The 138,741-nt window shown below is 47.0% G+C and overlaps 26 protein-coding genes across 26 annotated transcripts in view; 14 read left to right on the top strand and 12 right to left on the bottom strand.

Annotated features, from left to right (window-relative positions):
• VC83_07089 (uncharacterized protein) overlaps nucleotides 1–7,078 on the top strand; it is an 8,451-nt gene extending 1,373 nt beyond the window's left edge. Inside the window, exons 1-5 of the mRNA XM_024470668.1 lie at nucleotides 1–1,533; nucleotides 1,589–1,992; nucleotides 2,039–2,516; nucleotides 2,572–6,848; nucleotides 6,905–7,078. The exon at nucleotides 1–1,533 is cut by the window's left edge and continues 1,373 nt beyond it. Of these exons, the coding sequence (XP_024322075.1) occupies nucleotides 1–1,533; nucleotides 1,589–1,992; nucleotides 2,039–2,516; nucleotides 2,572–6,848; nucleotides 6,905–6,952 (6,740 nt within the window). The 3' untranslated portion in view covers nucleotides 6,953–7,078. The remainder of the gene's footprint in view (nucleotides 1,534–1,588; nucleotides 1,993–2,038; nucleotides 2,517–2,571; nucleotides 6,849–6,904) is intronic.
• On the top strand, nucleotides 7,079–8,604 carry VC83_07088 (uncharacterized protein). Its single transcript, XM_024470667.1, has 2 exons — nucleotides 7,079–8,119; nucleotides 8,168–8,604. The coding sequence occupies exons 1-2, from the start codon at nucleotides 7,424–7,426 to the stop codon at nucleotides 8,393–8,395; spliced, it is 924 nt and encodes a 307-aa protein (XP_024322074.1). The 5' UTR covers nucleotides 7,079–7,423; the 3' UTR covers nucleotides 8,396–8,604.
• On the bottom strand, nucleotides 8,509–11,064 carry VC83_07087 (uncharacterized protein; the record flags this gene model as incomplete). Its single annotated transcript, XM_024470666.1, has 5 exons — nucleotides 8,509–8,938; nucleotides 9,018–9,209; nucleotides 9,257–9,996; nucleotides 10,051–10,665; nucleotides 10,828–11,064. The coding sequence occupies 5 exons, from the start codon at nucleotides 11,062–11,064 to the stop codon at nucleotides 8,509–8,511; spliced, it is 2,214 nt and encodes a 737-aa protein (XP_024322073.1).
• Nucleotides 11,065–14,875: 3,811 nt separating this feature from the next.
• VC83_07086 (uncharacterized protein) lies at nucleotides 14,876–15,186 on the bottom strand (the record flags this gene model as incomplete). The annotated part of the gene is made up of 2 exons (XM_024470665.1): nucleotides 14,876–14,982; nucleotides 15,036–15,186. 2 exons carry the CDS (start codon nucleotides 15,184–15,186, stop codon nucleotides 14,876–14,878), a joined length of 258 nt encoding a protein of 85 aa, XP_024322072.1.
• A 2,950-nt stretch (nucleotides 15,187–18,136) lies between these two features.
• VC83_07085 (uncharacterized protein) lies at nucleotides 18,137–20,699 on the bottom strand. The gene is made up of 3 exons (XM_024470664.1): nucleotides 18,790–20,699; nucleotides 18,662–18,736; nucleotides 18,137–18,610 (listed from the first exon to the last, which is right to left on the bottom strand). Exons 1-3 carry the CDS (start codon nucleotides 19,659–19,661, stop codon nucleotides 18,484–18,486), a joined length of 1,074 nt encoding a protein of 357 aa, XP_024322071.1. The 5' UTR covers nucleotides 19,662–20,699; the 3' UTR covers nucleotides 18,137–18,483.
• A 3,662-nt stretch (nucleotides 20,700–24,361) lies between these two features.
• Nucleotides 24,362–25,243, bottom strand: VC83_07084 (uncharacterized protein; the record flags this gene model as incomplete). Its single annotated transcript, XM_024470663.1, has 1 exon — nucleotides 24,362–25,243. One exon carries the CDS (start codon nucleotides 25,241–25,243, stop codon nucleotides 24,362–24,364), a length of 882 nt encoding a protein of 293 aa, XP_024322070.1.
• A 4,131-nt stretch (nucleotides 25,244–29,374) lies between these two features.
• VC83_07083 (uncharacterized protein) lies at nucleotides 29,375–29,629 on the top strand (the record flags this gene model as incomplete). The annotated part of the gene is made up of 2 exons (XM_024470662.1): nucleotides 29,375–29,488; nucleotides 29,537–29,629. 2 exons carry the CDS (start codon nucleotides 29,375–29,377, stop codon nucleotides 29,627–29,629), a joined length of 207 nt encoding a protein of 68 aa, XP_024322069.1.
• A 4,990-nt stretch (nucleotides 29,630–34,619) lies between these two features.
• On the bottom strand, nucleotides 34,620–35,156 carry VC83_07082 (uncharacterized protein; the record flags this gene model as incomplete). The annotated part of the gene is made up of 1 exon (XM_024470661.1): nucleotides 34,620–35,156. One exon carries the CDS (start codon nucleotides 35,154–35,156, stop codon nucleotides 34,620–34,622), a length of 537 nt encoding a protein of 178 aa, XP_024322068.1.
• Nucleotides 35,157–37,493: 2,337 nt separating this feature from the next.
• Nucleotides 37,494–37,911, top strand: VC83_07081 (uncharacterized protein; the record flags this gene model as incomplete). Its single annotated transcript, XM_024470660.1, has 2 exons — nucleotides 37,494–37,605; nucleotides 37,706–37,911. 2 exons carry the CDS (start codon nucleotides 37,494–37,496, stop codon nucleotides 37,909–37,911), a joined length of 318 nt encoding a protein of 105 aa, XP_024322067.1.
• A 6,072-nt stretch (nucleotides 37,912–43,983) lies between these two features.
• Nucleotides 43,984–47,106, top strand: KATG2 (Catalase-peroxidase 2). The gene is made up of 7 exons (XM_024470659.1): nucleotides 43,984–44,525; nucleotides 44,600–44,827; nucleotides 44,903–45,487; nucleotides 45,545–45,787; nucleotides 45,850–46,175; nucleotides 46,239–46,434; nucleotides 46,509–47,106. Exons 1-7 carry the CDS (start codon nucleotides 44,189–44,191, stop codon nucleotides 46,976–46,978), a joined length of 2,385 nt encoding a protein of 794 aa, XP_024322066.1. The 5' UTR covers nucleotides 43,984–44,188; the 3' UTR covers nucleotides 46,979–47,106.
• Nucleotides 47,107–48,380: 1,274 nt separating this feature from the next.
• On the top strand, nucleotides 48,381–48,679 carry VC83_07079 (uncharacterized protein; the record flags this gene model as incomplete). The annotated part of the gene is made up of 2 exons (XM_024470658.1): nucleotides 48,381–48,482; nucleotides 48,527–48,679. 2 exons carry the CDS (start codon nucleotides 48,381–48,383, stop codon nucleotides 48,677–48,679), a joined length of 255 nt encoding a protein of 84 aa, XP_024322144.1.
• A 22,930-nt stretch (nucleotides 48,680–71,609) lies between these two features.
• On the bottom strand, nucleotides 71,610–71,928 carry VC83_07078 (uncharacterized protein; the record flags this gene model as incomplete). Its single annotated transcript, XM_024470657.1, has 2 exons — nucleotides 71,610–71,822; nucleotides 71,881–71,928. The coding sequence occupies 2 exons, from the start codon at nucleotides 71,926–71,928 to the stop codon at nucleotides 71,610–71,612; spliced, it is 261 nt and encodes an 86-aa protein (XP_024322145.1).
• A 586-nt stretch (nucleotides 71,929–72,514) lies between these two features.
• VC83_09656 (uncharacterized protein) lies at nucleotides 72,515–73,275 on the bottom strand. Its single transcript, XM_024473069.1, has one exon. It carries the CDS (start codon nucleotides 73,071–73,073, stop codon nucleotides 72,531–72,533), a length of 543 nt encoding a protein of 180 aa, XP_024328837.1. The 5' UTR covers nucleotides 73,074–73,275; the 3' UTR covers nucleotides 72,515–72,530.
• SOD1 (superoxide dismutase) lies at nucleotides 73,276–74,655 on the top strand. The gene is made up of 4 exons (XM_024470656.1): nucleotides 73,276–73,502; nucleotides 73,772–73,951; nucleotides 74,189–74,340; nucleotides 74,473–74,655. The coding sequence occupies exons 1-4, from the start codon at nucleotides 73,490–73,492 to the stop codon at nucleotides 74,590–74,592; spliced, it is 465 nt and encodes a 154-aa protein (XP_024322152.1). The 5' UTR covers nucleotides 73,276–73,489; the 3' UTR covers nucleotides 74,593–74,655.
• A 6,601-nt stretch (nucleotides 74,656–81,256) lies between these two features.
• On the top strand, nucleotides 81,257–85,777 carry VC83_07076 (uncharacterized protein). The gene is made up of 5 exons (XM_024470655.1): nucleotides 81,257–81,341; nucleotides 81,543–82,510; nucleotides 82,574–83,668; nucleotides 84,520–85,239; nucleotides 85,336–85,777. The coding sequence occupies exons 2-5, from the start codon at nucleotides 82,216–82,218 to the stop codon at nucleotides 85,473–85,475; spliced, it is 2,250 nt and encodes a 749-aa protein (XP_024322153.1). The 5' UTR covers nucleotides 81,257–81,341; nucleotides 81,543–82,215; the 3' UTR covers nucleotides 85,476–85,777.
• Nucleotides 85,778–87,277: 1,500 nt separating this feature from the next.
• Nucleotides 87,278–88,604, top strand: VC83_07075 (uncharacterized protein; the record flags this gene model as incomplete). Its single annotated transcript, XM_024470654.1, has 2 exons — nucleotides 87,278–87,537; nucleotides 87,605–88,604. 2 exons carry the CDS (start codon nucleotides 87,278–87,280, stop codon nucleotides 88,602–88,604), a joined length of 1,260 nt encoding a protein of 419 aa, XP_024322150.1.
• Nucleotides 88,605–89,034: 430 nt separating this feature from the next.
• Nucleotides 89,035–90,307, bottom strand: VC83_07074 (uncharacterized protein; the record flags this gene model as incomplete). The annotated part of the gene is made up of 4 exons (XM_024470653.1): nucleotides 89,035–89,176; nucleotides 89,229–89,393; nucleotides 89,468–89,859; nucleotides 90,041–90,307. 4 exons carry the CDS (start codon nucleotides 90,305–90,307, stop codon nucleotides 89,035–89,037), a joined length of 966 nt encoding a protein of 321 aa, XP_024322151.1.
• Nucleotides 90,308–90,322: 15 nt separating this feature from the next.
• Nucleotides 90,323–90,955, bottom strand: VC83_07073 (uncharacterized protein; the record flags this gene model as incomplete). Its single annotated transcript, XM_024470652.1, has 3 exons — nucleotides 90,323–90,395; nucleotides 90,441–90,469; nucleotides 90,530–90,955. 3 exons carry the CDS (start codon nucleotides 90,953–90,955, stop codon nucleotides 90,323–90,325), a joined length of 528 nt encoding a protein of 175 aa, XP_024322148.1.
• Nucleotides 90,956–97,885: 6,930 nt separating this feature from the next.
• Nucleotides 97,886–99,507, top strand: VC83_07072 (uncharacterized protein; the record flags this gene model as incomplete). Its single annotated transcript, XM_024470651.1, has 2 exons — nucleotides 97,886–98,287; nucleotides 98,818–99,507. 2 exons carry the CDS (start codon nucleotides 97,886–97,888, stop codon nucleotides 99,328–99,330), a joined length of 915 nt encoding a protein of 304 aa, XP_024322149.1. The 3' UTR covers nucleotides 99,331–99,507.
• A 55-nt stretch (nucleotides 99,508–99,562) lies between these two features.
• VC83_07071 (uncharacterized protein) lies at nucleotides 99,563–101,659 on the bottom strand. The gene is made up of 3 exons (XM_024470650.1): nucleotides 101,620–101,659; nucleotides 101,277–101,567; nucleotides 99,563–101,204 (listed from the first exon to the last, which is right to left on the bottom strand). The coding sequence occupies exons 2-3, from the start codon at nucleotides 101,289–101,291 to the stop codon at nucleotides 100,704–100,706; spliced, it is 516 nt and encodes a 171-aa protein (XP_024322146.1). The 5' UTR covers nucleotides 101,292–101,567; nucleotides 101,620–101,659; the 3' UTR covers nucleotides 99,563–100,703.
• Nucleotides 101,660–102,834: 1,175 nt separating this feature from the next.
• VC83_07070 (uncharacterized protein) lies at nucleotides 102,835–107,058 on the top strand (the record flags this gene model as incomplete). The annotated part of the gene is made up of 6 exons (XM_024470649.1): nucleotides 102,835–104,036; nucleotides 105,226–105,672; nucleotides 105,727–105,978; nucleotides 106,116–106,339; nucleotides 106,390–106,768; nucleotides 106,824–107,058. Exons 1-6 carry the CDS (start codon nucleotides 103,024–103,026, stop codon nucleotides 107,056–107,058), a joined length of 2,550 nt encoding a protein of 849 aa, XP_024322147.1. The 5' UTR covers nucleotides 102,835–103,023.
• A 744-nt stretch (nucleotides 107,059–107,802) lies between these two features.
• On the bottom strand, nucleotides 107,803–108,761 carry VC83_07069 (uncharacterized protein; the record flags this gene model as incomplete). Its single annotated transcript, XM_024470648.1, has 3 exons — nucleotides 107,803–108,065; nucleotides 108,122–108,601; nucleotides 108,659–108,761. 3 exons carry the CDS (start codon nucleotides 108,759–108,761, stop codon nucleotides 107,803–107,805), a joined length of 846 nt encoding a protein of 281 aa, XP_024322023.1.
• A 10,048-nt stretch (nucleotides 108,762–118,809) lies between these two features.
• VC83_07068 (uncharacterized protein) lies at nucleotides 118,810–119,646 on the top strand. Its single transcript, XM_024470647.1, has one exon. It carries the CDS (start codon nucleotides 118,902–118,904, stop codon nucleotides 119,553–119,555), a length of 654 nt encoding a protein of 217 aa, XP_024322022.1. The 5' UTR covers nucleotides 118,810–118,901; the 3' UTR covers nucleotides 119,556–119,646.
• Nucleotides 119,647–119,658: 12 nt separating this feature from the next.
• Nucleotides 119,659–120,685, bottom strand: VC83_07067 (uncharacterized protein). Its single transcript, XM_024470646.1, has 2 exons — nucleotides 120,286–120,685; nucleotides 119,659–120,226 (listed from the first exon to the last, which is right to left on the bottom strand). The coding sequence occupies exon 2, from the start codon at nucleotides 120,184–120,186 to the stop codon at nucleotides 119,728–119,730; it is 459 nt and encodes a 152-aa protein (XP_024322029.1). The 5' UTR covers nucleotides 120,187–120,226; nucleotides 120,286–120,685; the 3' UTR covers nucleotides 119,659–119,727.
• A 4,628-nt stretch (nucleotides 120,686–125,313) lies between these two features.
• VC83_07066 (uncharacterized protein) lies at nucleotides 125,314–125,946 on the top strand (the record flags this gene model as incomplete). Its single annotated transcript, XM_024470645.1, has 1 exon — nucleotides 125,314–125,946. The coding sequence occupies one exon, from the start codon at nucleotides 125,314–125,316 to the stop codon at nucleotides 125,944–125,946; it is 633 nt and encodes a 210-aa protein (XP_024322028.1).
• Nucleotides 125,947–126,032: 86 nt separating this feature from the next.
• VC83_07065 (uncharacterized protein) lies at nucleotides 126,033–126,920 on the top strand (the record flags this gene model as incomplete). Its single annotated transcript, XM_024470644.1, has 1 exon — nucleotides 126,033–126,920. One exon carries the CDS (start codon nucleotides 126,033–126,035, stop codon nucleotides 126,918–126,920), a length of 888 nt encoding a protein of 295 aa, XP_024322031.1.
• Nucleotides 126,921–138,741: the final 11,821 nt, after the last annotated feature.

Here is a 138,741-nt window from a genome sequence, read left to right as displayed (position 1 = left end):
ATATCCAATTTGACCTGTCCCTCAATGGGTACTCTTCGATAGAGCTCCCCACTCTCGGACGTCCATTTCCTCCCCCTTCTTCCACTGCAGGCTACACCTTCGCAGCCTGGGTACATATAGATCGATTTGATCCGGACGCGCACACTACCATATTTGGAGCGTTTGATATGAGCCAAACATGCTTTGTTCTTGCATACCTCGAAAAGGATACCCATAACTTCATTCTTCAAACTTCAGTCACTTCGTCCAGACCAAGTGTGCGGTTCAAGAGCACAGTCTTCAAGGAAAACAAATGGTACTATATCGTGGTCGTCCACCGGCGTCCGCGAGCAATAACCTCAAGCAAGGCAGCATTATATGTTGACGGCGAATTTGTGGAGCAAGTGAAGTGTCAATATCCATGTCTTCCGCCTCAACCAAACCCCAGCACGGAGAGCTTTGCATCATTTTCTTCTGCCAGCTCCAAGCTAAATCCGGTGCATGCTTTTGTTGGTACTCCTCAAGACCTTTCAAGCAAGCTAGGATATGGTATGGTGTTTTCGAAATGGTCATTGGCGTCGGCGCATCTTTTTGAAGAAGCCCTCAGCGACGAAATCATTGCTGTCCACCACAGGCTTGGACCCCGATATAATGGAAACTTCCAAGACTGTCTTGGGTCCTTTCAGACATATGAAGCATCCGCTGCTCTGAGCATGAGAAATGACATCATGCATCCAGGAAAGGATGAGAAGTCTGAGATTGTGACTGCAATCAGGGATAAAGCGAGCAATCTGATCCCTGAAGCACGGATAGTGCTTAGCATTCTACCGATCGCTATATTGGGAGATGACATCCAAGGTGAACTTGATATGCCACAGCTAGTGGGCGGTCTAAGCGCAAGTGCATCGACAAACCTATATCGCCTTGCACACAATACCGGCGCGCCTGTTGCCATCAATGCTGCGATCCCTTTCTACAACGACGCGTTAGTTTCGCCAAACGGTGTGGCTTTGTTAAAGGGTGGCCCTGTTGTCATTGTACCTCAGGCACTTGACGATGCCATGTGGCGTCTTGGAGGATGCATCGCGATTGGAATGAAGCTTGTGGAAGATGCTACCTCCAGAGAAGAATTAGTACGGGCTGTTGAAATATTTCTTGAGAGTATCAAGGGGAGCTGGCGGAACAGCGAGGCCATGGAGCGTGAAAACGGCTATGCCGTTCTTGCTGCTTTATTGAGAGGCAAACTAAGCTCCACACCTTCCACGACATCTGGGAATAGCCAGATTGGCGAAGCTCTCCCGACATGTCCTGAAGAGCGGGACAAGGTGAGCTTTGAGTTACTTAGTGTCGTCTTGGGGTTTGTTGGCTACAACCATAGAGCCCCAGAGGAATCCATGATAAACAACCCAATGGCATATCGAACCTTGGTGGCCGACTTTGACGTGTGGCGGAAAAGCGCCCCTATTACCCAGAAGCTCTATTATAAACAATTCACCACCTTTGCAGTAATGAGCAAGCATCACCATTATAATTCTAAGAGATTAGCACGCATGAGTAAGTGGCGCTCTACACAGCCGAATTAAAGTCCCCAAACTAACCAGCACGATAGGAATTGTGAAACGCTTTCTTGATGCCTTGAAAGCCGAAACCTTCTCTTCAGACATCTTCCCTGGGTTTTTAGAGGCATTTACGGTCCTAGTATTGGGCAGCCTGAACCCCGAAGTTCATCGTTCACTCGCCTTGTTTGTGACTTATTCCTTCCATAAGCCAAGTACTTCGGCATCGCGGACACCCAAGGTTAAATTTGGAACCGTCAATAACCCAAGATGGGGCCCCTCAGCACCAAAACGCTTACCAATAAGCACATCGTTTGATGACAGCGTCGATGCACCATCCCCCGTCTTGTCCAAACGGGAACTGGGGAGGGGTGTTCTGCAAATGTATACAAACTTGCTGTGTGAGAAAGGAAGCACTATAAACCTGAAAAGGTTTGCCAAAACTGTCACGAATAAGGTAAGTTGTCTCGATGACTTTAACGTACTCTCCCTAACATGAATAGTGGTTGTTGCATCTTTTGGCTGAGGATGATGCTGAAGTTGTGGTTCTCGGAACTAAAATCCTGGCTCGTCTTCTTGTCGTCCATGGTTCTGCATATGTGAAGAAGTTCACAGAGTCAAGTGGTGGCTTTGTTGTCATGCGCTATCGATTAAAGCGGTGGTGGGATATACCTACGCTTTATTCCATCATCTTCAGCATTCTCTTCAACTACGACGTAGCTGAGATTGATTTTGAAAGGTCATTTGATCTATTCAGCCTTTCTGAACTGTTTGGGCGTAAGCCCTTGGTATATCCTGACGTGCTTCCAATTATTGTGTCCATGCTACAGCAAGGGCTTAATACTTTGGTTCATAACCAAGATAATCCCGGTTCGCCCCATCCTGATAAGAACAACGGCCCTGCTGCAGGTCAGTTAAAAGTGCCAACCCTAGGATCGCGACGGAGATCAATGTCCCTGACAAAAGAATTGGAGGCGCGACGTAAGTTCATATTCACACCCTTTCTCCCTGACAGCCTCCTAATTGTTATTTTCAGAACTAGCAACATCTTCCACAGACAAGCTTGGTGGCCAGGCAACTGTGCTCCATGCAGTTATCCGGTTCTTATCGTATCTCCACGAACAGTCTCAGAATTTCCGTGATTTTGCTATCGCCTCTGAGTACGTGCGGCTCCTTTTTGCTGTTCTCTTCCCGGCGGTAGTCAATGCAGACGCTGTCAGCCCTGAAACCGAACTAAATCCACGTGATTCCGCTCTTACATTCGATGGGGAAGATGTTATCATCCGCCCGGCGCAACAAGGGTTATCGGCGCCATCTCCGGTTGTCCGTACCACTACCGTCGAAACACATCTCGGTCAAGATGTACACGGGACCAGCTCTAAAGCAAAACCGCTTCGACGTGGCTCATCCTTTATACTGCTAACAGCAAACCGCCCTGCCTTGTCACCATCCCCGGCAAAGTTAACGGGAATAGGTAATCCACAGAATGCAGTTCTACCTCAAAAAGTCGGCAATGCTGTTGTTGAGGAGCTACTGGAACTCACTATAAATGTGTTTCTTGATCAGATTCTTGAGCGTAAAGAATTCCCAGGCTTTGGCTTGTTTCTCAAAGTGCCACCAGGGTTCCAGGAACACCAAGCATATTTCGAATCATACATATTGCGGAATACAATATCACACGTCTCCAATACGATACAGTTACAAACCAAGTTATTAATACAACCAAAAATCATAACAAACATGGCCCGTTTCACAACTCATATCACGGAGGCAATTTTTGAAGGATGGTTCATTGGCGGCGCGGAGCCATTTTTGGATTTTGCTGGACACCTGCTGGACTATTTCCAACAACGAGAAACGTCAAAGATTAAAAGTGTTCGGCTTTGCAACCAAGCGATCCAAACTATTCGCAGCACGTTCCTGCGGGTTGTGCTTTTACGCTTGTCCGAAATCGATGCTGCGGGCGTTACCGAAGAGGAAGCCGCCCCGTTTATGAACAAGTTGCTTTACTGGCAGACAATTTTCCTCTCAGCTGAGGCTAGTGAAGGCGAGTTCTTGAAGCTCATGTGTTACCAACTGTACATGAAGTTGGTTGACCCGCGCCAGAAAATATGCTCAGCTGCGGCAGACCTATGGCGTATTTTACTTGTTCAAAAACCGGATGAAACATCTGCGATCTTGGTGATGTCTATGGACAAACAAAGGCTGATTTTAGGGTTCAAGAGGTTAATGGAACTCGACAACGAATCGTTTGTCGAGTGGGTCAGTGACCATCGAGATGAACTCGACAAACCGTTTTTTGGCGCACTGTCCAAAACATGGGAAGATTTTGTTAATGCCGAAAACGGGAAAACGGAAGAGGCATTAAAGACACGCCTGACCAAGCGCAAGGATAGGTTGAGGCAATGGCAGGCAGAGGACAGGAATGATGCGGATGTTATGCTACGCCATGACCTTACATCCAATCTTTGGGGGAAGAACATCTACGCCGCTGAGCACCTGAAACACCAGAGGACAATGCAGGATCAGCAAGAAAACCTTACGTTCCTGATTAATTCATTTATAAAGATGGGCCGAGACTTGCATAGGACGTGTGGCGTTTTCGACAACGGTGTGCCGTGTAAGTGGAGGTTGGATCAAACTGAAGGTCGTAACAGGATGAGGCTTCGTTTAATTCCTGATCGACCCAGCTCCGAAGAGTATCAACCTAAGAGGAGAAACAATGGGCCAGAACCAGCCATCAAACCCAATACTCAACTTGGGCCAGCATCAGCTACTGCAGACGTCGCCGCGACACCAATATCTACCGCCACCCCTGCACCAGATGGGTCCCAGGATTCGTCAAGCGGTGTTTCAGCCATCGGTTCTGGCAAGCAAGAACCAGAAGACGCAGCGAGCGTCGTTGGAGAGGAAGACTTTGAACTTATTGATGATCCAAATGATAATGACGACAACTTTGAAGATAAGCAGAGGAAGGTTATGAGAAGTCTAGAACGTGGGGATCAGGTCCAGCACGTTTTCAACATATCTCGGATTATTGGTCTTGAGGCTTGTGAAGGGCTTCTAATACTTGGAAAGGACTCGCTCTATCTCATTGACGACTTCTTCCAGCGATCTGATTTGGAGATTGTCGATGTATGGAATGCGCCCGCTGACGAAAGAGACCCATACGTTCAGATGATTTCGGGGAAGGAAATCAAAGAAAAGCCATCGAAAAGCACAGGCGAGCAAGAAAGTCGCAGCTGGAAATGGAGCGAGGTACTGAGCGTTTCCAAGCGCAGGTTTCTGTTCCGCGATGTCGCCGTGGAGGTTTTTTTCACTGATGGGAGAAGTTATCTTGTAACTGCCTTGAATCCGGTGCTTCGAAATGATCTTTACTCTACGATGACAAGCAAGGCACCGCACCCCAGCGATAAATCGTCGCCTGCCGATGGAGAAGATGCGTGGCGAATGGAGGCGCTGAAGGCCCCCGACGAGACACCCACAACGCTCAGTTCCCGACTCGCTGGCCTAATGAACTCATCTCCCTGGAACCCTACGATGCGTAGGTGGGCCAAAGGTGAGATATCCAACTTTCACTACCTGATGCTAGTGAACACCATGGCCGGACGCACATTCAACGATTTGACTCAGTACCCGGTGTTCCCGTGGGTTATTGCAGATTATACCAGCGAAGAGCTTGACTGGGATAATCCAGCAACATTCCGTGACCTTTCGAAACCCATGGGATGCCAGCATCTCAGCAGGGCAGCTGATTTCGTGGAAAGGTATAAAACCTTTGCGGAAATGGGCGAACAGAATCCGTTCCACTATGGCACGCATTATACTTCTGCTATGATTGTGGCTTCGTATTTAATCAGATTACAGCCGTTTGTCCAATCGTATCTCTTGATCCAAGGGGGTAACTTCGACCACCCTGATCGCATGTTTTATTCGATAGAAAAGGCATGGAAATCAGCATCGCGGGACAATATGACTGATGTGAGGGAGCTGACACCGGAGTTTTTCTGTCTGCCTGAATTCCTTACCAATAGTAACGGCTTCAATTTCGGATTACGGCAGGGTACTGGCGGTTCTATCGACAACGTCGAATTACCGCCTTGGGCTAAAGGCGACCCCAAAATATTCATTGCAAAGAATAGAGAAGCACTCGAGAGCCCGTACGCCAGCGCCCACCTTCATGAGTGGATCGATCTCGTCTTTGGCTGCAAGCAAAATGGCGAGGCTGCAATCGAGAACGTAAATGTATTCCACCACTTATCATACCGTGGTGCAACGGATCTAGACGCAATACAAGACCGCCACGAGAAGTTACAGACCATCAGCATAATTCACAACTTTGGCCAAACTCCTCACCAAGTCTTCTCAAAGCCACATCAATCTCGCGACGACTGGAAAAATAATCCACGTCGGCTTGACACAACCGCAAGTTCTCTTACGCGCCTTCCATTTCCACTATTTGAGCATCCTGACAAAATAACCTCTTTGACCTACGCACCTAAGCTCGATCGATTACTCTGTGGCTCGGCCTTCCGCTTGAATATGCCGTCACTATTTGATAAATACATGGAATGGGGCTTCGCAGACAACAGCGTGCGATTCTACGCGGCAGAGTCAAAAAAGCTACTCGGCTTGTTTGAGAACTTGCACCAGGGCCAGCTCTCATCAGCGATGTTTGTAGACTCTAAAACTCTGGTCACAGCAGGAGTTGACTGTGTGCTCTCCGTATGGAGGACGACCGTCTCGCCAAATGCCAAGTCTGTGGACCTCGCTCCTATGACTAGCCTCTTTGGGCATACGCAGCCCGTTTCTACTATAGCAGTGAGCAAGAGCTTCAGCACGATCCTATCGGCATCGATTGATGGCGTCGTCCTATTATGGGATCTTAACTGCCTCGAATTCGTGCTTAAGCTCGCCTCGGGCCGCGCTGTGCAGTGTGCGCAGATCAACTCCGTCACCGGTGATATCCTCCTCTGCCGTGGGCAGCGAGCCGCGCTATACACGCTTAATGGTGACTTAATGGTCGACCAGAATATCTGCACCGACCCGGATGACTACGTACATTCTTGCGCATTCTACGAGGGTGCAGGCAACGAATGGCTTGTGAACACGTTGGTCTTTACCGGACATCGGCGTGGTGTGGTAAATTGCTGGCGCAAGTGTGTGGGAGCGAATGGGAAGTGGAATCTAGAGCTAGTGAAGCGGCTCGATCATGTCGACCAGAGAAAGGGAGGAGAGAGGACCCCAGGCACGATCACTGCTCTGACGCCAATGCCTACTGGATTATATACTGGAGACGAAGATGGCAAGGCTGTAGGTTTTGACGTCACGACTCAAATAGTTTCAGGACAAATACTAATTTCAGCCAGTACGAATGGACCTGTGTGCAAAGGGCAGTTGGGACCGTACGTTCATGAAGTCATTGATCACGTACGTTAAGGGGTCCAGTACTGTATGGAATCGGCGCGAATCCATGGGAGGGACCGTTGGAGCTAGCTGTACGTAGAGAATGTGGGGCATATATCTCTCTAGCGTCTGTAAAAATATAAAACTAAATCAATTAGACTTTAAAGCAGTGGCGTGACATCACGCTACATGTCGGTAGATGTCATTTTTCTCAGTTTCTGACAGCTACTGTCACGGTAGCCTGCAGTTAGCTCAAAGTAGCTCACGGGTAGCTCACAATAGTTCTCCCCCGGGAGACCCACAGCAGTCAAAGTTATCACAATGGCTCAATTCGGTCATAGAGGCAATAGCTCTCCAATAGCCACAAGCCATAGTAGTTAACAGTAGTTAAATAGGCAAGTGCAAACGTGGGATGATTTGAATATGATTTATATCACCACCCCGAACACACATCGTCGAACGAACCTCCTGCACCACACATCATGTCTTCCATGCCACAGCATAATTACATGATTGAAGACCCCTTGTCTGAGTCTCCAGGAATGCTGGGGGAGGCATCCATTTTCTTTCATGACGGGATGGACGAAGAAGAACTCTTTCTTACCCCGCTCAATGGGGATAATATGCTCCAGTTCAATGAGCAACCATGGCAAAACCCAGACATAATGACCGGCAACAGCACTTCAGCACAATCATGGCCAGTCTCGGCGGACATGACCCGCAACGACTCTTCGGCCACGTCTCAAAGCCATCAGTCGAATCAGTCGTTCAATTTTCCCGCGACAGCTGAAGAGGTGCAAACGACAGCTCTTCGTTCCGTCGAATTGCCACTGAAGACCTCAGCGTCGCCGTCTCCAGCAAGCTTGCTCGCCAGCACATCTACTTCGGGTATGCGGACAAGAAAGCGCAAAACATCGCCTCTCACTGATGACGACGAAGAGGAAGACGGGACCCCTGAATCGCCACCACAGAAGCCACCCATGAAGAAAACCGCCCACAACATGATTGAGAAGCGGTATCGAACAAACCTGAACGATAAAATTGCAGCGTTGAGACAGAGCGTCCCGAGTCTCCGAGCCACGGAAAAGAACCTGGGTGCGGGTGGGAAAGGGGCCAGAAATTTGGTCAATGTCATGGAGGACTTGGATGGATTGATCCCACCGAACAAGCTGAACAAGGTGCGCTTCACTTCGTTTCATAACTGTTTTGACCTAACACAAGAATAGGCTACGATCCTTTCCAAAGCCACGGAATATATTGGCCATCTCGAGCGCCGCAACAAATCTCTCCAGAGTGAGAAGGCGTCTCTCCTTGATCGTATCAGTACGTTTGAGAATCTTCTCCTTGGGAGGAAACATCATGGCCAACAGATATACCATCCGGACCAGCTCCTTATGCAGCAGCACCAAATGATGGACCGCGGCAATGCCAATCAACGCCCCAACAGAAATTAGTTGCTGTTGGAGGCCACGGGGGACTATGCGTATCAGCGTTGTTTACAGGTTCACAGTAACCTCTTGTTTTAATAATATTTCTCAGTCACACGGTTTAAACCTGTGTCAGCTAGTTAAAATACACACGCTGTCCCTTTGACCACGGGAACCTTCTTCTTGGCCAGTGCTTCCTCTCTCCAAGCCCACATAGCTGTCATCGCAGCTCCTGGACCAACTAGAAGTGATAAACCGGCCATTGTCCCAATAATCTTCGCCCAGCCCGCCTCGACCTTCTTCGACTTCTTCAGGTCACGGAAGCTCAGCAGCGTCCAGACAGCCCCGGCACTAAATGCATGGATCTGATCGTACCTGAAAGTCTTGGAAAGTCTCTGGAACAGCGGCACGGCAGCCCCGGGGTTCCTGATGCCCTCGAGGAACACTTCCGTCGCCGACACGGGGGACTTAAAGCGGACGTATAAGAACGCACAGGCTGCGGCCACTCCAGCAAAGCCGTAAACTTGGCGGAGGTATGGCATATCTGCCTCGGGGCTGTCGATGCGATCTCTGTAGGTAGTGTCCTTGGCGAACATTCCGAGGACGCGCTGGAGAATGGCAGCGTAAACGGGGAATGGCTGCCGCGAACATGGCGACGGTGGGGGCGACGTAAGACAGGAGGATAGTGGGGATGATGGTCTTGACGGCGCCGATTTGGGTGAGTCGGTTGTCCGATGCATGGTAGTTCTCCAATGGGGACTGGACGTAGTGTAGGAAGAAGTAAACTGGCGCTATGTGGCCAATACCATGGAGTTGGAAAAAGATGCCAAAAATTGTCGGCCTATTGAGGGTGAGTTATTGGTCATTATGAGACATATTTGTACTTACAATAGGTGAGATGCAGTGAGTAAGTTACCGCGTCTAACACCCTCTATCATCCATATGGCTTGGATGGGAATGAGGTCTCCCAGTAGTGATATCATTTGCATACGGCTGGCAGGGTCCTGTCCGCCGATTGATGGAGTAAAGGCCGCGACAGAGATGGCAATGAAGTCATCAAAGCCCTTGAGACCGAAATATCGGGTGACCAAAGGCACCACTTGCCCGTCGCCCAGAGCCACCTCGCCAGCTCTGGCCGCGTTCTTGAGCAAAGGAAGGGCGGGGCCTAATGCCGGGCCCATGGTATTCGCACAACCATATAAGATGGCGAGAAGGGGAAGAGCATATAGTGCTCGGAGCAATTTGCTTTCGTGCTTTCCAATGCCAGACTCGGGATCCCAGGGCATTGTCGCTTCCAGGGACCTAGCTGGCGGAGGTAGGCTATCCAGAATTTCTGCTCCAACCATCGAATCGCAGGCCACGTTGGCCAAGAAGTCGCCCAAAGCAGGTATATTATGAATCGCCATTATTTTATCAGCCAGTGTTGCCAATGCTTCGATTCGGGTTAAATAATTGGCCGATTTAATGGTGGCGTTGGCGCGTTCGTGGCGCTTCACGTAAAATTCTTTCAGTACCGTTCGAACCTCATCCATCGATGGGCTTGTGCTCTTGAGCTTTGAGATGCTGTTGGCCAGTGCTGCGGCACTCTCGATAGCTGCATTGCCGCCAGCTCCCAAGTTGGGGGTCATCTGTTATATGTCAATTTTATGTGCTAACATCATTTCAGAATCTAGTCAGTATACCTTGTGTATTGAATCTCCCAAGCACACAAATCTGTCCGAAATCCAATGTTGATTCTCAGATTCTTCAAGGGGGCTCATGTTTGCGAATGTACGCTTCTCCCACACTTGTCTGAATTTGACGGAGTCGGTCATGCAGATGTCAAGGAAGGGCTTTACGGCTTCGTCCATATCGGCCTTCGAGTATTTAGGTATATCCTTGCCGTGGTATCTTTTGTCCAGCTTTGAAAAGAAGAAGAAGTACATAGATCCACCTCGTCCTACAAAGGACAGGGTTGAATAACCCTTGGTGTATGTCCTGTGTGAGTCTCCCGGGTGGAGTACTCCTTTAACAGAACTTCCAAGCCCGAAAATGCAACTATACTCCGCAGAGATACTATTGCTGTCTTTCTTTGTGGCGCCGGGACTCGACAGCTCGATGTGCTGCATCATCAGCGTTCTCACGGTGCTGTGTATTCCATCTGCACCAACAACAATGTCCCCAGAGTATTTCGATCCGTCTTGACAGTGCACGATAACCCCGGAATCTTGGTGGTCCACCTTGCATACTCGTTTGGATGTGTGAATCTTTGACTTGTCCGGGGTGTGGGTGTAGAGAACCTTCAATAAATCGCGTCGCTGGAGAAACGAGACCGGGTATCCCGTTCTCAGTTACTATCAGCATATTATTCCAAGTGGAGATAACAGCACCATGTTTCTAAGTAGACGAGGCGAATTGCTGTCCACAATCAGCTTCCCGTCACATCCCGTCCATGTCAAGCTGTTTTCCAGCGGCTCTACCAAGCCAAACATATCGTCAAAGATGCCTAGCTGGTCGAGGATCCTCGAACCGTTGGGAAGGACGGCAATTGAAGCGCCAACTTGCGGCGCAATCTCGTCGCGAGACTCTAGAACCACGTAATCAATGTCGCTGCAATAAAGAGAGTGAGCCAGCACCAATCCCGAAATCGATCCTCCCGCAATAATGACGCGCAGACGGTCCTTCTTTCCCTCAGTTGAGGATCGAGCAGGCGCCATGATGGGATAGTTCGTATATCGAGAGTAACTTAGCTGGGAGCCTGGTTCGCCGCACTTTGTTGGAAAAGGGCGACCAGGACATTTTAAGATCCAGGGACAAATAGGAAATATACTACCTGTCCTCTTGTAACGCGTGGTTGTCAGTGCTACAATCATTGTTGCAATCCCGGCCCCAAATCGTGTCGCCGCAGGCACGTGACGTAAGCCACCACCACGTACCTGGCGGGCTGCGCCAGGCAAAGCCGGGCGCCAAGATTGGCACCAGTTCAGAAGCAGGGCGTAGCCGGGCGTAGCTTGGCCAAAGCCGGGCGTTGAGTTGGGCGTAGCTTCGCCAAAGCCGGGCGTTGAGCTAAGCAGATCGCTCGGCCCAACTGAGCGTCAGGCCTGAGCTAGTACGTAGGCCCAGTAGATAGCTCTTCAATTCAGTCAATTTCCTACTGTCCAATACTGCCTATATATTATACTATAATTACTCCTATTCCGATGAAGCGTTGCCGTACGCACCCAAAGTGAGAACTCCGCTCGGCTGTGGGATATTACCCGATTACCAGCCAAAATCACGAGTTAAGAGATTTACACCCAAAATATATACGTTTCCCACTCTCAACTATGCACCTGCGATAATTTTGCTCTGTACAATGGACCAAGCCCTCGAATTCCTCTGCGAGAACCCTTCCAAAAAGCCAATCACCGCCGCTCGAATTTATAATGTTAATACGAAGACGCTTAATTCCTATACTCGAGAGCGAAGTTGAAAGCCGCCGAAGCCCCAATATCGCCTGCTATTTCTAAACGCAGAGGACAAAATAAGATACTCTCGGAGGTACAAATTAAGGCGATATACAAATATGTCGAAGATTCGTATCATGCGGGTTACGGGGCATCAAGAGCAATGGTTTTTGCAGCAATTGGCCACTTGCAGGTGGCAGAAATACCACCAAAACCAGCGCTTTCGTGGCGCTGGTTTCAGGGCTTTATAAAAAGCCATTCTAACCTTTTTCGAGTCGTTAAAACGAAAGCGATTGCTTGAGTTTGAGTTACAAAACATGATATTTTGGCGGTAGAGGACTGGTTTTTAGTATATTTGTCATGGTGTATCCAACATGATATCCAGCTACAAAACGTCTATAACTTTGATGAAACTGGCTTTCGTGTTAGAGTAGTGCTAGGGGAGGAGGTAATACTTCCTATATATATTACAGAGGTGTGTACAATTAGTTATCGTCATTGAAATATAATTGAACTGACACTACTAAGATGTATGTTCCAATGGCCGAAAATCGCAGGTCTATTTACTATAATCGAGTCAATCTGTGCAATTGGATGATTCCACTAGTGTTAGTATACAAGGATAACAACATATAGAGTCCTGGTATCATGAAAAGCTAAGCGACGACGACTTATATTGCTCTCTGATTCTGGATATACAAATGGCAAACTGGCAATGCTTTATTTAGAGCATTTCATTAAACATTCTAATGCTAGGCATAATAAACCATTAAAAGTCCTTCTTATAGATAGCCATATCAGTCATACAATACCCGAGTTTGTCATATGAGCAACAGCGATGAATATTCATCCATATCCGCTCCTGTCACATCTTACACATATTATGCAGCCGCTTGATGTTGGTATTTTTCAGCCTTACAAACACTGGCATAAGAAGGCAATTCAATATGCAATGCGAAATCTTGATATTGATTACAGTATTGCTTCATTTTTTTCGAGACTTAGGCAAAATCTGCTAGGAAACATGTAAGAAAGGCACAATTATAGGAGCATTTCGTGAGGCTGTAATGTAGCTAATAAACCCTAAAGAAGCCTTGAAAAAAATGAAGGTATATACACTGTCTAAAAAGGCTCTAGACACAAATTCCAAACCACAACTAAGGTTTTAAACTGCAGACAAGTCTGATAGGCAGAAACACCCATAGCCTACAACTTCACGATTACATATCACAAGGGCTCTAAGAATGCAAGAGCAGACACTCTTAGCAGAAGGACTGACTAATGGAACCTGCCTTTAAGGAGGGGGATAAAGTATATCTACTCCAGAAACACATCAAAACGAAACAACCAAGTACAAAGTTGGACTTCAAAAAATTAGGACCATTCAAAATATTAATCAAAGTCAGCTTAGTTAATTACAGACTACAGCTACCTAAGAAGTCTAGACTACACCTGGTATTTCATGTCTCACTATTAGAACCAGCAAGAGTAAACACCCTGATTGTGACCGATATAGAACTCTAACTAGAAAATGAGATCACTGAATATGAAGTTGAAGCAATCCTAGACAGAAGGTTAGTAGGACGCAAGGAAGAGTTTTTGATAAAATGGAAAGGTTATGAACCTACAGACAATTTATAGGAAATGGTAGAAAACCTTAGCTGTCTAGAGTTGCTAGAGGCATTTCACCGTCGACACCCTAATATTTAAAGAAGCTAGGAGACAGGTGTTACGGCTATAGTAACATGATATCATGGTTACAGGGCCAGGGCCTAGTAACGTGACGTGTGAGTCACAGTGGGAAGCGGGGTAGGCTGCCATGTGACGGGGCTAATGGATAGTTGCAGAAACTAGTGGATATTGGATAGTTGAGCTATCCACGAACTATCCTGAATATCTAGCTATCCACCAACTATCCAGATTACCCATGAGGCACGACGCCACTATATAAGTAGATAGTATTTCCTTAGATAGGAGCTTCGTGCTCAACTCAATATAGTATTCTTTACAATACTGTAATGTGTTACTTGGAAAGCCTTTGTGTCTAATCCCCTGCCTCCTCTGTCAAGTCAACCTTACGCAAGAAACCTCTGTGTCTTCTATCGTTTAGAAGTCAGCGTTACAACAGGACTGTAAAGAGATCCTAGTTAGGGGCAACGCCCTTAGAGATGGTAGTAGGAGGACTGTGCGAGGAAGGCCCTTTGGTCTCTACCTCCCTACGCTCCCTCTCCTCTGCCTCATCTAGCTCATTAAGGGTCTTTAGACCATGACAGACCTCTCCTCCTCGACTTTTCAATAAACATTGTTGCTTGGAAACATGGAGCTTCCTTGCCATGGCCTCTTGTGCCTAGGAAATAGCAAGCTCCATTTCTCACGACAAGCGTTCCTAGTGTCTAAGAGAAGGAAAAGATAAGGATATGCCGTCCTCGCCACTAACGCCTATCTAACATGCTTGGAAGACTAGAAGATATTTACTTGATATCTTTCAAGCTACTTGTCAAGACCCCATAAATACTATAGATATTAGTAGGTCTAGCCGGCCTCATCAAGCAAGGTAGAGAGATGTTCTTAAGCATATATAATAGATAATAGCATTCTGATAATCTTCTGATAATCGTAGTACTTAGATAGAGGAATATACATGATTCGTTCTCACAGCTTACTAGAGATGGCAAGAGTGATGCTGATAGATGTAATACTTTAACTTAACCATAAAACAGTATTAATTGTATGAGGGACTGTTCACATGGTGCATAAATCTTACATGTGATAGCTGAGTACTCACTGGGGTTTTACAGAGTAACTGAGTATTGACCTCACTCACCAAGTCGAGTAAAAGGTTCAGCTACTCACCTATCTGAGTAACCCACTAAGCGAGTGAGCCGAGTATTGAGTGAGTGGTGCGCAGCCTATCTGGTACTGACCATCCTCCAATCTGACCTCCTTCAATTGGTTCAAGACTCACTCTTCACATGTTTTCGCTAGTGTATCTGTAAAATAGTGGTTGATTGTTTGAAGGATACCACTTCTTTCATCAGCTATGATCTGGCTAAGTTGCACAATGGCAGCGGCGTGTGCAGCATTAAAAGGTAAGATTATGCGCCTCAATTTTAGCATGAAGGACATCCTCTGGAACAAGGCTTTCTAGGAGCACCTGGTTAAAGTTGCGAACGATCTCCTTAACTTTGACTACATGCTGTTCTGCTAGAGGCCCCCAACATATGGACTCTGCTGGAACAAACTCTCGAGGACGACTGGGTTGACGGTGCCAGGCAACTCCACTCCACATGACTGTCGATATTGGTTGAGAATCCAATCATTGATGTTCTTGTTCTTCAAATGCTTTTCAAAGGGACCACAGCCAAAAGACTTATCGATGGTACCATCAACCATATTAAATGGCCTAGTATGTCCGCATGACTCTATCGATCTACCAAAAGCCTCGTTGGCATTTTAGATATGCATTCTGAGCTTGAGATGATGCTCGGGCTCTAGGTCAGAGTCGTAATGACCAGATAGGCTGTCAATTGCTGTTCTCTGATATGTGGCTACTAGCTGGGTCAGGTACTGCCGCTGTTCCATAAATGTCTGTCAAGAAGGCCCTAGTGCGTTGAGCTCATCGTGGCATCCATGGACGAGCTTTCGAATTTCTTGAATGAGCCTCGAAGAACTTCTTATACTGTAACGTGTTACTTAGAAAGCCTTTGTGTTTAATCCCCTGCCTCCTCTGTTAAGTCAACCTTACGCAAGAAACCTCTGTGTCTTCTATTGTTTAGAAGTTACTGTTACATGTTCTTGTATTTTTATCTTGTTTGTCTCATTGTTAACAATGATTTAGGCTGTATAGAAATGCACTAATGCCACTCCCCTAGCATAAGTAGTACTCCTTCTGTAATTCCTCATTACTAACGATAATTCAGACACCCCTACCAGCCTTGACAATGAGGACTTGCTGCCCTATAGCTGTAAGTGGAGCCATGCTATAGTAGAGTTTGCAGGTGTTGTAGGTGCTAAAGCAGCATTTGACGACTGCTTAATTTGGCTTGTACTTTAACTAAAACTAAAGTCTTCATATGCATTCTAAGCTTGTAACTCGTCGGCTAATAATTGCTGTGTTGCTGTAAGAAGATCCTCATCTTCAAAATCCTCGTCTTCAAAATCCTCATTCTTAGCAATTGTATCTATCTTAAGTAAAAGGTAAGTAAGAGAAAGGTGCTCCCTTGCAACTAAAGAGGAATCCTCGCTACTAACAAGGAATAGCCCTAATCCTTGCTAACAACGAGACTTTTGTACTGTCCTATTAAATATATATAGGCATTATTATTAAATAACTTAATAAAATAATCTAGGTATAATTATATTAAAAATGTCGCTCCTATCAAGAGAGAAGAAGATGTCTTCAAATGCTCGTTTACAACAAGAAATTAACGCTGGCCACACATCAATTAAATCATTTATTCCACCTAAAAATATAATTGATTCTGATACAAGAACAATTACTAAGAAACACTGACTTCTAAGCTGGGCTAATGCCTTTAACCTAGCTATATATGAAGCTGAAAGGTATTATATTATTATATTTACATATATATAGGTGCTAAAGGTATAATAGCAAGAAATATTTCGTTCTTATCAAGGAATCCTACAAACTTGTTGTTCTAAATGAGCCAAAAAGGAAGAGGGACAATGTAGGCAAAGAACCTAAAAGGGTCATTAAGAACGAGGAAAGTCAAAGAGTAGAGTCACCTACCATTTAGCAACCTCAGCTACTCCACCTACCACCAGCCTTATCAAAAAGGCTCGCTACTAATGACAAAGAGAATTATATAGAGCTTGATTCCCTTAATAAAGGAGAGCTTGTTCTTATTTCCTCAATTCCCATTCCACCATCAAAAACATATCAAGCATATAGGGAATTACCACAGCTTATCCTCGACTAGGACGAGGGAAAAACCCTCATTATTAACGACTAAAGTATACACTCAAGTATTGGAAGATACTTACTAGAAGGTAATTAAGAATAACTAGTGTTAATGGAGGGTAAGCTACTCTAACACACCTTATTACCTCCATGCTAACGTATATATTAGTTTGTTTATTACTCATTTGTTGCATGCTAGAGAGATTGGAAGGTATTTTAGGAGAAGTATGGCAAGTTCTCATCTGTAACGAGACTCTACAGTACCCTCTAGGAGGAGCAACAGCAGCTGATAAAGCTGATGTAGATATAGCAAGGAGGTTGATTTTACAGCTACTTATATGCATCGTGGGGCATGAGGGAAATGTAATGGTGGGTGCACCAGATGTGAGAATCTAGCCACCCAAGGAAGGGATGATTTTACTAAGACAACACACTGTCTTAGGAAACAGAGCCAAAGGGTTGTAGCTTAGACTATTCCACAACGCAGCAATCAGGTGTGTGATGTAGTGAAGTGGTTCAGACAAGTTGCAACAAATGTTGAGTCTGGGAACTCAGGGGTAAGTCAGAGGTTAACACCTCACTGACTTTTCAGAAACAAGGAGTAACAAGATGAATGCTTGGAAGCTTGTAAAAGACGTGGAAGTATGTGATAGTCGATTTACTGTATTGTCTGCTTGCCCTTTCTTAAGGAAAGGGCAATCCTATTTATGCCAAAGGAGTGTAGTTCTCTCATTTTCCATGACTTCCCATGACTAGCCAGGCTTGGTAACTGTAGTCAACATAAGAGAATCCCATAGAACCATCTCTTAGGTTCCTAGCCTATAGGAAGTGAAAAGGAGGTCCAAGGTCAGAGTACCCCTATAGACAAATTATGTCATAACTTAACCAATCTTGTGGTTAACTAAGGAGCGATGATGTGTAATGAATCATAGAGGGTCGTAGAAGCTTTTGGAGCTATCGTTCATGTTCCTAGGCCTCTAGTTGGTAGAGATATGTCATGTGGTGGTATTAGCCCAGTAACTAAGGAGTGATGATGTGTAATGAATCATAGAGGGTTGTAGAGATATGCTATGTGGTAATATCGGCCCAGTAACTAAGGAGCGATGACGTGTAATGAATCGTAGACGGTTGTAGCAATCATTGAGTAGTATTGCTCTTGTTGTTGGTGTGATAAGCCAAAATATGTATAGTGACTTGTAGGTTTGGAGGAGATTTCTAAGTTTGCTCTTGAGTTTGATAGCAAACTGAGTGCAACGAATGTCAGTATGACACTCACCCATAATCAAGAAATTTTCGAAGATAATAACTCAACAACAACTTAGTAGTATATTTTAAAAGTGTGTATTCACCTTTATCTATACACATAGATTCATTTACATGCAGTTTTAGAGCAATTAGAACGATAGATATTGAGATATAACGGCCTAGTCTAAATTTCAGCGCCTACATCAGCGCTTACACTTAATATCTCAAGAATTAATGCATAGATTATTCCTAGATAATTAGGTAGGAATTTAACGAAGTATAAAAAGCTGGAAATATACTTTTAATATATATTATTAAGCTGTTGTTGAGTTATTGCCTTGCAAATTTCTTGATTTTAGGTGAGAAATTCAGTGTCCGACCCGCTTGTGTGTCCGACTCGCTTGTGAAATACGTTACTGTTTAAAATGGCTGCTTAATATTGTTTCAGATGGACTTCCATATCCAAACGCCCCTCTATAATCCTTTATAACCCCCACTAAAAATACGTAAAAAAATGGCTGCAATTAGCTGAACTCCTTACTCGCTTGTGGAGGGCTCTCTGTGACTGCGACAGACTTCCTCGAGCTCATAGCTGGCAAGTAAAATGCAGGGTGGAAAACGGTCATAGCTAGGGTTGCAATGGCAATCATTCTTCGTGGTCGTTAGTAAGATGTATCAAATGTTGGAAGCTATTTAACTTACGCTCCGTCCAGGGTCAAAAACTCGAGTTCGTTCTGCATCAGTGGGTTTCCCCAGCCGCCAGCCATTTCAGGGAGACTAGAATTCGTTAGCCGCCAGAAATAATGCTGGTCATATGGATATGCACTCACCGATAGACACAGCGAGTCAAGATAGTGGTGTATGCGATAGAAATAGCGATGCAGAACATCCTCAGCTTGCGCTTCTCGCCTGCATTATACTCGTTCTTCTCTGTGGTCGGAGTCCCGACCCTCTTCGCCTTCTTATATCGGAAAACATACGTCGCAGCGAGAAGCCCACAGACAACCATGGTGGCCACCTGGAAGGAAATACCAGCAACGATCAACCCGTTGCCGGCATCCAGCAGCTTCTTGTTGCCCGTGTCACCCGCACTCGCTGCGACGCCGCCACCAATGGCCTGGAGAACAATCGATCCCAGATCACAGCCGACGAAGATCCATGGATAGAGGCGAGCCTTGAGGAGCGAGTGTTCCGGTCCGAAGTGAAGGACAAGGTGCTTCATCGTCAAGTAGACACATGCCGCGAGGAATGACGGCCCCAAAATAATACAGCAGATCTGCATCTTGAACCCCGCGGAGTCCCACGGATTTTTATGCATCATCACTCTCCCCACATACCCCAACATCTCCAATCCCGACCCGATTCCCAGGGCCAGCGCGAACGTCCATGTCTTCCCGCGGATGCCGATGGCGAGGCCGGCAATGAACAACGCGCCGAAGAATGCGGTGAAGAAGACGTTACCCCCGAAGTTCGGATAGTACCCGTAGGTGGTCGCGGAGACCGGACATAGGTTCGACACCTCCCTGCAGATCTTGTAGTACATCTCGACAACAACAACGACGTTGGGACCTGTCCGCGCGCAGGATACAGATATGTCGAAATCGACTCTGAAAGGAAAGAAAGGAAAACACGTCAGAGAAAGGTAAGGGATGTCAACCAAATAGAAAAGAGATAATGCAGCTGTCAGCACAGTATCGGACATCGGAGCTTAAAGGTCGGCGGTTAGAAATCGTGCATCGTTTTCACAAGAACGTCCCTAGTGTCCCCACCAATTGACCCAGCCCCAAAGCCAAGGCCTATAGGGGCGTTACTAGGACCAGTTGGGGAGCCACTAGGGACGTTCTTGGGTGCTATCCTGGGGGTCTCTTCGGCGCTTGGCCAAAGAGACAGTGATGCCAAGAGTCTAAAAGGCGGATGTTGCTTGTGCCGACCTGGATCCACCAAAAGCGAGGTACGAGTACGAGCCAGCCAATGTACTTTCTTTCCGTCCGGAAGCGAGGAGGATGGATGGGGATGGGATCCAGGCCACAATTTTGCTGACGTTATTCTCTGTCTGTCAAGCTGTCAAGGCCGAACGAATTCTCCGCGTCACCCAGCTGGGTTGGGAGTTTGAGTGACGATGCGCTCATTGTGTGTTCGATGTTCGGAATATGTAATATAAGCCGAAGGGTCGTCCCCAAGCGGACGTGGTAGGTGTATCTCAATAGTGCGTCGCCTTGAACAGAAAGAACTGAGTCTTGTGAAGCATGGGCTGTCCCTCACGCTATGGCAATGCTTGTCAGTGCAGCATTATTCCTAGGGATAGGCATCTAGAATGTCATTTCTTGTTGAAGAAGAACAGCTCGCACCTTGCTCAAACGCCACCCCGATCGCCACACAAAGATCCGGCCTCGCGTGGTCACCCAGTCTGCCGATCGCAATCCTCTCATTGGTATTGCAGTTTCAAGTTTCCATCGTTATCATGAACTCGCAGCCAAGCCGCAAGTATATGTGATAGGTAATGGCTTCAGCAACTATAGTTTAGAAGGCCTGAGCAGTGAATATGAAAACTCCAGGCACGACGAGTGTAACTGTCCAGGCCATTACTATCCAGGCAGGAGTGATGCCATTGCGCAAGATCTTTGTTATTCTGGTGTGAGGATCATGTCTCCAGCGGAAACTATATCCATAGATGTTTAAGAAGCAATTCTGTACCTTATCTGTCCCAATTAATGGTGTCCAAGTTGCTGGCAAGGTGATTGAGCTTTCAGCAATTCTTATCGCTGAAAGCCAGGTGAGACATGGCAGGTGTGATGGGGTACTTGTACCGTTACACTGTAACGTAGGTCGTGGCCATACCGGGGCCATGGCCATACCGGGATGGTGGGGTAAGCCACCCCTTCAAAATATGAGCAGCTTCAAAATAATTGAAAATAGTTCTACCATTACCATGCTAATTCATCTATATCACTGTCAAATAGCTCCTCCTCACTCCCATCATCAATTAGATCAATTATAGATGTTGTAACTTGTGGAGTTGTTGATATTTTCGACTTTTGTGATGTAGCTGTTGTTGCTGCTTCTGCTTCTGCTACTTGCGACTGCAACTCCTCAGTTGTGATGTGGAATTGACCCTTCAAAACTGCTCTCTTGCCCTTATTTTGTACTCTGCGCTTCTGAATAATTGAGCGCAAGTTATCTGTCTCCCTTTGTTGTAGTATGTGGCATGTATTGAGCCGCTCTGTCTCATCTGCTAACTTATGAATATATCGCTTTGTAGTAGTGTTGAGAATGCCACGACTTATTGTAGAAGAGAGAACTGTATTTGCTTTGTGAAGTGTCTGAAAATGAGGAGGACTGCTATTCAAAAATACTTTCTCAAAAATATCATGCTCTGTTGGAGTCCTTGGCCGTTCTAAGGGTGCGTCTGTTGTAGGAAGTGTAGCTGCGCGTATGACTGTCTGTGGCTGGAATGGCTGTAACCCACTCCCTCTCCAAGCAGAATTAATATTTAAAATTGAAAAAGCAGCTGCTCTTGCTTGTATGTATGCATCCATCCATTCCGACTTCTGTATGCGTAGTAGCTGCAGGCGAGAGAGAGCAGTTGTAAGGTGTTTTTTCAGAGGTCCAAAAATTGCAACATCAAGTGGTTAAAGTATATGTGAGGTATGTGGAGGTATTATAAGGAGCGATATTCGATTCTGTATGCAGTGTGATATGAAGTTTCCGCTTATATGGCTATCATGGCCATCACAAATAAGGAGCCTTTGTTGTAGTTGTCCATTTGGAAGTGTTGCTTTTGCTCTTGTAGAGGGCTCAAAAACGCGTTTTAGCCACTCTAATCCATGAAGATTGCTTGTCCACCCTTTTGTATTTGCAGAGAAGTGCCATTTGCTTATAACCTCCTTTGGAATCCAGCTCTGTAGTATATTCTGTCCCTTGAAGATAATGAGGGGGTCGGTGGTTGTTCCATCCATGCAGATGCACTCAACAGCAGACACCCATTCCTGCCGGCCTGGATGGGCTTGAAAACGCGTCCTAAGGCTTGAATCCACGATAATTCTTGTTGATTGCATTGTTCCAATTGAAAACCCAGTCTCATCCATGTTGTAGGTGTTGTGATTTTCGATTTTTAGCTCTGTTGTGAGGCTCTTGTACGCGTCAAACCACGCCTTCAACACCTGCTTTGTGACCCCATTCATCCTTTGTGCCTCAACCCTCCTTCCTAACTTAACACGTAAGTTAGGATGCCTTTGAATGAACCATGGCACCCACTCTTGCCCAAGAGGTAAGTTAGGGATTTGAGGTTGTGTCTGTTGAGTTGGTCGGGTCTGCTGAGTTGGTCGGGTCTGCTGAGTCGGTCGGGACTGCTGAGTCGGTCGGGTCTGCTGGGTTGGTCGGATCTGCTGCTGAGCCGGTTGGTTTGATGGGGTCTGCCAAGCCACTAGTTAGAAATAGCCGAGTCTGCCAGTCTATAGCAGGTTTGATGGGTTGGTAGTTGACCTGACTGAGCTGGTCAACTAACTCTGTAGGTCGGCTCACCTGGGTTTGGAAGACCCGACACTTGTTTGACCGGACTTCCTCTGCAACCTCACGTAATATCCGATGGCTAGGAGCGTAACCACTTCCAGTAAGCTCTTTAATCCACTTTGAGAGGGTCTGCTCTTGAGTTTTTGATAGGAGTTGCTGGTGCTGGCGTGCTTCTACACGTGTGTGCCTTCCATTTATGCGACAGCGGAGGGTCTCCTCTGGTAGCCCTAAAGCTTTTGCAGCAGCATATATTGATTTGTATTGATTTGATTTAATAGCTAATATAGCTTTTTGAATTTGAATTTCGCGTTCTTGAGCCTTTATACTCTTCTGACGGACCATTCTAGCATAGTAGTAGTAGTAGTTAATAGGGTTGTAGGTTTGATGGGGTGGTTCCGACCCCACTACCCCCGTTACGCCATTACCCCCGTTACGCCATGACCTACGTTATGCAAAGGTACTTATTTCAGTTCCAATAACTTCAAATCGTCGCAAGTCCCCGAACATTGACCATATGAGCGAACACGCTACAAAGTGTAAAGATACAAGCCTTCTATTCCCCTTGGACTTTCATCAGTGGCACATAGTAAAAGAAAGGCCTCCGTGCATATTGACAAGACCCAACCATATTGATCTGCATCAGCTGACCTGCGCATAACCCGACTGACACGCATACAATTGGCCTCGAACAGTATGCTTACTTTGTACAGCGAGGCCTGAATGTCTTAAACGCCGTCGCACTGCTTTAGAGCGTGACAGTCGGTTATATGGCGGCTATGGCAGTTTTCAGCTTGCAACTTTCCAACGGCTTACCGTATTTATTCGCAAATTTCGGGCCATCAGACTTACAGCGGCACTATAACAAACGCACAGCCTCGCATTGAAAGGCCGGTAGGATTGAGGGGGCAGTCTATTTATATATGTATAGAATAGGGGATACATGGCCCTTGAGGGTAAGAAAAGGAGGGGGTTTTCAGTGTCGGATTTGCTGGGTGCGGGATGTGCGGCGGTTATCACTCCTCCGTGCATAGCATAGCCTATCCAGACGGGCAATAGCCTGTTGAAACGACGAATGAACTATTCCTTATGGCTAACCCAAACGGCGATTGAACTCTTCCTTATTTATGACTACTGTAGTGTATATCGAATTTGTATGTACAGGTCCATATTTTGAGCCGATTCCATAATCTATACTGGATCCTTCATGCGGGGTAAACGCCTAACCCCACGGCTAACGGCCCGTGGGGTTTAAGCTGCCCCGTGTGTACGGTCGACCCTTCACTAAACCTTCAGGTACCTTACCGGCGGAGGCCCATTTTTTTACATGGTTGTGACAGACTGTAATAGGGTGCCAGAAGAAATTTATATGGGGCATATGTGGGCTGAGTAAGACACCCTAAACAAGTCCAGGACTAGTTACCCGATAAAATCTCTCCACAACGACACAATCCGACACTATGATAGGTCTTTCGAGCGAGCTTAGCGACACCAAATATAACCAGTAAATGAAACTAATAATCGAGTTTTGAAGGACATAGTAATGAAATAGTCTCGACATAGTTTCGGAATTGAACTGTGATAATAACGGACTGAGTATAATATAGACTCGGATTTGTATTAGACTCTTATGATACTATTATATTACTAATTTGACAGTAGACACATTTTCGGAGAGTTCTAGGAGATAATTGATTTCATTTCCCCTATTTACTATATTCTAATATACAATGCCGAAAGTAATTCCAGTCGTAACCGTTTGATCCTCCACTAATGGCCATACGCACAATGCAGTAAAGACTTAAGGTCCACCTGTTGCCTTATTCGGACGGAAAAGGGGATAGAGAAGGACTCAAAGGACTGTCAGCTGCGCCGATCTCAGATGCAAGAGGAGTATCAAGGTCCCATGGCAGCGCCCTCATTCTCGGTTTGAGTAGACAGAAGCCGAGGGTCTAGGGGAGAAATGAGCTCTGGCAGTGTAGGCTCCTGTACATGTACAGGGACTGGCGTGGCAACATCAACCGCACTAGGACTAATGGTAGCTGCAGTGACATCCTTCACCAACTCTGAAAGAAGATTGACCGGAGCAGCCTCATTCTTCACGAAATGACCAAGAGCGGCACTTCTCTCCTTGTCGGTCACAGTAGAGAACTCTGGGGCAGAGAAAGGCTCGTATCCCTCTTCATTATGGTCCAGAAGGGCGTTATACTTTATATGGGGGGAGACCTTCATGCCAGTCTTAAACTGCCCTGAACGACAGGCAATGACAAGTCGGAGTCCGCGCTCGGTGACAGGAGAGTCGAGAGAAGTTTGGATCTTGTCGCTGGTGTAGATGTGATCTGGGTCCATACTGAGAAGAACAAGGAAATCTAATTCGTCCTGATCATATAAGGCCTTATCCTCAGGAGACAACTTTATCCAGGCCTTCCTGAAGTCCGAAATGTATTCATCGGGCGTAACCCCCTTGTCCTCATCGTCACCGTCTTCGTTAGAGACATCATCGCCGTTCTCAGACTCTTCATCAGTTTCGTGCTTAGTTGGAGAGTAAGTTGCATCGGGGGTCTCATATGCAGGAGGCAAGTCGTCAGGACCCTCATCGGTATCATCTGTTTCCTGCTGGGTACGCTTCCGCTTCCATAGATTCCTGTTAACGGGGGTGAATGATGCACCCTGGGCGGGACCCTCATCATCGGAAGAGCCGCTGTCCCTCTCTGGCGACGCCGAATCGTTAGCATCAGGAACAGGCACCCGACCCCAAGCACGAAGCTTCAACGGCATAGTTTTCTGACCTTTTAATGCTCTTTTACCCTCATCGGAATTGTGCGGCCAACACTTCATCCCGGTTGTCATTCAAAGCGTCTGCGATGACCTGGAAGGATTCGGGAGAGCGGAGTTTTGTCAACACATCAATGATGCTCTTGTCGACCTGCTTAGTTTTACGCCAGGCGTCGTGACTGTTGACTACAGAAAGTCGCACGATGGTGACCTTCTCCTTTTGCGACACCTGCATTTATATTAACACCATCCTCTGTACATGTTTAGGGAGGGGGCACTTACTCGGATAGGTCGATAGTGTACCTGTAGCTCTGATGGCAGGTTGATCGCTGTAGTGACTGAGCATACCCGATGGCATGCCCCGTCTAAGTTGGCGCCCTGTGATGACACCTGATACATCATAACTAGGACAACCAAGTCTGACTGGGGGTCATTGAACTCCTGAATGAGCGCGATTCGCTGGAGGTCATTCAGACCGGCATGCAACACCTCTGCCCGGATGTATATCGACTTCAACACTGTCTCAATAAACCATGCTGAGACGGGAATATCCTCAGAGCACAGCAACTTGTTCCGTCCTCCGTCTGGTCTCCTTTTCACGCAATGATCCATCACGTCTTTTAGAATCCAACGCATCTTCAGAGAGCCGAAAGTCAAGTGGTGTATCAAATTGGCAGCGTCCTTGATCACCTGATCGCCCTTTCGCATAGTAGCATGTGCAAGCTGCAGTCCCGTGAAGCCTTGGGCTCGTAGTACGTTGATAGTTGCAACAGTGTCATCAAGGCGCTTCTTCCGAACCTTCGTATTATCCAGGGTGTCGTGGAATCGGCTTAGTATAGTCGAGACTGCATTTACCGTCATCGCCCGTAGTGGGCCAGTAATGCAAGGAAAGCTTTTGACTTCTGCCGTTGGGTTGATACGGCTTTGTTTCTGATTTGCCCATATCTCAAGGCCTTCTTCGTAATCCTTGACAAACGACTGATGGAAGAACTGGTACTCTGCTGCTTCCGCAGAACTCATCTTCAACTGCACTGTGGTAATTTCGTATGGTGGCATTAGGTTAGCCAGTGACAGCCGCTCCCCTTGACTATTTAAGGGTATGGAGGTTGCCGTTGATCGCCGAAGAAGTAATAGTCTTTCCATGCACCTGTAAAGCTTGTTTATCGTCGACTTCTCCTTGCTGTTTAGGAGTGTTCGAATCCGATATGGGTCAGCAGCGATTAGATTCTTCCATGATGAATGAGGGAAATCCTGCGAGACCAGGAGCTCAAAGTTCTTGTAGTTGCCATCAAGTGTTTGGATCCAGTCGCGCCTAGTCTGGTTCAAGTAGAGAGACTTGTTGATCTGTGGCCACAATATGTTCAAGGGGCCAAGATTGTCCTTATTCATTAGCTAGGCTCTGTACATGTATAGGAGTAGCTTGACTTACCGTGCTCTGGTTCTGGACCGGTGTGCCTGTAATGAACCAGTGATGCCGCGCGTTCAACCTCGCCACTGCAACATGGATATTGGTCAACGGGTTGCGAATCTTATGACCCTCATCTAGAATCACTGTATGGAACACCCCCTTCCACTTCCCAATCCAATCGGCTGGCTTGAAGGTTTTCTCGTCTCCTGGCTGGCGACGTGGCTTCTGAAGGGTCCGGCCTGCGAGGGTGCCGTACGAAGTCAATATGACGGTCTTTGCAGCCGACTTGTTAGTCGACACAAATCGAAGGGCGGCAGGGAACTTCTTTGGGGATTTGGGATAGCTCTTCATAGCTTTTGAAGATATCCATTTGAGGAATGACGCTCCGTTCGGTGGTGAGTCTCCATAGGCGAGGACCAGATTAATTCCCTTGAAGTGCTTTGTAATGTCCTGATGCCATTGTTCGATGACAGGTCCAGCTGGCGCTAGTATGAGATGGGGCCTGTAGTTTCCTGTGGGCATCAGGAGTGAAATATCGGAACACCCATTCTAGGTATAAACATGAGGTGAAGGTTTTACCTAACCCCATGTTGTCGACCAACACCCCTCCAAACGTGTGGGCCGTTTGAAGTAGGTCAGCTGCAGCCTGACCTTCTTTTGTTGGAGCAAGTATATAACCATACGCCTTTAGTACCATCCATAGGAAACCAGTGATTTGATGTCCTAGGGGTCGGATGCCGACAGTTGGAAGCGACTTTAGGGCGTACTTGGCAAGCGTGCGCTGCTTGTCATGCCAAGTATCAAAATGCGCATCGGCAATCGTAAGGCAAGCATCGAGTGGAGGACCAGTCTGGGATTTGTCGCCGGTAAATAGCTTCTGCATCTTGTAGAAGCCTGCCATGCTTGTGGCATCCTCTTCGTTTTCGCGAAGCTAAGAGGTAGTCAGTATTTGGGGGGTCTCTATACATGTACAGAGTTGGATGCTTACATCTGCATTTAGAGTTGTAGCTGTTGCCGCTGCCATACCACTCTGGATCTCTTGTCGGACAGCGCCAGGGAGACCTGACAGGTTTAATGCTGCCTTTGGCGCGACATTAGCAACACGTAACGTGCCAACAACCTTTCGAATGAAAGCCTCAATACCGGCTGGAGTCGACACATCGATGCCTAGGTGCCAGGCTTGTGACTCTGCCGATTTGCAGTCGCCAAACAGTTTATCTGGGGTCACAATGCCTCGAATACCATGAGAATTTGATCCCGTAAGCGCACCCTGTAAGTAAGACAACTTTGAACTGGTATGAGAGAGCTCTGGGGTTTCAGGGCCCTTTCCCTTTCCCTTTATATCAACTTGGGCGGGCGCTGGGGCAATATGAGTGCAAGGCGTCGGGTGATTTGCATGAGTGGTTGCATCGTCCTGGGCAGCAGTGTTCTCTGTTGTGGCTAGAGCCCCTACTTAATCACTGTATACCTGAATAGGGCCTCCGTCGAACTCGTATGGGTATGGTCCGTCTTCTTCGGTGTCCACTACCTTCAGAGAATATTCTATGCAGAACTTGCTCCCTGAGTGTAAAACTTCCAGAACGTCTGTCCATGGTGTGACCTGATCCGGGTTCTCATTGTCGTAGATAATCCATGGACCCTCCTGTGGAACATGTACAGGGCCAGGGTCTTCTGCGGCAGGAAGTGCAGTTGGGATCAAAGTCAGGGTGCTAAAGTCACACCTGAGCCTAGGAAGTGACAGCTCGTGGCGCAAGTGGTCACGCCACTGGGGGCCAATCTCGAAGTCTCGAATGTCGTGCTTATAGTCGACAATGTCCTGCGATAAGTGGATCTTCTTCCACTTGAGGTATAAGTTGATATGCTCCGAGAGTTGCTCGTCGTCCTCTGTTCCATCTTAGCGAACAAACTGTAGGGTAACTTCAATTGGGGCTGGCTTCTCTTGATTCATAAGACCGAGGATTGCAGATGCTCCAGGTAGCTCTTCAACTGTCTCGTTCCCCATCCACGAGGGGAGCCTGTCTGGATGCACTATACCAGAGACGAAATACTGGTTCTTCCCAAGTTTGGCCTTGATTGGAGCAAATTTTGATGATGTGGTCTGGTAGAGAAGATATCGGACACATGTGCAAGCCCTTGAGTAGCGTTCCATAGCATGCTCGCGGAACGTATCGAGAGGTCCGAGGGTTGGGACTAGTAAAGTCGTCTTGTCAAAAGCTGGGACAAAAAACCCCTTCACTCCAGACTGCTCAATGCGGAGCTTGGCAAACTGTGATTGTAACTCTGTGTCCTCAAGAGTTAACAGCCCAACATCCTCAAGAGCACAGGCGGTATGATGTATGGTTCCCGCAAACATGAGAGTAAGTGCTCGTGTTGTGTCCTCTGTATTGGCCTTATCTTCTTCGGAGCGGTTGTTGAAGTTGAAGACTAGTGTGTCGATATTGGTCTCATATTCATATGCATCAATGTCGTTGAGTGAAGCTTCTAAGATGGAAGTCGCTGTGACTTGGAGCTTATTCTTAAGGATAGTCTCGAAAACCATTGCTCCCCTCATAATTGGCCAGGACCACATCAGATCGCGTAGATATAGAGTGTCGGTGTAGCCAAGGTAACCAGCAACAGAGGCCTCAGCCAGATTTGATTTCACCCAAGTGAATTCAAGGTGAGAGCCCTGGAATATTCTGAACATGTACAGGGGCAGGGCACTGACAACACACAGTACTCTTAGCATGGCTGGGACTCCACCTTCAAAATGTGCGAAGACGCAAGGTGGGAAACAAGAAGCTGAGGCTAAAGATCAGGATGTGCCGATACCGTCTGGAAGCAGCGTGACTCAAGTTGAGGTAAGGTGCCTCCCTCTATACATGTACACAGGACTGATGTAGCGATAGACCCCATCAAGAAAGCGTGCCTCTGCTTCACAGACACAAGTGAAGAAATGGGCCCGTATTATTGGAAGCGTACATCCCAGGTGCAATGAATGAACGTTTTTGGAGAAGTAGGGACCATTATATATCTCCTCTGCCTCAATTTGTGGTAACGTAACTATTCGTCGGAACAAGGTTTGGGCGAATAGTGGGAGGTTAAGAACCATATCCCAAGATCCCTTCTGAACCAACTCTTCTATAAGTATGAAGACCTTGGGCAATTGGTCTAGGTCAGGAGCATAACAAACCAATTATCCGACCAAACGTAGTAGATGTGGTTACTACTATGTCGCCCTGCCTTAAAGTGCGCCGCCAGGAACTCTCTGTAATTGAATATGACAATTGTTGATACCAGCGGAAACGTGTATTCTTAAACATCACTCTGTGGTGGCCATGTTTGGTAAGTATCTCCTCAAATAAGTTCGAGAATGATTTAGTAAACAGTCGAGCTTTAACTGGAAGTCCCTGTAAACCACACTCAGTTCTTGATAGCTCACCTTGGACCCGGACATCAATATGAGAGCCACTAGCCTCTACATTACCGTGTACACGTAAGTCTGAGGTTAAGGCACGCCTATCAGCAACTGTTAGTAGAGATTCAAACACTGCTGGGCAATTATCCTTAATCCTTATAACCTGGGCGGAGGTCTCTGTACATGTATGGAGAAAGGCACCACACAGGGTAGACCGGAGGGTTGTAAATATACACTCTTGGATAAGTAGATCCCGTTCAGGCCGTCTGTGGTTTGTCCGTATAACTGCTTCCTTGAAGAATTTGTGCTTGTCTTCACCCCAGAACACGTTTGTATTCCATACACTTCCATACTCCTCCATCATTTGGTGGAAGTGAAGGGCGATATGGAAATTAGGAAGCCGGCCTGCATGACCAATAACACTAGCATTACCTTGGGTAGGGTTGACTTGATCATCAGTACTAGTTTCAACCTCAGATCCACTTTGGCTAAAGGTAGCATAGGACTGTAGGGCGGCCGATGCAACGCCAGGCCCTATATTGCTAGCGGTTTGCCTGCTTTCTAAGGTGCCTGACGACTTCGCCGCTGCCTTCATAAGACACAAGAAACTAGCTCTCCCCTCTAATATAACATTGTGGAAGTCCAGCCGCTCTGTAGTAGTAAGACTGATAGACGACACAAAGGAATTACTTCTTGCAATGTGCCCAAATGCACTCACAATAAAATCAACATCCGTTTTATTATGTATAGGCCGGGCTGTCACTGGACATTCACAGGCTAGAGCCGACTGGAACGTGTGCCATACATGTATTGTTTTCAGCCAGCGGCGAAGTATTAATGGTACGATAATGGACGCCTTCCCACATTCGCTCATTGACCACGACCGTATGTGTTTTTCTGGGGACTGTATTCGACTCCAGCCAGGGGGGAAGGTAAATTTCTGGAACTGTTGGGTGAACTCAATCTGGGCAGCTGGGGTTAGTAACGGACCATATAATATTGGGTAAAGCCTCCGAATGATACCAAGGAACTCACTATGAGCTGGATCTGGGGGGCGGCTCATAACAATGTCAAGAGATGGGATGACTGTCTGCAACGCAGATGGTTGGTCAGCTAATCCATGTTGGTGACCAAATTGTAGTCGGGTCGACTTCGAGGTAAGCTCATCCATCTGCCTCCGCAACTCTTGCACTTGGTAATGAAACCGCCCATGGCGCTTAATGTCTCTTCCGAGATTAGCCCTTGTATCAAGGCTTGCATCACAAAACCGACAGCAGAGGTTGGCTCTTGGTGAAAGGAATCCAGCCGACTGTTGCTGCCCTTTCATGTCACCCAGGATAGTAATAAATGGCGCCCATACTACTGTCTGCACCCCTTTGATAACCATCGAGCAACCATGCTCAAGTGTCCCTATACATGTACGGAGCACCGATATAGTGGCATCTAGATGGGAGCCATGGGGCCCTAGGGTCAGGGTATGACTATTCATGCTTCTTTGCCGCTGCTCGATGTCTAACCCAGCTGGCATCATATATATCCCAGTGATCGAGCGGTACATATTGCGATATAGCCCAAAGTCGTCAATGAACATAATTAAGGAGTGACTGGACTCCTGACATGATTGTAGCCACTAAGTAGTCCCGGCCGTATTGCTCAATCTCTATCCCTCCGCGCACTGGAATACTCCACTGAATATCAACAATTCCGTGGCTTTTGGTGTATATTTTAGTAACAACCCAAGGCGTCCGTACAACACCCTTGCCCCACTGTATGCTTATATCAGGTCGACGATGTAGCACTTGAGTAGGCTGTATCCAGAGCAAAGACCCGTCATCAAGGAGGCGTTCGCTTATAGACAGCCTTTCCACGTCCTCCTGTAGTCTCTGGGACTGGTATAGTATATCGTTCCGGTGGATTAATGGTCTTATGTGGAGGAGCACCATGTTTAGGGTAGTAGATGAACCCCGCCTATCACGCCCAATAAACACAACCTGCCCAGAATGCTTGGATGTACAGACGCAACAAGCAGTGTTGTTACATTTATATTGGACAAAGTCAGACGGGAAAATTGGCTCTCCACAACTGTACAGCACAAAGTCCATGCCACACGTGCTAATGGAAGAACCCCATGCTCGGGAGTGGTATAACTCAGTTGGATTATCCACAATATTGGCCATCCCTTGGTGTATAGGCTGACCAAGGGTAGATGATAGTATTGTAGCAGCAATAACCCGAGGGTCAAAGAAGTGAATATAGCTTTGAGACTTTGCAGCGATGCCTGAAGGCTGCTTGTCCGGACGTCTATTATTGATCTTTGAAGTGGTAGTAAAGGTAGTCGGCGACGACACCACTTTTGAAGTGTTGCAAGGTTCTCTGGGAGCTGAGTAAATTCCTCGTTTGGAATGGGTCGTAACACTTGGATCAAGGCCTTATAGGACTGCCGAGTAACTCGATGCGTATCGCACCAAATGCCAAATGCCATGGTGAAGTCTGATAATGGTGTCGATTGAGGGTTTAAAGCTGCTAGATCAATGACATCGTCACTAGCAAAATGAACCTTTGGATTGTGTTCACTCTCTACTGAGCCGTTCTCTGAGTAGTCGTCCTCTCGCACTATAGCATCGTTGTAGTCCCCCTGGAAGGCGTCCTCTGTACATGTATAAGACGACCCTGGTTCCATAATTGGCATTGTAGGCCCTTTGGTGTTGGATTGTGAGTCAGGAAAATCGGCAAGCTCGTTTTCATCATCGTCATTATAATGCGTATAATAATCTTCTGGCTGATTTAAGGTTAGTGAAGGAGGTGGCACATAGGATTGAACGTTACTTGACCCATTATCTAGAGCAGGAAGCTGCAGATGTTGTCTCCGGGTAGCCTCAGCTCAGTTCATCTGTGTAGTCTGATATACAACATGCCTCCGAAGATTTGCCCCGGAAGCTGGCCATCTATGCCTACGCCGGCGATTTGGATTACCAAAATACTCTGCAGTATATGTTGCATTGGGGCTTGAGTTCATTGCTATAGGTAGTAGGTTATAGAACTCCCAATTTGTATAGGGGGTTATATTGAGGTAAGAGTCGCATTATGAACAGTTGAATTAGATGACGGGGTTTGGCGATCATTCATCACGTGACACTGTATGACACTTCACACGTAGTTTACAATTTTTGAATTTATACCCCCCAATTACAAAATCACACACTTAAACCACCTTGTGTTGGTGTCTATAACAGGAAGTGTATAGGAGTATACTATTGGTATTCATGCACCCTCCCCCCCCCCGGCCCCCCCCGAACATGTACAGAAGGGAGGCTAATCCTGGGTTGTAGAATCAATACCATGCCAAAGACCTCGCGTCGCCCAAGACGCGCTACTAGAGGCACAACCAGAGGCACAACCAGAAGCACAACCAGAGGCACAACCAGAGGCGCGTCGCAGGCATATAACCAGGAAGATCACAATCATGAGAGCTCGCAAATGCAGGAATCTCAGACCTCAAACTCCCAATATCCATATGGTGCGCGCAGCATTGTTCACCACGACTCAAATAGCCCAGCATTGTCTCAGGCCCAGTCTTCGTCCAACTTAACCAACAATGAGGCCCCACCTACTATAATCAACTCCCCGACTTTGCAGTTATTGCTCCATATTCAACCCAATACCATTAGCCCAGCGCAGTCTCAAGTTGGACAGATCCATGAGCCTCCATTTCGTGTAGCGTCTTCCCAGCTTCATACCCAGCTAGCAACGACACTGTCCTTTGACAATGGTCATTTCAACAGACCTCAACCACATCGGAATGACACCGGCTTCCAAAATGCAACTGCTCTAACTTCGTCCCCACAACTTAGTGGTCGAAGTAGTAACTCTACAAGGTCCACCAACTCCCTGCCAGTCCACCGACCTGCTGCAAAGCGTATGAGGCCTAATGACAACAATTCTTACAATAGTAGCACCAAGCCCTTTCGGCAGGCAGAGAACCAGACCAAAGTGTTCGACAATGCAGCTTGGAAACAAATCCAGAAGAAGTTGGACCCTGAGATCCTTCAATATGGACGGGCTACAGACAAGGAGCTTAAAGCCATAGTAAATGAGGTTACCCTATCCATAGATTTCGACCAAAACTTTGCTCTCCGAGACAAAGCTCTTTATAAGGCAAGGGGTAATACAAATACGTGGAAGCACCGGACTATTACCTGCATGATGGTATGACTACTCGACCCCTTCTGTGGTGGCTTATCTGAACATGTACAGGAGTGGGTTAGCAAAACCCTTGCAAAGCCAGGTATAGTGGCCATGCAGAACAAACAGGATCCATCTCGACTATGGGAGGTGTTCGAGTCTGTTTATAGTGTTGTTGATGCAGAGAGTGTGTTTTGTTGGGCTAGTCGATACATCCTTTTCTATGAGAAAATAGAATCGAGTGAACCGCGTCCTGATGGGACAGCCTCAATTGCTTTTGAGAACTTGAAACCAAGGTATTGAAACTTCCCATCAAGTTGAATTACTCGATGAGGGTATAGATCTCTATATATTGCCTTAGCTTGACGTTCGAACCATCTCCCTCCTATCATTCATCCTGATGCACGAGCAGATGTAAATAACTCAACGAGGTGTTTTTCCATTTCAGGTTCCTGGCCAAGTTGTACTTTAAATTTTGCCCTCCTAGAAGCCTTATTTTGACTAGCAATTGTCTCCTTACTTTCAATCCATTTCTTAAGCATTATTGGAGTAATTCCAAGCTTTCCTGACGCCTCGTATCGACTGATGATTTGAGCCTTTCCATTTCGAATCACCATAGTTGTTGTGGCGTATTGAATTGCACGTAGTTTTTGCTCCCGAGTATATGATTTTCTCATCCGAACTAGGCCAGTTTCTATGTCAGAATTGGCCTCATTCGTAATGCCAGAACTTGCAGCAATTGCTTGGAATTCACGGACAATAGCGCTCTCATTTGGGCCTCCTGATTGGAGTGTAGAACTCGGGATTCGCGGAGGGGTAGGAGGCGGGGATAGTGCTGTAATATGGGGTCCTGGGTGACGGCGAGGTCCACCGAACGACAGTGTTGTCTGACCAGTCTCAGGAGCTTTAAATGGAGGCATTCGAGGCATTTTAACCTGTTAATACTATCAGGAATGCCCTCAGTTGTTACTGATGAAGAGATTTTCACTGCCAAGGCGAGGATCTCCACTTATAAGATATTATATTGACCTATAAGATATGGTCCCAATGTAACGTCCATGCAAGTATTCCCCCCTACAAGATAGTATCTTATAACCCAATTAATGCGGTATATCCGGTTATAGAGCATTCGTGGAAAGCAACCACATGGCAGCCTCGAGCGGCAGCCTCTCCTGACAGATGGCGGATAGTGCTGAGGTTCTTCTCTTTGTCGCCAGAGGCGTTTTCGAACTGGACTGTGGCAATTTTCAGGTCAGCCATACTGTCGGTGTGCTTCTTCTTTCCTGGGGTCGTTTTGTCTTTCAGAAGTTGATATTTATGGGGGTACAATAGTATATTTGACCTCTACATTCCCCAAACAACTCGGCGATTTGTAATTGGGAATATTTTGTGTAGCGGAATTAAGGTGTGGACTGCGAATGCCTTGCCAGAACAGACTCCATTTTCGCGGCGGTTATACGATATACGGGCAGCACAAGGAGGGATTGTGAATCATCGTTGGGCCGAAGTGTAAAGCGGACTGTGTGGCCTTTTGGAAACAGCGGTGGCGTATATTTCCCCGCCCAGCCATGAAATACGGCCCCACGTAATACCTACAATATTATAAGATAACTTAACAAGGTATCAGATATATAAACCCCACTGCATATAATTTAACTTCTAGGTCTTATTTTTGTAAAATATAGTTGAGCTAACGTTACTATAGTACCTTTTGTGGTTTTTAAACTCACTATGGAACGTGCGTAGATTTTATATAATATCGCTAATAACAGAAATCTAAATAAGCAAGTTCAAGAGGTGTCCAAGGTATATACCCCCTCGTATGATTTCAGACGTCTAACGGAAGCAGTGGGGCTATGAATCCTATAAAAGTTGACCTATCTACCTAGATAGGTATGCCGTCTCATCTGCATTACCACGATTCTTATTCTAGTAAATATTCTCGCCAAGCCAACAAAGTGAAGAGATGGTACATAGAGTGATATTCCCAAAGTCAGAGCCCCATTTTGGTAAGTTGTACGCGTTCTCATACTTATCATTGAAATCAGAGAAATTTTAGTCTCTTGTTTGTTAATAAATCAGAGAGCCCATCTAAAACAGAGGGGAAGTGTCATACTGACATTCGTTGCACTCAGTTTGCTATCAAACTCAAGAGCAAACTTAGAAATCTCCTCCTCAAACCTACAAGTCACCATACATATCTTGGCTTATCACACCAACAACAGAAGCAATACTACTCAACGATTGCTGCAAACTCTTCTACTACATCTGTTTATGCTACATACATCACGGCATATCATTTGGACACTCATTGAACAAGTTATTAAGAAAATCTCCTCCTTAAGGGGGTGGGCCAATACTACCACATGGCATATCTCTACCAACTAGAGGCCTAGGAACATGAACGATAGCTCTAGAAGCTTCTACAACCCTCTATGATTCATTACACGTCATCAGTCCTTAGTTACCCACAAGATTGGTTAAGTTATGACATAATTTGTCTATAGGTACTCTGACCTTGGACCTCCTTTTCACTTCCTATAGGCTAGGAACCCAAGAGATGGTTCTATGGGATTCTCTTACGTTCACTACATGATTAGCAAGCTAGTTGTGGGTCGCACTTGATTTCTAATACATTTACCAAGCCTGGTTAGTCATGGAAAGTCATGGAAAATGAGAGAACTACACTCCTTTGGCATAAATAGGATTGCCCTTTCCTTAAGAAAGGGCAAGCAGGCAATACAGTAAATCGACTAGCACATACTTCTATGTCTTTTCCAAGCTTCCAAGCATTGATCTTGTTATTCTCTGTTTTTGAAAAGTCAGTGAGGTGCTAACCTCTGACTTACCCCTGAGTTCCCGGACTCAACATTTGTTGCAACTTGTCTAACCCACTTCACCACATCATACACCTGATTGCTGCGTTGTGGAATAGTCTAAGCTACAACCCTTTGGCTCTGTTTCCTAAGACAGTGTGTTGTCTTAGTAAATTCATCCCTTCCTTGGGTGGCTAGATTCTCATATCTGGTGCACCCACCATTACAGGAAGCTCCGCGCGACTTTTCGAGTATACAAAAGCTCAGTTTCATCTCTAATCACACAAAGTCATCCGTTGATTTCTATTAACTTACATCATGAACTTTCAATCAAAAACAACCCCCGCCCCGGGAAATCCTCCCAATGTCCGGGCAGATGCTCTTCGCATTTTTTAAGTCCTCGAGTCAGGAGGAGTGGTTATTGTGCCTACTGAAGTGGGCTATGGATTGATGGCTACATCTGCGGAGACGATCGAGAGGGCCTTCGCTGCGAAAGCCACGCTCATGGTTTATATGGGACACACAAATTGCATCGGGCACTCCATCTCCTGGACGAGAAACGGTCCGAAATGGCACGCGTACTAGTTGAAGAACTGGACACGAGTCTAATGGTTGTTGCACCATGCGATAATTACCATCATCTCCTCCAAGTTTATCCCCAGAGACTCTGTCTAAGATCACCAAAGACGGTACTACTGCTATGTTCATCAGTAGTAGTCCTCTCTTGAAAGAGATCTGTAGGCTTAATTATGAATTAGGCCAGATTATGGTAGGATCTAGCGCAAACTTGTCGGGTGGGGGACAGAAGTTCCGCGTCGAGGATATCGAAGATGAGGTCAAAGAGGCCGCGGATTTGATTGTCGATTAATCGTCGGTGTTCGCACCGACCACCTTACAGGTGGTCGGCGAAAGCGAAGTGCATCCGGAAAGCGAAATTGCATCCCGCCAGCCAGATATCATTAGTATGTAGAATCTAATATAACCACTATCTAAACAACTAAGTTATACAACCAATTAAGTGATTAAATTATTAAATAAAATTGACGCTATTCTCACTTTAAAACAACCCTGAATCCAAATTCTCTTCTGTCCTGTCTGTAAATATGTCCTCATCCAAACCACTAAATCTTATAAATCCAGTCTCATCGTCGTCGTCTACCTGTGATCCCGACCACCCCATTGTTGAAATCAATTGAATATTGGCTTCTTCTTGAATCTCTGACTCCTGTGCAATTTTTTCGGGATCAGGAATTGGATTAAGTAAATCAGGAGGCACCTCCTGCTTTGCTTTTAACAACTATGTAACCTGCCACTTTCTTAAAAGCTCAGCTTTGCGGGCCTCAACACCACAAATACAAAGCTCCTTTTTGACCTTATTCAAGGCTATTCGTGCTCTGAATTTTGACTTCCGCTCTTGAGTTTTCTTCTCCTTTTTAGCCTTGTCAGGTATTTTTTTCCAAGCATCTTTAGCTGTTAATGGACCACACATTGCTTGAACAACATTGCGGCTTTTGACCTTTGCCTTTTGCTAGTTCGCAACCTTTTGTAGATAGTAAATCATACTATATAACAGCTAACTCTCCTTGAGCAAGGACGTTTTCAGTACCGCGCGCCCAAGAATCCCATTCTCATGCTGATGGACTTGACAAAAGGTATGGTATCTTTGCCTGCTAATGCTGTAATTTGAGCTCTGAATGTACAAATTTTGTCAGAGTCTGTAGAATTTGCGGTATCTAGAGCCTTGTCAGACAGTGTGTATACCTTCATTTTTTTCAAGGCTTCTTTAGGGTTTATTAGCCACATTCCAGCTTCACGAAATGCTCCTATAATTGTGCCTTTCTTGAATGTTTCCTGGCAGATTTTGCCTAAGTCTCAAAAAAATGAAGCAATATTGTAATCAATATCAAGATTTCGCATTGCATATTGAATTGCCTTCTTGTGCTAGTGTTTGTAAGGCTGAAAACACCAACATCAAGCAGCTGCATAATATGTGTAAGATGTGATGGGAGCAGATATGGATGAATATTCATCGCTGTTGCTCGTATGACAAACTCGGGTATTATATGACTGATATGACTATCCATAAGAAGGACTTTTATTGGTTTATTAGGCCTAGCATCAGAATGTTTAATGAAATGCTCTAAATAAAGCATTGCTTGTTCGCCATTTGTATATCCAGAATCAGAGAGCAATATAAGCTCTGCTTAGCTTTTCATTATACCAGGACTCCATATGTTGTCGTCCTTGTATAATAATCACTAGTGGAATCACTTGTCCAATTGCACAGATTGACTCGATTATAGTAATAGACCTGCAATTTTCGGCCATTGGAACATACATCTTAGTAGGGTCAGTTCATTTATATTTCAATGATGATAACTAATTGTACATACCTATACCTCCTCCTTAGTGCTACTCCAACATGAAAGCCAGTTTCATCAAAGTTATAGACGTTTTGTGGCTAGATATCATGTTGGATACACCATGACAAATATACTGAAAACCAGTCCTCTACTGCTGAAATATCATGAGTTGTAACTCGAAGTCGAGCAATTACTTTCGTTTTAACGACTCGAAAAAGGTTAGAATGGCTTTTTATAAAGCCCTGAAACCAGCGCCATGAAGGCGCTGGTTTCGGTGGTATTTCTACCGCCTACAAGTGGCTAATTGCTGCAAAAACCATTGCTCTTGATGCCCCTTAACCTGCATGATACGAATCTTCGACATATTTGTATATTGCCTTAATTTGTACCTCCGAGAGTATCTTATTTTGTCCTCCGCGTTTAGAAATAGGAGGCAATATTGGGGCTTCAGCGGCTTTCAACTTCGCTCGTCGAGTATAGGAATTAAGCGTCTTCGTATTAACATTATAAATTTGAGCGGCGGTGATTGGCTTTTCGGAAGGGTTCTTGCAGAGGAATTCGAGGGCTTGGTCCATTATACAGAGCAAAATTATCGCAGGTGCATAGTTGAGAGTGGGAAATGTATATATCTGGGTGTAAATCTCTGACTCGGCTATGACGGGATGCAATTTCGCTTTCCGAATGCACTTCACTTTCCAAATGCACTTCGCTTTCGCCGACCACCTGTAAGGTGGTCGGTGTGAACACTGACGGTTACGTTCTTCAATGCTATCATGTATATGGAAGGGTCTCTCTCATCATGGATTTTGGCCAGATGAAGGTTTTACGAATGGGGTCCTGTTATGAGTTGTTCCGCGAGCGCATGCAGAAATTTTGGGGCGTGGACTTGCCCGAAGACCCTGTTCATCTCGAGTAAGCTCTTGCTGTCGCCTTGGAGTTAATGGCGGCTCAACTTCCATTGTTGTTACTTGAATTATAATAATATAACGTGTCAGGTAGAGGACGTGCACCGGCACCATGGGATATGGTGGCATTTTGCCCTAGAATAGCAGTACTTGTGCGGCCCAAAAGTTTCCACAGGGTCTGTGTGTAATAAGTGGGGCATGTAAGTACTTGGAGAAAATGCATGTACATACTCTACGTACTTGTACTGATCTACCCACGAAAGTTGTTCCCCCCATTGACTGCAATACACCGCTCCAACTTGTCCTTAAACGAAGCACATAACTGTGTAGATTTCCCATCCATTTTTTTCCCCCATTCTTCCTCAAGAAATACCCGTGCATGAGCTCTCTCAAACTTCCCTCCATTTAATGGTGTATAGCCGTCAACCTGATCCTTGAGATAATCAAAGGCATTTTCAATAGGGTGCAAATCGGGAGAGTTTGGAGGCCAAAATTTCACTCTATAGATTCCCTCCTTCTTCATATAATCTTCCAATGATCAGTGAGCCTTCAATGAAGACTTACATTATCATCCACAAACCATACTTGTTTTACTTTTCGAAAGTAGGGGAAGAGAAGAGGAATAAGAACCATCTCTCGATATAGAAACCAATCAATCCCGCCCTTTGAAACTTCTTGCCCTTCTGATGCCATCCTCTACTCTATGTCTCTATATCTCCAAACTCTTGTGAAGCAACTCGTGCCTTTTTCCATTTGCTTTTGCCATTCCGAATATCTGCATTTAGAGTTTCCATATATCCGTACTCAAGAGTTCCAACTGTTGTTTGTAAGGATGCCTCCGTACCTAGATACTCGAAGAACCTGTCTCAGAACTGTTACGGTCACTACAAGCATGGAATCCGACTCGGTGGGGTTTCGAACCAGTAGAGGAGCATATAGCGAGTTACACTATAGTGGGGGACGGTAAGTGTATAGGGCTCAGGGCCGATGCAGACCTGTTGCGGTGGAAGGTTCAGGGCTAGGGTTGGGATAACCGAGTCGGGCCCGTTTCGGGTACTTAAGGAAACAGACTCAACAGGGTTCCCCCTTCATCTTTTTTGTATCCTTCGTAGTAGACCTATAGGATAGCATCCATTTAGCCTCGACTCGCACTCTCATATGCTATTACTGTGAGCTGGGTGCCCTGCGTCCTTACATTGTTGCTCTAACAAGTTCATTCTCTGCTTTTGATTTCCAATATGCATTTATCTCTCGTAGTTTCTGCACATGTATCTGCTTCTCTTCTATACTTTCAGGAATCCATGAACGAGAAGCGTAAGATAGAGGTTTCTGAACTCATTGCTCCCCAAAACATAACTTGAAATAAAGATTTCTTCTGTTGAATTGCCATGCTCTCTGCTGTTTGACCCCGTTGAACTGTTATCTGTCGTTTCTTATGTGGATTCCCTCCGAAATTGATATATGATTCGTCTGAGAAAATAAAAATTGATCCAGCTTCAAGTTCGGATAGTACCCATTTGCAGAATTTCCATCGTACTGAAGGAATGATATTATCCAAGTAGGGCTTGAGGCAGATGTTTTTCCGTACAATAGGTTGTGGAATTTCAACACTTGAGTGATTCTTTGCAACTCGTTCGACAATTGATCGTGCGTAGGGTAGATTTTCCTTATTAATAACTTGTTGAAAAGTGTCAAATGGATTTGCAAGTAGCAAAGATCGTATGCGTAGTGACTCTTCAGAATCCTTTTGAATTGTCTGTGGTCTTCCGCTTCGTGGCTTTGATTCGAGGTGTTGGAGAAGGTTGTGAATTTCAGTATTCCCTGCCCTTTTAACAGTTTGGTGCCATATATATGCAATAGAGTCAGCTGAGATTCCAAGCTTCTTTTCAATCTCTCCATATGATGCGTTCATGTATACACGCAAGGTAATAATTGCAGCACGTAGTGGTATTGAGATTTCAGCCATTGTTGAGCATTACTTCATTGCTTCATTCACTCTCATTTTCTACGCGTGTACATTTTCTACGCGTGTACATTTTCTACGCGTGTACATTTTCTACGCGTGTACTCGGGTACAAGTACATGGTGCTTGGTAGATTCCTACAATCTAATTGGCTGTTGTGCATCGTCGGGCTCCCCAATTGGTGCTTGGAGTGAGCCGATTGCCTCGGAACTCTGGCGCATTAGGTTTCGGGCGCAAACCCTTCTGCTATTCAGGGGGTTTGGGCAGGCCCTCCGAATAACATAAATAGTACGTAGGCTCCGTAGGTAGTCTAATTATTCAATTGATCTATATAATATATTTGCTGTATTCTACTGTGAAGCTTCTGCTCCGTTGCCCGAAGGATTGATTACGGCAAGTTAGTCGGAGATTACCACACAGATTTGTGTGTAGTTCCCGCAATTACCTCCAACAGTAAAGCAGCAATAACATTACTCGGGTTTTTATTGGACTATACTTCTACAAGGGGGAAGACGATCATTGCACGTTTAACAATTATTGACCCAAAGTACGAGTAACGACTGTGCTGCACTACGGAGGTTATGTTGATAAGTTTTGTGAGTGGGGGGGGACTATAAAAGCCAGGTACAGGGCTGCGCGCAAATCGATGGTGTATCTCGCCTCATAATTCATATGTGATCGATACATGAGTTTATGCTGTTGTGCACAAGTTCTGGGGTCCCATGCTCGATCCACTCACAAAACTTTTGAACATTACCTCCGTAGGGAGGTAATGTCTCACATGAGGCTCTTGGAAGTTCCCAACAATGTGCATGATGATATCCGGCACGGAATGCAGGCAGTAATTGGGCGCAGGTGTTATACACAATGTACCGAGGCTCGTGCGTAAAACAAAAACACAGGGCGATAAGTCAACGTATTTCATTCGGTACTGAGTAATTTTCATTATGCACGGGGCAGTCTTGGAAATGGGTACTACCGATGCTTTATCGTATGATCCGTCGCAATAGATCAATCCCGATGGCAATTCTTGTGCACCCGCCAAGCCCAAACCCATGGCCAGCATCTATCGCTTGTTGTCTATTAATGAACTTCAGTGCATCAGCGAGCTCCAGTGGAAAGGAGGGTGACTGCATCACCACGACTATTCAAATTAGCCAAGGTATTAGCTCTGCATAAACTCATGTATCGATCACATATAAATTATGAGGCGAGATACACCATCGATTTGCGCACAGTCCTGTACCTGGCTTTGCTTTTATAGTCCCCCCCACTTTCACAAAACTTATCAACATAACCTCCGTACACCTCATCTGCCGAAGAGCACACGAAAAACGTTGTGCGTCTACGCCATACTACTTGTGGTTATAATGATTACGGAATTGTGAATATGAAACCTCGAGTATGGAACTAGAGTAGATCCTTTCTACGTAGTACGCAATACTGAGATTCAGCTAACGGAAATGCAAGGCGGGCCTAAGGGGGATTCGCGCGGGATTTGATCCTATTCGAGAAACGGCCCAACCGCATTCGGAAGGCGCGGTGAAGGTAAGGTATGTAGCGCTGATGTAGCTTTCAGATGGCGATGTCTCTGAGGAATACTTACAGTAAAGCCGACTGACAACAACTCGCCCACTCTTCTTTTCAGTTCGCCACAACCAGTCTCCAATAAACTTGCTGGTATAAGATGAGTAATGTAGAGTGGGACCCTGCCAAGTAAAGTCATGCATCTGACAGAGCTGGTACTTCTAGATCAATCTGTACAACCAACGTCAGCTAATAACGGGCTAGCCAAGACGCTGTTGCTACCTTGCTGGTATAAATGGAAAGGGAAGCCACAAAAGCTAAGAAACTCAACCTTCGCCACTTGCATCAGCAATATACAACAAAGTGATTGTTTTACTCGGTTGTCTAATGCTTCAGTTGATGCCTTTGAGCCAAATTGTGCTGCTGGCGATCAGCGCACTGCCCCTCACATCTGCGGTGTCATGTCCGTATATCGGCGGTAATGGTGCCCGCGACAATGCGGGCCGTATCCCCCATCCCGAGTCAATTGTGGAGCCTGGATACAGCCCTGAGGACCCTGGCTTTGGGCGATGCTCAAGGAAAAGCAAAGTTGCTGGCGGTGGTACTAGAAGCGAAGACTGGTGGCCGTGCGACCTTAACCTGGCGGTGCTGCGTCAGAATGGAGAGAGCTCAAACCCCTGGGATGCCAAATTTAACTATGCTACTGAGTTTGCAAAGTTGGACGGTATGTAATTAGCACTGCTAGGCGCATTGAATTCTATATACGTTGGAAGTGCATATACTAACAGCACTTTGTAGTGTCCGAACTCAAAAAGGACCTCACGGAGTTACAGACAAACTCTCAGAGTTGGTGGCCGGCTGACTTTGGCAACTATGGTCCTTTTCTCATCCGTCTATCATGGCACAATGCTGGCACTTACCGAAGTGAAGATGGCCGTGGAGGAGCTGGTATGGGACAGCAAAGATTTGCTCCGCTCAATAGCTGGCCTGATAACGCCAGTCTTGACAAAGCTCGCCGGTTGCTATGTAAGCCCACAGCGATGTTCAACTCCCACCCATGGGGGTAAGTCAGATGAGAAAGGGCTAACCATCCATGTTTAGGGCCTATTAAACAAAAGTATGGCCGCAAGCTCTCATGGGCTGACCTAATGGTATTTGCCGGTAACATGGCAATGGGAAATATGGGCTTCCCAACATATGGCTTTGCCTTCGGTCGGGAAGATACGTGGCAATCGGATGAGGGAATCTACTGGGGCTCTGAGCAGGAGTTTTTCCCTAGCCCCAATAGCAACAAAGACCGCTATAGTGGAAGCACCGATATCCATGGGCGAGCAAAGAATCTCGAGGAACCACTCAGTGCGACGAACATGGGACTCATTTACGTTGACCCGAGAGGCCCCAATGGCACACCCGACCCAAAAGCATCCGCTCTAGATATCCGCGTGACTTTCGGTCGCATGGGTATGGACGACGAAGAAACTGTTGCTCTTATTGCTGGAGGTCACGCCTTTGGGAAGACCCATGGTGCTGTTTCGGAGGGGTTCATCGGCCCTGCGCCCAACGCTGCTGGTATTGAGAACCAGGGTCTGGGGTGGAAGAATAGCTTTAACACTGGTGTGGGTAACAATAGTTATACAAGTGGTCACGAGGTTATCTGGTCCAAAACCCCCACCAAGTGGGCTAATGGTAAGTCCGACGTTTCTTGCTAGCGATCGAGTTCTTTACTGACATGTAGTCAAACAGAGTTCCTGGGTTCTTTAATTCATAACAATTGGACCCTTGTTAAGAGTCCTGGTGGTGCGCCTCAGTGGGAAGCTGTAAATGCTGATGCTTCTTACCCCGACGCATTTATCCCTGGAAAGCTTCACAAGCCTACGATGCTCACGAGCGATCTCGGCCTCATCCATGATCCTATATACAACAATATCTCCAAAGCATTCCTCAACGACTTCGATTATTTTACGGAGAAGTTCGCCTTGGCTTGGTGTATGCTACCCGCCCAGCCCCAACCTTTGACAATTGTCGCACTTTACTGATCCTTACTATAGACAAGCTTCTTCACCGTGATATGGGTCCTGTTTCACGCTATCTTGGGTCGGAGGTCCCTAAGGATGAGCACCTTCTCTGGCAGGACCCTCTCCCTGCCGCAAGCTACAAGATAATCGACGATGCGGACGTGAAACGGCTGAAACAAGATATTCTCGGTGCACCGAACGTAAATATCTCCAACCTGGTAACCACTGCTTGGGGCTCTGCTTCAACCTTCCGTATCTCAGACAAGCGTGGCGGTGCCAATGGAGCCCGCATTGCCCTGCAACCTCAGCGATCCTTCTCAGTCAATAACCCTGAACGCCTGGCGGCTGTCCTGAAATCTGTAAGTAGCGGATGCACTTCTACCTCGAATGGACGGGCCTAGCTAATATGTAAATACTTGTAGCTGCAAGAAGTTAAAGACAAGTTTAACTCTGCCAACAAAAAAAAGCAGGTCTCCCTAGCCGACCTCATCGTTTTGGGGGGTACTGCTGCCGTGGAAAAAGCTGCCGCAGATGCCGGCACAGCTATCAAGGTGCCTTTTACCCCTGGCCGTGTCGACACTACTCAGGATCTGACTGATGTCGAAACCTTTGCTTACCGTAAGTCTCTGGCTGATATTACACTCAACTACCTCTCTAAAATACGCGGACATGGCTAATTTTCTTTATCGCAGTCGAACCTCGCACAGATGCCTTCCGTAATTACGGCCACGGAAATTCTCGTTCACTCACTGAAGAGATGATGGTCTCTAGAGCTGCACTTCTTACGCTCAGCATCCCTGAGATGACAGTCCTTGTTGGTGGTATGCGTGCACTCGGTGCAAACTACGACGGGTCAGCCTTTGGCATTCTCACAGATCGCCCTGGGCAGCTGACCAACGATTTTTTTACCAACCTATTGGACGCGTCCACCGTTTGGTCGCCTGTTGCTGATACCAATGAGGAGAAGTTTGAAGGCAAAGACCTCTCTAGTGGCAGCCCAAAGTACAAAGCCACGCGTGCTGACCTCATCTTTGGTTCACATGCTGAGCTACGTGCGGTGGCTGAAGTGTATGGTTCTGGCGATGCGCAGGATAAGTTAGTCAATGACTTTGCACGAGCTTGGGTCAAGGTCATGAATTTGGATCGCTACGATGTTAAGTGATTGGCGTAAATGAACTAGGGCCGAATCAGAGTGTCAGAGAATGTGAGGCTATGAGTAATATAATTATACAGGATTCAAAGGATCCTGAATATATAATTAGATATTAATTGAACTGAATTCACCGGGTCACACGAGAGAAAAACAATTCGCTCCCCGTCAATTTCCTCAGAAGCGCTGATGCCTCTGGGCTGTCTCTTGGTCCCTCTGGAGCATACCAAGGGACTCCAGTTTTTGGAACTCGGCTCACAGGCCACAGAACTTCACGCCCTCTCACATGTAGAGTCTGCCTTGAGATTTTATTGGCCAAAAGAGATGCGTCACTAACTGACCTCGCCATCTCGACGGACCAGGCATTTCCAAATTTAAACTTGCGTTCATCGCCTCACTTTTGCTGACCATGTTACGCAAATCCATCCTTTACTCAGCACAGGAATAAGTAATATCAGCTTGTGAGGGTATTCTCGCATCAGCAATGCAGACCGACATCTAGCATTAGCAATACAGAACCACTGACTTTTCCAATGAGAATCTCATCTTCAATAGCCAGACATTCCAATGCTCATATACTCCGTGCTTTGGCGCGAGCTATCGATGCGTCAATAATTACATTATGGTATGAGATCCAGACTTCCGCTCTTGCCGTTGAAATAAGCTGTTAGCTGGCTCCCTCCATTATTGATTGACCTACCGACGTCACACAGCAGGTGGAAAGTGGGGGTTACCGCACGAAAGGTGCCTGCCGAAGTAGAATATTATTTCAATACATCTTCAACGGAACTGTAGCTGGGATTGACGCCTAGCGTGCACAATCCTAGCACGTATATACTGTACCTGTTAGAACTGTACCTGTTAGAAAATATAATGGGGTTTGGGAATAGTACGTAGGTCAGAGCCTCGGCAAGCTGGGTCGCAAAAATCTCGCCTGGCTGCATTAAAAACTGGACTGCTATAGTTTTCGCTCATATGCTACAAAAACACCATTCGTTCGGAATTTTCAAAGGGTATCATGCATCGTCTGAGTTGAAAAATCGGCGCGGTTGCGTTCATACCCGTGACATGGCCGTTCTTTCTATTTGTTGTAAAGGGTCGGTTCCTACGCTGCCTTACAGCCCTTCAAGTAGGGTGCGTCATCGGGGACCGGTGGTATGAAATGATATTACTTGCTCCGGGTAATGACTGCCCATTGTCTGCATTAGCCGTCGGGCTATTTGGTGCATGTCGCTTGCCATGTTTTTCATATTTTATCATTTGCATCTTTTCGCATCTGCTGCATTATTTCCTTCTACCTCATCGCTCTAAACTTCTGCGTCTAGAATCTGCCTTCTGAGAGCTTTCCGGTCTCTAGTTTCAATCGAACTTCGGAATATCTCAATTATAGGCTCTGCTGTAACTTGTTGTCAAGATGGTTTCAGGTGGTGGTGCCGCGGTTTACGATGTCGCACTCAAGCGGCGTGAGACCCTCATGGGCAGCAGTGGACCTCTCGCAATTGTCAAGAACTTCAAGGTACACAATCGATCAAAAAGAACAGGGCAAAGGCACAGTGGCAGGACTGCTTCTACCGATATTCAGGCCGCGAGTCTGATATTCGAGCAGCAAACATTATTAATAGTATCGAAGATGAGGATCTAGATCCAGAGCAGCCTGAGAAGCTTATCTTTTTCAAGCCGGCATATTTGCTTAAAACGTGCATGATAAATTGATCCTGGTGGAAAAGCCAATAAGTGATTAGATACAAGGAAGGTTTGCAGTGCAAATACGCTTGTTCGAGGGTGGCAAGAGTTAAAGCAAGACACGGCACATGAAGTTTCAAATTATCATATCCCTCCTGGCTGTCGGGCAGTACCTGCCGTCGATTTGCAAGGAAAGCTGCATCTCTGGGTATTCATGCCAAATCGTTCGTTTTTTCCCGAAACCAGTACCAAGTCTTCAAGCTATAGAGACTGCTAAATCTATATATGCTCCTATCTATAACCCCCCTCCTCTATATAGTTTTGAAGATCTGCGCAAGCTACATAAAGTGTAAGGATCGTAAGCCTAAGGGCCTCACGGGAGTCCAGGGAACCAGGTCAAGAGGCAGGAAGGTATCGTATTCTGTAAGCACAATAGGTCTACGTAGATACATCGACTATTGACTGGAGGCCTTCTTCCGAGGCCTCCAACCCCTTTTATCTATGCACCTTGTGCCCTATTTTACCGAGCCCTATGGGCCGCTTATGAAAGGGACCTCACGTGGTGGCACGTGATGGCCTTCCTTACAATTACCTCCCCTCTTAGAGGGATTGCCCTCAATTCCAAGGTTTCGCAGCTAGGGCTTACTTGCCCTCCTGGCTTGTTTAGACTTTTTGTTTTGACCCGGGTGGTGGACTTGTTTGGGTGTGCGCTTGGTGTGCTGGTCCCGTGACCCCCCTTGGTTGTGGGTTGCCGCGGCCACCCCCTTTGTTATGGGTCTCGCGCCAAACTCCTACTTCCTTCCAAACTTCCTATCGAACTTCCTGCCACCTTCATCCTCAACATCACCTTACTTCGCCTTTCGCCCTCGATCTTAGTCCCAACCTTTGGGGCCTACACAGTTGCTTGTTTCTTTAAGATAATCACTTCCTTTCCACCTGGATTGCAGGAGCTTATCGTTACGGATAGATCTCACATCGTCCAACCCTCATCATGGCTCCCAAGCCAAAGGGGAAGGCTCCAGTTACTACACCTCGCAAGCGACCAGCGGCCCAGATGTCCAGCTCTCCCGAGTCGCAGGCGCCCGCCACGCCTGTTCCATCTGTTGTCGCCTCCTCCACATCACGTTCTCGCACTATCCGTCTGTATCGTTCGCCTGAAGTCGAGGACGAAGCTGAGGATCTCGAAGGCTCCGTCGTTCCTGAGTCTGAGGCTCCAAAGGATGAGCGCACCGTGCTTGGGTGGAAGGTCGCTGCCCGCTGTGAGGTTCCTGATTCTGCAGGACGCCTTCGCGCTGGCTCCCGCCCGTGCTGCATGAAGTGTGCGCACACATATTACAACTTCCCAGGCCAGATGTGCTGGGTCCCTTCCGGCATGGCCAAGTGCGCAGACTGCCTTTGGGGCAACCACGCGTGCGTTCCAGTAAGGGACTCCCTCCTCATTGTTTGTTTGTACTAATGGTTGGGTAGGCTGCTGCCCAGCTTGGCGCCGAGTTGGAGTCCCTCCAGCTTGCGGCCGACGCTCTCCTGAACTGTTGGGCCGACGACGAAGATGCTGGCCTTGCTGCTGATTCTGAGGCTACTGTCTAGGCCATCAGTGCCCTTCACGCTGCCCAGCGCGTATACAGCAATGCCACCGAGGCCAATACCATTACGTTGTCCCATCCTTGCTTCCTTGTGCATGCTTCCTGTGATATGCCTCGATTAACGATAGCCCTACATCATGTTTTGGCACCCATTGGTCGTCTGCGGCTGTATAACCAGCCCATCTAATAAGGTATTCCTCTCTCTGGCCCCTGCCTCATTTGATTATCCTGTGGTCTAGGACCGCTTCTACTTGGTATTCTTCCTCACCGTCCACAATTTCTGGGCTAGGTGGAGGGTTGGGTTCCTCTGTGTTTTTCCAATACCTTTCTAGTAAGGACACGTGGAACACGTTGTGGATCGCCTTATACCTTGGCGGTAGCTTCAACTGGTAAGCCTGCTTACCGATGCGCTGGGTGATCTCATACGGGCCAAGCCAGCAGTGCCCAAGCTTCCTACTTGGCTGGGTGGTTCTGATATTCTTGGCTGAAAGCCATACTTTCTCTCCTACCACGTACTGCATTGGCTTGTGCAGCTTGTTGTAGCCTCATATTTGGGCTTCCTTCGTCTGTTTCCATGCCTCTTCGAGCTCCTGTCGCAATTCTAGGATCAGGTTGATGCGATCTTTCGCGACTGGCACTTCCCTTCTGGTGGGGTCGTCCTCGATCCCTTGTCTTAGGTCTATATTGATGCCGTATCGGGCCTGGTTTGGCGACATCTGGATGGAATCGTGGAAGGCGTTATTGTAGGTCAATTCCGCGAAGTGGAGGAGTTCCACCCAGTTGTCTTGGTGCTGATTACAGTGGATCCGCAAGTAGGCTTCAATATTCTGATTCTGCCTCTCGGTCTGGCCGTCGGATTGAGGGTGGAAAGCGGTCGATAGGTTACGCCTTACTTTGAGGTGAAAACAGAACGCTGACCAGAAGTGACAGGTGAACACACTCCCTCGATCCGTGATTATTTCGGCTGGGATTCCAAAGTCCTTTACCCAGAACGCAAGGAAGAGGCACGACAGCTCTGGGGCCGTGATGGTTTTCCTACAGGGTATATATTTGGACACCTTAGTATAACGATCAACAATCACAAGGATGGAGTCTGAAGCCTTGCCTTGATCCGCCCCTACGCTTGGGGGCAGATCCGTGATAAAGTCCATACTTATGGATTCAAATGGTTTCGAGGGCATTCTTAAGGCCTGCATTTCGCCATATGGCCTATGCCGCACGGGCTTGATGCGCTGGCATCTATCGCAGCCCCGTACGTACTCCCTGATTTCCTCGCTGAGGCCAGGCCAGTAGTATTTGCGTTGGATCAACTCTTGGGTTTTCTTATATCCAAAATGCCTGGCCAGTGGGTCGTCATGGCAAATCTTGAAGATTTCCATCTGCACTGCCTGATTGGGAGGTATGTATACCGCTCCCTTGAAGCGTAGGATGCCTGCATCGTCTACTCTCCAATCTGAAGAGCCCTTTGCTCGCGCCAACCCAATATCCTTGGCCCTTTTAACAGCTAACTCGTCAGTCGCCTGGAGGGTTTTGATCAAGTCTATTAGGGGTTCAGACGCAGCACTATAGGCGCTCTCTCCCTTGGCTACAGCAGCTACTGCAACCCGAGGGACAACGAGACCTGGACTCTTGGTGTCCTTACTATGGTCATCGCCCAGTCTTACGCTGCTAGCATTTGCCTTCCTACGCTGTAGGTTAGGTTCTCCTATCTGAAAGCCTACATGGCTTGTTATCGTCCGACTTATCTGCGGGATACCTCCTGCCTGCATGGCTTCTCGGAGCTTGTTCTTAAGGGTCGGTAGCATCACATTCTGGCTACCCTTTTCACCCTCATAGTCTGGTCTCCTAGATGGACCATCTGCTGGGTTTGTTTTTCCCGCTCGATAGGAGATGTGGAAATCATAGGCTGATAATGCCTGCACCCACGGCGCTTGCCTCCTTGTGAGGGCGGTGGTTTCCATAAAATACTTCAGATTGTTGTGATCTGTTAGGACCTCAATTGGGTACTGGCTTCCTTCGAGGCAGTGTCTCCACTGCTCGAAGGACTTCACGATCGCCAGGAGTTCCTGGTCATGGACTTCATAGTTCAGCTCTGCTGGATCTAGCTTTTTGCTGAAAAAGGCAACTGGGTGCCATTCGCCCTTCTCTTCTGGCTTAGTTCCTTCCACTAATTGGGACAGGTTTGCAGCGAGTGCAAAGCCTGACGAGTCCGTCTCGAGCCTGATTTTCGGCATGGGTTGAAATGGACCAGTGTGGGGGCTGTAGTGAAGGCCTTCTTCAACTGGCCGAAGGCGCTTTGCTGTTCCTCTCCCCACACGAACGGGCCTGTCTGCTTGCCTGCCTTTGCCCCTTTCATAAGGCCTGTCATTGGGGCCACCACGGAGGAGTATTGCTTTACAAAGCGCCGGTAAAAGTTGGCAAAGCCAAGGAACACCTGGACCTCTCGATGGGTCCTAGGTATTGGCCAATCGGCGATTGCAGCAACCCGGTCGCTTTCTATAGCCACCCCTTCCGTCGTGACAATATACCCAAGGAAGCTTACCTTCTTGGCATTGAACTCGCACTTTGAGAGCTTCACGTATAGGTTCGCCTCGCGTAGGCGTCCTAGGACCTCTCGTACGTGGTCAGCGTGTTCCTCCTCCTTCTGGGAGTAGATGAGGATATCATCAAGGTATACGACACATATGGTGTCAACCAACCCTTGTAGGGTCTCATTCATGTACGCTTGGAACGTTGCAGGTGCGTTAGCCAATCCAAAAGGCATCACCCTGTACTCGAAGTGTCCGTATCGAGTACGGAATGCTGTCTTCCACTCGTCGCCTGGGCGAATACGGATGCAGTGGTAGGCATTCCTAATATCAAGCTTCGTGAAGCACCTCGACCCTTGGAGCCGATCCAAGGTCTCCGTGATCAGTGGCAGCGGGTGTCAATTCTTCACGGTAATCTTATTCAAGCCTCTGTAGTCTATGCAGAGACGTAGGCTTCCGTCCTTCTTCTGAACGAATAGGATGGGCGCGCCTGCAGGGCTTACGCTCCTTCGGATCCAACCCTTCTTCTCGCTCTTGTCGAGGTATTTACGGAGCGTGGCCAGCTCCGTTTCCGATAGGTTATATACTGGCCCATACGGTGGTTCCTGGGTCCCAGTATCGATGGCATGGGTTTTCCTTCCCAGCTCTGGCAGTTCTTCTGCCTTTTCCTCTGAGAAGACTTTGATATAGTCCTCGTATTCCTTCGGGCATTTGGTAGGTGCGCTATCATCTGTGTTTAAGGCCAAGACAAAGGCAGCATCACCTTCCTCCCATTCTTCAATATCCGCCACCTCGGCTCTCGCAATATCGAAGGCCTGGCGCCAGGTCTGTTTGTGCCAGTCGATCTGGGGGTTGACCTGCGTCATCCAATCCATCCCAAGGATGACGTCTACTCCTGGGGTGTCCATGGAAAGGAGGGTCTGGGCGACCACGCATTCCCTTTGAAAGTGGTCCCTAGCTCGGACCTGGGTGGTGGCCGCTCCATATATCACAACCTGTTTTCCATCGACTGCCCTTGCCCGTGGCGGTGCCCTATCCTGGCACTCAAACCCTTCTCTTTGGCAAACAGAGGGTGGATGGTGGACGCGTCAGATCCTGAGTCGAGGAGGGCTCTTGCCTTGTGCCATCCGGGCCCTACCTGCACCTCTACCTCGATCTCCATTCGACGCTGCGCCGTAGGCTTCTGGGGTTCTGCTGGGAGTCACTCCCTCTTGGGGGTGTAGGCGTCCAATTTCCTCACCCCTGGGCCTATGTGTTGGCATGGGCCTCGACATTCCTTGGCGAGGTGGCCCGCCTTGCCACAGTTATAACAATTGATTCCGCTAGGGATTGGCCTAGCGTCCCGACTGTGGGTAGGGGCCTGTCCTCTCGCCGGCCGCTGGTCTTGTGGGCGGTGTCTATTCCAGAAGGGTGTTCTTTCTCCTTGGGCTGAGGGCTGGGGAGCCCTGTGGCTGCCAGAGTTACCCTTTTAGAATGGAAAGCTGCCCTGGGAGGTATTCCTTCCTTCCCTTGAGTTGGGCTTGTCATTGGTAGGAGTTCTCTCTGTTACCCACTGGTTTGTCATTTCTAACATCGCCAGGATATTAACGATAGCGTCCCTGTGGGTAGAGGAACGCTCTGCGTACCCTCCTTCAAGGAGCCGCTGCCTCATCTCTGGGTGAATCTTCGTCAGAAGGTGGACAGTCTTCTGCGATTCAGTATACAGTTCCATCTCGCGTTCGAGGTCCTCAAGGTAGGCCACGAACTTGCGGATGCTATGCCCTTTCCGTTGTAGGGCGACGTTATACTTCAAGGCCGCGATGCGTTGTCGGTTGGCTGGGTCGACATGGAGGTCCCGAAGAAACTCTTCGAACCCAGCGATATCTAAGGGATCTATGTATCCTTCTCCTTGGGTTGCGCACCGGTTATCCCATTCCTTCATAGGGTGTCCTTCCAAGTATTGGGCAGCGAAGGCCACCTTAGATTGCTCGGTTGGAAAAACCCTTGGTTGGTATCGGAAGATAGCGCGGATTGAGGCCATGAACTCGTTGAGCTCTCGGATGGATTCGCCCTTATATACCTTAGGTTCCTTGACCCTTCCTATTGGCCTCTGGGCTGGTGTGACCTCCATTGATACGGTAGAGGCAGTCTCTGCCTCCTCCTCTTGTTGGGGTCCTTCCCACTCGTCCTCGATATCTTGGTGTCGCCTTTTTCGACGGTTCTCTTCCTGAATCTGGGCTTGCTTCTTCGCGAAGTCCCGTACCGCCTCAGGGTAGGCATTGTAATCATCACCGTGCGATCCTCGGAATACTTCTAGGGCTTCCTTCATTGTGTTGAAGTAGGCCCTCTCTTCTTCCACTCGCTTCCGAAGGTCGGCCAACTTCGAGGCCATATTCCCACCTTGGTCGGCCACCAAGTCGTCAATTTCTTGGGTCGTAGGGCCTGGAGCTGCCACGGTGGCCTCGGTGGCTGATGTCGCTCCCCCTGAGGTCGCTCGAGTAATCCGTCTTTCCAAACTTGCCATCCTGACCCAGTAGGCTGGATATGGGTAGAGTCAATAGAATTGTAAGAATCGTAAGCCTAAGGGTCTCACGGGAGTCCAGGGAACCAGGTCAGGAGGCAGGAAGGTATCGTATTCTGTAAGCACAATAGGTCTACGTTGTTACGATATCAAGTGCGCCTTGCAGCTCGAGTGGGGGTTCAGGGGTGTGGGGAGCTTTCCGGGGTTGGAGCGAAGTTTTCAGTTGTGGAGTGAATTCTCAGAACTGGTCTCGCTAAAGAGAATTCACTCCACAATAGCTGTATATAGATCGAGCCACTGCTCGAGTGCTCCTCTTCTCTTTCCTTTCTTCTCTAGATTGAGTTTAATTCATAATACCCAACTGGCGCCCTATGCCTTGGTGAACCATGACATAAAACTAAATCTCTCTTATACCTCTTTTCCTGCTCTTTGAGCTGAACCCTCTTCTGAAATCGAAATAGAAATCCACGCTTTGAAAACCCCAGAACCAGAAACCTTATCCTGAAGTCGATTCCAGGACGATCTCGAGGCAACCTCTCAAAGTTGGCTTTCGACAGTCAGCTCGACACACACACACCACCTTCGCAAGTCAGACCTTTTACAACGCTCCCTCGACAAGGATATAACTGTGAGGGCAGTGCACTCCTCTCGAGTGGCTCCTACAGCCAACAACTGCACAATAGGGCCTTTGGCAATATGTGTCTGACTTGACGATATAAACCGAAATTGAAATAGCAACTCGCTATGGCTTATACAGCTGAAGAAAAAGCTGCAATGGCAGCTCGAAATGATCCAGAACAAGACCAGGAATCCCTGGCAGAAGGAGCATCAATTCCAAGCTCTGCAAACCAAACCAATGAACTTCATGATCCTAATTTCAAATCCGAAACCTTCCTTCACACTCTGGGCAAAACAGCTCAAGAGAGACATGAATCTATACTTGCAAATCGACATGAAAAGGCTGAATGGAATGTTGAAACCTTTGACGAATTCCAGAAACTATCTGTCGCCAACCAGAAAATGGCATGGACTTTGCACAAGAACATTCTTCGGGACTATTTGGCCCTAGCAGAGGACTCAAATTCGATACTGGCTGAAAAGGATGATGCCATTCTCCAGTTACAGGAACTGATCCAGAGCAACGAGCAACAAATCACAGAGCAACAAACAATTCAGAAATATCTTGAAAAGCAAACCCAACAAGCTCTGAAGAATGAACCAGGACACCACTCTCACAGTCGACTGTCAGCTCGGATTCCAGACCCTCCAATCCTCACAGATGGGATAGAGCCAGTATTTGAAGACTGGGTTGTGAAAATTCGCCTCAAGCTCGAAGCCAACATTGATCATTTTCCAACACAGACTTTACAAATGAGCTACATTCAGAGTCGACTGGGAGGACTGGCAGTTTGACATGTCAATCCAAGGCTTCGACCAAACTCTACAAACAAATTGCAGACAGCAGAAGAAATTCTCGAACTTTTGGAAAAAGTCTTCAGTGATCCCGATCGAAGGCACACAGCTCAAACTGAGTATCGAAAGCTGTATCAGAGAAACAACACCTTTGCAGTGTTCTGGGCTGAGTTCCAAAGGCTCACGACAGAGCTTGATTACTCTGAAGAAACTTTGCTGGATGACTTGCGCTTCAAAGTCAACCAACAGATGCAGAAAGCCTTAGTGGCTGAAGTTGGAGCTACTACACTTCACGAGTTTGCAAAGAAATGCATGCTCATCGACCAGAACATTCAGCGGATCAAGGAACAAGAAGACAAAAGGAAGCCAAAGTCATTTTCGAACAACATGGGCCAAACTCAAAATCAGGGCCAGGCAATTCGAACTTCAATCCCTCAACCTACAATGGATTCGAACATGCAAAACAAGACGCAGAAGCTGTATCGACCACCGCATCAAGATCCAGCAAAAGAAATGCTCATGAAACTTGGGAAATGCTTCATATGCCGACAAAATGGACATCGAGCTCGAGACTGTCCCCAGAAGCTCAAAGCTCAAGTGAATGAGGTATCTACAGCTGAGTCTATCATCGATTCGGAAAACGAATAGCCTCTAGACAAGTCATCACTAGAGGCAGTGCAGCCAGAATTGCAGCTTCTTCCTCGAGATCCAGTTTTGATCCGGACACCCCTTTCTTAGCTACTTGTAGAATAGGAAAATACAAAGCTATTGTCCATGCATTGATCGATACTGGTGCCACAGGTGGAAACTTCATTAATGCTGCTGATGCAGAAAGAATATGTGAAATCGAAGGGATAGCCCCAGTCGAACTTGTGAAGCCAAAACAAGTTGAAGGATTCAATGGAGAGGCTGCCCCTGCTATCACACATGCTATATATCCTCGACTACAAGTGGGAGAGCATGTGGAAAGCCTATGTCCATTATTCATTACTTCGCTGGGAAAACATTCCATCATTCTCGGGAAAGCTTGGATGAAGCAACATGGAGTTGTTCTCGATATGATCAATGATCAAGTCCTCTTCACTGGAGATTATTGCAACCATTCTATACCAGATCGAGCCCTCGAAACAGAGCCTATATCTAAAAGCGAAAGACAAAGGCCAAAGAAGAAAGCCAAAGAAATGCCTCCTCCGGAACCTGCTCCGAAAGTGGAAAAACCAAAACCTTGCACCATAGCAATGATTGGCGCAGCACCATTTCGAATGCTCATGAAGCAAAGAGGAGCTCAAGTCTTTGCTATATCAATGAAGGACATAATCGAGCACAAGAACAAGACCAAAACTGAAGAAATTGACTCTCGACTGATCCTTCCGAAGGAATTTCATGAATTTTTGGATGTTTTTTCAAAAATGGCAGCAGACAAGCTACCTCCCCATCGACCTTCAGACCATCATATTGAACTTGAAGGTGATGCAAAGCTGGGATATGCACCACTCTGGAATATGTCAAAGGAAGAACTTGATTTGGTCGAAGAATATGTCTTCGAGCACTTGCCAAAAGGGTTCATTGAAGCAAGCAAAGCCCCATAATCTTCACCCATTATGTTTGTGAGAAAGCCAGGTGGTGGTCTTCGATTCTGTGTTGACTACAGGAAGCTAAATGCCATAACGAAAAAGGATCGATATCCCATACCACTCATTGATGAAATGCTGGCCCAAGTCATAGGAGCAAAATATCTCACCAAACTGGACATTCGACATGCCTTCAATCAAATTCGAATGCAGACAGAAGAAGATGAAGACCTCACTACATTCAGAACTCGATTTGGATCCTACAAATACAAGGTCATGCCCTTCGGACTCACAAATGGTCCAGCAACATTCCAGAGGTACATGAATGAAACCCTCATGGATTACCTCAACCAATTCGTCACCGCATACATGGATGACATTCTTATCTACAGTGCTACTCGAGCGGAGCATACAGAGCACATAAGGAAAGTCCTACAGAAGCTTCGAGAAGCTGGACTGCAAGCAGATATCTCAAAATGTGAGTTTTTCGTCCAAGAAACCAAATTCCTAGGACTCATCGTGGGAGTCAATGGCATTCGCATGGACCCTGCAAAGGTTTCTACTATATTGGAATGGCAAACTCCAAAATCGCTCAGGGATATGCAAGCTTTCATTGGATTCTGCAATTTCTATCGAAGGTTCATCCGAAATTACTCCAGCATCATGAGGCCATTGGTGAACCTTACCAGAAAGGATCAGATATTCGAATGGACTCATGCATGCCAAACTGCATTCGAGCTGTTGAAACAAACAGTCACAGAAGCTCCTGTCTTGAGGCATTTCGATAGAAACAAGACAGCCTATGTCGAAGCAGATTCCTCAGACTTCATCTCATCAGGAGTCTTATCACAAAAAGATGATCAAGGGGTTCTACATCCAGTTGCATACTTCTCGAAAAAGCTAGCACCTGCAGAATGCAATTACGAGATATATGACAAGGAATTGCTTGCAATCATCAGATGTTTCGAAGCATGGAGACCAGAACTTGAAGGGACAGATTTTCCAGTCCAAGTCTTGTCTGATCACAAAAGCTTGGAATACTTCATGTCCACCAAGAAGCTGACAAGAAGACAAGCTCGATGGGCTGAATTCCTCTCTCGATACAACTTCCAGATCATCTATAGGCCTGGGAAGCAAAATGGAAAAGCAGATGCTTTGACTCGAAGGCCTGGTGATAGACCAGAAGGCAATGATGAGGATGATCGACAAAAGCAACAGCTTCAGGTGTTGCTACCACCTTCGAGGCTACATCCAGACATTCAGAAACTCAAAGAACAAGGCCAAACAGCTCAGCTAGCTCCAGTGGAAACTCATATCAGAGAAATGACAATTCTTGAGAAAATCCAAAAGTCTCAACTGGAAGACAAATTCTGCAAGGCTACACTACAGAAGCTTGAGAATGGTGATCGAACAAGCAAAGAGGTTGCATTGGCTTATTGCGAACTCAAAAACGGCATGCTAGAATATCAAAATCGAGTTTGGGTGCCAGAAACCATTCAGGTGGACTTGTTGAGAGAAGTTCATGAACAACCTTCTATGGGACATCCAGGAGCTGGAAAGATGCTGCGAGTCATGAAACAGCACTATTACTGGCCAAACATGGACAAAACAATAATTTGATATATCAAAAACTGCCATAGTTGTCGAAGATCGAAACCATCTCGAGATTCCTACAATGGACTTCTACAACCAATCCCTATTGACAGTCGACCATGGATGGATATATCAATGGATTTCGTGACAGGATTACCACTCTGTGAAGGGAACAATGCTATCTTGGTTGTTGCATGCAGGTTGACGAAAGAAAGACATTTCATTCCGTGTTTCGCTGGGCAAGAAGGGACTACTGCAGAAGCTACAGCACAGCTCTTACTTCGACATGTATGGAAGCACCATGGCCTACCAAACTCGACAATATCAGACAGAGGTCCTCAGTTCATTGCAGAAGTCTGGAGTTTGCTCTGCAAAATTTGGAAAATTTCGGCCAAACTTTCAACTGCCTTCCACCCAGAAACAGATGGACAGACTGAGCGATTCAATGCAGAGCTCGAACGCTACTTGCGAGCTCATGTGAACTATCTTCAAGACAATTGGGTTTCATACTTGTGCATGGCGGAGTTTGCTGCCAACAGTTTGCCATCAGATGCAACCAAGACAAGTGCGTTTTTTGCGAACAAGGGCTATGAACCAAGAATGAGCTTCGATACAGAGCAGCAAGCATATCACGAAGCCAAACAAGAGCACAAGAACATAGCTCAGACCATGGCAAAGGTTTGGGAGTTTCTGCAGGATGAAATCACGCTCTCGCAAGCAAAAATGGAACATTTCGCGAACAAGAAAAGGAAACCTGCACCACGCTATCAAGTGGGAGACAGAGTACGGCTTTCAACTCGAAATATAAAGACACAGAGGCCATCAAAGAAGCTAGACCACAAGCAAGTGGGACCTTTTGAAATTCTAGAGCGAATTGGGCAAGTTGCATATCGGCTCAAACTTCCAAACAGCATGAAGATTCATCCAGTATTTCATGCCAATCTATTAAGACTTGACTCGAATGATGCAATCGAAGGGCAGCAACAGGAGCCAGAGCCTCCAGTCATTGTCAATGGCGAAGAGGAGTGGGAAGTGGACGAAATCCTCGACTCAAAAGTTATTCGAAAGAAGCTTTTCTACAAGGCAGCTTGGAAGAACTATCCACCAGATGAGACATGGTATACTGAAGAGAGCTTTGAAAATTCTCCAGAAGTTACCCAAGCATATCACAGAAAATACCCTCAGAAACCAAAATGAGAGCTGGAGACAATTGTTTTTTTTTGAAAATGGGATTTCTTGATCAGGAGATCAACTCTGGAGTAGGGGGGGGGTAGTGTTACGATATCAAGTGCGCCTTGCAGCTCGAGTGGGGGTTCAGGGGTGTGGGGAGCTTTCCGGGGTTGGAGCGAAGTTTTCAGTTGTGGAGTGAATTCTCAGAACTGGTCTCGCTAAAGAGAATTCACTCCACAATAGCTGTATATAGATCGAGCCACTGCTCGAGTGCTCCTCTTCTCTTTCCTTTCTTCTCTAGATTGAGTTTAATTCATAATACCCAACTGGCGCCCTATGCCTTGGTGAACCGTGACATACGTAGATACATCGACTATTGACTGGAGGCCTTCTTCCGAGGCCTCCAACCCCTTTTATCTATGCACCTTGTGCCCTATTTTACTGAGCCCTATGGGCCGCTTATGAAAGGAACCTCACGTGGTGGCACGTGATGGCCTTCCTTACATAAAGCCACAAAGCCACCCCACCAAACGAGACTATTGCCCACCTCCAAACCGCTGATCCAGTCCTCTAAGGACTCGATAACCATAAAATTGACACTGAGCTCAATGCTGGCCTCTTCAAATGCACCTCGTACTGAGTCTAGCACTTCGTACTTGCCGTATTTTGCTTTATCCCATGCCGTATCATCGATGGGTATGATATGGGAGCGATTTAATTTTGGGAAGGCCGCCCCATAGCCCTTTGTATCCAAAAGTTCAAGAGCCCAGTTACTGCAATCAACATCGGTAAGGGCACGATGGATTGTTCTATATCGATCCGTCTGGAAACTTCGAAATACCGTACTTTCAGAAGGTGGCCTGGAATGGAGGAAATAAGATCTATGAAGATATAAGTACTAGTTGGAAGAAATAAAGTATGATATATCTGACAAATATATAGAGAGGATTAGGGCGACAGGGGGCCAGCCATACCTTTAGTCGCTCTAAGGGTGGCGGCAAGCGCTTACCTAAACCATATCTGTCAGGAGGGTGACAACAGGCTTCACCCCCAAATAACAGGTTGCAGTGGACTGAAAGTTCTCTAAGGGCTCTATGATCCCTTAGGTTCAGCGCGCTGTTTTCTACAGCCAGTACATCGTCGATTATTAGGTTTAGTGTGGTGATATTTTGACCGACAAGTAACAAAGAGCTTGAAATCCTGCTTGGTGATATGCTGTTAGGACCCGCCAACACAACGCAAGTAAATTCCTGTTACGACGGAACAAGAAGGCTGGCCAACTACAGGACAGGAAGGAGGGAGGTCGCATGAGACCGGCCCTGGTACCTGGAGGGGCAGCGGGGAATAGTAGTTCCGAAAGTATCACGTGACGGACTCGCAGGATGATGAGAAGAGTCCTAAGAGTCCAGGACTCCGAGGACTCGAGTGAGTTCCCAGGAGTCCACTAGGCACGTGACGGACTCGCAGGATGATGAGAAGAGTCCTAAGAGTCCAGGACTCCGAGGACTCGAGTGAGTTCCCAAGAGTCCACTAGGCACGACGCCACTATATAAGTAGATAGTATTTCCTTAGATAGGAGCTTCGTGCTCAACTCAATACAGTATTTGTTATATACTAGTAACGTGTTACTTGAAGCCTTTGTGTCTGATCCCCTGCCTCCTCTGATAAGTAAACCTTTACGCAAGAGAACCTCTGTGTCTTCTATCGTTTAGAAGTCAGCGTTACACTTTGAGCACCACTTCTACGAGGTACCGGCTTACACACAAAGCAACATGTCTGTCGTCAGTTCGAAGGGGAAAACCCCCACCACGCCAACTTCGTCTCAGAGGTCTAAGCCTGAGAATGAAGAGATGCCCGATGCACCCACCGTCAATGAACTCAAGGAAACTCTACGCGTCAAGTTGCCCGACACTTACTCCGGCAACCGAAAGGAACTTGAGGTGTTTTTGCTACAGGTCGAACTGTACCAGCACTTCAATGACGAGAAGTTTCCCACCCAGGAGAGCTATGCCCTGTGGACTGCGTCCTACCTTAGGGGGGAAGCCCTGCGATGGATCGAACCATTCCTCAAGGACTATTTCAAATATGAAAGTACCAATGGAAGCATGACAACTACGCAGACTATGTTTGGCAGCTGGAATGGATTCTGTAAGGAAATCCGACGCATGTTCGGAGACATCGATGAGATTAAGACCGCAGAAGACCATCTGTTTGCACTTAAGCAGACTGGCAGCGCCCTCACATACTCCACAGAATTCCAGAGATACGGCAATCAGACAGGATGGGACGCCAGCGCACTCATCAGCCACTACCGACGTGGGCTGAAGAGCCATATACGTATGGAACTTGCCCGTTTGGAACAACAACCAACGGACATGGTAGCGCTAATCGAACATACGGTCCGAATCGACAATCGACTATACGAATTCCAGAAGGAACGTCGGACCTATGACAAGCCCAAGAAAAGTTACCCCTACCGGGGAAACGAGGGCAGACGACGGGATCAACACCCGCGAGACAACCGTTGGTCGGACCCAATGGAACTCGATGCCACGTTCAAACCTGGACGACCCCGTGACCCTAAGAAAGACAGACAATTCAAGGAACGACTCTGTTTTAACTGCGACAAGCCAGGCCACATGGCCCGAGACTGCAGACAGCCAAAGAAAGGGAACGGCGGACGCAAAGTCGGCAAACAACTCAATGCCACCTGGACAGGACAGTTGAACGCAACGTTTGTGAGCAAACAGGACTGGGGAATAAACGGCGAAAGCACCCCAGAAGACGAGAGCTCAGATGAAGGGTCGGAGGCGGAATCGTTCACCGTCTCGGAACAGGAGACCTTCGATGAACTCGCACCTACGGAACCAATGAGTCCACGGTGCAAGAGCGTAGTAAGACGCATGGCAAAACACGCCCACGCGAAGATTAGGGCCGAACGAGACAAGCCCAATGGCCAGAGGAGAATCCCCATGCTTAAAGACCTCTACGGGAACCTGTTACAGGAACTTCCGTTAAAGTGCAAGGTGGACGACTGCAAGGATGACCTCTGGAGATACTACGACCAACTAACGAATACCCGCAGGCTGCTTGGCACGTCCCAAGACGTAGCTAAGTTGGAAGCCCAAGAAGCGGAAGAACTGGAGAAGGATGTCGAGCATATGGCTAAACTGAAGTATATGAAAAGCGTCAAACTTTACTACCAGGACCGCAGGAGAGCCCTGAAGAAGTACGACGAGAAAGCCAGAGATATGCTCCGACGGGAAAATGCGAGACCCACTCCACGCATCGAAAGGAGAGCCATGGAGCAACTAGACACGTTCTCCACGCCTCCGAGGGAAGATAGTGCATGGGTGAGAGGACAGCGGGAACTATCAATGACAGACGCAACAGAGACTGATCATCCCTGGCACGCGTATGTCTACTGGGAGTATTGCAGCGAAGATGACTGCAAGCTCCACTGGAAAAAAAAACACCAGAATCAGTTGTTTCCCCGATCCTCGCCCAGGATACACTTCAGAGACGCAGAGCAAGTTCACGCCCTCAGGCGAAGCCAGTCTGAAGGAGACTTGCCTATCAAAAGCGAACAGGTATACAAGAAATACCCACATCTGCTAGACGAAGCAGAAGAGCGAGGGAAACGATCTCCCCAAGGACCACCATTGGAAGCGGATGAATACTATCCTTCCTCGGACGAGTCAAAAAACTAGGAGTCCTCGACGGTAGGCCACCGGCGAGCGACACGAAGAGGCCTAGTACAGACCAGCTATGCGCCACGACGGGCAGCATGCAACTATATGTGGTCGCTAAGATACAACAGCGACACCTCCGAGCAATGATTGACTCAGGAGCGACGGGCAACTTTATGACAAAGAAAGTAGCAGACACGCAAGGTTTCAAGACGCAATTGAAAACCGAACCATACCCGTTAATGGTCGTAGATGGAGAGCCCATCTCGACTAATGAAGGAATGGTGACCCACGAAACGGTCCCATTGGAAATGGTCATGCTACACGGGCACAAGGAAACGATTCAGTTTGACATCGTGCACATGGACAACCATGCGTGCATCCTTGGTATGCCATGGCTCAAGAAACACAACCCCCAGATCGACTGGTGGAACGAGAAAGTTGTGATGAGCCAGTGCGCGTGTGAACAACGGACGGACACGCGACAACGGGAGAAACCCTCCCAGGGCCGGAAGGAGTTATGTGCAACCTCCGAGCTCGATGACCTAGCCCAGGCATCCTCACCGATGAGTATACCGGTGGAGTACAAGGAATACGAGCAATTATTCCAGGAAGGCCCTAAGAATGAGGCGCTTCCTAAGCACCAACCATGGGATCACGAGATACCTTTGGAGAAAGACAAGAGTCCACCGTTTGGACCAATATATCAGCTATCGGAAAAGGAGCTGAAGGTACTTAAGGAGTACATCGATGATAACCTAGCGAAAGGATTCATCAGACCATCCACATCACCAGCAGGAAGTCCGGTGCTTTTCGTACCAAAGAAAGACGGCTCCCTACGGTTATGTGTGGACTATCGAGCGTTGAACAACATCACAATCAAGGACAGGTATGCCCTGCCGTTAATCAACGAACTACACGATAGATTTCAAGGAGCAAAGATCTTCAGTAAGCTAGATCTGCGAGGAGCATACAACCTGATCCGAATCAAGGCTGGGGAAGAGTGGAAAACAGCATTCCGCACCCGCTATGGCCTATTCGAGTATCAAGTCATGCCCTTTGGGCTAACAAACGCACCCGCATCTATGCAACGACTGATGAATGATGCTTTGCACGAATACTTAGACATCTTTACCATTGTCTACCTAGACGATGTCCTGGTGTATTCAGCAACCAAGGAAGAGCATGTCAAGCATGTCAAACTTGTCCTGAAGAAACTAAAGGAGTACAGCTTACTCCTCAAACCAGAGAAGTGCGAGTTCCATAAAAACCAAGTCGAATTCTTGGGTTACATTATTGGAACGCACGGCATCAAGATGGACCAAGCAAAAGTAACGGCAGTGTTGGAATGGCCAACACCGACCACGGTCAAGGAAGTGCAAGCCTTCCTAGGCTTCGCCAACTTCTACCGAAGATTCATCTCGGGATATTCCAAGGTAGCTCAACCACTCACGGAGCTTACCAGAAAGGATCTCAAATTCAAATGGACGGACAAGGCAGAGGCTGCTTTCCAGGAACTTAAGACGAAGTTCACGGAAGCACCTATCCTTGCTACATTTGACCCTGCAAAGAAGATCATCCTCGAAACGGACTCTTCTGACTTCGCAATTGGAGCATGTCTGAATCAACCAGACGAGAACGGTAAGTTCAAACCAATCGCGTACTACTCTAGGAAACTGTCACCCGCGGAACTCAATTACGACATCCACGACAAGGAGCTACTGGCTATTGTCGTTGCCTTTGAGCAGTGGCGAGTATATCTTGAGGGATCCACCTACCCTGTGCAGGTATGGACGGATCACAAGAACCTCATATATTTCACCACGACCAAGGTTTTAAACCGCAGACAAGTCCGCTGGGCAGAAACCCTCGCAGCCTACAACTTCACGATAACCTATCGCAAGGGCTCCGAGAATGCAAGAGCAGATGCTCTCAGCAGACGGACCGACTACGCCGGCCCAAAGGAAAAAAGACCTAGAGCAATTCTGAAGAAAACAGATGCAGGAATACAGTACAACGAGTTACTAGCGACGATCTCAGTCATCGAAGATACAGAACTCGAGGAAAGACTCAAGAAAGCTTACGCAACAGACGAATGCGCCAAGCGAGTCTTGTCCAAAGTCGAAGGCGACTTCACCATCGACGAACAAGGATTGATTCGATACAAAGGGTTAGTGTATGTCCCAAGTCAAATGAGACGCCCGCTGGTGCAAGAACAACACTCGTTACCAGCACACGGTCATCAGGGAGTAACGCGAACCTTCGAACGAATCACTCGACACTACTACTTCCCAGGTATGAGGAAGCAGGTAGAGACAGTGGTAAGAGAGTGCGACATTTGCAGCAAGTCAAAATCCAATAAGGCATCTGCCATACGGACAACTCAAGTCGACACCAGTACCAAAAGGAGCGTGGAAATCAATAGCTTTGGACTTCGTCGTCAAGCTTCCACCCTCCAAGGACCCGTTAACAGGAATAGAATACGACTCTATCCTCGTCATCACGGAAAGACTCACGAAATATGGGAAGTTTATACCATATCTAGAAGCTAGCGACGCCGAGGCGCTCGCATATACCTTCATTCGAGTCATATTAGCCGATCATGGGATGCCAGAAGAAATCATCTCAGATAGAGACAAGCTCTTTACTTCGAAATTCTGGAAATCATTGATGGCGCTACTGGGAACAAATCATAAGCTATCAACAGCTTTTCATCCCCAGACAGATGGCCAAACAGAAAGATTAAATCAGACCCTTGAACAGTACCTGCGAAGCTATGTCAATCATCAACAGGATAACTGGGTTCAGATCTTACCCATCGCACAGTTTGCATATAACAGCGCGATGACAGAAGCAACGAAAGTCTCACCGTTCTTTGCCAATTATGGCTACCAACCAGAAGCATATAGGCAACCAAGACCGGATGAATCACGAGCTGAACAAGCCCTGATCGTGGTGGAACAACTTAAATCGTTCCACGAACAACTTGCGACGGACATCCAATTCTTAAATGAACGATCCGCCGCATACGCAAACAAGAAGCGCAGTATGGAACCTGCCTTCAAGGAGGGGGATAAAGTATACCTACTCCGGAAACATATCAAAACGAAACGACCAAGCACAAAGTTGGACTTCAAGAAATTGGGACCATTCAAAATATTGAACAAAGTCAGCTCAGTTAATTACAGACTGCAGCTACCCAGGAAGTCTAGACTACACCCAGTATTTCATGTCTCACTACTGGAACCAGCAAGAGGAAATACCCCAATTGCGACCGACACCGAACTCCAACCCGAGAATGAGATAATCGAATATGAGGTCGAAGCGATCCTAGACAGAAGGTTAGTAGGACGTCGAGAAGAGTTTTTGATAAAATGGGAAAATTACGAACCTACGGATAATTCGTGGGAACCAACAAGGAACATCAGCAAAGAACTGCTGGAGGAATATCGACGCCGCCATCCGCCAGCCATTGATCCCAAGATGCAGGGGAGTAGGCCAGTGGATCGGAGGAAGCGAGGGTCCCGGTCACAGACGAGGAGGCAGCGCTAACTGCCTGTTCCTCAGCCTCAACAGCGTCACGCTTCTCAGCAGCCACACGTTCGGCCTCCTCTGCCGCATCAAGCTCGTCGAGGGTTTTCAAACCTCGCCGGAGCATATCTTTACCACGGGTTCGGATGAGGCGTTTCTGCTTTCGCAGACGAAGTAACTTCGAAAGGGTTTCTTCCTCTTCGCGATCCAGGCGATCCTCCTCCCGTTCGAGCTTCACCCAGTCGGGATGCTCAGGACCCATACAGTCACACTTTTCTTTCAAGTTGCGACGAACGCACTCGGCGCACCGCCGTGAATCATTTGGAGACGACACGCAAGTAACGTTTCGCCTCACGCAGTTCGAGCAAGAATCCATTTCGGGTAGTTCGTATCCGTGGTTCTTTATTCGACGGACAAGATCGTTGCGTTCCTGGAGTTTGCAGGCAGTGTCAGTAGGCATGTTGCATGTTGAAGGACTCGCTGAGGAGCAGCAGAGTCCCGGGGACATGGACGTACTTATAGGATTCGAGACGAATGCCCAGGGGAAGGGAGCGAGTGTTACGACGGAACAAGAAGGCTGGCCAACTACAGGACAGGAAGGAGGGAGGTCGCATGAGACCGGCCCTGGTACCTGGAGGGGCAGCGGGGAATAGTAGTTCCGAAAGTATCACGTGACGGACTCGCAGGATGATGAGAAGAGTCCTAAGAGTCCAGGACTCCGAGGACTCGAGTGAGTTCCCAGGAGTCCACTAGGCACGTGATGGACTCGCAGGATGATGAGAAGAGTCCTAAGAGTCCAGGACTCCGAGGACTCGAGTGAGTTCCCAAGAGTCCACTAGGCACGACGCCACTATATAAGTAGATAGTATTTCCTTAGATAGGAGCTTCGTGCTCAACTCAATACAGTATTTGTTATATACTAGTAACGTGTTACTTGAAGCCTTTGTGTCTGATCCCCTGCCTCCTCTGATAAGTAAACCTTTACGCAAGAGAACCTCTGTGTCTTCTATCGTTTAGAAGTCAGCGTTACAATTCCGTCAAAAACTTGCAGCACTTGAGAACTTCCACAATGCTATCACAAAAGCCTCTGGTCTCAAATCGCAACCGCCGAAGCCGAGATGGTGCCCCCCCCCCCCAAGTTGTATAGGAAAAGGTGGCCCCAGTTGCACAGGAAAAGGTGACATTTTAAGTTCAAGATACTCGAGGTTTGGGTGCAATAGATGTTCCCTGATATCTAAGAAATTTCGCAAGGGGTATAGCAGCCGAACATGTGTCAATGCCAACGCTGGGTTCCTTTGGAGCCAATAGTGCGACTGTAAGGGAGGCCATCACGTGCCACCACGTGAGGCCCCTATTGGCAGGGCCCGTAGGGCTTGGTAAACTAGGGCATAGGGCGCCTAGCTAAAAGGGACTAGAGGCCTCGGAAGAAGGACTCCAGTTAATAGTCACTATACCTACTATCCCCCCCCCTGAATGATTGTAACGACCCGCTATTTTGAAGCACGCCATTGCCCTCCCATTGATGGTATATCAATATTTCGAAGTGCGCGCGGCTGTTTATATCGTCCAATCATCCACACAGGTAGGCGATTGTAATGGTGGGTGCACCAGATGTGAGAATCTAGCCACCCAAGGAAGGGATGATTTTACTAAGACAACACACTGTCTTAGGAAACAGAGCCAAAGGGTCGTAGCTTAGACTATTCCACAACGCAGCAATCAGGTGTATGATGTAGTGGAGTGGTTCAGACAAGTTGCAACAAATGTTGAGTCTGGGAACTCAGGGGTAAGTCAGAGGTTAACACCTCACTGACTTTTCAGAAACAAGGAGTAACAAGATGAATGCTTGGAAGCTTGTAAAAGACGTGGAAGTATGTGATAGTCAATTTACTGTATTGTCTGCTTGCCCTTTCTTAAGGAAAGGGCAATCCTATTTATGCTAAAGGAGTGTAGTTCTCTCATTTTCCAAGACTTTCCATGACTAACCAGGCTTGGTAAGTGTAGTCGACGTAAGAGAAGCCCATAGAACCATCTCCTAGGTTCCTAGCCTATAGGAAGTGAAAGGAGATCCAAGGTCAGAGTACCCCTATAGACAAATTATGTCATAACTTAACCAATCTTGTGGGTAACTAAGGAGCGATGACGTGTAATGAATCATAGAGGGTTGTAGAAGCTTTTGGAGCTATCGTTCATGTTCCTAGGCCTCTAGTTGATAGAGATATGTCATGTGTATTAGCCCAGTAACTAAGGAGTGATGTCATGTAATGAATCATAGAGGGTTGTAGAGATATGCTATGTGGTCATATCGGCCCAGTAACTAAGGAGCAATGACATGTAATGAATCATAGAGGGTTGTAGCAATCGTTGAGTAGTATTGCTCTTGTTGTTGGTGTGATAAGCCAAAATATGTATAGTGACTTGTAGGTTTGAGGAGGAGATTTCTAAGTTTGCTCTTGAGTTTGATAGCAAACTCAGTGCAACGAATGTCAGTATGACAGCGATCAGTTCCAGAAGCATTAACACAAAAGACAAGGCTAATTCGAGTTTTCTCCTTCTTTAATCCTGGAAGTGTTTGTGTTGCAAGCCCTCGAGACGGCATCATCTTCCAGTATAGGCCTGTCTCGTCCATATTATAAATGTCCTCCTGAAATTCACCGACTCGCACTCTCATATGCTATTACTGTGAGCTGGGTGCCCTGTGTCCTTACAGTATATCACTGCTTGTAAAACCTCCACGTGATTGAATTCGTTGCTGCCATATAATAAGGAGTCGCTCCACTTCTGGCCACTGTCCAACTCATAGTCGTGATCCCGTAGGTTGTATAGCTTTGTCTAGATCTTCGAAATGTGAGCTTAAAGACTCGGAAACTGTCGACTGACTGAGTTTATGGCCGTAGTTCTGAGAGAACCATTCGATACATTGCTTTTGAGAAGGCTTCGGGTGTTGTTGATGTGCCCACTTGCGTAGAGCTCGGCGTTGCTCAATAGTTATTGCAAATCGTTTCGTCATTTCAAGGTCTGAATAGGAACACCATAGCACGGATAAAGCGATATTTGGGAAAGGGAGCACCGATATCGTGAGTATCGGTAATTGTATGGTGGTGTTGTCGGGACCAGGAAAAATATCGCAATAATGAAGTTATCGCTTAATCGAGAATCGTTATAACGGTGCTTTACTGTATTGTGCTTACTGAATACGATACCTTCCTGCCTCCTGACCTGGTTCTCTAGACTCCCGTGAGACCTTAGGCTTACGCTTTACACACCCATTCCACCTCAGTCCCGCGGCCTGTATCCACGTAGCTTTTCAAATATCAGAATAAATCCTCAATATATTCCGATCTAAGCCCCATAGCTTCGCCAAAAGAATTAGCCACTAAACTTATTGAGAAGCCTCTGGCAGAGAGCCCTTGAGAACATCAACCCCACGTCTCAACTCCAAGAGTTGGATCACTGCGGCGACGTTCGACTCGGTAATAGCGGTCGTGGCGGGGAAGCTCTGGTTTGTAGTCGTCCATTCGACCCAGATCTCCCAACTTTTCCATGTCGCCGCCAAATTCGTCGAAGTATTGTTGAGGAACTCGGTCATGGATAGCTGCGTAAGCGGTTCGTTGGACCGCCTCCAAGGTCATATCGGCGGTGAGGATAATAACATCGTTATCGTTTGGGCTGGAAAGCTTGAAAGCGATAGGGACCGACATGTGTCTATAGCTGTGTTGCGAGGTGGATGGTTTGTAGATATATTTTAATCTCAAGCGTCGAGGTTATCCACTATATATTGATTTCCATATTTTAAACACATCGTCGTCACCTAAGACGGACGAATTCATCGAGATGCCAAGTGAAGTCGCGATACCTTTTCTTCTCACCGATATGCGTGCTGATTCTTGTACGGCATCATATTAAACCGCTTCTGTACTGTCGCCTTGGGGCCGTCAATACGACGGGGTGTGGTGCACCATGCACAGATACAGTTATACAATAGGCTCACTTACCCTTGACTGGTTGCGTGATGAGAAAATAACACTGCGTACGCTCGGTCTAGATTAACATCTCATCATTCTCACATAGCATATGTATCCAAACGGTAAACCCATTGAGACAGTCCCAGCCATATTAAACGATTCTTCATTTTCATCCTTTCACCAGTGTTGCCCGAATACCGCTCTGAGTACTACTCGAGCATCCTCGAGTAGAGTACTCAAAATTGAAGCTCGAGTACCGGTATTTGAATACCGGTACTCGAATACCGTGAGTACAGTAGTACTCGCATATAAAATAGAAATTGACTGTATTTACTATTCTAACTCTCATTATCTGCATCGTCGCCGCTGTCCTTGTCGTCGCCTTGTGATATAATACCCCAATTCCGTAAGCAAAGTAGATATCTAAGTGTAGACGGTGATAATCTGTTCCGTTTCTTTGTGATAATATCACCGCCAACACTAAATACTCGTTCCGAGTCTGCTGAGGTAGCTGGAATAGCTAGGTGATCCTTTGCTATAGAAGCAATCAACGGATATTGGAATTGCTTACTCTGCCAATATTTGAGAATATCTGTGTTCCTACCAACTGTCGGCTCCTTCATCCATCGCTTCCATTCTGGCTCAGTATCGTGATGGCTTTGCGATACGTATAGCTCGTCTTCTGAGTCTATATCGATACTGGGCGTTGCTAGGGAGGGGCCTAAATTGTGGATACAGTTTCTACTGAAGTAGAGTACCACAGCATGGCATCCGGCATGGCGCGAAAGGAGGCTGTTAGTCCCGTTTCCTATATCGGAGTCCTCGGGGTTTGCTGTCACGGTAATGCTTGGCATTTGCGGGGGTTTTATATATCTAGCCATAGCACGTGACAAACCCTCAAATTATGTCATATCTGAAATTGCTGAGGTACGACGGCATATCAGCTATTGCAGCATTGCAACACCATCGATACTGAAACGGGAAAGAAGCAGGACAAGATTGCCACTCCATCATATTCAAAAAAATATCCGATTTGTTGCAGAATCCGGAAACCATGCCAGCACTGATGTCATGGCTCACGTGACCATCTGCTTACTCAAGCTCCCATGAGTGGTCGGCTCGAGCGGGGCAGGAGCTTGTTGTCTGATCATCATTAAATCACCTATCCCCCACTTCTGAACACCTTCTCTTCTTCTCTCCCCCCACCTCAAGGCAACAATTCGTAGCAAAGACTCTGAATTAATTCCCGCTACTCAATATCCACAAAGGTTCTATTCCAGTAATATAATCCGCCAAGATGGTCAAAGCAGGTACGTGGACGAGTTTAGTTCGCTGCTACTGTGTTTGTGTTTTTTTGTGTCGGTGGAGTGGTGGTAGTTTGTCCAATGACGCAGCTTCCCGCGCGCTGAATTGAGCACATTCATCGACACATCTATTTACTCTACCAGGAAGGGCGCAACCTTGGGGACTGTCAGCCTCAACCGCCTCAGCAGCCTCCTCTCCACCCTCTCCTATCCTCTACCAAGCTACCCCGCACTTCACACCATCCCCCAGAACCCGCTTGGCTAACCCCGCATAGTTGCAACCGTCCATGGTGACTCTAAGGTCTTCGGCACCGTCACCTTCGAGCAGGCTGATGAGAACTCCTCCACCACCATCTCCTGGAACCTCACTGGCAACGACGCCAACGCCCAGCGCGGAATCCACGTTCACCAGTTCGGTGACAACACCAACGGCTGCACCTCTGCTGGCCCACATTGTGAGTTTATCTCAACAATACCCGTATCCATCATTGTTCAATGTCAAGATGGACAATGGTCGGAGGAGAGAAAGATGTGAAGGAGAAACGTGTGGCGTGAGGGCGGAGTAGAGAGAAAGAGACATGAGGAAATAGAAACCCAAAATGGGCAGAACGAAGAGGGAAACGAGGAAGGAAGACCAGACGAATCAGACACTGCGAGGCCAACAGACCATCATACTAACTTCCCTTTCTCAGTCAACCCCCGTGGCAAGAACCACGGTGCCCCCATCGACGAGGAGCGCCACGTTGGTGACCTCGGCAACTTCAGCACCGATGCTCAAGGAAACTCCATCGGCACCACCACCGACAAGCTGATCAAGCTCATCGGCCCGGATAGCGTCATCGGCGTAAGCCTTCTCCCCAGCGGTGCTCCCACACTCCACCTCCCTTCTTTTCCTCCTGAGCAACTTTCTCCAGGTTGAGCGAGGTTGAGCGGGCAGAGGGGCAGCAAAATAAGAACAAGAAGCTAATCCGCTCAGCGAACCATCGTCGTCCACTCCGGCACCGACGACCTCGGCAAGGGGGGACACCCAGACTCCCTCAAGACCGGTAACGCTGGTCTCCGTCCCGCTTGCGGTGTCATTGGCATCTCCGCTTAGATAGCGAGTGAGATGGACGCACTAAAATGCTAGGTAGCTGGATATCAATCATTTTGAGAGTGTACAAGCTGTGTGTATGCATCAGTGATGTTGTGCTTGACGTGCGAGAGCAGTGCTGAATGCAGAGAGGGGTTAGTGGTGATCAATGGTCGTAGGCTGCCCCGTTTCTTTTTTCTCTTTTGTCTTTTTTGTTTCTCACCCACAAATATCAACTTTTTCACACCCCCCGTTTTCTCTGCCTCCCTATTTAATTTCTACCGCCGCCTACTCTCCCGACCTCCCGGATATCCCTCCCCATCCTCTTCCTTCGTCCCACCGCTAACCTCGGGCCGGCCCCCTCCCACACACAGCAGCACATGCATCCCGATCCCGTCCCCCCCCTCCCCATGCCACAAGCAAAAATCTCATCCCGCACCCGCACCCGGCCCGCACAAAAACGCCTTATCTCCCCCCCCCATCACCCGCTCTGACGCCATCATCCCGGCCCCGAAACCCCCGGTATGGTATCCCCGTCTATAAGTCCCGGTTATGGGTTGCGAGAGCGCGGGCCGTGATGCCGTGCCGATGTGGCAGGGGATTGGGGGGGAAATAGATTAGGGGTGTAAGCGGTGGTAGGGGGGATGGTGCAAGGGCTTGGTAAGCCCTAATGGGGGGGGAGGGGGGTATAGGCAGGGAGGGGAATATCGGAAGGATGATAAGCACGAGGTCGGGGGATAAACAGGGAGCGGGAGGGGGAAGGAATAAGCAGGACAGGGAGATGAAAGATGGAGGAGGGGGTGTGTGCAAGGTGCAAGGCAGGGTGGCGAGTGCCGAGGATCGAACACGATGGCGCATCTCTTGGTGAGGGAGCGATGTGATGCTGATACTGATGAGCCATGTCAGTTAGTTAGTTAGTTAGTTTGTTGGTCTGGATGGGGATGGGGATGGGGATGGGGACGGATGCAAGACCCTGTCGGCGCCGCTCGTCCCGCCGTTGAGGCGGGCAGGGGAGCTGTTTGTGGTGGGTTGGGTGCGTGGGTTGCTTGCACGTGCGAGGCACGAGTGAGATAATAGATGATGGCAGATTTGCGCGTTTTTGGCACGCGGTGAGCGGCGGGTTTATCCCTCTTATACGACAGGGATGGCGGCGTACAGTATTCCCATCCCCTGCCCCATGCCATACCCATACCCATAGTGCTACATACATCACCTCCATGTCTGATGTCTGGCAGGGGCTCTATTCCCTGCATATTGCATCTGACAGCCAAGACAGGGGGTCAAGGGGGGGAGGGGGAGGGAGGACGAACGCATTATCTGGATGCTTATGTTTGGGCTGGCTGGATGTAGGGATGGATGGGTTGGAAGGGTGTGGGTGTGGGTGTGGGTGTGGGTGTGGGTGTGGGTGTGGGTGTGGGTGTGGGTGTGGGTGTGGGTGTGGGTGTGGGTGTGGGTGTGGGTGTGGGTGTGGGTGTGGGTGTGGGTGTGGGGTGTGGGTGTGGGTGTGGGTGTGGTGTGCGTGGTGCTACGGCCGAGGATGGCGCGAAGGATGCGGTGATGCAGCACGGCGTGAGATGTTTTTTTCGAAGAATACACACACTGCACTTCCCACCGTACTCCAACATCTCTATACGACGGCCTACCCTTCCTCTATACTCCGTACGGCATACACCCATCACCCATCTCTCCCTCCGGACATAGCTACTACCTTGCCCTACGGCGGATTATCAGAGCCATCCCATCATCCCATCATCCCATCATCCCATCATCCCATCATCCCATCATCCCATCATCCCATCATCTCATCCCCCCTGCCCCCTTCCCCTTCCCCTTCCCCTTCCCCTTCCCCTTCCCCCTTCCCCCTTCCCCCTTCCCCCTTCCCCCTTCCCCCTTCCCCCCCCCTCCTTCCCTCGCTCGCAGGGATCCAACATACATACAATACGTACGCGCCTCCCCACCCAGACCGTTTCAGGATCGTGCAACAGTGCGGTCTTGGCGGGAAGGAAGGAACTCCCACCCCGAGCCATCCTACCCGAATTTCAAATCCCCGTAGTACTAGTACGTACCTCACACCCGCCATCACGCAAGTACACCCCACGCTAATCAACCCCCTCTGTTTGAGATACAGCTAGGGGGTGTGTGGTGTGGTGGTGTGGTGGTGTGGTGGTGTGGTGGTGTGGTGGTGTGGTGGTGTGGTGGTGGTGTGGTGTAGTGGTGTAGTGGTGTGGTGGTGTGGTGGTGGTGTGGTGTAGTGGTGTGGTGGTGTGGTGTGTGGTGTGTGGTGTGTGGTGTGTGGTGGTGTGTGGTGATGTTTGTTGGTGTGTGTGGTGGTGTGTGTGGTGGTGTGTGGTGGTGTGTGGTGGTGTTTGTTGGTGTGTGTGGTGGTGTGTGTGGTGGTGTGTGGTGGTGTGTGGTGGTGTTGTTGGTGGTGTGTGGTGGTGTGTGGTGGTGTGTGGTGGTGTGTGGTGGTGTGTGGTGGTGTGTGGTGGTGTGTGGTGGTGTGTGGTGGTGTGTGGTGGTGTTTGTGGTGTGGTGGTGTTGTGGTGTGTGGTGGTGTGTGGTGGTGTTTGTTGGTGTGTGTGGTGGTGTGTGGTGGTGTTTGTTGGTGTGTGTGGTGGTGTTTGTTGGTGTGTGTGGTGGTGTGTGGTGGTGTTTGTTGGTGTGTGTGGTGGTGTGTGGTGCTGTTTGTTGGTGTGTGTGGTGCTGTGTGGTGCTGTGCAGGGGGTGCTCTAGGGCGGAAGAGGCAGGAGGGCTGGGGCTGGGCGTACGGGGGAGGTACTTGTGTGGTTCTTCTTAGGAGGGCACCAATCAGGAAGAATAAAAAAAAAGGTGGGGAGGTGGGCTGTGTCCGTCGTTTCCCTGTCTATCCGTCCGCCGCCGCCGTCCTGAAATGCCTCGTTCGCTCGTGCTGCGTATGTAGGAGAAGGGGATGGAAGTGTGATACACAGCTTCGTACGTACAACGATACGATACATAAATTACATAAATTACATAAATTACATAAATTACATAAATTACATAAATTACATACATTACATTACTACATCATTACTACATTACCCATCCCATCCCCCCATCCATTGTCGCGCCGGGATAAAGCTGGCCCGATCGGGGCCCCACTTACCCACTTTCCGTCCATGTGCTTGCTACTCTACCACCTCCAGACAGAGGAGAGAGGACACCTTCCGCTTCTGACCGACCAGGCCACCCTACCTTACCTTAACCTGTCGTCGTCCCTGTCGTCGTCCCTGTCGTCGTCCCTGTCGTCGTCCCTGTCGTCGTCCCTGTCGTCGTCCCTGTCGTCGTCCCTGTCGTCGTCCCTGTCGTCGTCCCTGTCGTCGTCCCTGTCGTCGTCCCTGTCGTCCCTGCCAGCCGCCACCCGTCACTCGCAAGTTCGCCCGCTGCCAAACCAGACTCGCAAAAGCGTCCATCCGTCACACACAGTACAACAGTATAGTCCATGCTACCGTAGTCGGTCGGACATAGCACCGATTCGCCGTGGCCTCTCCTCGACGCCTCCAAGATTCGCCGTGGCCTCTCCTCGACGCCTCCAAGCGGCTGACATGCGGGTGGCCGCGGACGGAGGCGAGGGGTTTGGTGGGATGGGGGGTGGATGTAGAGGAATGTACAGTGTGCGTGTGTGCGTGTGTGCGTGGGGGAAGTTGACCTATCACGTGGAAGAGAGATGGGTGGTGGGGTGAGTTATCGGCCGGTCGGGTCCGCGTCGGCGATCGGAGTTTATGCCGGTAAGGGTGCCAAGCCAAGCCAAGCCAAGCCAAGCCACGCCAAGGACTGAGGGTTCTTTCTTTCCCTGCTGTCTGATGTCTGGGGCTTGTGCGTGTATGTCGGGAGAGAGTGTGTGCGCGCGTGTTTCTGTGAGTAGAGGGAGCAGGTCTTGACCAAGGCCTGATAAAGAAGCTGCCAAGCCACTATATGGCCATAGTATATAGCCTAGGCTCAGTTGGTAATAGCACTTATAGACCCTAGTATGTAGAAGTAGCTAGCCCTAATACACTAATATCAGAATCCATACTGCCTAGTGATGAGTTTAATCGAGTTGTTATACTAAATCCAGTATTTCTAGCCTAGTCCTATAGGTCTTGCTAACTAAGGAAATCGCTAATTACTTAAGTAGGGTAATGCCTAATTACTTAGGCAGGTTACACTGCTATCATGCCTTCTAAGAAACACACAAAAACTAAGGAATGCATCTTCTTACTAACTACATCAAAAAGAACAGCAACCTAATGTCGCTATGTTGTAACTGTCTTTGTAGCGAACATACTTACATCATCACTTCTAGCTACTGCCGTTATAGTGAATGTACTTGTTGCAACTCTAAATGTGACACTTATGCCCTATCTCCTACTAACTAGGGAAAGTTTTGTAAGGAGGAAGAGCATCTTAAGGCTAAAGAGAAAGCAGCTGCATTCTAGGAACAGGATGCTCACCTCTATGCCTAAGAAGCATACGCTCATCACATGCGTCTTCGCAAGCAGCAGAAGGCTCTTAAAACCTATGGTGCTAAGATGCTAAGTTGTGGTCTAAAATCCCTAGACAAGTTAGAGGAGGTCGAGGAGCAAGTAGCATGAGTGTCATACTGACATTCATTGCACTGAGTTTGCTATCAAACTCAAGAGCAAACTTAGAAATCTCCTCCTCAAACCTACAAGTCACTATACATATTTTGGCTTGTCACACCAACAACAAGAGCAATACTACTCAACGATTGCTACAACCCTCTATGATTCATTACACATCATTGCTCCTTAGTTACTGGGCTGATATGACCACATAGCATATCTCTACAACCCTCTATGATTCATTACATGACATCACTCCTTAGTTACTGGGCTAATACACATGACATATCTCTATCAACTAGAGGCCTAGGAACATGAACGATAGCTCCAAAAGCTTCTACAACCCTCTATGATTCATTACACGTCATCGCTCCTTAGTTACCCACAAGATTGGTTAAGTTATGACATAATTTGTCTATAGGGGTACTCTGACCTTGGATCTCCTTTCACTTCCTATAGGCTAGGAACCTAGGAGATGGTTCTATGGGCTTCTCTTACGTCGACTACACTTACCAAGCCTGGTTAGTCATGGAAAGTCTTGGAAAATGAGAGAACTACACTCCTTTAGCATAAATAGGATTGCCCTTTCCTTAAGAAAGGGCAAGCAGACAATACAGTAAATTGACTATCACATACTTCCACGTCTTTTACAAGCTTCCAAGCATTCATCTTGTTACTCCTTGTTTCTGAAAAGTCAGTGAGGTGTTAACCTCTGACTTACCCCTGAGTTCCCAGACTCAACATTTGTTGCAACTTGTCTGAACCACTTCACTACATCACACACCTGATTGCTGCGTTGTGGAATAGTCTAAGCTACAACCCTTTGGCTCTGTTTCCTAAGACAGTGTGTTGTCTTAGTAAAATCATCCCTTCCTTGGGTGGCTAGATTCTCACATCTGGTGCACCCACCATTACAGTGCACCCACCATTACATCCATGCTCCTTTTGGTACTAGTGTTGACTTGAGCTGTCTATAAGGCAAGTGCCTGTTGGATTTTGATTTGCTATAGATGTTACATCTCTTACTACTGTTTCTACCTGCTTCCTCATACCTAGGAGGTAGTAGTGTTAGGTGATTCGTTTGAAGGCTTGTGTTACTCCCTAATGGCTGTGTGCTAGCAATGAGTGGTGTTGTTCTTGCACTAGTAGGCATCTCATTTGACTTAGACATACACTAATCTGTTGTATCGAATCAATCCTTGTTTGTCAATGGCGAAGTTGGCTTCAACCTTGGTCAAGAGTCACTTTGCACATTCAATTATTATGTAAGCTTCCCAAGTTCTAAGTTCTCTATAGTAGCAATTGCGTTCTTAGAGCCTTTGCAATAGGTTATTGTAAAGTTGTAGGCAGGGTATAAAAACCAGCAGCTTGGCACCTTCTTATTCGGGCCGTGGTCAAGGTGATGGTTAGGCGGGTGTCTCTGGCATGTCTCTGGCATTGTCTCTGGGTGTCTGTCGCAAGTCTTGGGACAATGTCTCACCTCCCAATGCCTCACTCGTCTCGCGCCCCTCGCTCATTCCTCGTACCCTCGCCTTGTCCCCTTTGGTTCGAGTACGGGCCCCACCTTTCTCTCCTTGCAATCCCCTGCAAATCCCGAGTACTTTGTCTGTACGAAGGGTGTACTCTGGATGCCTCCCTCAAGCAAACCCCCAATCCCCCAATCCCCCAATCCCCCAATCCCCCAATCCCCCAATCCCCCCAATCCCCCCAATCCCTTCCCCCTGGTCTTTTCTCCTTCTCCCCCCGTCCCTTCTCCCCCCGTCCCTTGTCCCCCCCGTCCCTTCTCCCCCGCCCACCGTCCGTACTTAAAGCGACCCATGTCCCCTGCTTCCCGCATGGCATGCTCGACCGTTGACAAACCCTTCCACCTTAGCACCTCACTACCTTGCCTACCACCTTAGCACCTCACTACCTTCCCTCACTACCTTAGCACCTCACTACCTCACCACTCACTACCTCACCACTCACTACCTCACCACTCGCTACCTCACGCTCACTACTTTACCACCACACCACCTCACCACTCACTACTTTACCACCTTGCCACCACCTCACCACCTCACCCCTTCCCGTCCCTTCCCTTCCCTTCCCTTCCCTTCCCTTCCCTTCCCTTCCCTTCCCTTCCCTTCTCCCACACTCTTCTTTTCTTTTTCTTCTCTCCCAATTGTCGTCAAAACAAATCCTCAAAAGGTACCTGACGCTTCCCGCCCTCCCCCCCTATCCCATCAACATCCCCTACCCCCATCCCCTACCCATCCCCCCCCATTCCCTACCCATCCCCTACCCATCCCCTACCCATCCCCCCCCATCCCCTACCTACCTTACCTTACCCTGCTGCCCACCCACCCCCTCAAAACCCGACAGGCATTAATTAATTTTTGTTACCCACAGCTTCAGTCCCGCCCGACCACACCGTTTGCCACCGCCAAATCTAAATGAAAAAGTGAAGCTATTCACAACTCTCCTTACCCATCGACCGCAACTAACCCCCTGCGTATCTGTTCTTTCGACACGGCCCGATTTCACTTTTCCCTCACTATCGGTCGAGTCAAGCACCTTCAAACTTCTCTCCACCTTTCTCACTTACGCGACGCGACAAAGGGTACAAAAAAAATCGCGAAAAAATCGGGCTTCATCGTTCCGCGCTACCCAGCCCCGAGTCCGGGCAACATCTTGTGCTTCGAACGAGTTACTCGATAAAAGACTCGACGTTTCAAGTTTGTCCCACGACCTGAACGACTCGACGCTCTTCACCCAACCTCCTGCCGACTCCACGCGCACCCTCGCTCGTTATCGGTCTACTGCCAAGCGCTCGACGAGACCTGTAACCGGCCGGACCCTTCCATACGCGCAAAAAAAAAGGCCCCTTGTCTAGTCGACAACACACACCTCCTCTCATCGCGACAGCTACAAGTCGCACGCGTGCGCATTCCCGATAACAACAAAAAGTCGCTTCTTCTCGCGACCGCCCTCGCCGCGCGCCTTGCTCCAGCTCCGCAAGCGCACAACGCGAGGACTCTACCACCTGTCAATGGTTGTTTTGGCTCATTGGGAGTAATTCGCAATGGTGACTGACAAATATTATTCACAGCAGCATCAGCCGCACCACGCGCAGGGCCCGCCGCCGCAACAACTGCCGCACCAGCGCCCCTCCAGCGTCGTGCACCAGCAGCAGCAGCCGCCCGCACCGCAGCAGCAACAGCAGCACTCCGGTGCCTACCAACCCTCCCACGGCCTGCCGCAGCAGTACGGCCAGAACGGCACCGGTCAGGTCGCCCAGCACCCGCAAGACGTGCCCTACTACACCCACGCGAGCCCCTACAGCACGCCCAGCGCGACGGGCACCTATACCTCCGCAGGTGAGTTTGCGAGAGGTCCTACGGCGCCGCCCGCGCAACAGCACCAGCGACTGACGAGCGCAGCGGCAGACACGCCCGATATCATCGCAGCCGCAGGCATGGCGCGCCCTCTCTACCCCCCGATCTACCACACCCCTCAATCGAACTCGCCAGCCTCCGTAGCCTCGCCGTTGGGCCACGATCAGCACGGTCGCCAGATCTACTCCCAGCCTCCCTCTCAGATGCAGCAGCAGCAACCAATGTACTACACACCACCACCACAAACTTACCCGCCCATGCCGCAGCAGGGTAACCCCTCGCCGTACGGCCAGCATCAACCACAGCATCACCAGGGAATGGGCCCGCAGTCGAATCTGCTCATGTCACATCCACAGGCGCAGCACCAGATGCAGCACCCCGGCCAGCACCCACAGCAGATGACCAGCAGCCCGCGCGTCACCAAGATGGAGCACCCACCCCAACAACAACAGCAGCGCGCCGCCCCAGCACCACCACAGGGCCAACCACAACCCCCCCACACACTCCAGCACATCCCACCCGCAACCAACGGCGCACCACCTCTCCCAGGGACCGGCGTCAACCCCTCCGCAGCGCCTGGGCCAATCCCTGCCACAACCCCTCTCGTTGTCCGCCAGGACGGCAACGGCGTCCAATGGATCGCCTTTGAGTACTCTCGCGACCGCGTCAAGATGGAGTACACCATCCGGTGCGACGTCGAGTCCGTAGCCGTCGACTCGCTGGCCCCCGAATTCAAGACCGAGAACTGCGTCTACCCCCGCGCCTGCTGCTCCAAGGACCAGTACCGTGGCAACCGCCTCGTCTACGAGAGCGAGTGCAACACCGTCGGCTGGGCCCTCGCCGAGCTCAACCCCTGCTTGAGGGGGAAGCGCGGTCTCATCCAGCGCGCCGTCGACTCGTGGCGAAACAGCAACCAGGACCCGCGCCTGCGCTCGCGCCGCGTCCGCCGTATGGCGAAGATCAACTCGCGCAAGCTCGTGCACGCGGCACCGCTCGGCCTGCCGCCGGGAGCACCGCCGGGATCTCTACCGGTTCAGCAGCAACAACAACAGCAACAGGGGAAGATGGGCGCGCAGATGCATCATCATCACCAGGCGCATGCCGATGGGGCAGCGGCGCCGAATGGCGATGATGGAAGTGGTATGTTTCACCAGATGTGATACTTTCCCCCCCCCCCTCACGTTCAAATTTGAGGATTGCGATTAAAAGTTCTTTGTTATGATATAACACACACACACACATCTTTTCCCCATACATTTGCACACGCACCAGATGTTTTTGTTTGGACCCCCTCAGATTTCCGTGCTCGTGCACCACCATCATCTACTTCCCTTATACGCGCTGGGCTCGGCCCGATGTGGCTCATTTTTGTCTTCTCTTGTTCTTCAAACTCGGCTTCTCTAGGGCGCCTGCGGGCTGGATTTTGTTTCATCTCAATCTGATTGATTCTGTTTGGCTTTTTGTTCGATTCTCTCGGCTCTTACCCATTTTGTCTTTCTTGCCACACATCTTGTCTCCTGGTTTATTCCTGCTGCTCGTCTTTTTTTTTTTTTTACTTGTATTCGCTGGATACCGTCTACAACGTGGCGCGCGGAACGGCGTCGCTTGGTGGGGGGGGCTGGTGCTGGTGCTGGTGCTATGAGGGATGTTCGATGTTACGTTCGTCGGGGCGGAGTAGGATAATGATCTGGAAATGGAAAGGAGGGAAATTGGAAAAGGGGAGGCGGATTTTGCTTGTATACTAGAATTTTCCCACGGATGCCGAGCTGCACTGGCCACCCTGCTGTGCTTGCTGCCTGCCTTTGTGCGGCGCACACATACCCGTCGCGGCGGGCCCAGAGGGGCCGTCCTGCGCCGGCTCGTTCTGTCTATTCCATCCATCCACCCGTCTTATCTGTCGTCTCGTCATCATTTCGTCCGTCACGTCATCCGTCTGGGCCGTTTTGAGGATTGCGGTGTAGAAATAGGCTAACGCCGTCCTGTCTCCGTAGGCCCTCCCTCCCCCAACAACCTCGACGACAGCTCCAACCCGGCCTCCAATTGCCCCCCACAGAATCCAGCACTACCGACATCATCAACAACAACAGCAACCCTCCCCATCCACCCTCCCTCCACCACCATCACCACCGCCGCGGCCCCCCCTTCCCCCTCCGAACCCCTCAACCCCTCCCTCTTCCCCCCCATCCTCCCTCCCGGCAAATCCCCTAAATACCTCCACATCCCCATCTCCGCGCCCACAAAATCCCCCTCCTCAACCCCCACCACCTCCTCCCTCGCCACCACACACGCACCGGGCTCAGCTACATCAGGCGCGACGGGCGGGTTAGCAGCGAAACACAAGATCCGCGCTGACCTCGCCAGCGTCCGCGTCTCGGAGATCCCGGATAGTGTCCGTAAAGCCGCGAGCGTGTTTGTGAGGAGTTGGAGGGCGGTGTGGGAGAAGGCTGCGGGGGAGGATGGGGATGAGGTCGGGGGTGGTGTGGCTGGGAAAGGGGGTGTGGGTGTTAGGGTCCTTGCGTGGCCTTCGCTCCGCGGTGGTGGTGGTGGTGGTGGTGGAAGGGGGGAGGGAGGAGGGGGAATGGATGTGGTGATTCCGAGGGTTGGGAGGGCGAGGAGGGTTAGGGAGAGAGGGTTGAATGAGTTGGCGTGGAGGTTGGCGTGGGTTGGGACGAGGAGGGTGGGGGGGCGGAAGGTGTTGTTGCAGAGGTGTTGTGAGTTTTTCCCCTTTTATTTTCTTGTCTTTGTTTTGGAAGGGGTTGATGGTGATGCTGGTGATGACGGAAGTGGCGGCGGCTAACGCTGGGTAGTGGATGCGTATCGCATGAAGATTAGGAAGGCGCTGGAGGTTGTGGAAGGGGGGGAGAGGTTTGAGGTGTTTGAGTTGAGGGCTGGTAAGAGGGTTTGGGGGGAGAGGATGGCGAGGGGGAGGGCTGGGGAGGAGGTTTGATGGGGGTGCTGAGGTTTGTGGTGTTTGCTGAGGGTCTTGGTTTTCTCGGCTTCCCTTATTTTTTGGCTTCTTGGTTGGGTTGCTGGGTTCTTGGTTGCTGGGTTCTTGGTTTCTAGCTTCCTTGTTTTCTAGCTTGTATCGATTTCTTTGGATGGAGCGTTGGGGGGTTTTTGGGGCGAAGGGACGGGATGGGATGGAAAGGAATGGTGTTTTACTTCTCGATGGGAGCGTTTATCATTGTCTTGGAATACTTATCTTTTGTGTGAGAACATCAAGTAGAGCGACGAATTGATATTGCTAACTTCCAATGCTAACTTCTAACACTTGCCACGTAATGTACAACCCAACTTTCACTCTCAACTCCTAGAATTTGCCACCTGTCGGCGGTTGGTAGAAATCGAAAAAGGTTCAACTGCAAAACCTCGCCTGGCGGATGTGCTCAAACTTGATCTTGTAGCGGGATGTTTCTCTCTCGAGGCGTATTTTGAGGATAGTATTTCACTTGCAGTCGAAGAGCTCAAAGTATGTCCATATTGATCATTCCACTAAGTTGAAGCATCTGCCAATGTCTTCTTTGTGCTCTGAGTTGTAGGATCATAGTACCAAGCTCGTAAAGCTTGCTTTTGTGCATTCGTAATTGAGATTCGAGGCTTTTTAGGTGGTGGAGGTGCCATTTTCTATACCGGAAGTTAAGGATCTTGGCCGGAATTCTAGTATAAGGAGGTAGTATTGCCATACAAAATTCGCGTGATTGTAGGAAGGGGTCCGGTATTGGGAGGTTTCCGCTATAGCCGAGTCCGCTATAGGCAGTGATTACTGTACTAGGGGGGAATCCGCCCCAACTCAACCCCTACAAGACCCCTTCTCCCACATAAGGAAGCTCTCGTCACTACCGCGGACCGATTCAGGTGAAACATAGAGCGAGGACAGTTCCAACATCCTCACGCACTTGGCTCTATATTTAACTGTTATTGCTAATCGAAGGATCCAAGCTAGAGCAACGAGAACGCTCGGAGGAAGCAAGAGGCGTCAATTTATTGTAACTTTGGGTCAAACGTTAGACTCCCCCGCATGCATCTAAGGGAACTCGCCAATGATGGCAGAGGGCAGTGGTGGTCTTGGTACTTAGTGTTCATCCAATATGCAGGATTGGGCTACTCTATAATAACCTTTATAAGAAAGTGAAGTTGGTTGACTTGGCGGGAGCGGATTGTCGAAAGCTTGGGGGATGAGAAATGGGCGAGGGTCGTGATGCGAGTGGCCAGTCGCTTACATAAGAACATATCTCACTGACATGTCCCGCCCTCCAATGCAAACTCTCCATCTTATCTTATCACATCTTATCACATCTTATCACATTTTATCACACCCCACTCTGCCCCCACCCACGTGCTTGTCTCTTAAACTTATAAGAGTTAGACCAGGCCATCGCACGCAGACCCAATTAGGTAAGTGTCGGCCAATCCAAAAAATTCCTCCCAAACACCCTTTCTTCACGTCAGAGTAGCCCTCAACCGTATAATTCATTAATCGGCGCCGAAATACAGCCAGTGCCTTTGTCTCTGCTTTGCTTTAGCTAACAGACAAGACAATCTGTGAACGACTTGGAGTCTTTGCGTTCACTGGGAGAGCTAGAAAGACTCGTGCGGGCCCCCTTCAGCCATCCTATATCCTACTACATTGCGCTTTTTGGAGGGTATGCAACCTCGAGACGAGCGAGCGCATTCCATTTGCAGTAGCCTAGACAGGGAAACTATTTATATTGGTATTTTAGGTGGCTCGAGTAGACGAGAAACGGCGTTATGGTTTCTCCTGAGATGACAAAGGAGACTGCTGGGATAGGCATCAGCCCAGTTGGGAGTACCGGGCATGTTGACAGGCCGGTAGATGATGGCAGGGCAGCCGCAACCGAGCAACCTCTCCACGACGACAGCGACAGCGACGACACAGATACGCCCGAGAACGAGGAGATTGGCCGTGCAATCGACGAGCTCGAGAACCAAGAGAAGTCTTGGTTTGCCTATTTAAAGACGGGAGATTTTTATATCGTCTTAATTCTCGGGTATGCTAAATAATCAATACGCCCATTGGAACTCCACATCTATGACATATACTGAGTGATAATCCAGGCAAATCCTTGCACTATGCATCACAGCTACAAACACTTTATCCACGAAGCTTGTGATGGCTGGCAACTCCACTCCGGCATTTCAAACTCTCTTCAACTACGTGCTGCTCACATTGATATACACGACATACACCATCTATACCTACGGTTTTAAGAAATACTTCAAGCTCCTTCTTGTCGATGGCTGGAAATACTTTATCCTTTCCTTTTTGGATGTGGAAGGAAACTATTTCACCGTGCTTGCTTACCGATACACAACGCTTCTCTCAGCGCAGCTACTGAACTTCTGGTCTATCGTCTGTGTGGTAATCTTGTCTTTCCTTTTCCTCAACGTACGCTACAAGTGGGCCCAGATTGCTGGGATCCTCGTATGCTGCGGCGGCATGGGTTTATTACTTGCATCTGACCACCTCCAAGGCACCAATGGTAGCCAAGGTGTAGATCAGCTCAAAGGAGATCTCTTTGGCTTGCTGGGCGCCACATTATATGGTTTGAGCAATGTCTTCGAAGAATGGTTCGTCAGTCTGCGCCCAATGTATGAGGTTCTGGGAATGCTCGGCATTTTCGGTATTGTGATAAATGGTGTCCAAGCGGCGATCTTTGACCGAACATCCTTCCACGATGCAACCTGGAATGGTGCCGTGGCGGGATATCTGGTTGGATACACGTTGGCTCTCACCATATTCTATTCGTTTGCGCCTATCATCCTCCGAATGGCAAGTGCGGCATTTTTCGACATCTCGCTGCTCACCGGAAATTTTTGGGGCACGATTATTGGCATCCATGTCTTTGGATACACGATACACTTCCTGTATCCAATTGCATTTGTGCTTATTATCATTGGTCTTATGGTCTACTTCCTTGCCGGATCCATGTTGGGAGACAGCAAGAAGCCATGGCTCGGAAAGAACCAAGAGCTCGGAGTCGAAGGTCTGGGTACCGCAAAGCGAAAGGCAGTAAAGCGCGTTATCCGTGAGCGACAACCCGGACAGCAGGCATGATGTAATTGGAGGATACCACATCATCGGATAGGGCTGGAGGTAAGTTTCGGAATTGAAGTGTTTCTTGGGTGATTGACAAGAATACACTAGGCCGTTTATAACCATTTATTTTACACAAACTGTGTATCGAACTTGATGGCCTATACTCGTCCCATGTATTTAGCCTCTAATATATATTAAAATGATGCTATCAGGCTCGTGTTAATAATTAATTTCATTGGGGATGTTTTATTTACATGCATTGATTGATGAGTGGCTTGCTCGAGAATGGATCTGTAGAAAAAGTGGGACAGTTAATCTCTTAAAAGATCTTTTATATTCCTAGAAAGAGATGTTCCCAGGTTGCTGGTTCAAGTGTATAATATCTACTACTACTCGTATGAGTATGAGGGGGGGCAGTTGGCACTCCCAAACTCATCCTTACGCCCAACTAATTAAACTTTCTCACATCATCGTCATTCTCAATCGGACTCTCATTCACCACCGCCGACCTCTCCGACTCCAGCTTCCACTTATTCTCCCGCGCAAGCATGGCCCAGATCACACCACCAGAATATTCGCCAGCAAATACCCTGCGGCAAACCCATGCCCAAGGTCTATCGCAGCTTTGTGCTCGGTCGATACAACTGCGTCCCAAGCACTGCCCCCAAGTTCCCGATGGAGATCTGCATCGCATTGGCCGTTGCACGCTTCGTCTGTCCAGAAACGTTGTTCGCAGGCCAGGCGAGCACAATTCCGGTTGCGGGGTATATACCAGCGGCGGCGAATATGGTGCCAACGTAGCTGACGCTTGGTTTGTCAGATGGGGCCGAGAGGAGAATGTTGTACCCACTAATAGAACGACAGAGGAGCCGATAATGAACGGAGCACGGCGCTTGGCCTTCTCAGATGCGACTGCGACGAGGACAGTAAAGACAGTGGCAACGGCATAGGGTGGGACGGACAGCTGCGCCTGCACAGCAGTGTAGCCGAGTGCTTTGATAATGGTTGGGAGGAATAGCGAGAGTGTGTAGAGCGGCAGACTAAGGGCAAGGCCGTAAAGCCAGCACTTCGGATCTTTGACTGCACGAAGCACAGATGGCCAGGAGAATGGTTCGTGGTTGATTGCATCGTTGTCGGCCGTTAGGCACGCCTGGACGAATTCCCGCTCAGGCTCCGTGAGAAACTTGGCTGTTTTGGGATAGTTATGGATGAACCCATAGGCGGCAAAGACAACGATAACAGTTAGGATGCCCTCCTGAAGAATAATAGTGCCCTGCATTTACGTTCGGGGCTAACAGGAGCAGTATCTTACCAAAATGAAGATCCAGCTCCATCCATTCAACCCAGCAATTCCTCTCATATGAGCAATCCCAAATGCCAAAATCCCGCCAAAGGCCCCCCCTCTTTCCCTTCCCCTCTCTGTCTATTCCCCGACAGCCAACACACGCCACTACGCTTGCGACGCTCTGTCGTCTGCCTGAAATGAGTGAGGTGGGCGCCTTTCGGCCCTTCCGCTGCTGTTCCACTTTTGCCAGGCTCCCCTCGACGGCAGCACCGCAGTCGGACACCGCATCCGGCTTGAATACGCGACGATCCTGCTTCCATATCATAACCCATCGTCTGACGGCGCTCAGCGCGTTGAGTCTGACTCGCATTGGCTCGTGATGCGGGCTTACGAGGGGCTGAGGTCGGAGCGCCCTTGAATCCGCTTCATTATGCATTGTTGTCCTTCCCCTTCAGGCAGAGTGTGCAGGAGATTTGAGGTGCTGGATGGCGGTCCGGAACGACCCTATCTCCATGACTTCGACGCTGTGACTGCGGTCAGCGCCTTGGATCTGCATCACATTGGCTTACCAAGAGCCGAGGCCAGAGCAGTCTTGGGTCTGCGTTGTCGATGCGGCCCAGTGAAAATGGAGGCCCAGTTCTCGCTAAATCCGTAGTACCTTCCCAGAAATTAAGTCTCTGCTAAAGAATCGCAGAGTGTCGTATATCTTCCCTCCGTCGAGTCGGAATCGTGTTGTGTTTCTGTCGTGGAGGGGAAAGCGGTCTACCAGACTTGCTGCTGAAAAAAAGAGGGCCACGCGGTATGTCGTCTCTGAGCGCTTAGACCACATGGATAAATAAAATACAACACCAGGAAACAATCCACTCTCCGTAGCGCCGAGGAAAAAGCGTGCGACGAGGAATCCATTGAAATTCTTGCAGACACCAAGGAGGGTCGCGACAATTCCCCAAGCTACCATGGTAGTCGGCAGCCAAAACTGTGGCGTCGTCTTTTTAAGAACTATGTTCGCCGGCACTTCGAAAATGACATAGCCGATGAAGTAGATGGTGAGCGTGCTCAGGTATTGGGTATCGGTAAAGTTCATGTCTGCTGCAAGGCCTTCAAGTTTCGCATTCCCGACTGATGGTCTTGTTAGAATCTCTCTATAGATAGTCTCTGAGACGGGGTATCATACCATTGCTTCGATAGGAAGGAGAGAAGATACAGCAGCGTCAACGGCGGGAGGAGCTTATAATCAAGCTTTCGTAGGGTTGCTTTCTCATTGATTTCTTCTCCATCGGATATGGAAGATGATGAAGTAGTGAGAGGCGGGCTGGGTTTTTCCAAGACGTCGAGCTTCTCTTTCTCATTTTCCAAGGCTGGCTTCTCGTCTGAGACGAGGGCCCCGTCTACGGTCTGGGGTGCAATCGATATGATCCACGCCTGTGGTTCTGGCTCACAGGAACTCTACTTACTACTTAGCCCAGTATGGTTTGAAGTCTCGATGGTATAAGAACTCGGGGGTTGAATTGATGCAAAGAATGGCATCAACATGTACTCTGGGCTCCGAGCAATAACTTGGAGCTTCAAATAAAATAAAATTAAAACAACGGGAAACACACAGCTTTAAGAAGCCGTGCATAGATGTGGGGTAGTTACATGGAATGCACATGTCCCACCTTCACCCCACGTTTTCGTCGTGGCCCGCTATCCCAGTGGCTCAACGAGGGCGGTGACATGCCTGGTAGTCGCCCAGCTCTCAGTTGTAAAGTGCAGGACTATCATGACGATAGCCATTTACCATCTCACGCCATCGCTACTTATCTCCCCCCTATCCCGTCTAGAACACATCGACAAGCCACCGAGATGGATGGGAACGAACCCGAACGCCGCGGTTACCAGATAATAAGTGCTCCATTGCGTGGATGAAGGGGGGCCAGCGCCACAATAATACAGCGGCAATCAGTACTTGTATGTATGTGTCTAGTAACGAGCAAAATACAACTTTTGTTATTGTGGGAAGGTGCTTACTACAGTATAATACTATAATATGAGTGCAGTGGAGAAGGAGGGTTCGAGTTGCATGTTGCTGCACAGTTGCGGCAAGTACGATGATGTTCATTCTGGGTGGGTCTGTGATGGGGGTTGTCGTCGGTCGCTTGCCGCATTCCGCGATTGCTCCGTACCTGGGCGAGATGTCGTGATGTGATGCGGCCGACCATTTTACAGCACAGAACCTCGTAACTAAGGTATCATTGTCAGTTTCTATTGTTTTTAATATTTAGAACGGCAGTTATGCGGTGTGGGGGGTTGGTATATGCCGTAGGACGTGATTTTTTATTACATTTTATTTTATTTTTTCTTTATTTATAGTTTTGCAAATGAGAAATCTTTATTCTTGACATTATAGATCTATATGAGCACCCCCAATTGAACTATACGAACATGTCAATCTTGACATTCCTCGGGTGCAATTCACCGGTTTATCTCTATAAGTTATATTAGCCCTTCCCGCAGTGTTGCACAAGTACTACTCGAGGAATTACTCGAGTAGTACTCGACTCGAAGAAATCTGAACTACTCGAGTAGTACTCGAGTAGTACTCGAGTAGTTGCCAAGACAGCCGGGGTAAGGACGTAGACAGAATTATAGCATAGGCAAAGTGAAGCTTTCAATGACTTGAATATTACTGTGATACTTACCATCGTCAAGATGAGCGAGTCTTCGCTATCACCGCCGCCCCTAGACGACCCGGGCGAATATGAGAATGCCTCTCAAGATCCACTCTTGCCCCTACCACTTGTACGCATGCCTGTACGGCCTCAAGACCAACTGTTACCAGATTCTGACTCAATCCTCTTTGCAAAGGGTCTATACTCTCGTACCCTCTTTGCAAAGGGTCTATACTCTTGTACTATTCTTGATAATGCGCCTTTAACAATATCATTTAAGTGCTTGCAGCCACATTGCACATATACACCATAACAACCTACAAAGATGCAGACAATGAGTAATCTTTGGAAGCATTTAAAGACACAACATCCAGCAATACATGCACAATATAAGAAAAAGCATGTTTAAGATGGAGATACACAGCCTCCTTCTTCAACTACAGCTACATTCTTCCAGCCTCGCAAAGTACCTAGCCATGCACCAAATTCGTCAAAATTTAGAGAGCTTCTACTCTTATTTATTGTGCTAATAACCTACCATTGCGTACATCTGAGAGTCTATCCTTCCGGCAGCTTGTTAGCCATTTAAATCTAACAACACTTGTAATTGGACGGACGACAATTGCAAGAGACTTGCAACGGATATTTTGCATTCATAAAGCAAGGTTACAACTTGAATTACAGCAGCATACTGCACAAGGTGGACAGATATCTTTAACAAATGATACTTGGTCTGCATGCAACTATTCTGAATACGCTGCAGTAACAGCACATTGGATCTCTGATAAGTGGCAGTTACGATGTACAGTCTTAGATGTTATTGAGCTACAAGAGCCAATCCATTCTGGTGAATATCTTGCAGGGCAGTTAATAGCTGTTACAGACGACTATGGTATTACTCCTGCAGTTTTTACTATCACTTGTGATAACGCTTCTGCAAACACTACCATGCTCTCAGAATATGAGAACTTAGCATGCAAGAACGAAACTACATTACCAGCAGATGAGCCAAACGCATACCGCCTTGAGTATGGAGCTGCCCGAGTTCCATCACTACCAGAAAATGAGTCAGTAGCTGTTCTTAGCAAACTTTGGCGTCATATATATGTGTTTCGCAACTGATGACAGTGGAAGGATGCCTTAAAAAGCAATGTGAAGCTGCAAATATTGAGTTTAAGCAGCTTAGCCTCGATATGCCAGTACGATGGAGCTCAACATATTATATGCTTCATTTAGCGTTAAGATTACAAGGTCCAATAACAGCTCTCTGTGCATCTAAACAGCTTGATTTAAGTATGAAAGATATAGCTTTAACAGCAAAAGATTGGTAAACTATGAAGGCGTTATTAGATTTTTTCTATATCTTTATACGCCCAACAGAGAAGCTACAAGGCTCTTCTTATCCTACTTTAGATTATGCTGTTATACAGTATATGAGAATGACGCAAAAGCTTGAAGTCTTTAAAGTTGGATATACAGAGAATAGCACAATATACGACGCTTGTTTAGCAGCATTAAAAAAGCTTAATGAGTATTATACACTTGCAACAAATCAACAGCGGAGTCATTCAACTATAGCTACAATATGCGACCCACGTTATAACTTTAATGTATTTGATATTATTTGGCCAACAAGCATTCAAGACACACGAAAAAGGCGGGCAAAAGCACAATGGCAAGACGTTATTATAAATATTCAGGCAAGGCATTAGACATCCAAACAGCAAAGGTTATGGAAAGTATCCAAGATGAGGAATTAGAAGATGAGAATTCTAAGAAGACAGAGTCTGATTCTGAGGATGAGCTATATTTCTCACAATGGCAGCCAGATTTAGATACAGAATGGAAGCGCTGGATGAACAAGCCAACTCTTGGGCCTAAAATTGATATACTCAAGTTTTGGGCAAGTAAGCAATACCAATATCCAATACTTGCCGCAATTGCCAAAGATCATTTAGCAATTCCTGCTACATCAGCAGAATCTGAGCGAGTGTTTAGTGTTGGTGGCGATATTATTACAAAGAAACGGAACAGATTAGCACCATCTACACTACGATATCTTATATGTCTTAGGAATTGGGGCGTGGTATCAGCAGGTGAGGATTAAGAGGAAGATGAGGATGCATAGTTACTGTATTTCCATAGTCTATATAGCTATCAATCATGTTTTCATTGTACTAACGTAAGTCGTGGCATAACTGGGAGAATGGCGTAAACGGGATAGTGGGGAATATTGAGCATCAATAGTATCACCAAACCAATGTAAACCCCCAACATGGTGCGAAAGCGTAGTCAGAAAGCCGAAGAACTAGAAGTTTTATTGGCACAAGCTGTTGCTGGAGTTAAATTCGGATTATACAAATCTTCGTACAGTGCTGCAAAGGCTTTACACCTTCGGCCAGACACAGTCCTTCAACGCGTTAATGGGAAACTGTCACGGAGAGAAGCTCGACAACAACAACAACTGCTATCGCCAGCGCAAGAGCAGACACTTTTAAAGTGGATTAAGGTGCTAACAATTAGTGGATATGCTCCGAGTCACCATATATTGCGGGATATTGCTGACGAAATCCGTGTCAACCGATGCCGTGTTTTCGAACTGTCGCACCCTAACAGTCAACATGCCCAACACACGCATCACGAAGAGATTCTGAACTTTCCCCTTGGACAAGACTGGGTCCCACAGTTTATAAAACGACATCCGCATTTACAAATCCAACTAGGCTGATGGGTCGAAGCACAAAGAATGAGTGGAGTTACAAAAGATATGTTAACGGGGTGGTTTGACGCGTACAAGGACCTTGTGGCACGTCTAGGAATACAAGAACACAACGTGTATAACATGGATGAAACTGGATTTTCGATTGGCACTATGGAGTGTACTCGGATCATCGTTGATTCTACACTCCGTACACGTCACCAGGCACACCAAGGCCGGCAGGAATGGGTGTCTGCTGTTGAATGCATCTGTATGGATGGAACGACCATTAACCCTCTTATTATATTCAAGGGTCAGAATGTCTTACAAAACTGGATCCCTCCTGAGGTTATCGATAAATGGCACTTCTCTGCTAATACAAAGGGTTGGACAAGCAACTTACATGACATCGAGTGGTTAAAACGCGTGTTTGAACCAGCAATGCATGCGAAAGTGACATCTAATGGAGCACAACAACAACGGTTACTCATATGCGATGGCCACGACAGTCATATAAGTGGAGGCTTTATATCCCATTGTATGCAAAATCGAATATCTATCCTTGTCCTCCCACCGCACACTTCGCATGTGTTGCAACCACTCGATGTTGCAGTCTTCGGACCATTGAAAAAACATCTCACAAGTGCGCTCTCACATTTGAATGAAGTGCAACCTACACGCATACAAAAAGCAGAATGGTTATCTGCATACATCAAAGCGACAGCAATTGCGCTATCTACTCATAATATTACATCTGCGTGGAGGGGTGCTGGTCTACAACCTTTCCAACCTCAACGGGTGATCCGGATGGTGACGCATGTGACAGATGATCGACCAAAAACACCAACTGAGTACGATATTTTTGACACTGTCTTTCAGAACAGTAGTCCACCCGACTGTTCTACATTGCACAAAGCGAACACTGTCCTGGTTGCGGACTTAGAGACGCGTACAGTCCTAAACACACCCACTACTCGATATATCCGTCGGTTGGCTGATGAGACTGAGCGACTTAATACATGCAACTTCTTACACCAACGCAGGCAGATAACCTATGATCAATAATACAAACACGGAGAGCACAGAGCAAAGGAAAACGCGCAATTTTAAAGGGCCAATTCCACATAACTACAGAGGAATTACGCTCCCAAGTCATTGAGGCCGAGGAGGCCACCCAGAAAGCGACTACCAAAGGCAAGAGTACAGCGACAAATATCACTGTACCTGACCAATACCAACGGCCAATTCCCACCAACCTGGCGGATCCATCCGAGCGAAAATGGCTGTACTGCAAATGCTATAGGCCTAGATGTAGGCTGTTTTAGCCCTTTAAAAGCTTCGTATAGCAAGGCAATTGAGCAGATGATGCGGAGGCATATAACTCACATTACTAAAGACGACTTCTTTCCTGCCTTCCAGCAGGCCTTTTTTGCTTCAATGGGAGAAGAGAATGTACGAGCTGGCTTCCAAGCAACTGGCCTTGTTCCATACGACCCTGAAACAGTAATTTCTCGGCTGGATTTTAAGCCTAGAACGCCTACACCGTCAAACTCTCGGCCAGGAACCGCTACCTCCTGGGGTCTAAAAACGCCAACTACAGCAATTGAGGCTGTTCAAAGCTCTACTACCTTGAAATCTAGGATTTCTAGGCATCAGGGTAGCTCTCCAACCCATTTATATAACGTAGTTGATGCCCAGGCTAAAGGTATCTCAATGCTAGCACACAGACTAGTTCTTCTTGAAGCTGAGAACCAGGAGCTTTGTACAGCAAATGAGTTACTAAGCAAACGCCGGAGGGCTAAAAAGAGCTGCCTACAGCTTGGAGGTTCGCTTTCAGCACCTGAAGCTAATGCGATACGGCTAGAAAAGGGTATAGTTGATGCTAGGAGAGAAAATACAGGTAGTTCTACAGAGCTCAGCTACGTACTCAGCGTTGTGGCAACTGCAGCCAAACTCGTCATAATTCGCGAACTTGTCAGGTAGTTTGGAGACGTCTGAAGATGGCGATTCTGAGTAGTTTTAATTGATTTAAGGCGTTGTAGTTGAATTGATTTATATAATATATAGGTGGTCAGTGGAAAGTGGCCAACTCGCTTGGGTGGCCGACTCGTTATACATGTACGTTAACTTAACTAATTTATAAATAGTTCTATTTAATCAGTATCAAATTGTCTATAATGCAGAACATCACCGCCTTCGCTGCAACGGCCATATCATCAACTTGGCAGCTCAAGCATTTCTATTCCACTCAAGTGATGAAGCTCTTGCAGACTATAATAATACAAATACGTTAGCTACTCCTACAGAAACAGAAATGCAACACTGGAGGACAAAAGGCCCACTTGGCAAGCTTCATAATATTGTAGTCCACATACAATGAAGTGCACAGCGAATGGCTACCTTTCGTATGCTAAGTCAAGATCGTAACCTCTTACGGGATAATGCAACTCGGTGGAACTCTTGGTATAGGATGTTACAGACTGCAACAACTTTACGGGCTGCAATTGACGTATACTGTGCACAGTATCAGGAGAATACTGCTGATATCTTGTCTGCAGAAGACTGGCGGAACTTACAAAAGATTGAGAATTTCTTATTGTGCTTCTATGATGCCACACTCTCTACAGAGTCTCGGGGTGCTACAATTGAAAGAGTATTACCAACAATGGACTATTTGCTTGAGCAATTTGAGCAGGGTAAGACCTTATATGCAGAGGACGCATTCATGAGCCCATGTTGCAATTCTGGATGGGCAAAGTTGGACAAATACTACAGCTTGACAGACAGATCTCCTGTTTATATTGCAGCTTTAGTACTATGTCCGCAAAATAAGTGGCAATATATGGAGGATAACTGGCCAATTGAATGGATTACCGATGCAAAAGCAAAGGTACAGCTCTTTTGGGATAGAGAGTATAAGTCTACAGCAATCACAGTCCCTACACCAGCTACCGAGACAGCTTCTACAGTACATAACGCTTTTCAGGAATGGCAGAAGAAGAGACAACGGTCACAATTTGATATTGATGAATATACAAAGTATCTACAAGCTGCAGTATTGCCCGAAGTAACAGATGCAAGATCTTGGTGGCTAGAAACAACACAGCGTAACAGCTATCCAGCTCTCTCAATAATGGCACTTGATATATATTGTCTATTCCTGCAATGTCTGCAGAGCCGGAACGGTTATTTTCAGGCGCTAAAATCACCATTACAGACCGTAGGAATCAGCTAGGTATTGAGAATATACAGGCTATTGAGTGTCTCAAATCTTGGCTTGGAGGAAGTAGTATTGCATGGGTAGAGGAAAAGGAGGAATAGTTACGTGTTAGTAAACTGCAGTTAGGCAGTTATACAGTTGGTTATACCGTACAGTTCTGCAATATATTGAAACAGTTGGTTTTAGGATTACGCAGTTCTTGGCAGTTGGTTTGGGCTCTTAAAACTGCCAAGAACCAACTGTTTCAACTACTGGATACACTGTATGTCTGCGTTGATGGAAACGGAGTCCTTGCAAGCTTCCGCAAAATCCATCCATTAATCTCCGAATACCTAGCGCCAGGCAACAAGTACGTCGTCTTCGACCTCTTGGGATAGAAGACCAGCATCCTAATCTGCTACGACAACAATGTAACTGAAAATGTGCGCGCTACCGCTCTTCTCGGTGCCGAGATCATCTTCATGCCGCACGTCACGATGTGCACGCCATCTACACGCCCTGGGGCTGGGTTCGTGGACCACCAGCTGTGGCAGAATCGAGAGCGGGACCCCACGAGCCTGCGCGCGGAATTCGATGGGTTGAAGGGGCGGGCCTGGCTGATGACGTTGCTTCTGGCACGGGCATACGACAGTGCAGTGTTCAGCAACCCCATTGGAATGGATGACGACCAGCTGAAGAACGGGTGCTCGATGGTGCTGGATCCGTTTGGGGATGTGGTTGCTGAGTGTCGCAAACTCGGCGAAGCGATGGCAGTGGCGGTATGCTCGCGGGAGAAGATGGAGATGGCTGGGAGGTTCCGGTATAGGAAAGCAAGGAGGCCCGAGTTGTATGGGCATATCGTTGGAAAGGATCGTGAGTCCAAGTTGGCGGTTACTTGGATGAGTAAATAATGAGGTAGACACTTCGTTATAACTTGATTGCACTGCAGTTGTTGGGCTAGGTGGAAATGAATTATCGGCCGCATCATTGCCCAAAATTCAAAGCCTATTGGGAAAGATATCATTCCGGAACCGAGACAATTAACATTGACTAAGAATATTTAAAAAAGATAGCTAGGATAACTATTGTGAAAATTGATGACAGAAAAGCGTTCGATACACACCAGAGTCGTGTAACAAAGACGAGCACTGCGTTGATGAATAATGAAGATCGTAACATCGTAGGTAGCTCTTCATCGAGGTAGTTGTCAACTATATACCAAGCATATTCAGACCAATCAGACCACATCAATATAGGCCACTCCTTGAAATTATCAGTATTAGCCTCTAACAGTTTACGGTGCTTCCATATCCAGATTCCTCGAAGAGCTCCATCCTTCCCATACGGCTGGTGCCGAACAAGCCATCCGCGCCACCTCTCGACGACTTCCAGCGCATCTGGTTCCGCAACTTTGAACCACTCGGCATGATCAGCTTTCGCGTCTTCTTTTTGCTTACGACCATTTTTCTTGCATGTTCCGCACTCATACGTTTTTCTACTGTTCGATAACTCCGTGTGTACGAGTTTCTCGACTATCCCATAATATAGAAACCTCTTGTCGTCAGGATCAGATATGCGCTCGAATGGCAACTTGCAGCTATTTGCCCACTGCTTAACACGTAACCCGTGTTTCTGCTTTGACTTTCCGATCTTAACGTTTCCTTCGGAACTGTCTAATTTGTACATATACACGAAGCCCTTTTCCTTGTCAAGGATGTGCTTCATCTCTTCCTGGAGAAGGACGTCGAGTATAGCAATTTTGATATCGGTATGCGACTTCGTCTCCTGGTACTGCTCAAATTTTATGCTGCCGGCCTTCTTAGCAGTATCCACGTCTGGCTTCTGGTCGACCTTGATTGAGGGGTGCACAGCCTCGGCTACTTCTGTATCGCTGGTTGGTTCTCGAGCCGCAGAGTCTGGCGCTTGATCGGCCGTCGTTGACGCCTGGTATTCATCTGCGATAGCTTCATGTTCATCTAAACGACGCCCTTCTTCTCTCAAATTCTGAGATGACGCCTTTTTATTGACATTAAGAGGAAAATATGACTCTCCGACATTCGGATCAGTAGTTGCACTAGCGTTGGTTTGAACTTGATTTTTCTGGAGAAGCCTCGCTGATTGCCGGCGTTCACCCTCCAATGTTGATCTCTTTGATTTGCGTGTTACCTTTGGTTTGTTGAGCGTTTCCTTTGATATCTTGGGCGTCCCATTTGATTCCCTGGGCGTTGTAGCAACATTGTTAGAAAGGGAGCCTATAACTTCAACTTCTGGTGAAGTAATTGAGCTAGCTGTTGTCTCTATAGGCTAGTCTTCGGACATGGGGTTGCGGATCTGTTGGGAGATGAGTCAACACTTCAAGGTCTGGTGGTAATGGCGGTATCACGGGCGGACCATTGACTAAATTCAGATGGACATCTTCGGAAAGCGACCTCGTAGGACTTAAAGAAGAGCCACCTCTTCTAGCTTTCTCCCATGATCGAGTGTCTCTCACTCTCACATCTTCAGTTCCTGAGTGAGAATAGCCGTCGTTGCTTGCCACGTCTGTCACCCCAAGACCCTCTGAATTCTGCTCAGCTTCCGCGTTGAGTTTCTCCCCGCTCACATTCCTAGGCGTCGGTGAGTTATTGCTGGCCACAAAATTGAATTTATAACCATTGCTATACACCAAACTACCGGATCCGAACTCAAAAGCGTCTTCTTCATGCTGCGGAGTTGAAGGGCGTTTAACCGCAGCGCTGTTGCCTTGAAAGTTTTGAAGTATTTCTACAATCGATTTTTCGGAATCCTTTCCCTTCGGATTAGCTTCGCATTGTATGGGATTCTGTCCCTTGGACTCCGCAGAGAGGTGTCCCCATACCACTAGAGCTGTCATTGAAGTGGCTTGAGAAGGTTGATGATTGGCTGGTATTGCTTGAATCGGTCGAAGGCGTACTGCTTATTCCTGGGCGACTTGGGGTCGAGGGGCCGTCTGCCGGGGAGGCAATATTATCGGCTTGCGGCATTGCCTCAGCCGATATGAGGGGTTCAGACCTCGATATTGACTCCGTAGCTGTATCAGTGCAGCTCTTGACAGGTGTTGTTACGGCATCCATATCGACAATGTTATAACAGGCCAATTTAAGATTTTAACAAATTGGGATTAAATTCACTGAACGGACTTTCAGTAGTGTTCCACATAGAGTATCGACAGAAGAACCAACCTGGGGATATGGCAACCATTTGTATACCCTCGACTCAGAGGGGGGCTGGGGCGAACTGGCACACACATCTCCTGCAGTACCCAGCGATACCAACAGAATGGCACCTGTAGTAGGCCCAATGCGACACTGCCAAGCAGAATAGCTCCCTGAAGACCTCGCAACCCCGCCGCGATTGCTTAGGACCGGGAGACTTCCCGTACCCGAGCCGCTCTCAAATATAAAACCGGGCCTGCGCCGAAGAATATACGGCAAACATAGCATTGAATCGGCGACGTCCATAGCTTCAACTGCACGCTAACTGGCGCTACGATGTCGCTGGGAACTGCGCGAGCTGAATTTCCGTAGAATACGCCTGACGTTCAGCCGTAATGGATGGGTTCTCATGTACCCCAGCTGGGTGCTGGGATTGCGAGACGACAACCACAAGGGGCTGCGCCATGGTTGGATATGCGCGTCGATACCTTTCGAGCTGCATTGTAGCTCTTTCGGGGTATAGTCTGATGCACAACAGTATTGACCCTTGCGGCTAATGCCCGAAGTTAGGCAAACATTGTGCCAGCCGTGTTCCTCCCTCGCGTAAGAGCGAGGAAGCTTTGGAGGCACGTAATTCCGAGCCTATCCCCTGGATCAAGCATCTGGGGGTCGCTATCACACGAGTTCGATGCGCATGTTTCCAACAACACATATCACATCAATGGCTGACTCGCCGTGTTGTGCTCAACAAGCCTTCTTCAGGAGCTTAGATCATTAGGATGTTTCGTCTAATACGTAATCGTAATTTAGACCTTTGAAAAGCAAACAAATTATGCCGAGTCGGGGAGGCCCTTCGGGAGGACCGAGCCCTGCACAAGGGATTCATTGTTGGTTCATCAACAGCGTGCATATATGTAGCAAGGGATATGTTGGTTCTATATGCAGGAGGTAAGGGCCTAGGATTATATTGTTCCGGCCCAACCACCAGCCTCCTGTGCATGGTTGCTGGATGCAGCGCTGTTTTCAAAATATCGTTCATCATTTGGTTAGTTGACTTAAGAAATTAGAGTCCATGGTACTCTCTACACATTGAATACAACTTTCCCCAATTAGTGAGCGTTGGCACCGTTGTTGAGTAAATAAATGGTGTTGCGCTATGCGGACCTCGCACCGTTTGACATATTTCGGGGTCCGATGACATCGGTTCCTCCGTTTCTTATTAAAGGTGGGAGGCACCAATGACGACACTCACCACTGATTGAACGTGGTGCGGGGGAACGAATATTTTTCGCCCAAATAACCAGCCTTAAACTCAGAGTTTTTTGCAACAACTGCGCTCGCGCTGGTCTCGAGCTACGCGGCGCTCGCAACCTACTCCATCCAATCTTCCTCGCCGCACCCTATGACCGATGGTTTAATCCTGCCTGTGAAATGACCTGGGACGTGGGACAAGGGATTCGAGGTGGGTACACGGGCAATAGTAGGGGTGTTATTGCTACCCTTGGGGCGTTTATAGGGGTTACTTGGTACAATTCCATCGAGCTAATTATCCTCATATTGTTCACCTTCAAAAAGTATCAAGGGACTTATTTCTGGAGCTTGTTGATTACAACCATAATAGGAGTTCTGGTGCACTCTATCGGTTACCTGATTAAGGATTTCGAACTCACGACAGCAACATGGGTGCCAGTCACTATCACCACTATTGGCTGGTGGACAATGATTATTGGCCAGTCATTCGTTCTGTATTCCAGACTGCATTTCGTCGTCTGGGACAAGAGGATCCCCCGCTTTGTCCTGTGCATGATCATCACGAACATATTCCTGCTTTTAGTTCCGACCACCGTTCTCACATATGGCTCCAACTTCTCGAGCTCCCAAAAATTTCTGGGTGGCTATATCATCATGGAGAAGATTGAGATAATAGGCGTTAGCATCCAAGAGATCATCATATCAGGTCTTTACATATACGGGACGCGAGAGATGTTAAAGTTTAACCTGGAGGGAGAGAACGGAAGCATTCTCCTCCAACTTGTTGGCATCAACTTCGTTTTCATTCTCATGGACATCGGTCTCATCGCCACACAATATTCGAACCTGTTCACCTATCAAACAACGCTCAAGGGCTTGATATACAGCATCAAGTTGAAACTCGAATTCTTCGTTCTCGGCAAGCTCGTGCGCATTGCCAACCGTCGCGGTGGCAAGCCCGAGCCTCAAGACATTAGCGAATTCGTCGATACCGTTCAAGTCACCTCTGATATCACCCATGCGGACAATCCTAATCCGTCGATGCGCCAACATCCTCCGCCACCCCACATGTGCCCCGAAGATGTCTCAATCGCCGTGTTCGAACACTCCGACCGCAACAACATGCTAGAAGGAGACACCTCCCTCTCCAGCACCTCAAGGGTCACGTCCGATTCACCCCCGCACGCCTCCCCGTGAATTCAGCGACGGAGTTAAACCGCCATTCCACTGAATCGCCACCGACTGACTCGCCCACACATTCGGTTTGACGCATCCTTCGAAAACCCAAACTATCAGAATATGGATCGACTGTGGCGGGCGGCAGCTCGACATGGGGTTCAAGGGGGCGTCGGTGACAGTTGGCTCTCAGGGCTTTTGATTCAGATGTGTCTCGCAAAAAGTGTGCGGGCTCGCCGCTACAAGTACTCGTCCCTGAAGAAACCATGGGCGCCCAGACACTATGGCACCCCATTGCCAGCCGCACGTACCCCGAGTAACACGCGACACATGGCTTGGCTATTCGCGCATAAAAAGGGGGCGACACATGTTGTTTCGGAGAGGGGTAAATAATGGTCAAGTAGTGCATCTTACTGTGCATCTTACTGTATCAATTCCTGTTGTGGATAGCCACCATCTGACGACTGCTGTCGAGAAGCGGCTCGAGGACCTAGAGTCCAAGGTTAGCACTGTTAACGACAATGTCACATAGATGCTAGCGATGAGTAGCAGAGGGGGAATTAGGAGGGGAATTAGGGGGAGGACAATAGGGATGTACATACGTATAATAGATAGGACTCTACTATAGGTAGAGTTAATCCAAACTGGTTCCTCTGCTCTCGCTCTTGTAGGCATTTCTACACATTTGTGAGCAAGACAGCGACTACAAAGTATGTAGCGACAGGCTCACAAATGTGTAGACATGTTAACAGAGGACAGAGTAGCGTTCCATCGCTACTAGTCCTTAGGCAAGCTAAACCGCCTAAGTAGATGCTTAAACAGGCACATAGTGCTAAAGGCAGAGGGTCTTATAACACTCTATGATCTATAGAGTGTTATAAGACCCTCTGCCTTTAGCACTCTTGTAGGCATTTCTACACATTTGTGAGCAAGACAGCGACTACAAAGTATGTAGCGACAGGCTCACAAATGTGTAGACATGCCTAACAGAGGACAGAGTAGCGTTCCATCGCTACTAGTCCTTAGGCAAGCTAAACCGCCTAAGTAGATGCTTAAACAGGCACATAGTGCTAAAGGCAGAGGGTCTTATAACACTCTATGATCTGTTAAGAGGTTAGCACTAGTCACAAGATTACGTCGAGCATGGCCCGGAAATATCCATGGCTCTGTTCTGCTCACGTCTCGCGATTTCAATTCTGCTCATAGTCTCGCTGAAACAGGATTCCACGTTCAGCCATTTGACGACATTACTGGTTCCAATGTACTCCTCCGCTTAGTTGGACTCGATTCCAACCTATCTTCAAATCAAGAAAAGGCCAGAGAAATTACGCAAGCTTTAGGTGGTCTACCTTTAGCACTTAATCAAATTGGGGGGTTTATAACTCAACGGAAATGTCCATTACAAGAGTTCCTTGCTCTTTACGAGCGCAATGCGGCAAAGATTGATTCTAGAAAAACAGGATTTAACGAGTATGAACACACGTTGAGTACAGTCTGGGAGATGTCGTTCAGCAAGCTGTCAGGTGACTCCTGTACGCTGCTCAATGTGTTGGCGTTCCTAGAACCAGATGCAATCGATGAAGCGATACTTGTTGAAGGGTCAAAGCTTCCAAATTGGGACGAGGAATTTGATTTTCTTTCGGATGAAATGGAGTGAGAATTTTACTTCCCAGAAAACCGTACTTTGCAGCGAGCTAATAGAAGTAGTCTTGGTGATGCGGAAGCAGCACTTTTGCAAGCCGCCCTGATTGATAAGAGCACTGATGATGCGGTCCTGTCAATTCATCGATTGGTGCAAGCTGCTGTTACTCGAAGGCTCACTAAAGGCGACCAGAGTAAGTATTTTGACGCTGCTGTTCGCATTGTTACGTGCGGATTCCCGAACACCTGGCGTGAAGACGTTGGCCATCAATTCAAAACTTGGGCAAAATGCGAGAAATACCTCCCACATGTCAATCAGTTGGTAAATCAAGCAAAAAGATACAATATATATTCTTTAACTGCACAACTCTATGGAGAACTGCTTCTACAGTGTAGCTGGTAAGTTTACTTCGCATTCCCACCATGACCCAGTCCTCGATTGCTTACCGTGATAGGTATCTCTACGAACGAGAATGGTACAATGTGGCCCGAGACTTTATTAGTACAGCACTTGAAACTTTTGAGGATAAGACAACTCTGGCCTTTGCGAGTGCGGTTGACTTGTCTGGACTGATTGACCTCGACATGAACAACCCATCCAGCGCCCTTATCCCATTCAACACTGCACTCGAGATTCGACAGAAGCTAGTAGGATCTAAAGACCCGCTCATTGCATCTAGTTTGAACAATATTGCAATTTCATACACAGAGATAGTGACCTAGAAAAAGCATATTCTACACATGAAAAGGCCCTAACAATTCGTCTCCGCGCGGATACCAGAATTGACAACACCTATAGCAATATGTCAAGTTTGCTTCTACGAATGGGGAAGCCTGATGAGGCTGAGGATATCATGAGAAAGTGCCCAGCCCTAAAGGATTTTACAGATGAGAGTTTTATAAATACTGGAAATACTCGTTATGTTGGCAACATGGTCTTGCTTTCTCGCATACGCCTAGCTCAGGGCTCGCTCGACGACGCAATGCGGCTTGCCTCGAAAGCTCTTACGTTCCGACAGAAATTACACGGAAATAGACTGAAGACTTGTGATTCGTTGTATGATGTAGCAGATATGCTTGTCCGTCAGGGGTGTGTATCTTCTGCAATGTAAGTTTTTAGATTTCTCCCAGCTTCCTGGTATATGCAGGCTTACACTAAATAGCGAGCTTCTCAAGCAACTAGTAGCCATATCTGAAACCTTAACTGAGGCCGAAGGACAGCTCGCAAGAGCTAGTTACAAGCTGAGTGTTCTATATGATGAGAACGGCAGGCCAACAGATAGTCAAGCTTGTAAATCTCGCGCGATTGCTCTGAAGGATAAATTGAGACCCGAATTGAAGGACGGCCTATTTGAAGAAAGCGAGTTCATGAAACTATGTCCCTTTATGTTGTGGTGAAGAGGAAATAAATACTTTCATATTATATACTTGCGGTCGTTGACTGGGCCCATTCTGGATGGTATCCTGACTATTGGGAATATTGCAAAGCAGCCTACACTTGTTCGTTTGATGGAGAATGGCGTAATAGTTGGATCCCAATATTTCTAGAACCACGGCCTGAGGTGCATGAGATCTTTGCAGAATATACACGGGCACTGGGAGCTGTATAAAAAATATATCATATTCTGGTTATAATCCTTGGTCAGCCATGTGCAGAGGGCCCGCAGATACATCTACTTCGTTGGTGGTGTTGCACTGAAGATTTCGCCAGCTCTCAGGAGCGCGCTTATGGCGATCGTCATCCACATCAAAATCACAAGAGACTAAGTTATGGCAGAATATAAAGCGGTGACTACATTTACGAAGCTCACGTGAGTTAGACAAGGGGCGACGTTTGTTGGAGGTAAGTTCCGGCCAACGGAGAACTCCACACAAAATCGTGTGATAATCTCCGGGTACCGGAAGCTGCTGGATTCAGCAGCCTAAACACCACTACTTAGACTAAATATGTAATCTCAGTCGTGTTGTTCGCTGGAGATGTTTGGAGTCTTCTTAGTGGGCATTTAGCGCATACCTTTGGGAGTTAATATAAGACGATGAGCTTGATTCTTGGGTACTATAATTTCAGAGACAGTGATAATTTACATGACTGGCCAAAAACTGACTCACGAAATAATGAAAAAACAACGAGGAAAAAAGAAACTATCCCCAGTATGGAGGCTGTGATATCTTTGCCAACATAACGTTCTTCCTCTTGTCCTCATCTTTCTTCGTCTGTAACTTGCGAAGTTTGTCTGGGGAGAGTTTCCCCATAGGCTTCGGCTCCCGAGTCAATTTAGGACCCACGCTGTCAAGTAACAGGTTTATATACCTGGTGTCAAACAAGCCTGGTTGCTGTGGGAGCTGTGCGGCTTCAATAAACCACTTCAACCCTCCAACTGTAGCGGGGATCTTTGAAATCTTGTCTGAGTGACCATGTTTGATGGAAGCTTGTACAAACGACATTGCAAGCTCCACCCACATAAAGACATCGCGGATAGACGTGCTTGCTGCACCACGACGAAATTCAATGGTTCCTTTAGGGGTTTCAAGGAGATAGAGGAAATTCCACCCAAAGAACTTATCGTGGTTGGGGTCAGTAGTACAAGCTCCCGGACACTTGTACATTTCTCAATGACAACCATGCTTTCCCGTCGGGATAAGCGCTTGTATCCAAAGTTGGGGTTATCAAGCCAATTGCTTCTTGCGTACTCATTTCCAAGGCGCGCCCTTGGGAGGATTGCTTCAAAAGCAGGTTCAAAGTAAATAATTGACTGGCAAATCCGCTTGAGGGCAGAAAGAGAGTATCCCTCAATAAGAGAAATATGCACGTGAGTGCCACAGCTGTCATTCGAGGTGATATTATACCTCGCCTCCAAATGACTCCACATGGCCGCAACATGATTTTGCCAAATAGAGTTCTCATATGCGCGAAAGATTGGCGAGATATTCTCAAGTCCCCCTAAATATTATGTTAGTGCATTTAAAATATTTTAAACGCTGTGAGAAGGATACTCACATGGTGCCTGATTCTTATTCGGCGTCTCAATTGTAGAGTCAGAGTCAAGTGACCACTCAGAGTAACGCTCACCAAGGTAAGACTCGTTGATAGCGTTGTGCATCCCAGGATGTTTGTCGACTTTTTCATTTATGAACTGGTTGTATGTAGAGGCTATGACTCGTGAGAAATCCCGAATGTTCTCTCTGTTGAGACTTTTGTCACGGGCTACAAGCAGGAATTCCGTCTCTATCCCAATGCCTATTGTGCCTGGTGGATAGGCTGGCTGTACATGTTTTGGAGGCTTTTGGACCCGAGAGGTAGATAGATTCAACGATGAGGGAGGCGGGGGGGGAGGAGGTGGAGGCGGTGGAGGCGCAGAAGTCGGCTGATGCTTTGAGAATAGACTGGCCACGGTCCGGTCCGGTCCGGTCTTTTAATGTTGAGTGAGGACTGTTTTACGGTCCAGTCTTTTTTTTTAGGACTGGACCGTGAGACAAAAAGACCGGACTGATAACATTCTAGTCTTTTTTTTAGAGTGTAGACTGTTTGCTAAAGTTGAGGTCCCTTTAAAAGACCGGACTGATAATAGTCCAGTCTTTTTTTAGAGTGTGGACTGTTTGCGAAAATTGAGGACTGTTTAAAAGACTAGACCGTTCGGTCTTTCCTAAGAACAGTCCGGTCCAGTCCAGTCTTTTACATTATAAGTGGGGGCCACCACATGTCATCACATGATATGTTATTAGGAATAGCTTTAAGTGCAATCGAATATTAATAACGTTACTATTAAGTGTTACTGTACATGCATTTTGAGGTATAAGTTGAAAATAGTATAACTATAATAGTTCCATTTACACACTGTTAAATAATTACACGTGATTATATTTACACGTGATATTATATTTACAAGTGATATCATATTATTCAATCAAAATCGATCATAGAGTAGTCAATTAGTTATGACTTATATTTGATATGAGTTTAATTAAGCATTAATAGCAGCTACTAACGTTACTATTAATTATTACTATAGTTTGATAAATATTATAACGTACATGTATAGCGAAAGCGCCAAACAAGCGAAAGCGCCAAAATTATCTACCCTCATGACAAACATTGCGATAAATCTACCACAACATTAGAAATCAATTGAAACTACTCGGAGTCCTCTTCCTCAGAGGTGTCTATTACAATCTGACACGTGCGCGCATTGTGCCCAGTCTCACCACACTTGCCACAGCGACGGGCACGGGTTTCTTCCCTTGGCTTCCGACCACGGCTTGCCCTTATTTCCTGCTCTACCTGCTGCACAACATCCCTCTCATCCTGTAGCTCTTGCGCCCCTTGTTGACTAAGTGATCCTCCTTGCTGTAGTCGTGTTTTCCTAGCTCTCCGGCGCTTGCTTAGTACTTCATTTGCCTGTCGTAGGTTTTGGTTCTCTCCCTTTAGCAGTGCTAATTGATGCATTATTTGCGATGCACCCTTTGTAAACTGGTCAACAGCTGCATAGATTGAGGTTGGAGAGCTATTTTGATGGCGTGAAATCCGAGTTTTAATAAATGTAGACTGTGACATAGCTTCAATTGGGTTGTTTGGTGTCTGAGAAACCCAAGGTTGAGCAGTACCTGGGCGGGAGCTTGGAGGCGTTGGTGTCCTTAACTTAAGATCAAGTGTAGATATCACTCTCTCAGGGTCAAATGGAAGAAGCCCTGCCCCTCGGAACCCGCCTCGAATGTTACTTTCCGTCATTGTAGTGTTAAATGCAGTGTGGAAGGCAGGAAAGAAGTCATCCTTTGTAATATGAGAAATATGAGCCTGCATCATATCTTCAATTTGCCGACCATAGGCCTGCTTTAACGGGCCGAAACAGCCAACATCAAGTGGCTGGAGTAGATGAGAAGAGTGAGCAGGCATACAAAGCGTAATAATGTTGTGTTCCTTGCAGTACTCCTCAAACTCATCTGAGTGGTGGCTCTCATGACCATCAAGGACTAACAAGCGATAACCACCAACACTCCAGGCCTTTGTATGCTTCTCAAAGTGCTGAATCCAATCCATGCCTCTCTCGTTTGTAGTCCAGCCATTTTCAGTAACAGAAATCACCCAATCGCTTGAAAATCCACTATTCTCATACCAAGATGTAAGGTGGTTTTTGCCTGCAACAATGATAAATGGTGGTACTGCCCAACCTTGAGAACTAACGCCTTGGATTACTGTAACCCATTCCCGATTACCAGGCTGTACCTTCTTTGCTTTTGCCCGCCCGTCTGAGCTTGTTACAACCATAGCAGTTGAGATAACGCCCATCATAAACCCAGTCTCATCAAAGTTGTAGATATCTGCTTCATCGATACCATATTTCGCAATTGTGTTACGCACAAGCTCAAACCAGCCATTAATAACTTCTGGATCTTCGCACTTAGCCCTCTGGTAGTCGTATTTGCGCTGAAAGCGTGTCTGGAGCTCTACACGCCGCTTAACAAAGTTTGAAGCCCAACGCGACCCAACGCGTGACGCGTCGCGTGTTGCAAGTAGTCGACTTGCCATATCTTCAACAACAGACAGCCGAGGAGGAAACCCTTTGGCAGCTAGGTCGAGTATATACTGAACAAGGACGGACTCCTCTAGGTTAGTTAATTTCCGTGAGTTGGCTTGGATATCGCGTCGTGAAGGTACACCTTCTAGACGACGACCTAGCTTGCGGTGGTCCACAGAATAGATCCTAGCAGCAACTCGAAGGCGTAACTTTGGGTCGCTTTGCATAGCCTGGATAGCTAGCACTAATTGGCTTTCATCGTTTTTATGGGGCATGTTTTGTTGTTGAGGAATTTAACATTTAGTTGGGGGGTTTGGTCACCGCATCATTTTGGCGCTTTCGCTTGTTTGGCGCTTTCGCTATACATGTACGTTAGTATAATGAACTTCAGTTTCATCATAAATTATGTAATTAAGCGTTACTGTATACCGTTACTGTCATGACTGAAATACTAAAGACAGGTTGTGAAATCATCAATTGACTATTTATACAAGAACACACTAATTTATCTAATGCTGCGAGAATTGGCGAACCAGGACACAAGCTGCATATCCTTGTTCTGGATGGTGATACGCTTGGCGTGGATGGCGCACATGTTGGCCCCTTCGCACTATTAGTATAGTTTTTGTAGGTGTTCATAGAGACAGCTTACCTTCGAAGTATGACACAAGGTGGGCCTCAGCGGCCTCTTGGAGGGCACAGATGGCAGTAGACTGGAAGCGGAGGTCTGACATGAAGCTTTGCGCGACTTCACGAACAAGACGCTGGAATGGGAGTTTGGGGAGGATGAGGGCGGCCAACTTCTGGTAGTGTCGGATCTCGGCGACGATCCGTTCTTTCATATAAGTTAGTAGTGTGAACAATATTCTATTAGAAAAGAATAGCATACTGTTGACAGAAGCCTTGCTCAAAGGAGGGACAGGGCGAGGGGCTTGTTGTGGGAAGTTGGAGCCAGGGTGATCCCGCTCCCAGTTCCTTTTCTGGGCATTGTAGCTCCAGATCTTTTCTTGGCGGGCTCGGCGCGCAGTCTTGTGAATATCGACTGTTTGTTGAGTTAGTAACCTTGTATTGCTTGTAGGGTAGGGTGGAATACTTACCGTGGCGCTCAGGCTTTTGCTTGGTGCGAGCCATGGTACAGATGTGAGCGAGAGCGATATCTAAACATGTTAATTTGCCATATTGTAGCAATTTGGCGTTACTGCTGGGCGTTACTGTAGTTGTAACACCCAAAGAACAAAAGGGGTGAACTTACAAAGGTTGGTGACAGAAGGAAAAATTGCTAGAACTTGTATATTAGTAAAATAAACACAATACCGTTACTCTACAGCGTTACTGTAGGGTTAAATCAAATGTAAAGAAGATTGAACTTACCGATGTTGCTAGACGCGTTATCTCAGAATTGTTGTAGAAGTTAGGATCGAATTCGAAGTAAGGGCGCTTAAGTGTTGTTGCAAACAAAAAAAACTCTGTTTCTTGTTCCAAATCCGGACGTGTCAATAACAAAGAATAGTACGAGTAAGTTAGCAAAGAAACCACCCTTACATTTGATTACCTCTGATTATTAACTTCCTTTTAGATTTCCAAATTTATTGACTATACCGACCCCGACCAGTAAGTAGTTGCGCCCCTACTTTCAAAAGACGTCCGCCTTGTTAGCACATTGAAGTACTCTCACAACAGTATAATCAAAGCCAGTGCTAACAGTAACGCCCTATAGTAACGCTCATCAGCTCCAAATCGCCTCTAACGCAACTTTACCATGTCGTCTCCAGCCACTGCGAAGTCATATGAGGAGAGACGCGCGGAAGTCATTGCAGCTACTGCCCACACCATTGAGCTCGCTCAGAATGCGGACCGACAGGTATAACAATCCTACCATCCTGATATCAATTGTTCTAGAGCTGATAGCAAAGCTAGGCTATGAGCCGTGCACGCCGTACCCGCCAGGGTAAAGATGACTGGGAGGGCCTTACGGCCAATGAACAAGCTGCCGTGTTAGCTACAACGCAGCAGGATATCATGGACAGGCGCACCGCTCGTGGTATTGATGCCAATTCCCGCCTCACAGCCGCTATTAATGATGAGAGTGCGGCTATTGCGGCCATTAATGCAGAGGAGCTGGAGGAGAAGTTGAAGGCCCTACCAAAGGGCGAAGGCAAAGCTGTAAGTAATAGCTAAAACATGACGATACTATCTAACATAATGGTTAGACTGGCAAGACATCGACTAGCGACAGCGGTGAAGAAAATACCTTAAAGGATATCTGGGCCAGCAACATGGTCCCAGTCATTGAGCGCTGGGAGCGCAATATTGCCCTTGCTGGCAACATCCTTATGCCCGAACTCTCAAGGAAGGAGATCGAAGAGTTTGCTGGGGGGGTTAGCAACCCTGATAATATCAAAGAGTTTGTGAAGCAGTGGGAGAATAACAGCAATGCTGATGTTGAAGATGGGCTGGTAGATTTTGATGATGATGGTGAAGAAGTGGAGGTGGTTATATCAGAGGATGAGGAGGACGATGATGAGGACGAGGATAGCCTCAATGGCTTCATTGTCGGGGTTCGTGTAGAGGAGGAGGAGGAGGAGGAGTAAATTCACGTCGTATACTGTACTATAGTATACTAAACCAATGGAGTTTTTGTGGTTACTGAATTCCATTTTGAGATCTTCTGCCGTTACTATCTGCCGTTACTATCTAATAAAACTATTTGTCAGTACTCCGAATAGTGACTACTGTACTCATAGTAACGGCCAGCAGTAACAGAAGAGAGCCCAAAAGCAAAAAGTCAGCATGCTTCTACTCCTCGGCTGAGCCAAGGAACACAGTCCGACCAATTAACAGTCAAACGCCTATTTTGCAATTCCAATTCATATTACACTAGCTAGGATATACAGACTCTGCATCCAATAAAAATAAGGGCTACTACTCATCATCTCGGTTACACGTAGGCTACAGTAACGGCCAGCAGTAACGGAAGAGAGCCCAAAAGCAAAAAGCCAGCATGCTTCTACTCCTCGGCTGAGCCAAGGAATACAGCCCGGCCAATTAACAATCAAATGTCGGTTATACAGTTTAACTTTATATTATGCTACATAGGAAATATAATCGATCTGTATCTACTTAGGGTTATACACACTGCTCATTATCTTGTTATATGCTGTAGCAACAGCTAATAGTACTAGATATAGCTTCGGACTTTGAAATAAGATAGGGCTAATGTAGCAAATTGTTAAGCCAATGAAACCAAATTGCTGATTTTGTAATTTAAAACTCGTAAGCGTTACTCTCTAGCGTTATGGTAAACCTAATTAGAGCTAGACAAAATTGTTTAACTCCATAATACTATGTTCAACTAACACAAAATAGGAATAGCAAAGAGTAACGGCAATGAGTAACGGCAATGCGTAATGGCAATGCGTAACGGCAAAGAGTAACGGCAAAGAGTAACGACAAAGAGTTCAAATATTACCCTATTGCAATGTGGCATTCTTGTATTCTGTACTACCATTTGTTCTGTTGCAAAAGACTATGAAGAAATGGCCGTCCTTCCAAAAGGCCTCACTTAACATTCATCATTCGTCTGATTGACCTACACTCCTACTACAGTACATTTTCTCTATCCTCTTAACAACATGTCGAGCCCAAGCCCATTTACAATGATGAATCAGTCACAATTTGAGCATCCGCTTACCTCTGACACTGAGGATATCAACTCACCTTTCGAGCCAGCACTTATCTTCTCCCAAGATGATGTACTGAGTGGAATTGAAGCTCCTCTTGATGAACTTCTTGAAAAACTACCCAAGTCTCCTAATAATCGATATGTTATATGGAAGGAGGATACCGCTAACGAATGGCATCAATGGTGGACTGCGAAGATTTCAAACAACATCAATCGAGAGATATTCCGACATATGGTTTGGACAAGGTCGAATAGGTCCTTAATATGGACTCAATTCTACCAAGGAGCTGAGGTCCGAACTGGCAATCCTAAGGTACTATGTCAGTTGTGTTGGAGGGCTTTTGCACACCCTAAGCTTCGACAAGGTGGGAGTAGCACATCTACTTTAACCCGACACACCAAATCTGGCGCTTGTAGTAGAAAGGATGGATCGCAAACTCATTTACACTTAGTAAGTTATCTATCCAGTGGTCTAGAGTAACGTTCTAGAGTAACGCTAATGACCTTCTTTAGCTGCCGCGTGCGCATTTGGAAAGGAATACCATACAGCCTTTCACACATACAGCATGGCGAGAGCAGTTGATTATAGCCATAATTTCATCAAGCCTCCCTTTTCGAATAGTGGAGAACAAGGAGGTGCGAAAGGTTCTAAACATGTTGAAACCTGACCTGGAAATTCCACACCGGACAGTTATACGCAAAGAATTAACAATGCAATTTAACAACGTCATGGAGAAGCTACTATTGGATTTACCGCCTATGGCAAAGGTTTCAATTGCCCTTGATGGATGGCAAAGTCCGTTCAAATTAGCGTTCTTAGCAATTACTGTGTATTATATCACTGATGATTGGCAATGGAGAGAGGTGAGCAGATTATAACTTATATAATAATATATTAACTTACTAACATACATCTTATAGTGTCTTATTGGTTTCGAGCCAATGACTGGAGTCCATTCAGGACAAAATATGGCAGCTGTTGTACACAATGTACTGGAACAATTCAATATTACGGGACGACTTTTTTGCGTGACAACTGATAATGCATCAAACAATGGAACAATGCGCAAGGAACTTGAGAGCTACATGAGAAATACTACACAAGAAGTAGAGTGGAGTAGTGATGCAACAAAAATACCATGCATGGCGCATGTTATACAGCTAGTTGTAAAAGCTATGCTAAAGGCCTTCAATGTCGACATGGCTGAAGAAGTTATAGATTTTACTGGTGTTTCAATTACTGATGATACGACAGTCACATCAGCTATTAGAAAGGTTAGTCCATGATAGTAACGCTTGATAGTAACGCTAACTGACGTCAAATACACAGATACGCACTCTTAGCAATCTTGTGAGCAGGTCTGCAAAGAAAACTGAATTATTGCTCCAGAAGCAATCTGATATAGAAGCAAAGAGACTACTGCGGCTAAAACGGGATATTGATATACGCTGGAATTCTACATATGACATGATAGTCCGAGCGATAAGACTACGCATCCCAATTAAAAGTTGGCTTGAGGAACAGATTATTAAGGAGCCTCATCTTGATCAATTCGCATTATCACCAACCGACTGGAAAAAACTGAAATACTTAGTCGCTCTTCTGCGGCCCTTTGCAGAATTTACTCATCTTATTGGAAACACGAAAGACACTACAATCAACCATACATGGAATGTATACAATACATTATTTGACCATCTTGATGATATTAATCAAAAGCTATATAACAAGGATACAGCATCTAATCCTTGGGTAGACGAGTTTACTGCTGCTATTACTGCAGGTGTTGCAAAGTTAAGGCACTATTATACTGAAACTGGTGGTCCTGTTGAACAGACGTATGCTCTTGCTGCAATTCTTGATCCATCTCAGAAACTGGACATTTTTAACGCTCCTGAATGGGACCGTTCCCACTCAAAGAAGTACCGCCAAATATTCTTAGATTACTGGAAGGCTTACTATCAAAAAGATTCGAGGGACCAGCATGAGGCAGTACCGCCTTGCCCCTATACACCAACAAGTCTTAATGCGGTATTTCGGATGAACCGGCAGCTACATAAAGGGTGGCAGAGCCCATCAAGTACCAGCTATAATGAAGCTGAGCGTTATTTAAATGCGCCAGTGGTTAGTGCTGATGCAGATACTCCAGTGCTCCTAGTGTGGAAGACCTTAGAGCTCTCTTACCCTTCAGTTGCGAAGATGGCAAGGGATATCCTTGCAGTACCAGGTAAGCTCCTACAGTAACGGTTAAGAGTAACGCAGATATCTTACAAATCGCTTTAAACAGCTACTGGTACTGGAGTTGAGCGCATATTTAATATTGCCCGCGATATCCATGAATACCACAGGGCACAAATGAGTACGGCTACAGTTCGAGAGTCGATGATTGTTAAACACTATCATAGGTATAAGTGGGAACTTGATAATCATTGGGATAATATAGACCATGTATTTGGCGCTCCTGACCCAGACTCTATAATTGAGGACTCTGATCGACAAGTTGCTATGACGATGGTAATATCATCTGACGAGGAGGATGCTGAACAAGACCTACCAGACCCATCAACGCCACATAGAGCTACACAAGGTCGCAATGGAAGATTGGAAACTCAGAGGAAGCGAAATTTTGGGGTTCTAAATAAGGACCTTCAGAATGATGAAGCCTCCATTGATACTCCTCGACATTCGCAACGACTTAGAAGGTAGAGGAGGGTACTATTCAGCTGTGGGTTAGAGTAACGGCTCACAGTAACGGAATATATCACTAATTAGCCTTATATAGCATTTGGAACCAGCTTGAACAATATATTATGTTAACTACTGCGATAGATACCAACCTTTGCGCTAGGTGGTAGGAAGGCTGGCCTCCCAAAGTCGACACAAACCTGTGTGCGATGGCGGTGGTGGTGATGGTAGGGAAGCCACTGTAAGCTGATGCATTCTGAGACATACGGCACTTATAACTCTAATGTAATTACCATAATTTATTATCTATATGATAAATTTATCCTAATTTCTATCAATATACCGTTACTATATACCGTTACTCTTGGTCACAGGACTAACATCGTGATCTACAAGCTAAATATACTAAACTTCAGTTCGGGCTTTTTAAAAAAAAGCTCGGATGGTAAAAAAGCCTAGACCGAACCACGGTCTGGTCTTAACCCTAGAGACTGGACCGAAGTTCAGTCCGGGCTTTGAAAAAAAGGAGGACCGAACCACGGTCCGGTCTTAACCCTAGAGACTGGACCGAAGTTCAGTCTGGGCTTTGAAAAAAAGGAGGACCGAACCACAGTCCGGTCTTAACCCTAGAGACTAGACTGAAATTCAGTCCGGGCTTTTTAAAAAAAGGAGGACCGAACCACGGTCCGGTCTTAAATTTAAGGACTGGAACACTCATATAAGCGGTCCGGTCCAGTCCAGTCCAGTCTTTACGGTCCGGGCCGGCCAGTCTATTTGAGAATAATCCCATTATAACCAAAAACTAAAATGTTCCAAAGTGATTTAGTCCAACGAGTTTTACGTGCTTTAAAGTATATGCTACTCACAGGTGGGAATCAACTTTTATAAGCATCTTTTATTTTAATTCCCTTCGTTGGTTATAACTTTGAAACGGTAGGAGCAGGGTATTGTCCAAAAATACTTTGCACTCGGCCACATATATATAACGCGGCGCTTAAGTGCCTATAAATATCAAAATCTATTTTTACGAAGTCTATCAATGGCTATCGATATTTACTCTGTTGTCTGCTGGCCTTCCAAAGTGGCTCGAATTCGAAGATGTTGGATTCTCATGATACATCGTTCGACCAATCACAGGTAACGGCGCTAAATCTCCGCGCTTAGGTCCTGCAGCCACATTGACAGGGTAAAGTTAGCGGATATTCGGCTACAGTTGTCTTTGTTTATCTTGGGCATAAATGAACCGTCACCATCATCTCCCTCCTCCACACATAACACTACACTCAAGAACACAGCTTCATGCCGTACTTTGTACAGTTATAGTTTACATTTTACTTCGCAAATCCGACGTTACCTATCTATGTCTCCTACCTTGACGGATGAAAGCGCCAGGCCCCCCACACCACCACCTTTGCCTCCCCAGTCTAACTATGGAGTTCAACTGCCCAAGTCCCATTTCAAAGTTGCAGAAAAGGTGTCCGGGTTCTGGGAGAAATTTAAGTACGCTCAAGGGGCCTTTAACGACGCTCCAATTTCAGGAGTGCCTATAGATCCACTTGCTCCCAAAACTGGTCCGCACTTTTTTTACGGCACACTCATGGATCCTGCCTTGCTGATGGAGATTGTCGGTCTTGAAGAGACGCCAACACTCCAACGCGCGACAGTTATAGGATACTCGTGCAAACTTTGGGGTCAATACCCAGCGCTGGTTAATGGGCCTGAGGGGGGCGTTGTTGAGGGTGCTATGTACGACGTACAAACTGAGAAACATGCTGCCAGATTAGCAGAGTATGAGACGAAGGCTTACATGACTGTCCCATGCGAGATAAATCTTGTTGGTAGGGATGAGCCGGCTAAGGTGTTTGGGACAACTTTTAGATATGTTGGTCCAGATATAGATCTCAGTGAAGGGGAATTTGATTTGAAGACTTGGCTACGACACATGGGGAAAGAATGCGTTGCTGATGACTTACACAAGGCAAACTATTCCAAAAATGGAAATGTCATTTCATAATGGTATATAGTTTAGGTCTAATTCTGACTGTGCAAGTTATGATGACACTATGGCAGCGATGTGTTTGGGCAGGACGAAAATTATCTCAAGGTCCGAAATTACCTGCAAAGATGACAATTTCTTATAATTTCTGTGCGCTATATAACATTGAGCGTTAAAAAAGTTCGTTTCCTTAGGTCCATCTTCCTTCTTCCACCCCATACCACTGACTTCGAAGTCTGTCCAGTGATTCCTTCGCAGCATTTGTATACTCTGGTACGTTCTTGAATCTAAGTACCATTCTGATAGTATCATGCCACTGGTCCTTCGAAATGGCATCACGTAAGATGTTTTCAAGTTTTTGTCCGAAACAGTGGACACCTGCAGATGCCGGAACGTAGGCTTCGGGCCACTGATGTTCTTGCATAACAAGACGGACTGTCGCCTGAACAAATTCGATCAGATCGTCGTTTAGCTGCTTCTCCTTCTGCTTCCCTTCAGGATTCTTCCTTTCACGACGTATCCCCAGTACATAATAGCATCCTATCCGATCCAACACAGCATAAGCGTGGCCCTGCTGACGTTCTGAGACGCTCTGGCATACTATTTCTCGTTGTCTAGAAGCAGCTTCACGTTGTATCCTTCGTTTCATCTTTAAAGCTTAATTTGATATTTGTCGTGTAAGAACTCTGCTGCTATAAACTCAGCTACCCAAGCCTCCCATGAAGTCTCTCGAACAATTTCACCATACATAGTTCGCAGTGACAAGAATAGTGGAGGTAAAAGCACCGAAGCCAGCCAACCATGATCGGAGATACAGGATGCAACCACTCGAGAGGCCCCAGGCAGTTTGGGAAATCGACCAACAGATTCGCGTTTCCAGGAAGCGCTGTCGTGATCGAGGACACAGGATGCAGCCATTCGAGAGGCCCCAGGCAGATTTCTGTAACCAGCCAACCATCGCCCGTTTCCATGAAGCTGTTGTCGTAATCCCAGATAAACGATGCGGCCTTTCGACAGGCCCCAGGCAGATTTGAGTATCGACCAACCGTTTCGCGTTTTTTATGGGCTTTTAGGCCGCCACAAGTGGAGAAGTGCAGAGGTCAGCCTCAGCTGGCCAATCGTTTGTGCTCCTAAGCGCTCAAGAATTCATCATTTCCGAGCGCAGGGTTGTGGCCACCAACAGAGGACGGGAGGCAGGAAACCGTGTTGGACGGGCTGATGACGACCCACAGAGGACGGAAAGCAAGAAGCCGTGTTGTGCACAATTCTAAAAACAGTCTTTTGTGCCAGCGAGAGACTGGGCTCAGGAATCGGACAATGATAAAACCGGACCCCGAAGCCAGGCACCAACATTTCGGTTACTAGCTCCGGAAAAACTGACGAAAAGCAGCACCAGTTCTTGTAACCCGTTAAAGGTTTCCCGTTCAAAGTCTTTGATGGTCTAACGGTCATTTAGACTATTCACAATCTTCGTGCCTGAGAAACGACATCTAGATTCCAGTTGTTGGTTTCCGGGCAACCAGAAACTATTTTCCGGGTCTTGAGTTTCCTAGGGACAGGGACCTGGATGCTCCGAACCAATTATTAGGCTCGAATCAAGCGTCCCCATGTCGACATCCAACTCTTTTCTAGGCGCTAAAATGTCGCTGCTTTTGCAGGATTCATGAAAGGGGAATCAGGAAATGGTAAAACCGGCATTCGGGGGCCTTCCAGACGAGCTGGCATCGATGGATTAATACCACTAAACCACTGATGCCGGATTCTTGTTATCCAATTGCCGTATTCCGTTCTATGTTAGCGGGCCCGGCTGCTTTGAGCACCACAACTTTCGGTTTTCGCGACTACGCATTCCTATCTCTGCAGCATCCAACACAACATTCCGTTTCTGGTTTCTAGATCCTGGACTGTTGGGCGTCCCCAGTGGGTTTCCGATTCTAGGATTCAACTTTCCATGTGCACAACGCCGTGGACATCATGTCGGCGCATGGCCCATCCCCAATTTGGTGTCCACACACCTGCTCTTTCTCTTCCCTTCATTCTCCCGTCTTCCCTTTCTTTCCTGTCATTTTCCTTCGCATCTTACCTCTCGTATTCCCTTTGTTCTTGAGCATTTTCTTGGTTATTTTGCTTTGTTACGCGTCACTTCTTTGCTTGTCTCTCAGGTCCCCCGATCTTTGAAGAGAAAGAAACGTCCACCAAAAGTTGCCCCTCCAACAAAGAGAGGATACAAGTCCATCCTCTCGCTATGGCAAGAGTACGATTCCGTTCCTTACAGTTAAGTGCGAAGAGTCGCTAACGAAGAGTAAAAGGTTTGCATTGCGTATTGACCAGCCAGCGCTGGTCCCAAGCGCGGGTTGCATGAAGAGCTTCTTCAAGATGTTAGAAATCGAGCATGAAGGGATGCTAGGCCCGCGTCTCTCCCTCAACACACTATGCCCATACGTTACACGCCTTGCAACAGCGTACAAGCATGAACATGATATTGAGATTCCACAGAGGGTAGTGAAGGAAGTAAAGATGTAAAATGATGCTTTTCCTTGCATAGTAATAAAGAAGCTGATACAATGATAGTGGATTCAAACAGACTTGAAAGATTTGCTAGGGCTTAGTAGCAAGGCCCGCGAAGCCAATGGCAGATTCGCAAGACCTCAAAGTGCTTATTCGTTACTTGTGGGTAGAGGACAAGCACAGTTTCCGAAACCAACTCGACCGCGTTAAGCTGCACTTCTTTCTTCTATGCCTTGCATACACAGTAGCCCGGTCAGGTGCGGTCGTCGTATCAGATTCATATCGAAACAGCAATGAGGCTATAACTTATAGAGTTAGTATATATCTAACCTTTACTTCATGCGTTTGCTAACTCATTTGAGGATTTGAAATTCCACCTCACTCAGGATGTCGAAGGCGGTCCACCTCAGATGAGCCTCACAATTACCTTCAGACTTATGAAGGGGGACAGAGATGAGGAGGATGAATTTTTGTAGGCATCTATAGACCATAGGCTATCTTAACGGAGCTGACATAGCTTAGTGTTACAGTAACGCTCTGGGAGGACCGGGTCTATCCACACTTATGCCCAATTATGCCTTTCCTTACCTTGGCATACGAACACGACGCATTTGATATTAAGCCAGAAGAGCTCTTTTGTGTTACGTTAGATCGTAGCATAGTTGAAGTCCCTCTCAAAGATGCAGCCTTAGATACGCCTCTTTTTCGAGCAGCAGACAGGACAGCTGCATGGACATACGCCGCTTCTCACCGCGCCTTGACAGACCTCGCATACCGTGCTGGATATAGATGCCAAGTAACTTCATACGCTATTAGGTGCGGAGCTGCAAATATTCTAGAAAGTAAGTAATTTTGACAGCAAGGCTAGAGCTTATGCTAACCTTGTCGCAGAGTCTGCTACATGGGCAGAAACAGGCATCTTGATGGGCCATAAGAATCCTAAGGTGTTACAAGCACGCTACGTGAACAAACATGTCGGTGTTGACTTACAAAACCTTTTCCATAAAAGACCTGCATCAGAAGCTCAGGGAACACCCCAAATACATTGAGCGTCGCCAGGAATGGCAGGACCTTAAGCAGAGCGCGGCAAGCTCAGCCCTTGTCAAAGCTGCGAAAACAAAGATGGATGTGGAATTAGCACGTCTTAGAAGAGCTGAGACAAAGAAGCTCAGAGAGAATTGGATCAAAATTGATGGATTACGTTATCTTAGAATGAAACAACAAGATAATGTAGCCCAGGAGATATCCAAAGAATTGAACGACCATACACTACCGCCATGGCGCACTGCTGTGACTAAGATTCTGTTTGAGGCATCAGATCAATCACAAGAGGGGAGGCTTATATTATTACACAACCTTCGGGGCCTGTCTAAAGTCAAATGTGGGCCTGTCAGAACGAAGATGCTATATCCGTGTCCCTATATTGATTGTGCGCACCATGAGGAGCCCTTTTCCACCAAGGCCACTCTTACCCACCACTCTCAACATCACCGGCAAATGGAGTATACATCACAACAGATGACTGAAATGACCTTTACACGCAGTGATCAAGGCAACACTAGCACAGAGCATTTCTGTCCTCATCGCAGTTGTCCGCGCTACATGATTCCCTTTCCATTCAAAAGAGATCTTCAGCGCCATTGCGACCGAATTCATAGCACATCGGAATACCTCTGCCCGTATCAACATTGTATTCGCAGCAGAAAGCCTTGTACGAACAAAAGCTCTCTTGTTCGCCATCTGCATGAAGTTCACTCACAAGTATTTCTCCTAGATGCTTAGAGACAGCCGCCGAAGCCACATTCCGGCTTCACCTTCACCAGTGAAGCTGGGCCTCACGGGGTCTTGCAAATAGATAGTATATATTAGTTGATAGATTTAATTGTTACTGTTATATATACTGTACTCTATACCGAAGCCCTTAATGCGGCTGCTTCACTTGATGCGTGCTAAATGATAATTCTGCTCGGCTGGGATACCTACTTAATACCCACCTAATACCCACCCAACTTTGTTGGACATCACCGACGCTCAGGTAATATTGCAACAATTGATTGGAATAACTGTGCTCGTAGGATTGCTTGAAACAACGGAGAACAATGTAACTATTTTGGAGTTCTAAAAGCACCTTGAAATAGAAGCTTTTGTTGCTTAACCAAATAAAGCTGTGCTTCACCGCTCAAAACACCTCTAAAGACCAGAGCTCATACCGCTGTTAGACGAACAGCGAGATTCAAGCCTGCTGTTGTGCCCTCCAAACTCTCGATGGTGCCATCCGTACCCATAATGATGTCCCTTCCTTATCACTATTCAATTGTAGCGTCACTTCACTATCTCCAGTTGCTTTCTAGGTGGAATGCAAAGAAGGAAGGCTCCGGAAAAGCCCTTGTGATGAAGCTCAGAACCACAGACTAGCCATGAGCCTGTCTGATGGGTCCTGGTAAGAAGTCAAGTAATATCACGTGCCTTGACATCGTACTCAGGATTCACGTGAGTATTCGGTCATTAAGCTATGTAGTTAGTGCCTAAGGCAGGCAGTTGCAGCAGGCAGGTGCAGCAGGCAGGATATCGGAACACCTTCATAGATTGAAATCAAGCAATATAACACCACTAATTTTAATGATCATCCCTCTATATTGCTATGAATTGGAAAGGGATATTCTCAACTTCTCCGCTACAAAGTCACATTTGCATTTGCACAATTAGTTAGTAGCAGCAAGTGTCTTGATTTCCTATGAAAAGTCCCCCTAACCTCCCGTTTCCTAGCATCCTATTCTCTATTGCTGACGACCGCCTCCACCGCATTTCTCGCACCTGCAAAAACAATAATGCCCAGTTAATCGCGCTCAGCAAATGCTACCACAGAGGATGGTTATCTGCAACTCTCCCTCACCCCCCTACATATTGCACCAACGCAACATCCTCCACACACCGATAGGCCATCTCTGTTTTTGCTACACTTCCTTACATTCAATTCTGCATTTTCACCATGGATGCGGACTTCCAGAAAAGACTGGAAAGGCTCGAGAGGGAGCTAAAGGAGCAAAGGGCGGGGCGAGCACGAGAAGCCGAACGAGCGGACCGAGAAGCAGAGTAACGAGCACGAGAAGCCAAACGAGCGGACCGAGAAGCAGAGGAATGAGCACGAGAAGCCAAACGAGCTGACCGAGAAGCGAAACGAGCAGATCGAGAAGCAGAGGAACGAGCACTTGCAGAAGCCGAGACCCGGGGCACGAATCTCTCCCAGTACCTACATCACGTACAGACCATGATCTTCTCAACGCTGATAGTGGAGGACAACCGTACCAAGGTGGCCACGGGTACTACGAACGTCGATAATAAAGTCTACCCTGACGCCCTCCACCGATGGACGGAATTTCCTACGTTTCACGCTGCCCGATTCGATCTCCTCGTGCACGCGGTTGGGGATTCGGAAATATTCCCATCCCTTTTCGAAGTCCGATCTACGAGGCGCAATCTCTCACCAACGACGAGAAAGGATGAGCAGGATATACGGCCATTCATACGCGCACACGTCGAGGTGCCTGCCAGCAACATTGTGGATGCCTACCTAGAGAAACACCCGGACCCCCGGTTCGCTACCTTCGAGTTTAGCAACAACGCCTATGGCCTCAGCCGTGACACAGTCCTTAACAATACGCCACTGAGAACCCGCAATGAGGACCAGCCGCCACTGACAAAGAGACAGTCGCCAGACAGGATGTCCAGTTTAGCCCCGGACCGGTGGGGGATCCATGTCACCGAAGACCATGCTCGCACAATTGCATTAGTTGGAGAATATAAGGCGTCTCACAAGGCTCAGGCGTGGCGGTTCAAGAATGTACTCGATGACGATACTTGTCCTACAGACTCGTTATTTGCAGACGCGTCAGTCGTTTAGAAGCGAAACGCACACGCCAATCCCCGGAGCCTTCACCTTCTATCGCCCAGGAGTCTGTACCTTCGCCTTCTCTCGCCCAGGACCAGATGATCGTAGCAATAGTCTTATGTCAGGCGTACCACTACATGATTGCAGGTGGTTTATTATATGGATATGTTGCATCAGGAGATTGTATGGTTTTCTTGGCTATCCAGGGCACGCCCGGGGTTTTGTATTTCCATTTTGTACCAAGTTCCATGGACATTGAAGGGCAACAGCCTACAGCCGACATTACAAGATCCACACCTGCTACACAATTAACGACGTTAGTGCCTCTCGTACTAGAAGCAGAAACCCAACCTCTGCAATGGGTCAAAGCCCTTAGAGACCTCCGACGATGGCCATCTGCCAAGAATATTATCGATTCTCAGAGCCAAGGTATTGGAGGTCCCTCGCTCCCTCCTCCTCCTCCACCACCCAATGATGACGACGAGCAAGAAGGCGGCCCGAGACCGCGTAAGATTGCTAAGCGGACCAGAGAAGGGTCGCCACCCAAGGGCAACAGGCTGCACTCCACATCCAGCACCTTGGTTGCGAAGGGAGTTCAGGCTGTGTATGCAGACGCGCTCGTGAGAGAAGCCTGTATCTATTCCCATTGCAAGAATCTACAGGGCATCTATATACCTGTTCACCTTGGTAATATCGACCTTGTCGTCTCCTACCCGCTTCAGTCCCTGGCATATATTAAGCATATGATGCTGATGTCATGGGCAGGCACGACCCTCGAAGCCTATATACCAGATGGCATAGATATAGGTAATGAGATTGATAGGACGGTTGGAAAGCTGAATTCTGCCGGTATTTGTAACGGCGACGTGCGAGATACAAATCTTGTCTGGAACGAGGAAGTTAAGGGGGTAATGGCCATCGATTTTGACCTGGCATATATATATACCGCTGTCAAGAGATCGTACGAGTCGGCTTCAGATGAATAGAGGGAGGGGAGAGTACGGCAAGTTCAGCTTTACTTCTAATATTACCCACCTCATCATTTATCTTCTAGTTTTCAGACTTTTGTTTTATTCAAGTGTCGTGGAACGTAGCTGTTGAATTGTCCGTTTTGTATAAGCTGTGAACTGTATTAGATAGTATTGGTGATACGGGTCGTATACGGTAATACTGAGTAAGTGCGTATTCCAAAATCCCAATACGGGCCCAGTGCGTATTCAGTTCTCAATACTGGCCGTATACGGGCCGTATTACGGGCCGTATACAGCTAAGCTAGTATTGAGGCTTAAAATCCGAAACAAGGGGTTCGAATAACTTCAATTGATAGATTGTTATATACTATATATCACTACAATGAATTCACAACCTTCGGATATACTGTCACGGCACGACAGTGAGCTATTTGTCAGTGAACGATTTGAAACCCCGACTTTGCCTGTACTTAAACGTACGCTATCCTCTCCCTCTGTTTCTGTAACAACAACTGCAAGCAGACGATTTTCGAAAGTCTGGGACCATACACCTGTTAGCTGCTGCGATATCATTCGGAACTACCAGGGCAGGTTAATATGGCGTTGTAGATACTGTCTAAAAGAGTATCTTGAGTCTGGCGGAACAAAGATTATTACAAGGCACTTAAAAGATCGATATATCCTCTACTCAGGAATCTCGAACTACTTCAATTCAAAGCAATATCGCTGAAGCTTTCGACAAAGCTAAAGAGATAAATCATAAACGCCGCTGTCTTTCTACTGTTGCAACTGAAGCCTACCCTGCTGTTGTTGAGCAGCTACATGTACGATGGATTACAACTTGTGGAGTCCCTTTCCGTATGGCAACAATATTGGAATTTAGGGCATTACTCCATTACCTTAATCCAGAGATCGATAACTGGCTACCTAACTCTATTCCAACAATACAGACCTGGACGTTGCGTACATACAAGGCTCAAAAGCAACAGATCAAACGCGATGTACAATCAGCCCTGTCAAAAGCCCACTTTACAGTTGACCTCTGGACTTCTCCCAACTCTCTTGCAATTCTTGGTATAATCGCACACTATATATCTGAAACTGGCCAATTAGAACACTCTGTTCTTGCATTACAAGAACTAGATGGTGAGCATACAGGTTAATAACATTATAGTAATATTTATAGTAATCAGCTAACATGTTTAGGTTGGAATCAGGTAGAGCTTATTATGAAAGTAATCAACGACTATGGAATTGTATCGAAAATTGGATACTTTGTTATGGACAATGCAGGAAACAATGATACAATGATGGACGCTCTTTCTACATGTATGTCTTTCTATATATATGTATAACGTGGTTTACCACCAAACGGAACATCCCACCAAATGAAACACTTTCCGATAGCATCGCAACCTCAAACCCAATTACTCCACCCTAACACATTAAAATTAACTACACTCAATTGAATTCTCTTCTCCTAATATCTCTTCAACCTCTTGACAGGTTCGTACATTATGCCCAGTCTTGCCGCACCTCCCACAGCGCCGCGAAGTCGATGGACCAGCCTCTACAGCACCCTCCTCATTTGACCTTTTCTGTCGTTTCAACCCTTTATCCTCTTTTTCAGCGATCAGTTTTTGAGCATCTTCTATAGTAAGTGACCCTCCATCTTGGACACGTGTACGCTTGGCTTTCCGACGCTTTGAAAAGTGCTGTGTTGGCCTTTCGAAGGGTACGGACCTCCTCTTGTATAAGGGTCATTTGGTGCGCAATGCGGTCTGTACCCTTCACCAGCTGCTTTACAGCTGAAAAAATCGTTGTTGGGGAGCTTCCTTGATGAATTCCAATTCTATTCTGTACAAACTTAGACTGCAAAATTGCATCAGCTGGGGTTTGTGGCGTTTGAGGGACCCAAGGGTCAGCCTCTAGTAGGGGGGATCCAGTTGGTGTTGGCGTCCGTAACTTGATATCAAGCTTTGAGAGAACTGCTTCTGGGTTATACGGGACTAGGCCAGTACCTCGAAAGCCAGCTAGGATATTTTCAGTTGTCATTGTATGGTCGTGGGCAGCCTTGAATGCAATAAAGAACTCAATCTTAGTGATATGGGTAATAGAGGCCTTAATGAAGACCTCAAGTTCTCGACCATACATTCGCTTTAGTACAATAAAACACCCAACATCAAGAGGCTGGGTAAGATGTGAGGAGTGCGCAGGGAGACAGAGCGTAATAATGTTGTTCTCCTTGCAGTACATATCAAACTGGGCAGATAGGTGGCTCTCATGGCCATCTAGGACAATCATCCGCCAGACCCCTTGTGTTCGTACACGTGTATGCTGATTAAAGTGTTTTATCCAGTCTAGACCTGTATCATTGTCGGTCCAGCCATTTGGTGAGGTCTTGATGGCCCAAGTAGGTGGAAGGCCGCACTCTGTGTACCAAGGCGCAAGGTGATGCTTGCCTTGTACAATCAAGTATGCAGGCACTACAAAGCCGTCTGCACTCACACATTCAATCGCTGTTGCCCATTCCCGATTACCAGACTGAAGCTGCTTTGCTCGGCCTTTTCGATCTGAGCTCGTAACAACCATATTCCCACAGATAACACCCATCATAAAGCCCGTCTCATCAAAGTTGTAGAAGTCAGCATCCTGGATGCTGTACTTCGCCTGCATGTTCTTTACCAGCTCAAACCACTTTCTTATACAATCAGGATCTTCGCAGAGGGCTCGCTGGAGGTCGTACGCACGAGAGAGACGCGTCTTAAGCTTTGGTTCATTGTGTACAAAGCGGTAGGGCCAGTTTTTTCCAACTGGGGGTTCGCGACGCGTCGCACGGAGGAGATTCGCTATATCTCATACATCCTCAATTCGAGGTGGAAATCCTCGCGAATCTAGGTCAAGTACGTATCGTATGAGCTCCTCTTCCTCAATTGGGGTCAATGGACATTGTTTGTCGCGTCTACCAGCTCGTGGTTGGCTTCCGTGTATGCGACGGGTAAGTGTTACATGTGGGACCTCATATAGCTGCGCAGCACGTCGGATGGACAGTTTGTGGGGTGATTTGGTAGCTTGAATGGCTAGTAAAACTCGGCCTTTATTAGCTTTCTGAGGCATCTTTTTGTTGTGGTGTGGTGGAGTAATTGGGTTTGAGGTTGCGATGCTATCGGAAAGTGTTTCATTTGGTGGGATGTTCCGTTTGGTGGTAAACCACGTTATGGTTTATTATAGTTTGCAATACTTACTGACTACTCTACAAATAGTACTATTTGACCAATACCAAATTGTCTATAATGCAAGACATCACCGCCTTCGATGCAACGGCCATATTATTAATCTGGCAGCTCAATCCTTCTTATTTCACACCAACGATGAGGCTCTTGCAGAAGAGAATAACACTGGTATGTTAACAACACCTACAGAGCTTGAAATGCAACAATGGCGACAGAAGGGACCTCTTGGAAAGCTACATAATATTGTAGTTTATATTCAACGGAGCACGCAACGATTAGTCAATTTCCGAGAGCTTAGTGATGGCTGCAACCTTGTACGAGACAACTCTACTCACTGGAACTCTTGGTATACAATGATCAGTACTGCAACGAAGCTTAAGACTGCTATCAACTTTTCTGTCACCAATATCAAGAGAACAATGACGACTTATTGTTAGAAAAGGACTGGCAAGATCTACAAAAGCTTCAAGACTTCTTGCTATTCTTTCACGATGCTACACTAGCTACAGAAGGTCATAATGCAACTATTGACAGAGTGTTGCCAACAATGGACTTCTTACTTGAGCAGTTTGAGACTGCGAAGAGTATATATGCCAATGACCCCTTTATGAGTCCTTGTTGCAACTCTGGCTGGGTCAAATTAGACAAATACTACAGCTTAACAGAGAGATCACCAGTCTATATTGCTGCTTTAGTACTGTCTCCACAATGGAAATGGGAATATATTGACAACAACTGGCCTGAAGAGTGGCGGGCAGCTGTAATGCTGACTTCTAAACGATGGAAGACACAGAGGTTTCTTGCATAAGGTTGACTTGACAGAGGAGGCAGGGGATTAGACACAAAGGCTTTCCAAGTAACACGTTACAGTATTGTAAAGAATACTATATTGAGTTGAGCACGAAGCTCCTATCTAAGGAAATACTATCTACTTATATAGTGGCGTCGTGCCAAAAGGATATCCGTGGATAACATGGATAACATAATATCCAAGATATCCAATGTTATCCATCACCTGATATTCTGTGGATCCCCGTGGATAACATGGATAACATAATATCCAAGATATCCAATGTTATCCATCACATGACATTCCGTGGATCGCTGTGGATAACATGGATAACATAATATCCATGATATCCAATGTTATCCATCACGTGAGGTTGTAGCCGTGTAAGGATGCCTTCCCATTCTAGGGAGTAGACTCTGGGTAGCTGCGGGGTCACGTGTGATCATTTGGGTGGGCTAACCGAGTCGGAACCGAGTCGGATGGGTTTCGGGTACTTGAGACAATCGACTCACGGGGTTCCCCCTTCATCTTTTTTGTATCCTTCGTAGTAGACCTATAGGATAGCATCCGTTTAGCCTCTGACTCGCACTCTCATATGCTATTACTGTGAGCTGGGTGCCCTGTGTCCTTACAGCTCTCTAGAGGAAATGATGAAGGCGCTAGTCTTCTAATGCATTCTAAGTGGATTAGCAATGTATTAGAAGGAAATGAAGTTCAAAGTGAAATTGAAAGTGAGTTTTGAGAGGGGTAGGCTAGGGGTGAACTTACATCAGTTCCAGAGGAATGCCTAGAGGGCAATTAGGGAGCTTTTGGTAGACCTTGTAGGCCTCCTATTTCAATTGTTAGTATATTACTAATGCATTAGCAATGCATTCTCATGTTGTTCTCAAGCTTAGGAGCCATAGTAGTAGCTAGGTGTGGTTGTGGTTGGTGGTTGTGGTGGTGTTGTTAACAGAAGGTGGAAAGTTAGAAGTTGAGGATTTATTTGTAGGGGGGTCAGCTGAGGTTTTGCCAGAAGTGGGCTGGGTCAGCTTAGGTTAGGGGGGTGGTCAGCTCACCTACATTCTGTGGTCTAGTGTAGGCAGTTTGAGCCACTACAGGCCAGTTCAAGCCACTACAGGCCAGTTCGAGCCACTGCAGACTAGTTCGAGCCACTGCAGGCGATTGTGGCTCTCCCAAAATTGTGATGTGCTGCTCTTAGTGGTGGGATTATGGCGAGAAAATGTAGGGGGGGCGTTGTTAGAGGATTAGGCAAAAGATCTATATACCCTACACCACCCCTATAAAGATTCAACCCCTAAGCTTTAATAAAAGATTAGCAAAAGAATAGAATACAGTAGAGTCCCACTAAGCTGATGGATTCTAGTCACTAATTTGATATTGCCTTAATGAATATATTGCACAACTAAATGCTTATATAATCCAACTATCTAGACTGCTTTAAACTCTGCCATTAACATCTAATGCCTCTAAATCTGTGTCATGTTACTTAATAGCTCTTAATTGTGCTGTTAAGATATCATCTCGACTTTCTGTAAACTTAATTAGAATTTGAACAGCCTGCCAAGCAGCCTGTATTAAAGGTATAGGCTGCTCTAAGGTTGCTGTAAGGACACAGGGAATACGGCTCTCCGTAGGTGCATATGGGAGTGCGAGTCGGAGGTGATGCTGTATTCTATCCTATAGGTCTACTACGAAGGATACAAAAAAGATGAAGGGGGAACCCCGTTGAGTCTGTTTCCTTAACTCCCGAAACGGGCCCGACTCGGTTATCCCAACCCTAGCCCTGAACCTTCCACCGCAACAGGTCTACATCGGCCCTGAACCCTATACACTTACCGTCCCCCACTATAGTGTAACTCGCTATATGATCCTCTACTGGTTCGAAACCCCACCGAGTCGGATTCCATGTTTGTAGTGACCGTAACAGTTCTGAGACAGGTTCTTCGAGTATCTAGGTACGGAGGCATCCTTACAGTTGCTTCTTCTTCTTCTTCATTTTGAGCGTCATTATATTAACTTAGATGACTTGATATAATATCTTGTAAAATCTCCTCCTCTGTTAGTGCCTTAGTATCATTGTTCTAGGCCTGTGTTTCCTCATTAGGATTTAAGAAATTGTGTAATGCCATTGCATCTTGTATATTTCCAGCTCTTATAACATTGTTATATAATTTGGATAGATTTAGAGGATTAATTAGTGTTGAAGATTTGTATACTGTTAGATGTTATGTCGCTTCTTGAATCTAGAGAGCCAACCAACTGAGAAATCAGGTATAGGCTGCATTGAATACTATGGAAATTGCTGCCAAATCTACCTTGCCCTTTCCTTCAAAGCCTCTCTACTTATGTTTCCGCCTTGCCTTCAATCTGCTTTTGCTAAGCAAAAAGGATCTCCTTAAGGTCAGGCCATGTTCTAGTGCAGAGTCGAGCAGCTGTTAAGATAGCTAAGGAGTTGCCGACACTGTCAAAATGCTTGCTAAGTGACTCTGAGACTGTTGATTAAGTAAGAGAATGGTTGTATTTGTCCTTAAACCACCGTTAACAGGCCTTTTGTGACAGTTGAGGGTATTGTTAAGAATGCCACTCTCTAAGTGCACGACTGTTTTATAGAAGTGGGCTTATTTCGAGGCATTTCAGCCAAATTGTCTAATAGACCATTAGATAAGGCGATATTTAGCTGGTAATGGAGTAATATTAATGATACTAGTTGTTGTATGTGTTTTGAATCGGGACGAGAAAAAAAATCACATTATCACGAACATCGCCTTACCAAGCATCAGCTTAGCGGGACTCTACTGTACAGTCAACTCCTGTTAAGTCAATACAATTAGTAACACGTGTAAATATCATAAAAGTGAAAATACCATTATATTAAAATGCCAAGTATTATATAATCCACCTATCTAATGTCTCCTAAACCAAGGAATTGAGTTGAATTGCCTCAATTTTGCCCTCTAAATGCTCTAATTAGTGTAGTAAACAGTATTAGCAATACAGGCTGTATACGGCCTATATACGGGTCCATATCGTATATGGCAATACTAAGTTAGTGTGTATTTCAAATTCTAATACGGATCTAGTGTGTATTCAGTTCTTAATTCTAGTCGTATACAGCTAGTATTAAGGCTTAAAATTCGAAACAAGGGGTTCAAATAACCTTAATTAATAATTAGTTATATGCTATATATTACTACAATGACTTCACCACTATCTAATGCGCTGTTACAGCACAACAGTGAGCGATTTGACAGTAAACGATTTAAAACCTAAGTTTGCCTATACTTAAATGTACACTATCCTCGTCCTCTGTCTCTGTAATAACAACTACAAGCAAACAATTTTCAAAGGTCTAGGACCATACACCTGTTAGCCGCTACAATATCATTTGTAACTACTAGGGCAGGTTAATATGGCATTGTAGATACTGTCTAAAGGAGTGTCATACTGACTGACATGCGTTGCACTCAGTTTGCTATCAAACTCAAGAGCAAACTTAGAAATCTCCTCCTCAAACCTACAAGTCACCATACATATCTTGGCTTATCACACCAACAACAAGAGCAATACTACTCAACGATTGCTGCAAAATTTTCTACTACATCTGTTTATGCTGCATACATCACAGCATATCATTTGGGCACTCATTGAACAAGTTATTAAAAAAATCTCCTCCTTAAGAGGGTGGGCCAATACTACCACATGGCATATCTCTACCAACTAGAGGCCTAGGAACATGAACGATAGCTCTAGAAGCTTCTACAACCCTCTATGATTCATTACACATCATCGCTCCTTAGTTACCCACAAGATTGGTTAAGTTATGACATAATTTGTCTATAGGGGTACTCTGATCTTGGACCTCCTATATAAGGAAAGGGCAAGCAGACAATACAGTAAATCGACTAGCACATACTTCTACGTCTTTTCCAAGCTTCCAAGCATTGATCTTGTTATTCTTTGTTTCTGAAAAGTCAGTGAGGTGCTAACCTCTGACTTACTCTACAAGTCCTTATTAAAGTAAGTTATATACTTCAGATCATTTTTCATTGTGTCACATGGTTAATATCATGTGGTTAATATGGCCCGTATATGGCCAGTATACAGGCTCTGTATCATATTAACTAGTCCTAGTGCATATTAAGTTGAACCTGTATCATATACACACTGGTTACGTGTAAGGATGCCAAAGCCCTCAGTGATGGAAAGCATCGGAGTCGGGCAGGTTATGGTCATGTCGGGAGAGTTAGGGCAGGTTAGCCGAGTCGGACCCGTTTCAGGTACTTAAGGGGATTGACCCAACGGGGTTCCTCATCATCTTTTTTGTATCCTTCGTAGTAGACCTATAGGATAGCATCCGTTTAGCCTCCGACTCGCACTCTCATATGCTATTACTGTGAGCTGGGTGCCCTGTGTCCTTACATTACGAAAATGAACCCGTATATAGGCGTATAATACTATCTAATACACTGGCTCTAATGCCTAGAGGTGATTGGCTTAGAGAGCATCCTAACACTCCGTATACTCAATCAAAACTCATTGCGAGCATTAAAGGCTGAATAAACTGCCTCTTTAGTCTTAGGCTCCTCTTCTTGCTCATAATTTTAAGCAGGATCATTAAGATGCTCATCTAAAATCTCCTGTAGTATACCCTCCTCCTCTGTTGTAACTTCTATATTGTCGATTTGCTTGTCAATAGGATTTAAAAAGTTTGAAATAGCCATTGAATCATGTATATTGCAAGTTTAAATAACTTGTTTGTATAGTTGTGAAAGGCCTGTCAGTGTATTGAGGTTGGAAGAGTGATTGGAGTTGTAAGAAGTGTTGATTTTTGAAAGCAATTATAATCGTCAGATCCGCCTAGTCACTTCGCTCCTAGTCGGAATAAGCAAGTTGTCTTGTAGGAAGCAAGATGTCTTGCCACGCTAAACCTACCACTTTAAATCAAAGCAAGTATTTATGTATAGTAATATATAGTATAAGGTACTTTATTCAATTTAATATAAACAGAACTTCCGACTCATTACTATCTAATTCTCCATGCCCATTACTTTTTGCCTCTACCTCTACCTCTACCTCTACCTCTACCTCTACCTCTACCTCTACCTCTACCTCTACCTCTACCTCTACCTCTACCTCTACCTCTACCTCTACCTCTACCTCTACCTCTACCTCTACCTCTACCTCTACCTCTACCTCTACCTCTACCTCTACCTCTACCTCTACCTCTACCTCTACCTCTACCTCTACCTCTACCTCTACCTCTACCTCTACCTCTACCTCTACCTCTACCTCTACCTCTACCTCTACCTCTACCTCTACCTCTACCTCTACCTCTACCTCTACCTCTACCTCTACTTCTACTTCTAGCTCCAGATTAGGGATTAGAGTAAAGAGCTTAATTAGGATAAACTCTTTTGCTTAGGTAATGTAAGGACAGTTCGAACCGAGGCTGACCTTCAAGTCTCCAGAAGCGAAGTATAATGTGAAGACTTCGATACTCGAAGCAGTAGGACAAGGTATAGTAGTTCAGGCTCCAAAGCATATACTTTATACCACAGAGGTCAAGTGGTGAGACTAACAGGTTGGCTAAGTGGTTCGACTCGAAGTAAGGGGATGCAAAGTAAGTCGAAGCAGGATGATTTGCAAGAAGGCCAAGTAGTATATAATTTGCTAAGAATGATCAATAGGAGACATGAGCAATAAGTGCTTATATAACAGTAAAAATCCCTAGTGCCAAATAAGTGAAGGCACTAATTAACCGAACCCTAGCTAAGCGAGCCCTAGTGAAGCGAGCCAATAACAAGAGAGTCTAAGCCAGTAGTCAACATTTGGGCTGATCTAGGTCAGCAAGTGAAGTGAAGTGAGCGAAGTGAGCGAAGCAGGTGAAGTGAATGACATAGTGAAATAAGTACTAGAGACTAAAGTGAATTGAAGGGTCATGACACAAATATCAAAGGAGTGTCATGACAGGTAAGCCTTTTAATCTCATTCTTTCTCTCTCTTGTTATGGCTATGGTAATGTGACGTCAGTTATAGGGCTAGTAGGGCTAGGCTTAGTAATGTGACCTAAGAAGTCACAAGGCTAGTGGGGCTAGGCTTAGTAACATGACCTAAGAAGTCACAAGGCTAGCGGGGCTAGGCTGTAGCATGACCAGGCTAGTGGATAGTTGGAGAAACTAGTGGATATTAGATAGTTGAGCTATCCATCAACTATCTAGATTATCTAGCTATCTATCAACTATCCAGATTATCCATGAGGCACGACGCTACTATATAAGTAGATAGTATTCCCTTAGATAGGAGCTTCATGCTCAACTCAATATAGTATTCTTTACAATACTGTAACGTGTTACTTAGAAAGCCTTTGTGTTTAATCCCCTACCTCCTCTGTTAAGTCAACCTTACATAAGAAACCTCTGAGTCTTCTATTGTTTAGAAGTCAGTGTTACACTTTAAGCACAACTTCTACAAGCTACCGGCTTACACACAAAGCAACATGGCTAACAGGCTGTTTTTTATCAAGCATTATAGATGTCTTTGTTAGGGTGGTATATGTCGAAGATTCTCCATTCTGCAATAGCATTCTAGACGTTATATTCGCAAATTTTATACTTTAGCCAGATTGTGGCTTCCATTTCTGTGTATTTCACTCTATAGGGTTCCTGCTAGTATGGGTATTCTAGTTGGCACCTCATTGTGCAGACTACAACCTCCTAGTTTGTGTAGTGCCTTGCTAGCTCGTTAGTGGCTTTGGCATAGGAATGCCTTGATCAACTGTCTCCTAGTAGCTGCTCCTTAAAGAGAGTCTCACTTGCTTTCTTCTCAAATGCTTGTAACCGGTGCTTTTAAGAGCTAGTAAGCTCCTTATCATCATTCTTGTTTTCTCTGTTCGACGAGCAGAATTCCTCAAGATCCTAAGTGGTAACACTCTAGTTCTCTTTTCCCTTTAACATGGCGCATAGCTGTCCTCGCGGGGCATCATACCCACCCTGACCTTGCTAAGTGGCATTGAGCTGTTTGCCATACTTTTGTCTGCCGTTCCCTTTCTTTGATTGTTTGCAATTTCGCGCCATATGTCTAGGCTTGTTATGGTTGAACCAGAGCTGTTCCTTTAGCTGTCGCTCTTTGTTAGGATTGTGGGGTTTGCCATTAGGCTTGAAAGTAGCATCGAGTTTCATAGGTTAGGGCTAATAACCCTTTGTTTGTCTTCTCTTCTAAGTCCAGTGTTGGTTAGGTAGTCCCCCTTTCTTGTCGAGTTGCTGTTTATAGTGACGATTGTCAATCTTCTAAGCCAATTCGATCATCTCCCTAAGGTCATCCGGTTTGTCGGACCTTTAGATTTTGTCCTTTACATGGTCCTTTAGACCTGCGTAGAACTGGTCACAGATAGCCTCTTCTTCCTAGTTGGTGAGTGTTGCATGCTGTTGAAACTCAGCAGTGTATGCAACTGCTAACCCTCTCTGCTTAAGAGAAGACTGCATTTCGTCGTTCATTGATGTCTCCAAAGTTTACTCTAGGTCACGAAAATCTCCTTCGTTCCTTAGCTAGCTTAGGTACTGCATTTTTCTTCTAGCGTTCGATGGTTCATGAAGTCAATGAGGTAATTAGAGAGCCATTCTAAGGCTGGTCTTTGTAGGAGGGCCACAGCCCATAGATCTGTTCCACTTCTTAGGTGAAGTGTTTGGCAATAAACGCCATCCATAGCTGTCTAGATGAGAAAACTCTTGAGCCTCTTGCGATCCCTATGAAAGGTATTAGGGAATGCAATCTTAAGCTTGTCAAAGGGGTGAGCCTATGTGGCTTCGATGGT

Source organism: Pseudogymnoascus destructans (genome assembly GCF_001641265.1).
Source record: "Pseudogymnoascus destructans isolate 20631-21 unplaced genomic scaffold scaffold_17, whole genome shotgun sequence".
Taxonomy (NCBI): Eukaryota; Fungi; Ascomycota; class Leotiomycetes; order Thelebolales; family Thelebolaceae; genus Pseudogymnoascus; species Pseudogymnoascus destructans.
This window is presented reverse-complemented; position numbering and strand designations above follow the sequence as displayed.

Bases quoted from the DNA above. Each gene is read 5' to 3' on its own strand.
- VC83_07088 (XM_024470667.1), top strand. From the start codon at position 7,424: ATGTCTTCCATGCCACAGCATAATTACATGATTGAAGACCCCTTGTCT. The intron at 8,120-8,167 runs GTGCGCTTCACT...ACACAAGAATAG, and splicing joins CACCGAACAAGCTGAACAAG to GCTACGATCCTTTCCAAAGC.
- KATG2 (XM_024470659.1), top strand. From the start codon at position 44,189: ATGCTTCAGTTGATGCCTTTGAGCCAAATTGTGCTGCTGGCGATCAGC. The intron at 45,488-45,544 runs GTAAGTCCGACG...GTAGTCAAACAG, and splicing joins CCCCACCAAGTGGGCTAATG to AGTTCCTGGGTTCTTTAATT. The intron at 46,176-46,238 runs GTAAGTAGCGGA...AAATACTTGTAG, and splicing joins TGGCGGCTGTCCTGAAATCT to CTGCAAGAAGTTAAAGACAA.
- SOD1 (XM_024470656.1), top strand. The intron at 73,952-74,188 runs GTGAGTTTATCT...TCCCTTTCTCAG, and splicing joins CACCTCTGCTGGCCCACATT to TCAACCCCCGTGGCAAGAAC. The intron at 74,341-74,472 runs GTAAGCCTTCTC...TAATCCGCTCAG, and splicing joins GCCCGGATAGCGTCATCGGC to CGAACCATCGTCGTCCACTC.
- VC83_07067 (XM_024470646.1), bottom strand. From the start codon at position 120,186: ATGAAACGAAGGATACAACGTGAAGCTGCTTCTAGACAACGAGAAATA.
- VC83_07076 (XM_024470655.1), top strand. From the start codon at position 82,216: ATGGTGACTGACAAATATTATTCACAGCAGCATCAGCCGCACCACGCG. The intron at 82,511-82,573 runs GTGAGTTTGCGA...TGACGAGCGCAG, and splicing joins GGGCACCTATACCTCCGCAG to CGGCAGACACGCCCGATATC. The intron at 85,240-85,335 runs GTGAGTTTTTCC...AACGCTGGGTAG, and splicing joins GGTGTTGTTGCAGAGGTGTT to TGGATGCGTATCGCATGAAG.
- VC83_09656 (XM_024473069.1), bottom strand. From the start codon at position 73,073: ATGGCTAGATATATAAAACCCCCGCAAATGCCAAGCATTACCGTGACA.
- VC83_07068 (XM_024470647.1), top strand. From the start codon at position 118,902: ATGTCTCCTACCTTGACGGATGAAAGCGCCAGGCCCCCCACACCACCA.
- VC83_07085 (XM_024470664.1), bottom strand. From the start codon at position 19,661: ATGTCCGATACTGTGCTGACAGCTGCATTATCTCTTTTCTATTTGGTT. The intron at 18,737-18,789 runs GTGAGTGCATAT...AACGAATTCTAG, and splicing joins TTGACTCGCTGTGTCTATCG to TCTCCCTGAAATGGCTGGCG. The intron at 18,611-18,661 runs GTAAGTTAAATA...ACGACCACGAAG, and splicing joins TTTTTGACCCTGGACGGAGC to AATGATTGCCATTGCAACCC.